At 54.6% G+C, this 136113-nt stretch overlaps 9 protein-coding genes across 10 annotated transcripts; all 9 read right to left on the reverse strand.

Moving 5' to 3' along the window:
- Positions 1–902: 902 nt before the first annotated feature.
- KRT36 (keratin 36) lies at positions 903–10406 on the reverse strand. 2 transcript variants are annotated; one of them, XM_053211464.1, is made up of 9 exons: positions 10201–10406; positions 6602–7033; positions 4214–5861; positions 3430–3512; positions 3010–3166; positions 2315–2476; positions 2077–2202; positions 1679–1899; positions 903–1293 (listed from the first exon to the last, which is right to left on the reverse strand). In XM_053211464.1, the coding sequence occupies exons 3-9, from the start codon at positions 4670–4672 to the stop codon at positions 1098–1100; spliced, it is 1404 nt and encodes a 467-aa protein (XP_053067439.1). In that variant the 5' UTR covers positions 4673–5861; positions 6602–7033; positions 10201–10406; the 3' UTR covers positions 903–1097. The 2 variants fall into 2 exon arrangements, with proteins under 2 accessions (XP_053067439.1, XP_053067438.1); XM_053211463.1 differs by having other exon boundaries at positions 4214–7033; positions 7645–10406.
- A 4132-nt stretch (positions 10407–14538) lies between these two features.
- Positions 14539–19023, reverse strand: LOC106972589 (keratin, type I cytoskeletal 13). The gene is made up of 8 exons (XM_015069587.3): positions 18526–19023; positions 16980–17062; positions 16652–16808; positions 16314–16475; positions 16100–16225; positions 15784–16004; positions 15104–15129; positions 14539–14751 (listed from the first exon to the last, which is right to left on the reverse strand). The coding sequence occupies exons 1-8, from the start codon at positions 19006–19008 to the stop codon at positions 14681–14683; spliced, it is 1329 nt and encodes a 442-aa protein (XP_014925073.3). The 5' UTR covers positions 19009–19023; the 3' UTR covers positions 14539–14680.
- A 7983-nt stretch (positions 19024–27006) lies between these two features.
- KRT15 (keratin 15) lies at positions 27007–31378 on the reverse strand. Its single transcript, XM_027048860.2, has 8 exons — positions 30771–31378; positions 29806–29888; positions 29509–29665; positions 28863–29024; positions 28651–28776; positions 28234–28454; positions 27899–27924; positions 27007–27361 (listed from the first exon to the last, which is right to left on the reverse strand). Exons 1-8 carry the CDS (start codon positions 31311–31313, stop codon positions 27270–27272), a joined length of 1410 nt encoding a protein of 469 aa, XP_026904661.1. The 5' UTR covers positions 31314–31378; the 3' UTR covers positions 27007–27269.
- A 4965-nt stretch (positions 31379–36343) lies between these two features.
- KRT19 (keratin 19) lies at positions 36344–40204 on the reverse strand. The gene is made up of 6 exons (XM_027048861.2): positions 39721–40204; positions 37933–38015; positions 37560–37716; positions 37094–37255; positions 36854–36979; positions 36344–36723 (listed from the first exon to the last, which is right to left on the reverse strand). The coding sequence occupies exons 1-6, from the start codon at positions 40135–40137 to the stop codon at positions 36469–36471; spliced, it is 1200 nt and encodes a 399-aa protein (XP_026904662.1). The 5' UTR covers positions 40138–40204; the 3' UTR covers positions 36344–36468.
- A 30604-nt stretch (positions 40205–70808) lies between these two features.
- On the reverse strand, positions 70809–82536 carry KRT9 (keratin 9). Its single transcript, XM_015069585.3, has 9 exons — positions 81832–82536; positions 76150–78584; positions 74947–75029; positions 74672–74828; positions 74236–74397; positions 73400–73525; positions 73051–73274; positions 72205–72668; positions 70809–71111 (listed from the first exon to the last, which is right to left on the reverse strand). The coding sequence occupies exons 2-9, from the start codon at positions 76822–76824 to the stop codon at positions 71092–71094; spliced, it is 1911 nt and encodes a 636-aa protein (XP_014925071.3). The 5' UTR covers positions 76825–78584; positions 81832–82536; the 3' UTR covers positions 70809–71091.
- Positions 82537–86760: 4224 nt separating this feature from the next.
- On the reverse strand, positions 86761–91240 carry LOC106972556 (keratin, type I cytoskeletal 14). Its single transcript, XM_027048849.2, has 8 exons — positions 90623–91240; positions 89333–89415; positions 88616–88772; positions 88288–88449; positions 88059–88184; positions 87747–87967; positions 87607–87653; positions 86761–87046 (listed from the first exon to the last, which is right to left on the reverse strand). The coding sequence occupies exons 1-8, from the start codon at positions 91151–91153 to the stop codon at positions 86949–86951; spliced, it is 1425 nt and encodes a 474-aa protein (XP_026904650.2). The 5' UTR covers positions 91154–91240; the 3' UTR covers positions 86761–86948.
- Positions 91241–110861: 19621 nt separating this feature from the next.
- Positions 110862–114012, reverse strand: KRT16 (keratin 16). The gene is made up of 8 exons (XM_027048848.2): positions 113223–114012; positions 112666–112748; positions 112369–112525; positions 112114–112275; positions 111896–112021; positions 111370–111590; positions 111227–111273; positions 110862–111115 (listed from the first exon to the last, which is right to left on the reverse strand). The coding sequence occupies exons 1-8, from the start codon at positions 113769–113771 to the stop codon at positions 111015–111017; spliced, it is 1446 nt and encodes a 481-aa protein (XP_026904649.2). The 5' UTR covers positions 113772–114012; the 3' UTR covers positions 110862–111014.
- A 7139-nt stretch (positions 114013–121151) lies between these two features.
- Positions 121152–126197, reverse strand: KRT17 (keratin 17). The gene is made up of 8 exons (XM_027048852.2): positions 125681–126197; positions 124507–124589; positions 123972–124128; positions 123212–123373; positions 122667–122792; positions 122354–122574; positions 122212–122237; positions 121152–121381 (listed from the first exon to the last, which is right to left on the reverse strand). The coding sequence occupies exons 1-8, from the start codon at positions 126110–126112 to the stop codon at positions 121287–121289; spliced, it is 1302 nt and encodes a 433-aa protein (XP_026904653.1). The 5' UTR covers positions 126113–126197; the 3' UTR covers positions 121152–121286.
- A 1804-nt stretch (positions 126198–128001) lies between these two features.
- LOC106972590 (keratin, type I cytoskeletal 42) lies at positions 128002–135208 on the reverse strand. Its single transcript, XM_015069588.3, has 8 exons — positions 134182–135208; positions 132291–132373; positions 132007–132163; positions 130712–130873; positions 130001–130126; positions 129526–129746; positions 128433–128482; positions 128002–128310 (listed from the first exon to the last, which is right to left on the reverse strand). The coding sequence occupies exons 1-8, from the start codon at positions 134698–134700 to the stop codon at positions 128213–128215; spliced, it is 1416 nt and encodes a 471-aa protein (XP_014925074.2). The 5' UTR covers positions 134701–135208; the 3' UTR covers positions 128002–128212.
- Positions 135209–136113: the final 905 nt, after the last annotated feature.

Genomic DNA, 136113 nt, shown 5'->3' on the forward strand with positions numbered 1-136113 from the left:
CCAGAGCAGGAGCATGGAGTACTGGGGGAAGCGGGGCCTGACCAGTAGGTAGCAATGATTCAGGTTGGGTGGAGGTGGGGAGAGACACTACGAGCTGGGAAGAGGACCAGAGTCAGAATCAGAATAGCTGGACGATGGCCTCTTCTCTGCCACTCACTGCTGTGTGGCCTAAGGAAAGTCACTGTCCACTCTGGGCCTGTCTTCTCAACTAAAGAATAAATCAGGGGGGCAAAGAAGACATGGGGCCCTCAGACTTCTCACAGGCCATGCGTCTCTGACCAGAGTGGCGTCCAGGGCCCGGCACCATTAGGCTGGATGCCCAGAAGGGCAGAGCTCAGCCAGTAGACTTTGGGGCACTCTGACCTCTGCCCCACAGAGAGGTTCCCTCCCACCTGCTCTGTGTTTCACCCCCCACACTTCACTGTCCCTGTTGCCCTTCATTCAGCCCTGTATCCAGGTCTGGGGACAGAGGGTCACCTGGCCCTCCTGCCTTCATCTTCCAGCTCCCCTCCCCGAAGTGGTCTGCCCAGGCTGGCTGCCTGCCATTTGCCTCTCCCTGGTTGGTCCCTCTCCCAAACTGGCACCAGTATTAGGCCTGAGGGTGGGCCAACAGGTCAGTGGAAGCTGGACTAAGGAGGAGAAGCTGAAGGGAAGGACAGGGACCACCAGATCCAGGCAGGGTGACCAAGGAGGGCTGGCTTGGGAGCCTTTGCAGGGCCACCAGGTGGGTACCCATGGGCAGGGCTGAAGCTGTTATTAAATATCTTTAATCACCCTGTCACTTCCTACCACTCAGACCCAGAGAAGACAGACGTGAAACCAAAGCGCACAACTTTACTGTGACCCTTGACCAAACATCCCCACTAACTAACCTCATAAGAATAGACAGAGTCACGTTTGCAATGCCAAGAGAACACACTTTATTGGGTAGAATTCCAGGGGAACCTAGTTTTGCATAAAAGCAGTTAAGTCCAGAAACACAATATAAGAAGTCATTTTGGTAGAAAAAAAATCTGCTGAGCGGGGAGCCCCTCTAGGGAATGGAGGGGAGGTCATTTAGAGCCAGGAGCCACAGGGGTGTCCCCCCGGGGGTCTGGCTACAGTGGGCAGGGCTGCAGGTGCTCCCTGGAGGAGACGACCTTCCCGTCTCTGATCTCCTCGGTGATGGTGCGGATCTGGGTGCTGACCTGGGGAGCCGGGCCGCAGGGCACAGCCGGAGCACAGGGCACAGTCGAGACGTAAGGTACCCTAACGGAAGGCTTGCATTCCGTGGCACAAGGGTGGGCAGGCAGCCTGAGGAAATGAAATCATATCAGAGTGCATTTGGCATCGGGGCATGGGACTGAGATTCATGTTAAGCGGATTTAGGGGATAGAGTACAGGTTTAGGATGACAACAACCGATGGCTTCGGTGCCTCTGAAACCCCCCAAGGGCTGCAGGGGGGAAGACGAGGAACTCCCAGCTAAGCACCATGGTGGGAAGGCACTGTGGGGGGAAGGGGGGGTGCGGCTTGTGCCCCTGTAATGACCAAGCTGGGACAAGAAGGGATCTCAAGGGAGAGGTTTTGGATCAATCGCTGTCATCCACTGGAGACTGACACCCTCTCTGAGGCACTGAGGGCTGGTCCCCGGGAGCCCTGTCCCCACGCCTGGCTCTCTGGGGCTCACAGCCACTCACTTGCAGTCCTCGCCCTCCAGCAGGCGGCGGTAGGTGGCGATCTCCGACTCCAGCCGGGCCTTGACGTCCAGCAGCACCTGGTACTCCTGGTTCTGCCGCTCCAGGTCACAGCGGATGTCGGCCAACTGGGCCTCCACGTTGCTGATCAGGCACTGCATCTGGGCCAGCTGGGAGCTGTAGCGCGCCTCGGTCTCCGCCAGGGTGGATTCCAGGGAGTTCCTCTGGAAGGGGAAAGAGGAAGAGCCGCCAGTGGAAGGGAGTCCCAACCAGAGACCCTGTAGCCCTGGGTATGTGCATATCCTGTGTGATCATGCCCCATCATGAGCCCGCACGCTGAGGCTGGGGGATCAGGGCTTTGCCAGGAGCTGTGGCCAGTGACTGGGGCAGAAGCCACCCACCATGCTGTGCTGGGCCTGCAGCTCGATCTCCAGGGCGTTGACCGTGCGTCTCAGCTCGATGATCTCCGTCTGGCAACACTGCAGCTGCTCCGAGCTGGACATCACCTGCTGGTTCAGCTCCTCGGTCTGAGGGCCCAGAGCAGGGTCAGACCAAGTGAAGCTACTTTAAAGGGGAACCCCCTGCCCCGGGAGCTGGTGCCTGCCCCCTGCCGCCCCAGCCCAGCGGCCCCAGCCCCACCTGGGTGTTGAACCAGGCCTCCACGTTTCGACGGTTATTCTCCACCAGGGCCTCATACTGGCATCTCATATCATCAAGAATCTTGTTGAGATCCACCGGGGGGGCGGCATCCACCTCCACGTTCAGTCGGTCCCCAAGTTGGCAACGGAGTGTGTTGACTTCCTGCAGAGGGGAGGCAGGATGGCACACGGTTGGGAAAAGGGTGCCGGATTGAGGGTTCCAGTGGCTGGGTTCAAACCCTCCTCCCGCAGGTGCCGGCTGGGTAACGTTAGCATATCAACTTCTCTGAGCCTCGGTCGCCTCACGGACACACACCTGCCTCCTCTGGGGATTTGGGAGGGTAGGGTGACATGAGGCAAACATCAGGCAAATAGAATAAATGTTATCAGGCGCTAGCATCCAGAGGGAGATCTCGTGTCATGGGCAGGAGTGTGGGATCTGTGTGACCTTAGGCACGTGACTGAACCCCTCCGTGCCTCGTTTTTCTCATCCGTAAAATGGGATCATTGTGAGGACGAAATGAAGCGAGAACAAAATGCAAAGTGTTTCCAACAGCTCCGGGCACACAGTGTGATGTCAACAAATGTCAGCTGGAGCTCCTGGGGGGGTAGCTGTCACAGTTGTTAGCCCCAAGGGTCACCGGGGGCTCCCTGCCGGGTGGGAAACTCCGGAAAGTCACACGACACGAGCCTCACCTCCTCGTGGTTCTTCTTGAGGCACAGCAGCTCCTCCTTCAGGGACTCCACCTGGGCCTCCAGGTCGGCCTTGCACAGGGTCAGCTCGTCCAGGATCCTGCGCAGGCCGTTGGTGTCGGCCTCCACCAGCTGCCGCATGGACAGCTCCGTCTCGTACCTGCACACACACACACAACCCTGCTGGGTCTGCAGCGAAGGAGCCACGCACAGGCAGGGTCCCCCGCCCTCCGTCAGCTGCGGTGGCTGATTTGGGGTCAGCAGCACGCTGGGCCTTTCCTTTGACCCGGAAGGGATCCAGGGCCTGTGCCGTATTCCCGCTTACGGTTTGGTCTGGCCCCACTCCCACCTCCCCAGCTCCCAAGGCCGGGGGGCAGAGGCGAAGGAAGGCACAACGGACCTTCCCCGATGAGGCCCACTCACTTGGTCCGGAAGTCGTCGGCAGCCAGCTTGGCGTTGTCAATCTGCAGGACTAGCCTGGCGTTCTCAGCCTTGGTCAGCAGGATCTGGGGAACAAGGGGCGTCCCGGGAGCTAGGAAAGGCCCAGCTCACAGAAGGCATGCTTCTAAGTACCACCGGCACCTTCAGCATGCCCAGCCCCGAGTCCTGAGCCCTGAGCCCAGACACGGAAGGAGCATCAGTCCCAGGAAGGGCATCACTAGAAGTAGGCCCCAGAATGGCACGGTGGGAGGCCTCAGGCTGAGGTGCAAAGATCCAAGCCAACCCGGATTCAGATTCTGCATCTCACACTCACAGGCTGTGCGATCTCGGGCAAGTTTGCTGAACCTCCCAGATACTTAACTTCTGCCTCTGTTAAATGGGCCCAGTAACACCCATCTCTCCAAGGTGAGGAACAAGTAATCTAACAGATGGGAAAGCATCAGGTGCTGTGCCTGGATTTGGTAGAGGCTGGGTACATGTTATTGCCCTTCCTATAGCTAAGACAGCCAGGGGAGGAGAGGGATGGCTGGCATAGATGCACTTAGCAAGAGACTCACAGAGAGGTCTGGGTCCCCCCCCCCCCGCCGCCCCAGAAAACCAGAACCCCCAGAGAAAATCTTGCCCTGAACAGAGAATTCCCTAAGAGGTCCTAAGAATTCTCATCCGTCTGTAGTCCCTTGGAATGAGACAGGACCTTCCCCACCCCACCACCACCCCACTCCCACCGAGGGCTGGGGATGCTGGGGAGGCGCCAGGTCCCCATTACCTTCTGCTGGAGGTCCTCGATGGTCTTGAAATACGACTGGTAGTCTGGGCAGATGTACGGGATCTGAGACTCATACCACTCCCGGATCCTGGTCTCCAGCTCCGCGTTCTCCCGCTCCAGCTGGCGCACCTTCTCCAGGTAGCTGGCCAGGCGGTCGTTCAGGAACTGCATGGTCTCCTTCTCGTTGCCATTGAAGGCGCCTTCGCAGAACCAGCCCCCGCTCCCAACAAAGCCAGAGGGGTAGCAGCCAGCGGCCAGGTAGGAGCCGGGCAAGCAGCTCCCGAGGCTGGAGAGGCCCAGCCTGATGGAGGAGGCAGACCCCACAGCACCAGCAAGACTGGGGACCCTGCAGGAGCCCACAGAGTGGACGGAGGACACCCGAGAGATGCCGCCTGCCGTGCCACACAGGCCCTTGACAGACCCAGAGGAGAAGACCGGGGAGCAGACCTGGGTGGCCATGATCCTAGCAGAGGCAGGTCACAGTGAAGCAAGGAGCTCAGGTTCTAGACTCTCAAGGCCTCTCTGAGGTGTTTATATACAGTCTCCATGGGGTGTTGGCGTGTTTCTCTTGGGAAAGCCTATTCCTATTCCAGAAAGCTAATCTCATCAGAATGTGATTTTTTTGCTACCCATCCAGAATTTCTTAGCTTGTAAAAAATTAAAAAAAAAAAAAAATTGAATTTTGTTTGCTAAGTCAGGACTCTCATGTGTTGTCATTTCCTGTCAGAATATGAATTTTATTGCGTCTTCAAAGTCTTTGCACCAGATCCCATAAATCGGGAGTGGCCTCACAAATGACATTTGGTTCCTGCTCACTCTGTGTGCCTTTCCCGGAGCAGCCCAGTCTGTCTGCTCGTCACCCCCTGTCCACTTCCCCGGCCTCACAGTTGCTCCCCTGCGCCTGGGCCCCTGGGACGGCTAAAAGGGAAGGACAATTCCTGGAGCTGCTGTGTTCAGGACCCGTAGTCACTTCATTTACACCACACAACAATCCTGGGAGGCAGCCAGTCCTGTCTCCATGGCACCGATGGTGACATGGCAGCGAGTGACAGAGCTTGGAACGGAGACCAGGTCTCCCAGACCCCAAATCCTGTACTCCTGTGTTCCCGCTGCTTCTCTCACACAACCAAGGTCAAGTGCAGGCACCCAGAATCTGGGACCCAGAGACCTAGGTCCAAATGATGGCTCTGCGGATAATCGGTCCTGCCATGTGAGCACATGACTGTGGTGTACTTCAGTGTCCTCATCAGGACAGTGCAGGTCATCAGCCTGCCCTGCCTGCTTCCCACAGATATGAGAAGAGTCGAGAACAGAGGTAAGGGTATTTTGAAAACCCCTGTGCGCTCTAGAAACACTGCTTACACAGGACAGTCTTTGATGACGGTTTGTGGCTGTGGCCGGCAAAGGATCGCGTGTGTGAGCCCTCCAAGGGGCTGCCCTGGAGGGCAGTGTCCTTTGTGACCTGCAGGTCTCTGAACCTGGGAGAGTAGAATCAGGACCCCGGGCAGCCTCCACCGTCCCCCTAGGCCCTGAGAGACGGCTCAGTGCAGATGACAGGAGATGGTCAATGCAGACGCGTTGGACAGGGAAGGAAAAAATGAGAATAAACAAAGCACCGCCAGATAATTAAGCAAGCTGGGAGGAGCACCTGAGAACTTAACCACCAAAAGTAAACTCCGTCTGCCGCCTCACAAAGTGGGATTTCCCAAGGCTCAGGCGACCCGCTCACTCTTCTCCCACACAGACTTGGTTTGCAAGACTGGCGTTTATGGAAGCATTTATGTGATACTCAAGTTGTAATTTAGCAACCTCTTAAAACGCTTTATAAGCTTCTCTCCGAAATTACTCAGGAGGGTTGGCTGTGATGCCCATGCCTCACCCACTTCGGCAGACACCTCGACAGGATGCCTGACAGCGCCCCCCCCCCCCACCGGGAGTGGAAAGGGGGACATTAGGCCCCCAGAGCTCTGGATGCCACGGAACCAGGTCCTCACAGCGGCCCCGTCTTCCAGCAGAGCCTAGGATGGGGCTGTCCCTGGGGTTTCTCAACCTCAGCACTGACATCGTAGACTACATAATTCCTTATGGGCGGGGAGGCTTCCGGTACATCGTAAAATGTCAGCAGCGTCCCTGGATTCTATCACCAGATGCCAGTAGCAACCCCCTCCCCCAGTTGTGGCAATCTGAGATGTCCCCAGACACTGCCAAATATCCCCTGGGAGGCCAAACCCCCTCCCCAGTTGACAACCACTGACCATCAGGACAGGGGCTCTGACCAGACCTCCTATAAATGCCCCCCTCTGATTTCTAGGACAACTCACGCAGAGTCTGGCTGTCACTGTGGGGCCCACTCAGGCAAGTTCCTAAAGCACCCATGCTTCAACTTACCTTATGTGGGACACAGCATGCTCTTCCAAGGGCAGCCCTTCCAAGGCCTGGCACGGCTCTTCTCCAGGGCCTCTGGCTGCCAGGCATCTGAAGTTTCTGGGTTTTTTCATCCCTCCGCTGAACGATCCATATCTGAAGATGATTCCAGGTTTCCTTCAGGGCAACCAAGTGGGCAGGTGTCTGATGCTCTGTTCCCATCGCTCCCAGCCTGTGCATCAGGGTGGCCGCCAAGGGCCAGAGTCCAGGCAGGTGTCTCCCAGGCTATGAGGAGAGGCACGTACCTCTCCTGAAGCGGGTGACAAGCGGGTCAGAGAAGGGCTTTTGGTCGCGCTTGGTCCTCTGCCTTTCTCCACGTTGCAAACTGTGAGGCCACCCCTCGGAGGGAAGTGTGGAGGGGGCTTCACGGGAGCAGATTGCTCTGCTCTCTTCCACCTAGAAGCCGGGGCCATGACAGGATGGAAGTGAGGGCCATGCGGAACAGATGCCCTGCCTGCATCAGGGAAGAGAACCCAGGACTCACAGAGCCACTCGTCTCCCAACACAGCCCCAGGGATCTGCCCACCCCACTCCCCATGGCGCCCCAGCCTTAGAGAAAATCCCCCCTGTTCGGCATCAAGTAAACCAGGAGTGCCCATTCATCAGGTTTTATTTGAAAATAAAGTCCATTTCAAGACCATTCTTTCTAACATTAATCTAAAGGAGCGCCTGGGTGGCTCAGTCGGTTAAGCATCTGACTCTTGGTTTCAGCTCAGATCATGATCTCGCGGTTCATGAGCTCAAGCCCTATATTGGGCTCTGCATTGATGGTGTGGAGCCTGCTTGGTATTCTCTCTCTCCTTCTCTCTGCCCTTCCCCTGCTCCTGCTCTCTTGCTTTCTCTCTCTCTCCTCAAAATAAATAAATACAATACAATACAATACAATACAATACAATACAATACAATACAATACACTGGGCTAAGGGTCAGCGGCCTGGACTCCAAGCCAAGCTCTGCCCCAAACTTCCCAAGTGACCCCCGTCCATTCCGGGCCCCAGAGCCCCAACCTGAACAGGAAGTGCCCAGACAAGGCAAGCTTGAGGCCCTCTTCCATCTCAGACATTATAGGATTTGAGGCCTAGGCATTTCCTGTGGAGGGGGCCAGGAGTCACCTGCACATGTCCATGACTCATTCACCACCCCCCACAGCCACCATCCTGCTTCTTTGCCACTAGCCTGGAGAATAAAAGAATGGAGAGGAGTTACAGAGATTCCAGCTTATGACATGATTGAGTTTTCTTGTTGTTTTTTTGTTTTTGTTTTTGCAAACCCTCTTGGACCTCAGGCCACCCTTTGCTTCCACGCCTCCACCAGAGCAAAGGCATGGGCTTCCTCGGGGCCTGCCCTGGTAGGCAGAGGCCACACGAACCCACCTCCTGGGGCTGTTCCCCAGAAGCCCCCATTTGGAGGTACAGAGTCACCGGGATGTTGAGCCGGCACCCCAGCACGTCCAGGCTGAAATGACATCTCTGGCCAACTGAGCCAGGGACACGGCTTTGCCAAAGAAGGGGCTCAGAGGGTCTCAGGCTGGCCCACAGGGGCCTGGGGCCTGAACTCAGGCAGACCTGGGTAGTTGAAGCTACTCAGCCACTCTGAGCCTCAGTTTTTCCAGGAGGAACCACAGTCACAGGATTGTGAGAAGTAAACATGCTTGATGAACAGGAACTGGTGTCACAGATTTGAGAGATCAAAACTGTTCTTAGAACCCATATAGCCTAAGCTCCAGCCAAATGCTGTATCCAGGGGCTCAAATCACTCACCCTGGTTTCATGGGATGCAGCCCAGCTGTGCAAGAAAGACAGCTGATCAAAGAGCAGCAGGAGCCCCCTAGACCAGGACCCTCTGGCCTCTGACGAGAAGCTAGCACCTTCCAAAAGCTACCCCCACTTCCTGCCAGCACCGGTGCTGGCTTTAGGGCTACAGAGCTGACAGGATGCTCTCTGCCCACCATAGCCCCAGCTTCAGGGTCAAGGGGAGGAGGGGAGGTGCTGCTGTAGGAACATAAAATGTCCTGGCTTTTCCCAAGCCCACCTTGGAAGGCCACCAAGTTCAAAATCAACCAACCACTGGGTTTGTGGATCCTTTTTTGGTTGAAGAAGAAGAAGAAGAAGAAGAAGAAGAAGGAGGGGTATCTGTTCTCAAATGAGCTTCCATCTGAAAGCCAAGGTTCTCCGTGGGCGAAGACCCAAGAAATCAAGCATGAGTCTGCTGCCCAGCTGATCATTCCCTTCAACATAGAAGGGACTGGGAACGGCCTGTCACAGTGGGTCCGAGGAGGAAAGCAGGGTCCCTCTTTTCCTGCTTCTCGGTGCTGGTGCTATAGTTAGAAGCCAGCCTCCACCATCACATGGAGCCCCAAAGGCATTGGAGGAAGCAGACCATGGACCATGGGGAAGCCAGATCTCCACAAAAGGGCACAAAAAGAAAAAGGTCACTCAAGAAATACAATCTCTCTCTCTCTCTCTCTCTCTCTCTCTCTCTCTCTCTCAGCTTAAGCTTGAGCTTCCTGGTTTTCCTGGTACCTGTTTGATCTTTGACACCCATACACACGGGTCCTGCAGAATTTCTCACTCTAAGAGGCACCTAGGACATGCTGATCCCAAGTCTTCACCTTTTTAGACCCCACCCAGCACCCACCCACCCAGAAACGGGGACACCCACACTGACCTCCATTTCTTCCCCCCACACAACTGCTTTTTCAATTTACTCAAGCGGCAAAGCACCCGGGATTCCCAGCCCCTCCCAGAAATTTCTGTGCCAAATAACCACATCAAAACCCCAGGCCAACTCTGCTGCCAGCTGTGAGATTCTAGTACAGACGTGCAGTAACAGGTACACGAAGTTGACGGAAGCATTATGGGAGGGGGGAATCTTTCAATTAAGACATTTTGAGCCACCAATTCGATTTATCCAAAGAATCAGAGAAAGGTTGTGCCTTTTTTAGTCTTGACTGGAAGAGACTCAGAGCTGTTCCCAGACCTGCTAAGGGCAGAGCTGCCAGATTTTATTAGCAAACAAAACTGCATACAATATTGGGACATACTTGTACTTGAAATCATTCACTGTCTGTGGTTCCACATTAACTGGGCAAGGCTGCCATCCGGCCCTAGCCAGGCTCAGGACAATCTGGACACATACTGATTGAACAAGGGGGGGTGGGGGTTGTCTTTCCCCACTCCCTGGCTGCCCCTCCATAGGACCAGGAGCCCATGCCCTGGGACCTCAGGAGAGCTGACGAGTAGGCCACGGCTCCGGGAAGTGGTTCCTCCTGAGGACCCAGGCCTCTACCGGGCTCCCGGGGACATGGCTTCCCAGCATTCTGCTCCTTGTATGGCCCTGAATCCCCACTGGGCCTGGGCCCCGCCCAGATCAGGACTTGAAACCCCCACCTCACCAGCTCCAGAACTCCCCCAGAACTCTCATTGCCCCCAAAACACAAAGGTACTTTCTCTCCCCCTCGGGTGTCATTTGGCAATCGCCCGGGGCTTCTGGATTCTGCTCCAAACTACCCTTGCTTTGGGGGAGGCCCAGAGAGCCACCCCGACCCCAGTCCACAGCCATACCTCTCCACGGTTCTCTGTCACCAGGCTCTGTTCCTGCATCCCAGGACCCACTTCCCTCACCTACAGCCAGCTCTTCCTTCCTGCACAGCTGCGTGGGCTGACAGCTCCCATCTGGAAGAGTCCAGGGCCTCCTGCTCGGATCCACTCAGCCCCTAACTCCCCCCACCCAGCTTTTATGGAAAATTCCAGAGCTGTCACTGCTTTCCCTCAAGTGCCTGGAGAACCTGTGGTTTGTGGGAGACGCAGAGCCAGGCCCAGTGGGAGAAAGAAGCGGTACTTCAGCCTCCCGCGTCCACTGGATTCAGGTACCACTTAACTGAACTACAAAGCAAATTTCCCAAACACCCTGTTTAATTGAGTTCCATCGTCCGCATTTACAGGGCCTGGTGTGCACTCGGTCTCAGTACTTCCTACTGACGACGGCGTGTCTGCAAAGCACTGTGGACTCCAGATTGTAATTAACTCGGCTTTATACTGTGGATTCCGCTTGCAAACTAGGCTGAGATCCTTGGTTGAAAGAAGCCACAGAGTCATCATGGCCGTTCATAAAAATGGGCCAGAAGAGTGAATACCAGCTCTTGGCCAACTCCCCCGCCCCCCTCCCCACCCGCAACAAGAGCCTGTGTGGGTCTGAGGACCCACCCAGCAACCTGATCCTTCCCAAACTCTGCAGAATGGAGTCTGATGTGTGCTCGGCTCGTGCTGGACCCCCCAGAGGAGCTGCTCAAAGGCGTGCCACTCGCATACCCTGCCCCACTCCAGCCACTAAGCCCCAGGAACACCATCCAATAGGAGGCAGGTCCCCAGGCAGCCCCGAGATGCACGCTGACCCAGGCAGGGAGAGAGGAAGGGCCCCAGCGGCTGACGCGGGAAAGCCGGAACAGCGCATCATCACACGCCATTGACCACAGCCTTCGCGTGACATCCCTCCCTTCTCTTCCCTCAAGCTCCCCTTAGGAGGGACCGTGAGCCTCCTCTTCCCAGAAAGCCCCAGGCACCTTCATCTCACACTCTGAGTCTTTTGTGGACCCTCAAAGGTTACCACCCCAAACAGAAAGACAACAGGCACCCGAGGAGTCTCGGGGCTCAGCTGTGCCCCGTTCACCAGGGCACCCAGCTGCCCAACACGAGGCCGGGGACTGGCCAAGGCCTGGTGTGGACACTGGACCCAGGTAGGATCAGGTCTAGGGCTCTGTCCCTCCGCCCTGGGTCCCAGCAGGTGGCCGAGAGGAACTGATCTGCTTCCTGGGGTGAGCCTGCCCCCTGCAGGGCCCAGACAGGACACACACCCCCATCAGGGAGGGCAGAAGTTGACTGCCCCGTCCATGGGGCGGAGCCTGAAAGAGCGGGAGGCACCTTTGCCGAGGGTGAGGAGGAAGAGGGCACAGAGGCAGCACAGAAATTAGCCAACTTTGTGCAGCACCTACCGTATGGAGGTGCTTGCCTCGGGAGCCTGACTAGCTCTGAGGCACGGGACGCCACAGGAGCATCGCATGGTTGACGCCTCTATCCCCTAAGCATTGGGGCTTAGACGAGAGCCTCGTTTTCTTTCCCTAGAGGCCCGGAACCGAACGCTTGACTTTGGCAAAAGGCCAATCACAGTCTCGGAAAGCACATTGGAACATGGATGCCAGCTCTCTCGATAGGCAGGTCACTTCAGCAGCCTGGGCCTCAGTCTTTAGACGTGTAAAATGGGCACAATGGTGCCGACGCATGGGATTGTGACAAAAATGAAATAATGCAAAGGAGCTCCGTAAAGAGTCAGGCACTAGACACACTGTCGCTTTCCCCTTTGTTTTTACCCCGTCTGATTTGGCACCTCTGGCATCCACATGTGATTAGCCACACGCTCATGACCGCAGCCCTGGGAAGCAGGGGTGTGGGCCTGGGGTGGGCGTGGGCACCTAGCGAACTGGGGGAGGGAAATACCAACCCCGCAGGCCTCCCTCAAAGCTGCCCTCCCTCAAATGGCCGCCCCCTACAGATGACAGGGGGAAAAACTGAGTCCTGGATGGAAAGGGCGGATTCCCAGCCCGCACACCACACTACCGAGGTGACCACCTTCTCCCGGTTCAGGAAGGCTCCGGGGTTGGCTTTGACGGCCCCTCCTGGGCTTCCCTCTCTGGCTTCCCTGGGACTCCCGACAGGGCCACAGAGGCCCTTGTGTGAGTCCGGCTTCGATGGCCTCCCTGACGCCTGGGTGAAAGGGTCCCCGACCAGAATCCCCACCAGGCCCAGGGTCCAGCTCATTTCGTGGCTCCACGTGGACGACACGGACCTGGGCATGTGAGCTAGAATTAAGTCCAGCCCGTTCTGCAGTGGTTGGGGGAGAGGGGAGGAATCTGGCTTAGTCAGCCGGGTGGGCCGCGTGTGAGTGATGTTTGTAGGACTAAGCCAGCCACCTGAGCCCACAGCAGTGCCCCAGCGGTAGGTAAGCTGGTCCAGGGAGAGAAAGGCAGCCCCACCCTCCCAAGCACGTGGTCAACACCGGGCTAGGCTGGCACAGACACACACACACCTGAATGCACCCCACACTGTCCGGGTGCCACAGGGGAGGGGAGGGGGTGTGCATCTCAGTCTGAACGGTGAATAAAAACCCAGTAGTCTCAGGACACGCGGGTGGCTCAGTTTAGTTAAGTGTCTGACTTTAGCTCAGGTCACGATCTCGCGGTTTGCGGGGTCGAGCCCCACAGAGGGCTCTCTGCTGTCGGCGTGGAGCCTGCTTCGGATCGTCTGCCCCCCCTTCCCCTCTCTCTCTGCCCCTCCCCCGCTGCAAAAATAAATAAACACGGAAAAGAAACACCTGGTAGTTTCCAATAACACAAATGTGGGGGTGCAGAGGGAAAGCGAGGAGGTCACCTCAGACTGAGGTCACTCATTGAACAAGGGCCCAAGGCTCCCAGTCACATGGCTAGGTCACCAAGACCGGTTTGCAATAACAGGACCTCAAGGTGTGAGAGGGGGCGATTGTAGAATTCAGGGCCAGAGACAGGCAGGAAGAGGCCAGACAGTAGGCCTCTGCCAGGGAGGAGTCCAGGTTTTCTTCAGTGGCCAGGGGAGCCACGGAAGCATCACTAGGCCAGGAGGAAGACTTCCCATTCCCAGGAATCATCCCCAATTGAGTGTGGAGCAAGGACGCAGGGGAAGCTCAAACTGGAGGCAGGGAGGCCAGGGAGGCCGGCTGTGAGGACATCACAAGCTACCAGCATCCACAGGATGGACTTGGGAGGGCAGTCAGGGAGAGAGCAGGCCAAGGTGACTCCCGGGCTCCTGACTTGGGCCTCCGGAGCCTCTGGGATGGGGGACCAGGATGGCACAGATCTGGGAGCATGAAGGGTGCTCCTTCGGACAGTGGTTTAGAGGAGGCAGCGGGCATGAGGGTCTGGACTAGAGGAGAGGGGCTTCACTGGAGTGCCATCAGAACGTATTGGCAATCGTGACCATGGACATGTCCCAGATGAGCCAAGGGGAGGGTTGAAAGAATAAAGAGAAGCATGCTCATGCCAGAATCCAGAGGACCAGACTCCACGTAAGGAGTGCGCCCAGCAAGAGGAGGCTGCAAATCAGAGCTGTGACATGGAGGGAGGTGGGGACACGGGTGCAGAGGGGAATTGGGGAGGAAAGTCAGCTCAGATTCAGGTCACCCATTGAGTCATGTGGCCAATTCATTGAGCGGGTTGGCATGGCAGGACCTTGGAGTGGGTAGAGGGGAACTGCAGGTCCGGATGTCCATCATCTTAAAAGGAAGGTACTTGAAGGAAAGGGGGAGGCAGCAGGTTGGGCTTGGGGTAACTGTCCTGGGTCTCCTCCCCAAACCAGCCCCAGTGTCTCCTGCCCCCTCTGTTTCTCTGCAAGGGAACACTGGCCCTCGAAGCCCTCCCCAGGGCCCTCTGGACCTCTTTCCCAAATCTCCCCATCCCCTGACTCTATTAGTGTCCCGTTGCCACCTTCTAGCCTATAGGGTGTTGAACTGGCTCACGTGGCCTCGCGTGTCTCCAGTTTGTTGCATTTGTCCGTGTTTGCTGAGCACCGTGGCCCATGAGCCACCCATTTCCCCCGTGTCTGTGCCCTGATGGTTGGCCCAGGTGCCTCGTGTCCTGCCCAGCTGGGAGCTGCCTGGGCCAGGCCTTGTTGGGGTAAGCCACTTGGCCCAACAGTATGCGCCCACCTGTCACCCCAAATCAGGGCCTCGGCAGGTCCCGCCCTCAGAAATCAGGCCAGAGTCAAAAATACATATGCAGAAAGGCAGGAAACTTTATTGAATCGTCTTTTCTTTTTAGCAGAGAAGCTGAGAAATCAGAGTGACCAGATAAGGGAGAAGGGGAGGTGCCCAGGGAGAGAAGCGCAGAGCGCCCGCCCTCGGGAGAGCCCCGGGGGGCGGGTGTCCTGAGCGTCCTGCGGTCCCTCCCTCTCTCCTGCAGGGACCTGTCATCTCTCTCCTCTGGGTGCTGAAGACAGAGGGAGAGGAGGCCGGGTGGATTTAAGGCTTACGGGTGTCGGAAATGCGGCGACTGGGAGGGGAGGCAGTGGTGCCAGTGACGCCGGTGCTTCCTGAGAAACAGAGGGGGCAAGAGACACTCAGGCTGGAGAAGACCCACCTCAGCAGGTCAGGGCCCCCCAGGAGGGCCCCAAGCCCCCTCACTGGTCAGGCTGGGCGTTAGCTGATATGGACTCTTATGTTATTGTCCCCCAAGGTGGGGAAGCCTCCAAAGCCTCCCAGTGGCTCCATGGGGCAGAGCCAGCTATTCTGAAAAGAAAGAGATGAGCAAATGACCACGTCCACCATAACCCCCTCCCTCCGTCCACTGGGGAGTCTGGCACTGCCTCCACCCGCCCCCCCCCGCCCCCACCCAGGGCAGCGAGCAAGAGCCGACTCGCCTCTCCCACCGGGTTGTTTCCTTACCTCCTGAGGAGGGTAAGCCAGTCATCCTGGGAAAGAGAAGAGGAGCAGCGTGAGCACAACTCACCCAAGGACAGCTGCTCGCTCATCTGCCCTTGGATCCAGCGACTCAGATCACTGAGAGGCCCCCAAGCTGGGCTTCCTTACCAACTGTGCCCCAGCCCAAGGGCCGCCACAGGTAACTGGCAGGCCTATGGGACCTCAGGAGGACATAGTACCAGCCCCAAATCCAGGACATCTGCCAGATCTTTTGTCTTCCCTCTGGTTCCTTCGAAACCTACACCCTACTCCCGCTGAGCCCACAAGGACAGCCTGGTCCCTGCAAATGGTCTGAAGGCAGTGAAATCGCCATTTTTATCGCTTTGGTTAGCCGACCTGAACCCAAGGCAATATTCTTCCGATATGAGCCGTTCTGTCCATGGCCCCTATTCCTGCCAGTCTAATCCAAAGGCCCAAATTGGAAAGCTTAAAGGTATTGACCCTGCAGGCCACTGAGGAAATCCCCCCGCAGTCTGATTCAAGAAAACAGGAAGCCCTGGTCCTGGATCTCCATCCAGTCAGTTTAAGCTCAGAAGGTCCCCTTCCATATGGAACATGAGGACCTGATCCTTAAAGCCTTGCCTGTTCGAATGTCCAAGGGTCCTGTGGTCACTTTCCCAAGAGAGAGGCTTGAGAGGGCCTACCTGGCGTCCTGGCCCTCCAGCAGGCTGCGGTAGGTGGCGATCTCCTGCTCCAGCCGCGTCTTGATGTCCAGCAGCGTCCTGTACTCCTGGTCTTGGCACTCCATCTCGCTGCGGAGCTCGCTCAGCTGGGCCTCCAGGCCGCCGATGAGCCCCTGGATCTGCTGCAGCTGCATGGCATAGCGGCACTCCATCTCCGCCAGCGAGCTCTCCAGCCCGGCTTTCTGGGGGGGAGGGGGTAACAGAGAAGTGAGAAGGGGAGCCAGGCCAGGCAGAGGCCTAGAGGTGCTGGCTGCTGGGCAGGAGGCAGCAGGTGTACCATGCTGAGCTGGGACTGCAGCTCAATCTCCAGGCCCTGGAGGGTGCGTCTGAGCTCTGTGATCTCTGTCTTGCTGGTCTGGATCATGGCGGTGCTAGAAGACACCTCCTTGTTCAGCTCTGCACTCTGAAATCCGAGCAGGAAGAAGGTTACGGAGGAGCCCGGTGGAAGGCCCTGGAATCCCCGGGCGCCACGGGGCGAGAGGGCCGGGTACCTTGCTGTGGAACCATTCCTCGGCGTCCCGGCGGTTCTTCTCGGCCATGGCCTCGTACTGTTCCCTCATCTCCGCCAGCACGCGGGTCAGGTCCACGCCCGGGGCCGCGTCCATCTCCACGTTGACCTGGCCGGCCAGCTGGCTGCTGAACTCCTTCATCTCCTGTAGGGATGGAAAAGGAAGGTGTGTGAAGCTCCTGACCTCCCTCTCCTTGGCTCTGAGTGCTACCAACGTGTTCTAGGAAGCACCTCCAGGTCCCACCACGGAGGGCTAAGTCTGGCTGCTCCCCTTTCTCAGTGGAGGCCATTGAGCCATGGCAGGCCCCTGCCGGCCCTCACCTCCTCATGGTTCTTCTTCAGGAAGGCCAGCTCCTCGTTCAGGCTCTCGATCTGCATCTCCAGGTCGGTCTTGGTCAGGGTCAGCTCGTCCAGCACCCTGCGCAGGCCGTTGATGTCGGCCTCCACGCTCTGGCGCAGGGCCAGCTCGTTCTCATACCTGAACGATTTTTTTTTAATATAAAAAGCAACACAGAAGTTAGACACTCCCCTAATTCTGTACTGGACTCTGCTACTTCTCCAAGACCTTCACCCCTGGGATGCTCCGATCTCACTGTTCAGATGAGCATTTGTGTCAAATAAAAGACAGTTTGGAAAGGCCAGGACTCACTTGAGCCTAAAGTCGTCCGCAGCCAGCCTGGCATTGTCGATCTCCAGAACGACCCGGTTGTTGTCGATGGTGGCCGCCAGGATCTGCAAAATACAGGAGGCAATCACCGGAGGGTCCACGAGTTTGGGGAGGAGGAAGAGACAGCGTGGGCAGGACGGTTGTCATCATCTGACTGCCTCTGTACTGTCCCCGTGAGCCAGAATAAGGCACTTCTCTCCTCTTCTTGTAAAGGGGGGTGGGGGGGTGGGGCAAGTCCTTCCGCTTGCCCAGTCACTCTGGCATTCTATGCCTGGTCATGGTGGGGAAGATAGGGATGCACATTTCAGGGGAATGACCCTGCCGAGAACATCTTTGGTTCATCATGTCTCAATGGCCCCAGACTAGCAAGCCCGCCATTGTGAGAGCAGGTGACCTTAAGGTCAGGAGGGGGTCAGCCTGGCTCCAGACAGCTCATAGTAACTTCGTTGGAGTTGGCCTCCGGGCTGAGCAGAGAAAAGATCTAACAAATACTCCCAACGGTTTGAATTTCTTGTCTAAACTTCCATATTCTGAAGCAGGCCGCTAGAGGAGAGGGTGGGGGTGGGTTAAATGGGGGACAGGCATTAAGGAGGGCACTTTTCCAGGTGAGCACTGGGTGTCATATGTAAGAGATGAATCACTGGGTTCTACTCCTGAAGCCAAGACTACACTGTATGTTAACTAACTTGAATTTAAATTTAAAAAGCAAATTCCACCGCACATAGCGGGGACATAGCCCAGGCAGGTGGATTTCTGTTCTAGCAAGCTGGGTCCCAGCGTGATGGACAGTCCTCGATGAAGGAATCTCAGTTTAATGCTGGCTGAGCCTCTTCTCCATCTTTCCCATCTGGCCGTAGCTAATTGAGTGTAACAATTTAAATGGGGCCCTTACAACATCAACCAGTATGCCAAGACCAGTGAATGAATACGTATCCCTCTCTGAGGATTGGAGTCATTCTTAGCGGCGTTTAAAACTGTCATGGTTGGGGCGCCTGGGGGGCTCAGTCTGTTGAGCGTCCGGCTTCGGCTCAGGTCATGAGCTCACGGTTTGTGAGTTCAAGCCCCGCGTCAGGCTCTGTGCTGACAACTCAGAGCCTGGAGCCTGTTTCGGATTCTGTGTCTCCCTCTCTCTCTGCTCCTCCCCTGTTCTTGCTCTCTCTCTCTCTCTCTCTCCCTCGAAAATAAATAAACATTAAAAAAAAATTTTTTTTAAACTGTCATGGTTTCCAAACAACTCAGTGGCTTAGAATTATAGGGATCCAGTCACTAATAACAAAGCAGTAAATGTTGACAGTAAAAAGTGGTAAAAATGTTGACATGAGTGGTAATAACAGTAAAAATGGATAGTAGGAGAAAACGTGTTTGGGGAGCAGTGGCCTAAGGAAGGTTATCAGGAATAGAGACACTTGCTGGTAAAAGACTAGAATTTTCCCCTGCAGGGGGGGTGAGGGTTCTACCATACTGCATTTCCTGGCCTTTGCGGCTCTGGCCTGCACAGAAGAACCCTTGCCAACATCCAAGGACTCACCTTGTCCCGCAGGTCCTCGATGGTCTTGTAGTAGTGGCTATAGTCCCGCTCCGGGCTGCTGGGGCTCTGCTTCTGGTACCAGTCCCGGATCTTCACCTCCAGGTCGGCGTTGGCCTCCTCCAGGGCGCGCACCTTGTCCAGGTAGGAGGCCAGCCGGTCGTTGAGGTTCTGCATGGTGAGCTTCTCGTTGCCGGAGAGGAGGCCGCCATCGCTGCCACCAAAGTCACCAAAGCCAGCGCCAAAACCCCCACCAAAGCCACCTCCAAGGCCACCTCCAAAGCCCCCTCCGAAGCCTCCGCCAAAACCACTACCAGCCCCTGCACCGAAGCCGCAGCTCATGCCGCCCCCGTAGCCCCCAGCTGATCCCCCAGAGACAAAGCGTGATGAGCAGGTGGAGATACTGCGGCCTCCTCCCAGCTGGCAAGAGCCGCCCCCGAATCCACCTCCATAGCTGGCGGAGGAGCTCTGTATGCGGCAGCTCATGGTGAGAGCAAGATGGGGAGCAGGTGAGGACAGCAGCTGGGCTTGGCCTGGGCCGAAGACGGTGGCTCTTCCCTGGAGTGGGGGCCTTTTATACCGCCTTCTACGAGGTTGGACAATTGCCCCATCTTCTCTCCTCCCTTCCCCACCCTCTGACTGGTGCCAACTGTACTGTTTCCCACAAGCCAGTTACCTCTGCTCTCCAAGGTGGGTTGTGCCTTTGGGGGTGGCTTTAAGCCTTAACAAAAGGGATGATTCAGAGGGAACGGTGTTCTGCCTGAGACTACCCTTTTGACAGCTGAATTCAACTGCACCTCTGTACTGTGGGAGCTCCCTCCACGGGCTCTCAGCTCCACCCAGTACTAGAATGGGGACAGAGCTGCAAGGTGGCCCTGTGCTTCACGAGGTCACAGCAGCCCTCAACTCCCTTCTTTCTGTCTCCAAAACTTCAGACTGGAATGTTCTGCCCCCTGTTTAGCATCTCATCGACTCCAGTGCTCCCAGAGACTCTGATGACAAACTGCTCGGTCTTGTAGAATCGACTACCTTGAAAGTGTTTAAACTGGGGGGAAAAAAAATAGTTCCCAAGACCATCAAAACCCAGGGAGACTGAGGTACAGAATGAGGCAGGAAGCAACCCTGAACATCATAACAGCTAACACACTCAGACCCCTCACCATGGGTGGGCACGAGACTAAGTACACTCACTTGTCATTCGATCTTTGCAACAGCCCAATGACGTGGGTCCTACTCGTAACCCCATTTTACACATGGGGAAACCGAGGCTTAAGGGTAGTCAGGCCTGGGACCCAAGTCTGGTTCAGTCTGACACTAAAACTCCCTTTTTAGGTATATTATTCATATGGTAAATTGTACAAATCATTTGTGTCCAACTTAATGCATTTTTTAAATGTGTATTTATTTTGGGGAGAGAGCACAAGTCAGGGAGAGGCAGAGAGAAAGGGGGACAGAGAATGCAGAGAATGCAAAGCTGGCCCAATATAGGGCTCGAACTCACGAGCTGTGAGATCACGACCTGAGCCGAAGTCAGATGCTCAACTGACTGAGCCACCCAGGTGCCCCCAGCTTAATGCATTTTTACCTATGTATGAAGTTTACCCATCACCCCGAACATTCCTGGACTCCATAAAGCTCCCCATACCTTTTCCCAGTCAGCTACCCGTGCCCTATATCCCTAGGAAGACCACAATTCCCTCTACTGTCACCCTAGATGAATCCGCAGATCTCAGCCAGGGACTCTTTTGCTCCCTAGAGAACATTTGACAATGTCTGGAGACATTGGTTGTCACAACAGGGGGTTGCTGCTGCTGTCTAGAGGACAGAGACCAGGGATGCTGCTAAATATCCTACCACGCACAGGACAGCCCACAATAAAGAATTCTCCAGCCCAGAAGGTCGATAGTGTCGAGGCTGAGGAGCCCTGGATCAGCCTGACCCATGTGTTCAATCATGCCATCATCCCAGCTGCCTTAGAGGCACAGTCAAGTCCAGAAAGGGAGTCTTATAATGCCTGACAGGGCTCTCTCCAGCCCTCCGGTCACATGACACCTGTCTCAGCTTGTGAGCATTTGACCAAGAGGCCCCAGAGGAGGATGTAACCCAGGGCCTGGGGCCAGGGTCTCCTCTGAGGAGCCTAGGTCGCAGCTAAAATTCGGAGACTGCTTAGTAACCCTGCCCGAGGAGCCCTCAGGCTGGAATAAAAGGGCTTAGCAGCGGTCTCTCGGAGCCCAAGGTAGGAGAAGTTTCTAGGGCTAAAATGGAGGACTGTGGGCTCAGGCTCCAACTCCCACTCACCAAGGAGGCCAGGATTGTCATGAATGGCCTCTCAGGGGAAGCCTGCTGGCCCACAGCAGCCAGGAGGTCTGGACTAGACCAAGGGCTCGGGTGGGGTGACACAGGTTTGTGGTTCTCCCCAAAACCCCTTCGCTGATTCAGCAACCCGGACCAGGAAAGAGGACTGTGAGTCAGCGCTCTCCTGCCCTTTGTTTTCTGTGAGTAGGGAAGCTGGGCCTGTGTTTCACCCAGCGAGTGTCAGCACCAGGGAGAGAGCCAGGGCAGGATTGGGGTCTCCCAGGGGAGACAAAGGCTGGGGCGGGGGGAGTTCAGGCTGACCTCTGATCCTGTCCAGCCCTTCTGCCCCAAACTGATAGCTCAGCGCTCTTGCCCCCTCTCTCTCTGTCTCTCTCTCTCTCTCTCTGAAAAGCTGTGATTCAGCCCAAAGTAGGACCTCTCAGGGCTGTCTCTCTCTTCTCTCTCTCGGGGAGAGGATCAAAACTGACAAAAAGGTGATTAATGAAACCTGCCAGGCCTGGAGTGACGATCCTCCCCCCCGGGGCTGACAGCAGATTCAGGCCAACGCCTCTTAGAGGAACAATACCACAGATCCTCCAAAGTCCCAGTAGTACAAACATAGGGTGGCCATGACATGCCTCCCCTCGCAGGGTCAGGGCACAGTCCCTCCCCACCACTCCCCTCCTGAGCAGGTACTTATGGTGCCTGACGCAGGAATGCCTTCCTCTGACCCATGGTGAACCCCAGGGCCCTCCTGGAAGAAGCTGGGCAGAGACCCATCCTGGGGCCCCAGTTTCGCTTCTACTGGCCCTGCTCCAAATGAGGAAGGACAGAGTGTGGGAGCTGAGGCACTGCTCACACATCTTGAGCTTCCCTCTTTGCTTTCTGACAAAATCACACCAAATTCAGTAAGGGCAGGGGGCGGGGGGGAACGCTGCATTTACAAGCACCCCCTGCAATCAAGGCTTTGCTTCACACATTGTCACTGAGTCCGCACAACAACGGGGGAGGGTTTTTACTGGCCCCATTTTACAGATGAAGCAAGTGAGGTGAAGGGAGGCCAAGCTACTTGCTCGAGGTCGCTATGAAGTCAAGATTTAAACCTCGTCTCTGGCTCTCTGTCTCTACCCCAAATGATGGTGCCTCTGAGCCTTGCTGTGAACTCAGTGTGTGATCTCTGAGTGTTCCATTCCATACTTACCAAAGATAATAAAATAACACTAGCTAACATTTCGTAAACACTCTACGTGCATAACTCGCAAACAACTCTACTGTTTTTTTCACACCCTTTTTCTCAGATGAGGAAACTGAGGTCCAGAAAGCTTAAATTCATTGTGAACCTCTGTCTCCAGGGTCTGTACCCTTCACTACTGCCTGCTCAATCCCTTTCAGGCCAGTGTCAATGCCACCCCACCCAAGCACGGGCGTCCGCTGTCGCTCTCTGCATTCCCGGGCTCCCTGTCACCGCAGGCCCAGCTGGTGGATGGTCCTGTTTTCCCACAGTGGCTGGACCTGTGCAGCTGATGGCCTGATGGGCCGGCCTGTCTACTGTCTGTCCTAGCGTGAGCTCTGAAGCTTGGGGGCTTGCGAGGATAGTCAGTGCAGAATGTCAAAGCCGGAATTGTCATGGGAACTTTCCCGCCCAATGCCCTCATTTCTCACGTGTGAGGAAACCAAGACCCAGAATGCCAAGGCCCAAGGCAGTGGGAAGCAAGGAGAAATGCCTGGGTTTCCAGCTCCAGCACCAACTCACTGTGGGCTTTGCGTTGAATTGCGTTGCCTTCAGCAACGGCTTTCTGAGTCTCTGGTTCTCAAAGATCTGTCCAGAGGTGCCAGATGGTTCGCCTGCACAGCTGAGGCTTAAATCCTGTCCCCCAGCTCCTAATCCAGCCTTCCTCGCTTGGCTCTTGGATCAGGCTCCTCCCTCCTTCCCTTTTTCCCTGGACCGCAAGGGGCCTGGACCCCAGGATGCCCGACCCACCTCTCACAGTGGAGGAGCCTTTCATGAAAAGCAGACCTTCCCCAGACGGTGGTCATCCGCCTCGCCCTCAGAGACACCTGCTTCACATAGCAGGACTCAGGAGCCTTCTCCGGCCCAGCCTCAATGCACCAGGTCCTTACATGGCTATGGTACCCGGCTCTCTAGAATCCCTCTTCTACCGCCGTGCTTCCCAGGAACCCAGTGAGGTCGGCAAACCCTTTGAATTAGATGGAACGGAGTTTCAACCTACATCTGCCATCAACTGGCTGTGTGACCTTGGGAAAGTTACTCAACCTGTCAGTGCTTTGGTGGCCACAACTGAAAAACAGGCATTTGATGAGTGAGCGTTTGAGAAGCACCTGACCTAGGGAAGCACTTGGCAGGCAGAGCCCCTCCTTCTTACAAATGAGGAAATTCCAGCTCATCTGTGCATCGTGACCTGTCCTGGGCCTCCATTCTGTGCCAGCCTGCTCTGCCTCCCTCTCTGGTTCCTGCAGCCAGCACGGTGCCCACAACAATCAGACGAGTGACAGTTGGTGGTGTTCCTACTTTATTTCCCCGACTCGGTTTTACATTCCCTGAGGAGAAGTTCTTTTTTTTCACATTTTATTTTATTTTATTGAAGTTTATTTTTATTTATTTTGAGGGAGAGAGAGAGAGAGCAAGCAGGGGAGGGACAGAGAGAGAGGGAGAGAACCCCAGCAGGCTCCATGCTGTCAGCACAGAGCCCAATGTGGGGCTCGAACTCAGGAACGATGAGATCATGACCTGAGCTGAAGTCAAGAGTTGGACACTTAACTGCCTGAGCCACCCAGGCACCCTGAGAAGGTCTTTATAAACCTCCAAGGCATTCCCTCCTGGCAGAGAGAAGCTCTCAAACACCCGAGAAGTGGTGTTTTGTTTGTTTGTTTGTTTGTTTGTTTTGTCTGCTGGCTTTACTTTTTTTTTAATGTTTATTTTGAGAGATAAAGACAGAGTGTGAGCGGGGCAGGGGCAGAAAGAGAGCAAGAGAGACAGAGTCAGAAACAGGCTCCAGGCTCTGAGCTGTCAGCACAGAGCCTGACATGGGGCTTGAACTCACGAGCCATGAGATCATGACCTGAGCTGAAGTCGGATGCTTAACCGACTGAGCCAGCCAGACACCCCTGTCTGCTGGCTTTAGATGATAATGAATGGCAACCAGGAGTATTATCCGATGGGGTCATCCCTGCTACAGATCTCATGGGAGAAGCTGCCAGCTGTCCGTGGAGGGACAGGTGACCACCAGGGACATACTCGCCCAAGATTCTGGTGAATGTCCAGAGCCATGTCTAAAACGGGAAAAAGCAAAGGAGGAGCAAAGTCATGCATTCATTCAACAAATATTTATGTAGCTCCCACTATGAGGACTCAGCAGTGCAAGGAGGAGACACAGCCCCAGGGCCATCGATGTCACAGTCCAGGATCCCCTCCGAGGTCCCAGGACACAGATCAAGTCATAGAGAACCTTGAAATCATCTGGTCCAGCCAGACTCCTCAATTTAAAGATGAGGATGCTGAGACCCACAGAGGGACACGGACCAACCAAAGTCCTCAGGGAGATGGGCAGTGCCCCGTGCCTACCCTGGGAAGCCCAGCCTGTGCAGAAGACACACCCAAGGCCCTAATCCCTCGTCCCATAGCTACCCTCTCCCTAGGGTAGAAGGGAGGCCTGCTGTCTGCCTCCCACACTGGCTGGAAACCAAGCCCGACCTCAGCCCAGGGGCAGGCAGAAGGCGGGCCATCTCTGCCCAGAGACTACTTAAAGGGCTCGGCAGGGCACCAGTTTTCCCTGGGTGTGAGCATCTCACTCCAGGGTCAGGCAGGAAACAGGACTTGGCAGATTCAAGGCCCTCTCTGTCAGCTCCCTCCAACCCCAGGATCCGAGGAGAGTGGAAGGGGCCCTCCAAGGAAACGGAACCAGCCTTCTCTCCCCACCAGCCCAGGGTCTGGCCCCAAGAGAAGGCCTGCTGGATAAGGGTGGAGACCCACCTTTTGCCTCTCTGCACCTTTGCAGGAGGTTGTTATTTTGGCAAACTGCGGGCTGAGAAAACCCTTGCGGGTTGCTCTGAAGGCCTGAGACTTCTTGACAGAGGCCCGGAGGCTGGTGAAGCAGGAGCAGGGGCCTGGATTCAGCAAGGGGCCTGGTTGTTGTCAGAACGTCAGGGAACATGACACCTGATGTTTTGGGCTTCGGTGTGAACTTAAGCCACAGCACAGGAGACCAAAGCTAGATGTGAGAGTAATCTTTCTGACGGTAACGGCTGTATGACATCTGAACTGGCTTCCCACAGACGTTAAGAAAGGATAAATAAGAAAGGATAAATAAAAGAAAAAGAAGGAAGAGACAGGGAAACAAACCACAGGAGACTCTTAAAGATAGAGAACAAACAGCGGGTTGATGGAGGGAGGTGGGCCGCGATGGGCTGGATGGGGGATGGGTATTAAAGGGCCCTTGTGATGGGCACTGGGTGTTGTACCTAGGTGATGCATCACTGAATTCTGCTCCTGAAAGCAGTGTTGCACTGTGTTAACTAACTAAAAGTTAAATAAAAATTTGAAAAGAAAAAATAAATAATTAGTTAATTAAATCAAATGTTAGGTCTAAAAACTGTCGGAAAAAACAAAAACAAAAAAACAAAAAAAAAAAGAGAGGGCTTCTCTTAAGAAAGGTGTTGCCAGTTTCCATCACCCTCATGACGTCCAGAGAAGAGCAAGGGTCTGAAATCAGAGGGCTCATTCCCAGGCTCAGCCTCCCATTTCCCAGCTTGTGACTTAATTCAAGCTACTTAACTTCCCTGAGCCTCAGTTTCCTCCTCTGAAAACTGAGGATGTAGGGTCCACCCCACCTTCACGAAGCCCCCAGGAGAGTCACTGAGATGCCATCCTCTGAATGCCCTGCCCAGAGCCCTGCAGAATATAGAGGCTTCGTAAATTCTGTTTCCTTCCTCCAGCCTCAGAGAAGTCTGGCCTCCAAGTGTGTATGCAGGAGACACGTTCTACATTAAACCTCCTCCCGAAGAAACAGACGCCACCCTCTCTCCAGCCAGGGTTGCTGGGCAGAGTTTCACCCAGCAAGACTCAGGGCGGCCCGCTCAGAGGGCTTAATCCTCCCCCGGATGATCTGAATCTCAGAACAGAGGCACCTCCAACCTCCTGTTCCCAGCAGGACTAAGAAACCGGCTCTCCCTCTCCCCATAGTCCTCACCAGAGCCCAGCCCAGCCACAGCACCCAGAACGCTCTGCTTCCTCATTCCTTGCCCTCTGTCTGGGACTATGAATCCCAGAGGAACCAGCCTCAGACCAGAGGCAACAAATTCGGTGTGTGTGGATGTCACTGCTGCTCTAATGAGCCCAAAGGCAGAGATGCTGGGGTCAGGGGAGCAGGAGTGAGGTTTGGACTGAGGAGGGCAATAGGGTTGATGTTGCTTTGGATTTAAGCTTAGAGAAATCAGAGAGGGCTTCCTGGAGTTGGTGTCTTTCCCTCTGAGCACGGTAATTGCCTTATGGGAAGGAGATGGCAGCTTCAGGGGTAAGGGGGTAGATAAGGTCCCTCTTTGCAGGAGGCAGCGATGGTACCTGGCTCAGCCACTCTGGAGGTCAGGTGTGCCTGACTGGAAAAGAGGGGAGGTGCTAGGGACACATGTAGGAGGACCAGAAATATGGAGGAAGGTCCTGGCAGTGAGCCGTGCAGGGCCAGGGCCTGGCGTCCCAGAACAAGCGCTGAACTTAAAAGTCATACAGGTGTAGGGTCCAGTCCCAGCCCTGTTGCTCACCATCCATCCATGAGGCCCCTGAGGGAGTCACTCACCTCCCTGGCTTCCTCATCTCTAAGGTGGGAATCATAAATCCTGATGGCCCACAATTGCCTTAAACAGGACGCGGGGGTAGGGTCACATAGCACAGTGCCAACGACACGGTGGTAACCAGTACGACCTATACAGTCAGTTGCCCGCTAAATAATTGTTCGATGTGACAAGTCCTCTGCCGGGTGCACCCAACTGCTCTGAGGGCAACCCCCGTCTCCTGCTTCCATAATCACTAGATGGAATGAGCCAGAACATCAAGTCACCGGAACAGTCTGAATTGGTCCTGGGTGCAGGGAAGAGGCCAAAGTAGGAGATGTCATCATGTGGGTCCTAGGCCCACAGAGGCCCCCAACAAGAAAAACTGGACATACTACCAAGAGATATTTGCAAAAGGAAAAGCAATTCTTTATTGCATGGGCAGACGTGGTACGATCCAGCTCGTTACACAATACAGCTACTTCTTGCCTGCCCCTGTTCTAGAGCAGGTGGGGAGAGGGAGGGGGAGGATGCCGAGTGCCCAACAGGGAGAGCCGGACCCTCTGAAAGCAGGGACTGGGGTTTGCTCTTCTGGCCCCTCTGGGCGGTCCTCCATCCAGCCTGGGGAGGGTGGGGGTGGTCAGGGAGGTCTCTCCTGCGCCAGGCACTCAGACCTCTCTCTTGTGAGAAGAAACCACCTTCCCGTCCACTGTCTCCTCGACGTTGACGCGAACTTTGCCGCCACCACCTCCCAGGGATGCTGTAGAAAGAAGGAGCAAGCTTGAGAGTGGGGGGGGGGGGCCCTCGCTGTTCGCCCTCCCAAGGCAGCCAGGACCTTGGCTGAGCTCGGGGAGAACCAGACAGCACCCCTGAGAATGGCCGCTGGCCAATCCCTCGAGAGTGGCCAGGAGGTCTGGCGGTGAACCACTCATCATGGAGGCAGGCAGTGGCAGTTCACGCCCCACAGTGAGCAAGAAAGTCAGGGTGAACAGGTAGTAACTGGGGGCTTCTTCCCATAAGTGCAGGAAGGTGGGGCCTGGAGGAAGCTATGCCCTGGACAAAGCCTGCTCAACCCGGAAGGTTCTCAATAAATCTTCAGCCCTGACTCTACTGGGGCTGATGGAGGATCCCCCGGGGAAGAGGTATCACCTGAAATGGGTGTGTTCCTGCCCCACTGGCATGTTTGGCCTCCTCCTGCTTCCACCCCATGCCAAGGGGAACGGTGGCTTCAACAGCCGCCTTGCCCGCCCCCACCCCCCACCCCCGCCCCATGGGGGGAAGAGTTAAGCCTTCTTACCTTCTCTGGTGCCAAAGCCAGCCATCCTGAAAGAGAGGGGAAGCAGATGTAAGGGGAGGGCATGAGCCCAGGTCTCCCTAAGGGAGCCCCGGTGTCTGGCTAAGCAATCCTCTCCAGCGGCCCCCCCCCCCCACCACCTGCACATCTGACTTCTCTAGAGGCTGGCACGTCCTGAGAACCTGTTCAGACCTGCCACCCCCAAGCAGACAGATTCTGATCTACACTAACACCCCATCTGTTTCCTTTTCCCTGTCCCACTGCTGTCCCCCGAAGACTCTCCACCCCAACCCCAACCGGCCCCTCTCTCAGGCTTCCCCCTGCACCCTGGCCCCTGCCTGGTGTCCTGGCCCTCCAGCAGGCTGCGGTAGGTGGCGATCTCCTGCTCCAGCCGCGTCTTGATGTCCAGCAGCGTCCTGTACTCCTGGTCTTGGCACTCCATCTCGCTGCGGAGCTCGCTCAGCTGGGCCTCCAGGCCGCCGATGAGCCCCTGGATCTGCTGCAGCTGCGTGGCATAGCGGCACTCCGTCTCCGCCAGCGAGCTCTCCAGCCCGGCTTTCTGGAGGGGTGTGGTCAACGGACCCCACATCAGGCCAGGAAGGAAGATGCCGCGGTCATGCAGACGGGTGTTGAACGGAGTGCAGAGAACCCCCCTGGGAGGAGGCTTGGGAACCCCGAGACTTAATGAGCCACGGACGGTGGCAAAGGCCCAGCTGCGCTGGGCTGTGGCCGGGTGGGGGGGTCGGAGGCCCTACCATGCTGAGCTGGGACTGCAGCTCGATCTCCAGGCCCTGCAAAGTGCGTCTCAGGTCCGTGATCTCTGTCTTGCTGGTCTGGATCATCTCTGTGTTGGAGGCCACCTCTTTGTTCAGCTCCTCCGTCTGTAGGCCACGCACAAGACCAGTGAGGCCCACAGGCACCCTGGGAGACGTGGGGAGCTGAGGCGGGGCCGTGAGCTCAGGCCCACCTTGCTGAAGAACCAGGCCTCGGCGTCCCGGCGGTTCTTCTCGGCCATGGCCTCGTACTGTTCCCTCATCTCCGCCAGCACGCGGGTCAGGTCCACGCCTGGGGCCGCGTCCATCTCCACGTTGACCTGGCCGGCCAGCTGGCTGCTGAACTCCTTCATCTCCTGCGGAGTGGGTGGGGCCCGTTTAGGGACGGAGGGCAGAAGAGGGGGCAGAGAGCGGGCTCCCACATGCCAATCCCGGCTTCGTGCCTGACTCACGACATGCCCTTCGCCCTCCTGCATACCCACCCCCCAGCCTCTGTTTCCCAGTGAGCGTGAAGAGGTTTGAGCACATGGGCCTCTTGGCTCTGAGGGTCTCTCTTTCTTGCTAGGTCCTACGGGAGGACTCAAGACAGCAGGGCCCTTGTCTGAGCTCATGAAACAAATCAGGACAGTGGGTCCCACTGACCACCTGGCCTGGCTATGGATCCAAGAAGGAAAGGGATCTGGGTTCCCAAAGGACAGTACCCCTTGCTCTCCGTGGCGACACACCCTGTTTTTGGTGGAGGGGAGCATATCTGAACCACCAAGCCCTTCGGTCAACGATGAGAAGGTGTCCGTGATCCCACTCTGCCCCCCGCCACCAGTAGCCCCTGCCGGCCCCCACCTCCTCGTGGTTCTTCTTCAGGAAGGCCAGCTCCTCGTTCAGGCTTTCGATCTGCATCTCCAGGTCGGTCTTGGTCAGGGTCAGCTCATCCAGCACCCTGCGCAGGCCGTTGGTATCGGCCTCCACGCTCTGGCGCAGGGCCAGCTCGTTCTCATACCTGGGAAGACAGAGGGAGCCCAGAGTAAGGAAGTGGGCTGTGGGCTGTTGGAGTAGGGGTGCGGGCTGTTGGAGCTGGAAGAGGGAGAGAAGGCCAAGAAAGGGGGTGAATCTGGAGGGGAGAGAGAGGCAGGAGCGTACTTGAGTCTGAAGTCATCTGCCGCCAGCCTGGCATTGTCGATCTCCAGGATGACCCGGGAGTTGTCGATCTTGGCCCCCAGGATCTGCAGGAGGCAGGGAGTTGGTATCTGGAGTACTGTTTTCTCTTCCCTACTGCTCTCCCCGCCCTGCACCCCAGGTCAGACGCCTTACTGACAGTCTCCCTTCTGACACGAGCAACAGAGGCCTGTAGTCTCCCCGGGGCAGAGTTCAGCCTCACCTCAAGTGCCCATACTTGGTGTGAGCCCACACCACCCTTCCTGCCTCCAGGGCATGAAAAAACAAGGAGCCAGGAGTGCCTGGACTCCCCTGTGGGAAGTGCCTGGCCAGGAGTTGGGTGCGGTGGGGTTCAGCAGCCTTCTCGGGAATATTCTGCCAGCCTCCCCTGGTCACTGGCCTCCTGCACACTTGACACAGCCATGGACCCACAGAACATTCCACAGCCAGTAGGACCCTGGAGGGCAGGGCAGGAAGGCACGCTACAGCTGAGGAAACCAGTCCAGGTAAGTAGAGAGGGTGAGTAAGTAACTGGCAGAGCACATAAGGAGTTCCAGGTCTCCTAAGTCCCAATAGAGCTTTTTCGCACCAAAGACCTCCTCAAAGGGTGAGGGAGGTGGTCCTGGCATTCAAGGCTCCTGAAGCTACCCTTAACTGTTCCTGCAAAAGAAGCAAAAGGGAGCTTTATGCAGACCCCTGCTTGGTGTGTGTAACTGCCCCCACCTCGGACCCTCCCCCGACCAGAGTTCCTGAGCATTATTCTCACTGCCAAGTTGAGCGGATGTATGCTGGCCTCCGCACCTGGAAAGCATTTCCTGCTCTCCAAGTTATACACCGACAGTCGTTGCCTGGGCAGGAAAAGGATTTCCTTGAGGCAGCAAGAAAGATGATGGAGATGTATGCAGGGCGCCAGCCACCTGCTCCCCTCTCTCTGATGCTGGAGGACTCACCTTGTCCCGCAGGTCCTCGATGATCTTGTAGAAGTGGCTGTAGTCCCGCTCCGGGCTGCTGGGGCTCTGCTTCTGGTACCAGTCCCGGATCTTCACCTCCAGGTCGGCGTTGGCCTCCTCCAGGGCGCGCACCTTGTCCAGGTAGGAGGCCAGCCGGTCGTTGAGGTTCTGCATGGTGAGCTTCTCGTTGCCGGAGAGGAGGCCGCCGTCGCCGCCACCAAAGTCACCAAAGCCAGCGCCAAAACCCCCACCAAAGCCACCTCCAAGGCCACCTGCTATGCCTCCTCCGAGGCCACCTCCGAAGCCTCCGCCCAAACCACTACCAGCCCCTGCACCGAAGCCGCAGCTCATGCCGCCGCCGCCGTAGCCCCCTCCGGACCCCGAGGAGACAAACCTAGCAGAAGAAGCCGAGATACTGCGGCCTCCACCGCCCCTATAGAGACTCCCCCCACCAAAGCCGCCTCCCCCGGCCCAGAGGGAACCCCCTCTGGCAGAGGCACCCCCAAAGGTGGAGGAAGAAGTCTGCAGAAATGTGGTGCTCATGGCCGGGCAGCGGGTGAGTCCTCAGCAGGCTGGAGCCGCAGGCTTGGGCTGGAAGCAGGGCCCCAGGAATGTCTCCCCCCAGCCCGCGGCTCCTTATATACCCCTCCGAGTTGTTGTGGGACCTCGTCTCCTCCCCCAAAAGGAAGCCAACTCCTGTGTTCAAACACAGCCGCCTGCACACCTCTGCCTGGCTGGTGTGGAGTTTCTCCTTTCTTTCTTTTTTTTTTTTTTTTTTTAAATGCAACAAAAGAGATGATTCAGAATGAATGGTGTTTTGCCCCGGGGCCATGGTTTTAACACTTCGAAGGCAGGTTCATGTCTGCACTCCCGGGAGAACGTGAAGAGTTGCTGGGGAGAAATCTGTCACTCCACAGCTACCAGGCCTCCGCCTACGGGTAGAGCAGCCCAGGCCAGCTCTGCCCTCCCCGGAGTTTTCTCTGCTGCCTCCAGCCCAGGACCCTCACCCCAGGTGGCCAGCTCCATGCTCTCAGTTTGTGAGCCCCCTCCCTATCACTGCTCTGTCATCCCACTCCCAGACCCCATGTGTGAGCCTGCAGGGCTGGGGGGGGGGGGGGGGTAGCAGTGGCCTCTGGGGATGGGTGGGCAGAGGCACACCCAGGAATGAATGCAGGGCCCATGGGCACAGGCTGAGGACACGAGAGGGGGTCATGAGCGCATTTCCAGCTAAGGTGATCAGAGAAGCTAACATCCGTCATTTCCCTGATACAGCAGGACTCTCCTCCTCCATCCCCTCCTCTCCTCCCCACCCCAGGCCCCCACCAGCCCCTTGCCCCACCACCCTGGCACTCTCCCAAAGACCAGGAGCCTCAGGGCTGACAGGGGGCTGATTGATAATCCCGCCACCTGCCAATTGCACATGTCACTGAACCTTTGCTTGCTCCTGGGACACGTTGGGGCAAACCTCTGCAGATAAGACTGGAGCCTGGTCTGGGAAGCCCCTGCCTTCTCCAGAGAGAGGCATGTCCCTGCATAGCAAAGCCAGATTAACTCCGTTTGTCCTGTCAAGCGCTGTGGGGCCGGGGAGGGACCGACCCGGAGGGTTCTACGTGCCTGAGTGTTGGGAGGGAGGAGATTGGGAGGCCTGGCAGGCCGACTGGAAGACACCTCTTTACAGAGCAGGATGCTGAGGCCAGAGGCGGGAGCAAAACACTCAGGAAAGCCCTTTTCTCTGCCACCAACCCAGAGGCCGGCTTTCAGGGATACCTGTTACATGTGGGTAGTGCCATTTGGAGGCACGGCTTGACCCTCTAGCCCCGGCTCCAGGGCTCTTGGGTTTGGGGAGGTAAGCAAGGCTGATCTGGAGAGTCAGGACGATACCTTTTCCAGGGTTGAAGCACACGGAGGTGGATAGAGCTCCAGAGTCCCTAAGGCCTGGGTTCAATTCCTGGCTCCGTCAATTACTGCTGTGAAACCTTGGACAGGTTCCTGTGGCAAGGGGCACTGTCAGCTTCCACCTGAGACCTGAGAGCCCCCATCCTGCCTCCTCTTGGCTCTCCAACTTCTAAGGAAGCAGATAGTGTGGCTCAGTACCCGGGATTGCCATCTGAGCTAGGGTGGTAAGAGAGACAGGCCTGGGTGGGAGGGAGTGATTGAGCTGGGCCTCTGAGCACTGGGCCCAGACAGTGCAGTATTGTCTCCTGGGCGGGAGGACATTGTCTTTCCCTCCGAAAGAAAAATAATCAAAGTCAGATCAGCCACAGCTCATTAAAGTCTCTGCAGACATCACGGCCCCAGCAATTAACACAGGAACAATTACACGCCATCACTCCAGGCTGAGGGAGGGATGGGCACCTGGCCAGCCCCTCATCCGCACCCTGACTCCTCTCCAGCACCCCTCAAAAGGGGGCTTTTACACACCATCAGGCCTCTCTGGGGGCAGGAGCTGTCCCAGTCACGAATCCCTGGTTTCAGTGCAAACAGCTCCTGCAAGCTCAAGGTTGAGGCCCCTTGCTTCCTGCTCATTAGCAGCGGGTCGAGAGGCCAGGCAAGGGTGGAGACCCAGCTCTACCTGGTTCCGGCCCAGGCTGCAGCCTGGGGCCCTGCCCCAGGCAGCCCACCCACGCTGTGCTAGTTTCTGTCCTTTGCCCACTGCAAACAGGCTGTCTCGGGGCCTTCTCTCCTGGAAGAGCAGCCCAGTGGAAAAAGCCTTGGGCTGGACTCCACCTCTGGGTGTGACTCAACCTCGCTGAGCCAGGTTCCCGACTTAAAATTGGGCCATTTTTCCACTTATATGAGGTACTTAGAATAGTCAGAATCACACAAGGGGTTACTATTTAACAGACTTAGGGTTTCAGTTTTACAAGACGGACACAGGAGCATACACAATAGTGATGGTTGCATAACAGTGTGAATGTCAGTGCCACAGAACCATAGACTCTCAAATGGTTAAGAGAGTAAATTATATGTGTATTTTACCAGAACAAACAAAAAGAAATCACGGAGCCATTGGAGCCATGAACACGGAGTCCTGCTACAGGGCCACCGTTAACATTCAATGACACGTGAGGGTGTGGTCTCCATAAATCCACCCTCACCTGCCCCTCCCCCCTTCTCCCCCACCAGGGAGGCGTCAGGACGGAGAGAGCACACGTCCTGGGGCCTGGATAATTCTTCCTCTATTAGGTATGTGGCTGACTTCAGTATGGGACTTTGGGTAATGCAGCCTCCTCTCTGAGCCTCAGTCTACCAATCAGGAAAATGGAAATAACTCCTGCCCAGTCTGACTTACAGGGATGGAGCCACATGACTGACAGGAAATGCTTTGCAAACCCAGTGGTCATAATGCAATGCCCAGAGGGGATGGAAAGACCCACCCTCTAAATCCTCTCCCCTTCTCTCTCCCTCCCCCTCCCTCTCCCCTAGTCCAGACTCTGTCAACACAGTACCCCTAGTTTCAGCTCCCAGACCGAGACAGAAAAGTGCCCCTGCCCCCCCCCCAACACACACACACAAAGGAAGGCTTCATTCCCGATACCCAGACCTGCAACCCAGTCACCTGACCCACCTGTGTGAGGCCAGACCCCGCCCCACACCACATTCCAGGGGCCTCTGGGGCATAGGGGAGGGTTTCAGCTGTGACAACAGAGGCTTTCAGGAACAGGGGACAGAAATCTCTGGACAGACCCAGCCTCCAAGTGAGGCCAGGCCCCTAACATTAAGTGAGGTGGAGGGGGTGGGGGCGTGGGGAGTGGTCATAGATGCTGGAGGCCAGGGCAGAACAGCTAGGGAGGTGGCAGAGGGGCTCCAGACCCCGAGAGAGATCTGAGCTCTGGGGTCCCCATTTCTGACTTATAGCAAGCTAACAAACCCCTCTAAGACCCACAGAAAACTAGAAATACCACCACCTCAGGATCATCAGCCCAGGGTATGCCTGGATCCCAGGCTCCTTAGCACAGTGCGGGACACACACAGCAGACAAGTGTCCACTTCAGTCCCCTACAGGAGCCCTTCTGGGGGCAGGGGGTAGAGTGCTCCTCACCTGACCCCCTCCTTCGCAGAGCGGACCTGCCGTCAGGCAGATCCCTGGGACCTAACAGACCCACTCAGGCTGAACCTCTCAGCCAAGGGGAAGTACTTATTTACCTTTAATTGGCCTCAATTCTTGGCAGCTGAACTGTAAACCACAGGGGCAAGACCACACCCCCACAAGGGCAGAGTTCTACCAGGAAGCTGGGACTTACGTTCTTTTGCTGGCCTGGGACCAGCCTCAGGCAAGCCAGGTTGGGGGTCTGTGCGGGAGGTCCAGGTCACGGCCAGGTCCCATTCCAGGCTCTGGGCCCAGGTATGAGCTGGTGGGCGTAGGGGGCTTATGTGGGGCTGCCCAGAAATGCATGAATGTGTTAGCGCATGCACGCACACAGATGCACACCAACAGGTACACTCTCTTCAGCCTTCTCAGTGGGATGCCTGCCCCCGTTCCTGGCTTGGTGAAGAAATGTTATCAAAAGGAGCTGCCCCCAAGGGATCCCGGTCCTAGGACTTCACACGGAACAAGACCCGAAGGTACTGAGGACCCAGCACAAGGGAGTGTCAAATCCTAGGAGACTGGGGTACCAGGTGGCCCGGCGAGCTAGTAAGCAGGAAACCTAGACACTCTGTGACCTTGGACAAGTTACCTAACTTCCCCGTTTCCTGCTCTATACGACGCGTACTCCTACTTAACTACCTTTGAGGGTTGTTTGATTAAATGGCACATACTAAGTGCTCAAATAAACATTAATTTCCGGCACACAAATACACACGCCCACCCATGAGGGAGTAAAGTGGAAAGAAAACTAACTCTGGGGGCACATGGGTGGCTCAGTACGTTACGTGTCCGACTTCGGCTCAGGCCATGATCTCACGGTTCACAAGTTGGAACCCTGAGTCGGGCTCTGTGCTGACGGCTCAGAGCCTGGAGTCTGCTTCGGATTCTGTGTCTCCCTCTCTCTCTACCCCTCCCCCACTCGTACTCTGTCTCTCAAAAATAAACATTTGAAAAAACTAAATTTGAAAAAAAACACAGTTTCAAATCCCACCTTTGCCATGTTGGAACAGTTACACACACAACAAACCACTTCACCTCTCTGAACCTTAGTTTATCCCTCTATAAAATGGGAGCAATGCTTGCTTCACAAGTTTGTTTTTACATTTTTTTTGAGAGAGGGAGACAGAATACGAGCAGGGGAGGGGCAGAGAGAGAGGGAGACACAGAATCTGAAGCAGGCTGCTCTGAGCTGTCAGCACAGAGCCCGATGTGGGGCTTGAAGCCACGAACCGTGAGATCATGACCGGAGCCGAAGTCGGACGCTCAACCGACTGAGCCCCCATCACAGGCTTGTTTCAAGGAACAGGTTTGATAAATGAAAAGTTCCGCAAACAGGAATTACCACGACCGTAGGAGTTAGCATGTACCCCACCCCTTCCCTCTCTTAGGACAGGGTGCACTCTGATCCAAATAAAACCTTAACAGGACCAAGTCCTGGCCCATCTCTATGGGCTGAAACAACAAACCCAACATCCTTCCTCCCTTGGGTCATAAAGCTTTATTGGCAGGTCAGGGAAAGAGCTGGGGGTAGGGCCCGTCCCTTCCCACATGCCCCTCCCCAGGGGAACCTCTCTGCGGGACAGCAGGAAGCTCAGGAGGCTGCCGGACTCAGAGAGCCTTATAGGTGGGCAGGTTGTTGTACTGGGCGTCCTGTCCCTCCAGCAGGCTGCGGTAGGTGGCGATCTCCTGCTCCAGCCGTGACTTGATGTCCATGAGCTGCTGGTACTCCTGGTTCTGCCGCTCAGTGTCCGCACGCACGTCGCTCAGCTGGGCTTCCATACTGCTGACCAGAGCCTGGATCTGGGCCAGCTGGGCTCCAAAGCGGGCCTCTGTTTCTGCCAGCGTGCCTTCCAGGGCGGCTTTCTGAGAGCAGGGAGAGGGAACAGACTCAGCGGAGACCGGTTTCCAGAGAGGGCATGGGCACAGCCACGACCCGGGCTGCGCAAGGCTGCGAGGGCCCCGGCGTGCATCCCACAGGGCAGGGGGCACAAACCATGCTTAGCTGCGACTGCAGCTCAATCTCCAGACCCTGGAGGGTGCGCCGCAGTTCGGTGACCTCCGTCTTGCTCATCTGCAGCTGCTCTGTGTGGCCGGCCACCTCCTGATTCAGCTCCTCCATCTGCAGTAAGAGAGGAGGCAGAAGGAGTCAGCACTGAGGCAGACCTCTGTCTGAGAGCACAAAGCCCTCTCTCCCTGCCACCTCCCCAGAGGGCACCCGCTCCCCTCGCCGTACCCGGCTGGTGAACCAGTCTTCAGCATCCTTTCGGTTTTTCTCAGCCATGACCTCATATTGGCTTCTCACGTCACTCAGGATCTTGGCAAGGTCGATGCCCGGAGCGGAATCCACCTCCACGCTGACCTGGCCACCCACCTGGCCCCTCAGGGCACTGACTTCCTGGAAAGACACAGCAGAGATGGGCATGTCGGAGCCCAGAGCCTGCTGGGCCTGGGCCAAGTCACTCCCCCGTCCCCCAGGCGGAAAGGGCTTGATTTTCAGGTGCAGACCAGGAGCCACCACCGCAGGACAGATGAGGTGGCCTCCATCTGCTGCTGGAACCCCCAGAAGCCCTGCTCCACGCCCGGGACCATGCCGAGGGTACAGCAAGTGCAGCCATGGTCAAGAGGATACAGGACAAAAAAGTGTCCTCAGCCCTGGAAAGCTGGAGTGGGATGGACAGGAGGCGCAGCCTGACACCCACCTCCTCGTGGTTCTTCTTCAGGAAGGCCAGCTCCTCCTTCAGCCCTTCGATCTGCATCTCCAGGTCAGTCCTGGCCAGGGTCAGCTCGTCCAGCACCCTGCGCAGGCCGTTGATGTCGGCCTCCACGCTCTGGCGCAGGGCTTGCTCCATCTCAAGCCTTTCAGAGGAAATAGGTGCAGTCAGGCCAGCGTTTCCTCCGAACCCCTGCAGAGTTCCCAACTCCCCTCATGGTTCAGGAGTCCGTGGAGGTGGTGGGGCTTACTCCAGGCCAGCTGGGGTGAGCGAGGACAGAGAGCAGTCCCCCGCTGCACCGAGCCCCCAAAGGGCCTGGCATTGCCCCCTCTGCAGCCCTCCAGGGCAAACACATACTCACTTGGTTCGGAAGTCATCGGCAGCCAGACGGGCATTGTCAATCTGCAGGACGATCTTGGAGTTCTCGATGGTGGCACCGAGAATCTGGAAGACAGAGGCAGGAGGTTGGCACCAGCTCAGCATATTGGCTCTGTCCACCCACTTTCTTCCCAGAAGACAGAGGAAAACAAATGGGTGTGCCCCTACCCCCTAGAGACTCAGCTGACCATTGGCCTGCTCTCTGGGAGGTCTTGAAGTCAGTCCCTGCCCAGGAGCTAGAGCAGGAGAAACCGTGGTCAGGGACTGCTGAGCCAGGGGGTAGGGGACGGGTGTGGGAGGGCAGAGGTGAGTCAGGGAGGAAAGCATCTGAGACCTGTACTCTAAATGATCGGGAGGCAGACGCTAATGATCTGCAAACCAGATAGCGTATTGGGTTACCTTTCTCTGAACCCCGCCCCGTGCAAAGCACAGTCTGCTTTAGGAAAGCGAATTCCCGTGTGCTGAGCATCTATTATGTGCCAGGCACTTTTCACTTCATCTTTCATGCCAGGTCAGTGGGTATGCCTATCTTACAGAGGTGGAAATGAACTTCAGGAGTCCTTGTCCAAATTCACCCCCATCTGAGGTCCCTCTGATGTGATGGGCATATTCACATCATTGATTATGGTACTTGGGTTCATGTTTTTCAAACAGCAGGTCATGGCTCATTAGTCACCCAGTACAGTGAGTGGTGATTTGCATAGTTTTTTAATGAAACTGAACAGAATATAAAATATGAGAAGAGATGGACCACAGCAGGGTAAGAATTGTTTCAAGAAAGCTTTGCTTCCATTTTGGGTGTGTGCATCACAGAGCTAGAACGCGTGGGGGTACACCCTGAAATGTATTTCTTACCGCAGGTTACAATTTTTAAAGTGTCCAAGCAGTATTCTACTTTGTTGTTTACATCTCTAGCTGTCCCCCCTCGTCTAGAAGTCTGGCCTATCTGTTCTATGCCCCTAGCACCCCGCACCATGCTGGGCACAGGGCAGGCGCTGGGCCCGCTTTAGAGACCCAGCATGTGGGACCATTAAATGTCCCACTGGCTTCTGATACATTTCTTCAAGGCAGAGGTCTCAGTTCCGCATGGCCTCGGGGCTCCCTGTAAGAACTGTGGTACACCCCCCAACCCCAGGACTCTCCACCCACACAGAACTATTGCTGAAAAGGACCCCCGGGGCCTCTGAGTGTGTCCCGCCTTCACCAGGTCTTTAGGCCACAGCATTTGTCCCCTCCCATTCTTCCTAGAAGTTCCTCCTAAATCCGGGTGGCCCTCTTGGGCGGGGCAGGAGGGGCTCCAGCCAGAGCGTGAAGGAAAGCAGACCTGCCCCACCAGAGGAATGCAATGCAGAGGGGCCCACGCCGGGGGCAGCAGCGGATGGGTCCCTCCCAGGCCAAACTCTTGTCTCTGACTGCGGCCTCTGGCCCAGACCTCCGGACAGCCCACAGCCTTGTCCCACCTCCTCCTACTCCTTCGCACCCCCTTTTCCAGACCTCCCCACCCTCCAGCCCCGCCCCCACCGCCGCTGCACACCCCACCCCCTTCCCTCAGCCCCAGCCTCCACTTCCTGTCCCACTGTCCTGCCCCCGCTCACCTGCCCCCAGCTCTCTGCCCCACCCTGCGGCCCTCCCACGTCCTAACGGGCTCGCTACCGCCCTGCCCTGTCGGGTGGTGGCTCAGGTGCCCGCCGTGCCCGCCTCGGGCCTCGCCCGGCCCGCGGGGCTGGGTCTGCGCGACAGGTGCACCTCCCGAAGCTGGGCCGCCGCCCACCTTGTCCCGCAGGTCCTCGATGGTCTTGAAGTAGTGGCTGTAGTCTCGGGAGGGCCCAGGCCCCTGCTTCTGGTACCAGTCGCGGATCTTCTGCTCCAGGTCGCCGTTGGCCTCCTCCAGGGCGCGCACCTTGTCCAGGTAGGAGGCCAGCCGGTCGTTAAGGTTCTGCATGGTGAGCTTCTCGTTGCCGGAGAGGAGGCCGTCGGACCCGGCCAGGCCGCCCGCAAAGCTGCTGCCGTAGCCCCCGGAGGACGAGGACACGAAGCGGGCGGAGGACACGGACACGCCGCGGCCGCCCGAACCCCCATGGATGCTGGGCGCGCGGAAGACATTTCCCGCCGCGAAGCGCAGGGAGCCGCTGCCCGGGCCCCCGAGGGACGAGGTGGTGGCCAACTGGCGGTAAGTGTAGGAAGCCATGGGGACGCAGCGGGAATAGTTCAGTAGCCCGAGGTGTATCGCTTGGCGGGAGGAGTGGCGAGGGCCGCACCTGGCGCCTTTTATGCCCTGGGCGGGCGGGGGCAGGGAGAGGGGGAGGGGGGAGGGCGTCTGGGCGGATATCTGAGCCCCGAGGAATTTGCAAGCTCCTGAGTGCAAATACGGGCACTCTCCCCATTGGTCGATTCCTGGCGGCTCTGCCTCCAGCTCTTCCCTCCCAGGGGCCTGAGACCGTGTTCACCCCCACCCCCACCCTCCCCCCTCGAAGTGCCTCACCCCTGCCCACTCCAGAGCCCCGAGGGAGCACCTCCTGTCACACTCCTTCCCTTCTTCACCCCATCACACACAAGGACACCCTCCCAGTCACATTCTGGGCCTCCCCGATTAAGATTTCCCCAGGTTTGACACCCCCTCCAGGAATTAAGTCCTTCAGCCCTCAGAGGCCCCCTCAGCACTCAGAGGCCCCCTCTGGAATTATGTTCTGAAGCCCCTTCCTTGGGGGTCTAAGTTAACCCTTCCTTCCAGTACATTCAGGAGATTCCTACACCCCACTTGGAATTACAGCCCCGTGGGGATCACCCACACCCTGACTCCCTCTCTTTCCCAGAGAGGAGGGGACTGTTCCTGCTGGCCTTCTGAGACAAAGCTGCCGGCCTGCTGGAGCCATACAAATCCGGGGGCTGGGGCTGGGGCTGGGGCTGCACGGGGGATGGGGAGGGCGGAGAGCAGGCTCCTGAGAACAGCTGCTGGCTGCTGGGAGGCTTCTGCAGCTGAGCTATATGGGGCTTCTTGGGAACCCCAGGCTCAAGCCTGACCCCACCTGGGGCAGACCCCCTGGGGGCCTCTTACCACCCACCCCTCCAGGACAGCCCCCACCCTCCGCCCGCAAATCATGCATTCATTCAACACAGATTTCCTGAAATCCATGATGGGGAATCTGAGTCTGAAGGAAGCAAATAACTTGCCCATGAGACATGTAGCACCTGCCACCCAGAGACAGAAATGGGGTGGAATCCCTCCCTCCGTGTGAGCATCTGGAAGGAGGGTGTCAGGCTGAATCCCGGAGCCTCAGACATGGACGAATGGCTGAACTGCCAGGCTCTCCGGAGGTTCTCATGGCCGGAGTGAAGAGCTTGGATCGTAGGGGAAGGAACCCTCGTCTCCACACACAGCCCCCAGCCCCGCTCTTCACCCCTCTTCATCCCGCTCAGCAATTCCACCTTTTCTTCATTGCCTGGGAAGGCCGGGCCCCCTGCCAGACACTGCCTGCGCCTCACCCCAGTTCCTGTCCACAAGGACCTCACCCCTCCTCAGAAATGTCTTCATGGTTCCTTAGGTCAGAGCGGTCACTCAGTCACAGGACCGAGGCCCTAAGCCCTTCTGAGATGCTGTTAGGGAGATGGGCCAGTCACTTGCCATCAACGTGCCTCAGTTTCCCCCGTGAAATCTCAGTCCTCCTTTCTACATATCATCACCTGGGTCCCCTGTGGCTAAAGGAAGGCCTCTGAAACCAGTCCCCAACAAACTGCCTTCCAGCCACCAACTTATAGCCAGGAGCAGGGGACAGGAAACCGCCTACACACACCCCTAACCCACCAGCAAGAGCCCTGAGCCACTCAGGAAGGCCAGCCTGAGGCTGTTTAAACTAGTGAATCAGACCTGTAAGTGGGTCTGGGGTGCCCAAAGGTGAAAAGAAGACGGGTGTGACCCAAGGCAGGCCATGAAAGCAGGGTGTGGCGGGGCCTTCACAAAGGTTGTAGCCTCCAGGGCTGGGCTCAGGTGAGTCACTCTTTATTTGACCCAGAGAAGGAGGCCTGCTCTTCATGGGCCAGATGGTTGCTAGGAACACCAAGCCCGAGCTGGAATCTCTGTTCTTCTGGCTTGATAGGAGGCTTTGGGAAGGGGCTTTGTGTTAGGAAACAAAAGAATAGGACCAAAGCCCCCCACCCCCAAATATTAAGGGGTTGTGAGCTCCCAAAACTCCAGAGGAGCTTAGAGTGCCCCGTGCGAGCCGCAGGGCCATAATCATAACAACTGACTGAGGGGAGTACAGCCTACATCTTTTCAGGTCTGATTGGATCCTCACAGCAGCCCAGCCCATTTTACAGAGGAGAAAACAGAGGCTCCAAGAGGGGCAATGACTTGGCAGGTCCACAGCCAGCTGTGTCAGAGCCTGGCTTCCAGCCTCTCACCCCTCAGCCCGGCGGCCGGGGCTCTGGGGTGGGACAGGGGCTCCGCTCTCCCTTCCAACGAAGCCGCAGCTCCAGAACAACTCCTTTGGGTCCCATTTCCAAAATCTTATACCAACCCCAAGGGCAGGAAACCCCAGGCTGAAATGCAAGGGGGGTCAGGAAGAATCCCCTTCCCCTGCTCCCCAGCCAGAACAGTGCCCAACACCTTCCACCCTGAGCTGCGTGGCTTTGGACCAGTTCTCTGGTACATCAAGAACTCAGGAGCTAACAACCTGTATGGACTGCTGTCCCCAGAGATGTAACTGAGGGGTCAAGCTGCTGTTCCCATTCAGTAACGAACTGCCCACAGCCCTGAGTCTCTGATCGGCCCCTGGCTGCTGGAGGGCAAAACCTGACGGAGGAGCTCCCTTCCCAAGCCCTGGTCCCCACGCCAAGGTTCCCTCGCCTCCAGGGGAGGGGCACACAGCGTCAGGAGTGGGAAGGGAATGTTAAAACATGAACGAATCCCAGACCGGATCCTGCCCAACCTCCCCCACCTCATGTCTACAAAGCCCCAGCACCATGGCATCCCTTTGGGAAAAGGGGATCCACTGACAAACATCAGAAATACTGCTTGTCCCCACTCCCTCTCAGAGAGTGACAATGCGTGGTACCAAAGGCTCTGATGACCTTAGTCCGTCATTTGTAAAACACAGATAATAATAGTAACCTCCTTTATGGGGTTGTTTTGAGGGTTAAATGAGATGGTCCTTGTAAGGGCGTCTGACAAATAGTAAGCACTCGAAACAATGTTATTATATAATTTAATTATGAAATAGTAATATCACAATATTCAACAATCATTACATAATAAATAGTGTATGTGTTGTTATATTATCATTTACTTGTAACAATATATTGATAGGATTATATAATGATACTTATAATGATATATATTATCATGTATTATAAGTATTATTATTTAACTTTGTCCAACCAGAATTTACCAAATATACTGGACCATGGAATCTTTTCTCAGGTGACACCTATGAATTAATAATCCATATGTCACAAGAAAAGCTGATCCGGCCTGAGGATCAGCTGAGGCTCAAAGAGGTTAAAAACTTGACCAAGGTCCTGCAGGTAAGTAGTGGACCTCGGGGGACATCTGGGTGGTTCAGTCGGTTAAGCGTCTGACTTCGGCTCAGGTCGTGATCTCACGGTTTGGGGTTCGAGCGCCGCGTTGGGCTCTGTGCCGAGAGCTCAGAGCCTGGAGCCTGCTTCCGATTCTGTGTCTCCCTTTCTGTCCCTCCCCCGCTCATGCTCTGTCACTCTCTCTCTCAAAAATAAACAAACATTTTTTAAAAAGATGGCTATTTCTCCGTATGCATATGAATATGCATGTAAGCACACAGGTGCGGGAGGACGTGCTCCAGACCAAAGACAAGGATTTCCTTGGAGAGAAGCTGAGTGAAGGCAACCCATACTTATCTCTGCTGTTGTAATTTTTTTTTAATTTTTAATGTTTATTTATTTTTGAGAGACAGAACACGAGCGGGGGAGGGTCAGAGAAGGAGACACAGAATCCGAAGCAGGCTCCAGGCTCTGAGCCGTCAGCACAGAACCCGACGCAGGGCTCGAACCCATAAGGTGTGAGGTCATGACCTGAGTTGAAGTCGGACGCCCAACTGACTGAGCCACCCAGGCGCCCCATCTGCTGTTCTAATTTTTACAAGGATGTATTTACGTGTAACTTGTTTCATGTTACGCATTAATAGGCAATAATTTTTTTTTAAGTTTATTTATTTTGAGAGAGAGAGAGAGAAAGAGGACAAGTTGGGGAGGCACAGAGGGAGAGAGAGAATCTGAAGCAGGCTCCACACTGCCAGCACAGAGCCTGATGCAGGGGCTCAAACTCACGAACGATGAGATCATGACCTGAGCCGAAATCAAGAGTTGGACGCTTACCGACTGAGCCACCCAGGCGCCCCAGCAGGCAATAATTTCTTAAGAAACACTACATGATGGACATTTAGAACTGATTTTATTTAACAGAGTAAATACCTCTTCCCCTCCATCCACACACCACTGACGTCTTTGTCTCACTCATACACTAGAGAGGAAGTTTCGGAAAGGGGAGCAGCAGATGTGGGGAAAAGACAGCCCCCCCAAAAAGCTTTCTAAGTCCTGTCCCCACCCCCGGGGTCCCTTGCACAGGTTTTCCCTCTTTATGAAGCCAGAGGGTAGAAGGGAAGATGTGGCAGAAACTTTTCAAGAGGGACTTGGAGAGAGCCTGGGTGCAGGAGGGCTCCTTCGGGCCTGATGAGGTGAAACAGGGAGGGTGGGGGAGACCCCTGCTCTAGCTCCCCAAGGACCAGAAGCTTTAGAAGCACCCAGACAAGGCCTGCCAATATGGACACGGATGTTGACCCCAGGTAGTGCACGTGGACCGGCGGGGCCAGAGCTGGGGAGAAGCAGAGTATACCCCACATGAGCCTACGGTCAGCAGCCACCTTGTCAGCACATGGGGGCGTCCCTCTGAGGACCTTCTGAAATAACTGGGAGGATTTCTAGAGGTGTGGGAGCGAGTAGCCACTATGTGGGCCATCTTTCTAGAACTGTTGAGCCAGTAGGCGTTTAGGCCTCAAACAGATCAGTATAATCAAGTGTGTCAGTGCTGGGAATCGTGTCTGCACAGGAGCAAGTGGGGGCAAAGGGAGAGCATTCATTTCCTCCTGGGAGCATCGAGACAGCTTTCCTAAGGGGGCACGACCCTTGAGCAAGAGGCTAAAAGACTAGTAGGTGTTTATCAGGCAGGGGGCAAGGGAACAGGGGCCTGGAAGAATGGAATCACTTTGGCCAGCTTGGAGAACCACTGGCAATTCGGTCCGGCTGGACTATGTGAGGGAGGACAGGGGTCAGGGCAGGGGTGGGAGGAAGGGGCTGTCAGCTCAGCCAACGAGATGGACTTGATCCTGAAGACAACAGGAGGTTATTTTAATCATCGATGTGTTGTAGTCAAATGTATGCTTTAGAAATTGCTGCGGGTTCCAGGGGCGGGGTGGGGGGGGGAGCGGGGGGGGGGGGCTGGTGGGACAAGGGAGTGGGGCGTGGTCTGGGGTGGGGAGACCAGTTTCGGGTCTGCTGAGATCATTACAGATAAAGAGAGCCTGAATGTAGTCCTGGGAGCCTAGGAGCGAGCCTGGGTCGTGAAGGACGAAGACAAAAAATACTGGCCATGCTCTGAAGAGCTTGCTCAGGCCAGGTGGGTGGTGGCAGGGGGACTCAAGGCCAGCAGCCCAGGTCTGGCTGCCTCTGTGACTGCTCATCTCGTCACTTTCCACAAGTGGGAACCCATAAAAGGTGGGGCAGGGCAGGCTGGTCTGGATGGCCCCTGGTGTTCCTCTTCAAGTCCCCAGGGGAGGAAAAACCAGCCTGACAGGAACCAGGGCCAAAGGGGGGGGGGGGGGAGGTGCCCCTTGTCCCTGCAGTGGGGGAAGGGAAAGGGCCAGCTTCCCCCCAGGTGCCACATTCCACACTCTGGGAACACCGGGTGCCTCTCCCTCCCACCCCACCCCTCCCGAGGGGCTCGGTGTACGTGACCAGGCTCAGGGTCCTGTGCACACAAGGAGGGCCCAGGCCGGCCCCTCAGCCAGGAGGCCTCTCTCTGCCTTTGCCCTGGCCCTAGACTATTCGGGCCCCACTTGAAGCCCAGTGCGGAGCCTCAGCCCATCCCACCCCGGGCCAGGATGCCGGGAGGGCCAGACCCGGGACAGACAGACAGAAAGAAGACTGGTGCCTGCCCTGACTCCACCTGGATGGGCCTCGATCCTCAGCTCCCTTTCCAGTCAGCTGACTTCCTTCCCACCAGGGAAGCAGCGACAAAGACTCTGGAACTTGGGGCCCTTTCCATGTCAAAACTCATCTGATCCTCTGACTCCCTAGGGGAATTCTGCCCAGCCCTTGCCAACCTCACCCCTACCACGCCCCTGCCCCCCACAAGGCTCCTGTTCAGCAGCTGAAATGCCTTCCTCAAAATCAGGTGTGGCTCCAGGACACTGGCTACCTCGGCAGTTTTCATGAACACCTACTGTGTGCCAGAGGCTGACACGTGGCCATGAGGGGCGACATCCCTGCCTCCAGGAGGGACCAGGACCTTCCGCAGACTTGAAGAATCCTCCCTCCCCACCAGCCCCCTCCCTTTCCCTAGACGCCAGGAACTGCAGTTCCTCTTTCAAGCCAAGCCCTCAGCTTAGGCATCACCTCCTCTGGGACGTCCTCCCTGATGCACTCAGACTGGGCCAGTTTTTCCCACTACTGCCCCCCACCCCTGACAACCCCCGGGACTCACCACCTTAGATGCACAGCTCTGTCTCCCCAACTGGACTTCCAAGCTTCACCACTGCATCTGGTTCCAGGGTCGACTCCAGCCCCGGTGAATGTTTAATGGGTATTTGCTGGGAAAGAGGAGAAGGAGAAGCCCTTTTTTTTCATTCAACCAGTAATTATGAACCACCCTCTATGTGCTAGGTACTTTTTGGACTCTGGGCTTCAGGAACAAAACGTTCAAAAAACCCCTGCCCTGCTGAGCTTTCAATCTGGGTGGGGCAGGCACAAGGTTAATTCCAGCAATGAGGGGTGCATGGGGAAGAGCTGATCAGGGAAGGGGTGAGGGGCCACCAGCGGAGAGAGGCCGGGAACAGAGGAGGTGGCACATAGAGAGATCTGAATGAAGGCAAAGGAGCCTGCAGACCTCTGGGGGAGCCAGGCGGAGGGAATTCTGCTCCCTGAGGAAGAATGAGCCAGGTGTATTCCGGGATCACCCAGCACCCCCTAGCTGGGAGGGGTGCCCCGGAGGAGGGGTGTGCAGGAGAAGAGGCCCAGAGGAGGCCAGGTGAGAGCAGGAGCAGGAGGGGATCCAGTTCTGTTCTCAGGGGCTGGGCTTTTTTTTTTTTTTTTTTTTGCTGGGAGCTTTGATCAGAGCAGCACCGGGAGCCCTGGGGCTAGTCCCTGCAGATGGATGGGGAGGGTGGGGAAGGGTGGAAGCTGGAAATCCGATGAGAGGCTCTTATGAAGCCCAGGCAGAGATGCTGAGAGCTTATTCTGGAGTCATGTGGGCCGGCGTGTGGGAAGTGGCCTGGGGACATTCTGAAAGCAAAGCCAACCCGGCCAGCTTTGGGGTCCCGCCCAGTGGGGTCCCCTGAAGCAGCGGGAAGAAGAAGCATCCAGGTGATTCTTAGCTTCAGGCCTGAGCTGGCACTTGCACTGCAGTCAGAGGACTGGTCTGAGGCCATGGCTTATCCCATCCCCCTCCAGACAGACAGTGGTCACCCCAGGGTTGTCCCCAGAACTGGATAATCTGGAAGAATTAGGTTCTTTTTTTTTTTTTAATGTTTATTTATTTTTGAGAGGGAGAGAGAAAGAGAGCGCACGCACAAGCGGGGGAGGGGGAGAGAGAGGGAGACACAAAGTCTGAAGCAGGCTCCAGGCTCCCAGCAGTCAGCACAGAGCCCAGCGCGGGGCTCGAGCCCACGAACCATGAGATCATGACCCGAGCCAAAGTCGGACACCCAACCGACTGAGCCACCCAGGCGCCCCTGGCAGAATTAGGTTCTAATTGAGTTCTACTCACCAAGTACTCACTGTGCCCCTGTCTGGCTGCACAGACACCCACCACGGGAGGGGGAAGGACAGAGGCTGTGCCCACGCAGGCCCTTCCCTCACAGGCCCACAGATGGGGTTGGTTGGGAGTCGGGGGGGGGGGGTGTGACCTCTGACCTGTGGTTCTCTAAGTTTTCAACAAAGCAACAATGAACATGTATCACCTCTATTATCGGAGGTGAGGGATGTTTTTATATTTTCAATTCCAACTTGCCCCCAAGCTCTGCTGCCTTCAAGTTGGCAAGTGCGGCCCAGCAGGCTTGGGGTAGGGAAGGTTGGGTTAGCTGAGTTTCTGAAAAAGCTGCCTCCTCCCCAGACAGGAAGACAGGCAGAAAGAAGAAGGACATTCTTGGGAGCAGCTGGAATTGAGAGCTTCTCTAGAGACAGAATGCTGAGCCCTGGCCTCTCCCAGACCCTTCTGGCTCCTCCTGGATCCAGCCGGCTGCAGGGTAAACATTCATTACACAGACACGGCAAAGAACCCATAACAAGGTGGGCTGACGGAAGCTAGGGATCACAGGAGTGACTGGGGCTGGGATCTGATTCGGGAGATGCCCTATTCCCAGAGAAAGAGCGAGTGAGGCCCACCCTCTACTAGAGGCCTGGTATCTAAGGGGCATTTTGATCACTGGGTAGTTTCTGGGGAGGGAATATACACACCGCCCAAGATACACACACACACACACACACACACACACACACACACACACACATTAACAGAGGACAAAGTCGTATTGGTTCCCTTGGGCACTGCTATTCCAGGCAGGACCTATCAGATGCCAGCCCCAGCCCTCGCCAAGCTGCCCAAGCACCAGCCTGAGGCCTTCTGGCTGGGCCAGTGCCAAGCGACCCGGGAAGCAGCTCTGGAGCCACTGCCAGGAAGCCCTCCAGTCCCTGCCTGAGACCCAGGCCCTTCCAATGGAATGTGCTGGAGTTGGAGAGGGGGGGTCCTTCCTCTGCAGGCCCCATGTGGGATTAGGACAGGGGCCTGTGGAGACCAGAACATCCACCAAAGACACCAGTCCTAGCTCAGTAAACACAAGGCAGGGCCCCTGCACACAGAAACCAAACAAACGCCTTGGGACAGAGAGATCTGTATCTGGAGTTTCTGAAGGAAGGGTTTGAGCTCAGGGAGGGGGAGGAGAAGCTTCAGGAACCCATAACTTGCCAGTTTTGCCAGGCCTGTTTTACCTTGTCCTTACCCTCATCCTGACCACTGAGAAAGCATCTACTGTGAGCCCAGAAAGACGCATCAGACGAACACCTGCACTTTTAAGACCGGAGTGTAGAAACCCCCTCGCCCAGAAGTTTTCCTGCCTGGCCCACAGAGCCCTGGGCATACCCGCCGGCGAGCGCCCACACTCAAGCGTTCATACACATGCACACGTGCCCCCCCACACGCACGCTCACACATTCCGCGCACACGCGCCCACACCCTTGCGCGTTCACACATACACACGTGCACACCCTCACACGGGCACACACGCACACACACCCTTCACACACGCACACACACACACTCGCCTGCTCTCCACACTCCTGGTCATGTGTTCATGTGCTCTCACATACACTCGCACACTTACTCATACACTCACAGGCTCCTACACACGTGCGTGCACACTCACGCACACTCCTTCACCCAGAGCAGCTAGCTCCACCCTCACTGGCTTTACACACAGCTTCCTGTAGGATTTTGCTCAAGCAGAAGGTCTCCCTCTTTTATTTTCATTTTTTTATGTTTATTTATTTTTGAGAGAGAGAGGAGAGGGAGGATCCCAAGCAGCCACGCTGACGGGGGGGGGGGAGCCTCAATCTCAGGACCATGAGACCATGATCTGTGCAGAAATCAAGAGTCTGACACTTAACCAACTGAGCCACCCAGGCGCCCCAGGTCTCCCTCTTTTAAAGCTCGATAGCCGGTGCTTTAGCAAAACTGATGGGAGCGGGGACTCTACCTGCCTGAGCCACACAGCTGGTTTCCGGGCAGGCAGGTGTCCTGGATCCAGGCTGTCTGCCCCGAGGGGAAGATCTGAGCTTGCGGAGGAGAAGGAGGTAAACACCACAGGTTCCTGACAAGAGCAGGTGGCAGGCCAGGGCCAGAGGAGGGACGCAGATCGCAGATCGCAGATCGCAGAGGGCTGCTGGAGCTCAGGGAAGGACAGCACCCGGAGTGAGGCAGGGGGGTGAGCAGAGAGGGCCTCCTGGAGGAGGAGGGCTCTGAGAGCCCAGGGTGAGCTGCCATAAGCAGTGAAGGGAGTGGTGGACACAGAGGTGGCAGATGGGAAGAAAGTTCCAAGAAGAAAGATCCCGGGGGAAAAAAAAAAAAGCCCAAATCTACTGAGTCCTTACTACAGGCCTGACTGGAAGGCCTGGAATGCACTAACGCATGTAAATCATCAAGACTCCACATTTGTGGCAAACAGCAACATCCCCCTTTCACTGACTAGGAAACTGAGGGCAACTTGCTTAAGCTTAAAGGTTGGAAAGTGGCAGAGCTGGATTTTAACCCAGGAGGTCTGGCCCTGTGGCATTCGGTCTAATCTCTGTGCCAAAGAGGCTGTGGGGGCTGCAGAGCTGGCCCGACTCAGACAAGGAAGAGCCTTGCAGACCAGGTCACTGGATTTTTTTTTTTTCCTGTAGTAGCGACAATGGCTTTTGAGTCAAGAGGTGACACATGCAAAGTGTGAGATGAGTCAGACTGCCCCAAGGCTGGGAACACAGGGCTGCCGTCCCAGCTGTGTGTCCCAATACCTCCTCTATTCCTTCCCTCTGCCGCCCCCCCCAATCCCGGGCCCCCCTAATCCAGGGCGCCTCCCTCAGAGCTGGTCGCAGTGCCTCTCCCAGTTCCAGGCTCATCCATCTCCAGACAGCTTCAATCAAGTCACTCTGCGCACGAACCTGCAGTGACAGCCTGTTCACGGCAGTGACTCTCAGCCCGTGGTCCTTAGACACCCCCCGCAGGGAGAGCATCAGCTGAGAGATTTGTTTAAAATGCTGATGCCTAGATCCCACCCCAGGGTTACTGAATCAAATCTCTGTGGGTGAGCCTACACTTTTAATAAATCTGCATTTCCGGGATGCCCCTCAGGTGCTTCAGGGGCTCACTACAGCTTGAGAACCACTAGTGCGAGAATGAGATGCCTAGAACCCCCATGTTAAAACCATGCAAGAGGTGTGGGAGTGACACAAACATAAATCGGCCTGAGAGCCTAGCCATAGTCAGTTTACCCGCCAGCAGGGGAAGGCTATGCACAGCCAAAACTTCAGGGGTGGGGTACATAAGAGACCCAATTCCAGGCCCAGCTTTGCTACTTTCTATCTGGGTGACCTTGGGCTCAGGTGATCAAAGCCTCACCTTGCCCAGCTGCCAAATTGTCAAGAGCCATAAAGGTCTGAGATTTATTCTTTTGGCAAGCTAACAAGTTAGCCCGCCCCAGTTTTATGGACGCTGGCAGAACAGACATTGCTGGATCAGAGACAAAGGACCTGATTATTCAAGGCACAGCAAGCAAGCTGGAGATGTGTGTTTGTGTTGATTCCTCTTGCCCTATCAAGTACTACGGGGTGATGCAAAGCTTGACCCAGCTGGTGCTCCATGTGCGTTGGGCTTGGAATCACAGCTGAGAAAGCCCAAGTGCTGGGAAACCAAATCGTTTATAACAAGCAGCAAGCAAAGCTGTGTGATCTTTGCTCCAGAGGGAAGTATCATCATTATTATGCAGAACAAGAAAAAATAGCCTGCCTCTGCTCAAGTGGGAGATGCTATCTCTTCCCTCCAAGGCAGCCGGCTAGTAAAGCATCCTTGAAAAGATAGACCGTAACCAGTCCAACTCAGAGCCTCTGGTTGCAAGACGTGCAGAATCAATGCAATAAATCCAAGGACAATGGTCTCCTAACATGAATGGGAATTCATCTTGCATGGAATTTATATGCTTTAAACCAGACCATGCAAGTGCAAGGCACCAGGCATATGGAGATAATTATAGAGGAGATAAGGCAAATAGACAAGTAACCAGAGTCAAAGGTGGAAAGTGATAAGCAGGAAACTTTCACCAAAGACCTTGTGGGAACAGCCATAGGGAAGATATGTGCAGGGAAGATATATCCTGGGCCAACAGCCAATATCCTTAAGATATATGAAGAGTTCCTACAAATAACTGACTAAGAGACCAATAACCCAGGAGGGAAAAAAAAAAAGAGCAAATAATATGAGCCAACAGTTCCCAGAAAAGAATACACAAATTACATTTAGACATAGGAAAATGTTCTGCCTCGCGCACGGTAAGAGAAATGCAAAGTTAGACTATCGTGAATCTCATTTTTTACGTGTGTCAGACTGGCAAAGATTGAAAAGGGCTGATCTCTTACCCTTTGTTGAGAATATGGGGAATCAGACACCCACACATTGTTGCTGGCAGTAAAATCAGCGTAAACAGTATGAACAGTGATCGCCAACACCTATCACAATTTTAAATCTAATTCTTTGACCGACCAACCTCTCTGACAGGTGTTTATCTTGCTGGGGTACTTTTGCACACATGCAAAATGATGTCGTGGATATTCATTGCAGTGACATTTGTAATAGCAAAACAGTGGAAACACCTAAATATCCATTATGTGATACTTCTATACAATAGGATTACTGTGTAACCATCAGAAAGGATGAAAAATTAAGAGGCACAGTAATGTGTATCATTTGTTACCCTTCATGCGTGTGCTCCAGGAGAGAACACAAACACATATAGGTTTGTAAATGCTGGGATATCTTTTTTTTTTAAGTTTATTTATTTATTTTGAGGGGAGGGAGGCGGGAAATGTCAGAGAGAGGAATCCCAAGCAGGCTCCTTGCGGTCAGTGCAGAGCCCAAGGTGGGGCTTGATTGCACAAACCATGAGATCATGACCTGAGCCGAGATCAAGTGTCAGTGCTTAACCGACTGAGCCAGGCAGATATCCCACAAGGATATCTTTAGAAAAGCACACCAGAATGTTACAGCACAGGATGCTGCTTGGAGCAGGAGCTGGGACACTGGATTCAAAGGAGGCAGGAAGACTACCATTTCTTTGTACAGTAAAACCTTGGTTTGCGAGCATAATTTGTTCTGGAAACATGCTTGTGAGCCAAGGCACTTGTATATCAAAGCAAATTTCCCCATAAGAAATAATGGAAACTCAGATGATTCATTCTACAACCCAAAAATAGTCATATAAAAATAATCACAATTCTGTAATATAATACAAAATAATAAAGAAAATACAAAGTATAAACAAATTCACCTGCACTTACCTTTGAAAACCTTTGTGGCTGGTGTGAGGGAGACAAGAGACAGGAGGGTTATTGTGGAGGACGACTTTCACTATCACTAATGGAATCACTGCTATCTATTGGCTCAGTGGAACCTTTTTCTTTTTGTGCACCTTTAACAAGAAACCCATCCAATGACATCTTTTGCCTCCTTTTGAGGATTTCGTGGAAATGTGACATTGCATTGTCGTTAAACAGACTCATTGCCCGCACTGCTACAGCCTTATTTGGGTGGTGCTTTTCTACAAATTTTGCACCATTTCCCACATTTTACTCATCTCCCTAATCTCATCAGAAGTGAGGGATTCCTCTGCCTTTTTCTCCGCCTCCTCTGCAGACAAGATGCAGACGTAGACTTCTTGTAAAATCTTGCAATTTTGGCCACTTGCATACCTTGTTCGTACTTCTCGATGATTTCCTTCTTAACTTCCACCATAATCATGTCCTTCTTCTTACCACCTTCCCTTTCAACCTTTTTCTGCATGGGGGCCATTGTATACACTCACACAGCTGTTGACTACAGTACAGTATTAATAAACTCTTGTCAGATACCGTATTTCATGTTACTGTCAATCAGGCAGCAGAGGAAAGGGTCTGTATCTGCAGGCAGCCTGACTTAGAATGAAGCAAAGCATTCCTAAACTGACTCTCGGATGGAAAAGCAAAGGATTGCCCACAGGTGCTTGGAAGTGACAAAAAATACTCTAGTGCCAGCGTGGACACCTTCCAACATTCTGAAAACTCACTGATTGCCGCCGGATCCCGTGGCCTGAGACTGAGCATCTGAGCACGGGAGACGATCACCCATAATCCCACAGTGGGAGAGAGACAGAGACAGAGAGAGAAGAGCCACTGGCTCAGTTGTGATCATGTGACATTTGGTGTCACAGACTACTCGAATTGCAAGACATCGCTCGTTTATCAAGTTCAAATTTATTAGAAATGTTTGCTCGTCTTGCGGAACACGTTAATCCCGTCTTGCGGAACAAGTTAATCCCAGTCCAAGGTTTTATTCTATCCCCTTTGTACTTTGACAGTTTCCTACTCTAGGTGTGTATTCCCTCTCCCCAAACTATACATAAAATACATTTGTAAAACCAACCAACCAACTTGAATGTTCAGATCTGCCAAGAAATTTGGATGGGCTGGAGCCCATCCCGGCCTAGCATGGCCTCAAGCCTGCAGTTCCTTCTGTATCTCAGCAGCTGCAGGTGGCCTCCCTGAGCAGTGTCCCCGCTCTGCCCAGAGCCACGCCCAGGAAGCAACATTCATTCTTTCATTCACTCATCTGGCCAGGCACATGCCCTGAGCTGGACCTCTGCTGGTGCGGGACACAGAGATGACAGACACAGGCCCAGCCCCCGGCTAGACTAAGCGGCATAGTGTGGCAGTTAAGATTAATGAGTGACCACAGAGTGAGACAGTGACAAGCTTGGCCTTAGAAACGAGCCACACCTTGGTTTGGGAACCACTCATTAGCCTGGCCAGTTACTGAACCTCCCCAAGCTTCAGTTTCCTCCTCTATAAAATGACTCCCGGGCTTCATCCATGGATCCACTATTTTTTTTAAAGCTGTGTCACTCAAGGCCAGTTACTTACCTCTCCGAGCCTCAGTTTCCTCGTCTCTGAAACGGAGGAGTGAATGCGATGCGTCCATCATCCCTGCACCGGAGGGTCACTCCACAGGCACGGGTTATTACAGAAGATGCTGCGGAAGCTGCTCACTGCTTCCATGCTTGGAGGAGAGGAAGGAAGGGGGAGGCTGGTTTCCCAAGAGCTGAGGCTGAGTAGTGGGGAAAGCAGTGGGGGGCTCCTGGCAATGACCTGGGCCTAATGGGTGAGAGATGGACCAGGGAGCAGTTCAAGGTGGCTGGGGAGTCAAGCTGGAGGAAGGGATCAGAGCTGAAGGCCAGCACAGGCCAAGGAGGGGAACAAGCCCAGATCTGCCCTTCGCAGCTGGAGGAGAGGTTGGTGCCGTTTCTGACGATGTCTGCGATTCTGACGATGTCTGCGGTGGGAGTCGCATGGGCGGGAGGGGACAGGGCTCCAGGGTGGACACCACTGGGAAACAATCACGAGGGTATTCTGGCCTCTATACCTGAAAAGAACAGAGCAGCGCTAAGTCCTGGAGGAACATCTCGCCCCAGCCTCACCATCTCTCAGGGGGCAAGTCTGCCTCATGACCTTGGAGGCCAACCTGGTTTACTTAGAAACGGGGCGGGCACAGGCCTTTGAGCTCTCCCAGGTCTGTTCCCCCAAACCACACCTGCCTGCAAGCATACACCGGAGCCCTCAGGCCCTGGCCCTCCACCTGCAGGGTCCTCTCCCTCAGCCCTCACCTGTCGAAGCCCCGCCCCATCTCCAGTGCCACCACTGCGGTCAGCAGAATAATGGCCCTCCAAAGATGTGCATGTCCGAATCCCCGGGACACCTGCACATGCACCTTAAGTGGCAAAAAAAAAAGGACTTTGTAGATGTGGTTGAGTTAAGGATCTTGTGATGGAGAAATTTATGCTGGATTATCTGAGCGGGCTTAGTGTAATCACCAGGGTCCTTATAACAGGGGGGCAAAGTGGTCAAAGTCAGAGAGAAGAGATGGGACCATGGAAACAGGGCAGAATGATGCACTTTGTTTAAAGTTTATTTATTTGCACGGAAGGGGGGCACCTGGGTGGCTCAGTCGGCTGAGCATCCGACTTTGGCTCCGATCACGGTCTCACAGTTCATGAATTCCAGCCCCTGCCGTCCGGCTCTGTGCTGACAGCTCAGAGCCTGGAGCTTGCTTCGGATTCTGTGTCTCCCTCCACCTCCACTTGTGCTCTGTCTCTCTCTTTCTCTTAAAAAGGAATAAACATTTAAAAAAAAAAACTGTTTAAAGTTTATTTTTGAGAAAGAGAGAGAGCAGAGGAGAGGCAGAGAGAGGGAGAGAGAGAGAGGGAGAGGGAGAGAGAGAGAGAGAGAGAGAAAGAGAGAGAATGCCAAGCAGGCTCCACACTCAGCACGGAGCCCAACTCGGGGCTCATGAACTGTGAGATCATGACCTGAGCCCAAATCAAAAGTCAGTGGCTCAACCCAGCTGTCCCAGAATGTTGCACTCTGAAGGAGGAAGAGGCCCAGAGTCAAGGCAGGCAGCAGCCTCTAAGAGCCAGAAAGGCAAGGAAACAGACTCTCCCCTAGAACGTCCAGAAGGAACACGGTTCTGCTGACACCTTGGCTTTAGCCCGTAAGACCCAGTTCAGACTGCTGAGCTCTAGAACTATTAAGACACCAAGTGGGTGTTTAAGCCACTAAGTTTGTGGCAACTTGTAACAGCAGCAAAAGGAAGTTTCTTCCTTAAAGCCACTGTGCTCCCTGGCCCCGCCTACCCAACTCCCTTGCTCCCCCTGGCCTGTCTGGAGCTTGGCTTCTGCTGTGACTGTCCTCTTCCCACGGTGAGCTCAGCTGGCTCTCTTTCCTCCAGCGAGTAAGCTACTTGAGGGCAGGAGCTGGCTTATTCATCTTGGGTCCCTGTCATCCTGATCATTCCCCTGGGTCCTTCCAGGTGCACCCCCCACCCGTCTGCACCCTGCTCTGAGGGAGGAAGGCTGATCCGCTACTGGGAGTGGGGGGTGGGGGGCCTCTTAAACACCGTAGGCAGCCCTCCCCCCACTGCCGTCACCAGCCCACCATCACACCGCTCTTCCCTCACCCCTTTTCGCCTGTCCCTTCAGCTTCCTGCTGCTCTTCTGACTCCCCTCCCAGCCCCCAGCTCCCATGCCCCAGGTTCGGGCCCATCCCTGCCCTTGTCCACATTTCCAAAACTTGTTTCTCTAAAGTCCATCCTGTTGACCCTGAACGTCCCCAGTATCCTGTGGACACCCTGACCCAGGCAGGGGTGGCTACAGTCTGCCGTGGGGCCTGATACACATGTGGACACCATCTCAGCCTGTCTTAGATGGCGACCCCACAGGGGCTGGGAGAGAGCCCCACAGAGCATTCTTTTCCACCCCCAGCTGCAGGGGCAGGAAGAAAGGCTTTCGCAAGGGCCGAGGGCGGTGGCGGGAGGGGGGGGGAGGTGGGCAGCGAGCTGGGGGAGGAATGTATCCCGGACCTCGCCCCCAGTGAGGGGCCCCACTCCCCGCACAGGCCCACCCTGAGAATTCCCAGACCACATGTCTCCTCTGGCCTACCCCGTTCCTGGGGTGCACCAGATAGGACAGGAGCCGGCAGGGTGGGGTGAGCACAGGGCCACAGCCTCGCCTCTGCTTCAGGGCCGCCTCCTTGCCTGGTATCGTGGTGCCTGGTGCCGCCGGGCCTGGCCAACCCCCACACTCCTTCCCCCTTCACTCCACAGCAGCTGGGCTGGAGAATGACTCACCCCACATCCCTCACACCCTGCCCTGCCTCTGACCCCACCAGACCTGGCCCCTCTCAGCTCCAACTTTGCACTGGCCCCGCCAGGCTGATCAATGCCTGCCCCACACTCTGCGCCCCAGAGTCAAAGGCTGTGCACCAGCCACCCCCGCCTCAGGGAGGCACAGCAGGGCTCTGACGTTCCCAGCCTGGGTCCCTAGGAAGAAGGCTATACAGAGGACCGGGCTGGCAGCATCCCGGTGTTCAACACCGGCTACCGCAGACCTGGTGTCCGGCCGTCTCGGTACATCCTTATGTCCGTTTTCTAGAGCAACCTCTGGAGGGAAATGATTACCACCATTTTACAGATGAGAAGAGGAGGGACAGAAAGGTCAGGGAGTCGTGGAGGGGACTCCAAAGCCTCCCCCACAACTGCCTTCCACAGCACCCCTTCCCATTTACCCTGAGCCAAACTCTGGGAACCCCGAGTGTGCCAGAAAGGGGGCTGGAGTTTGAATCTAGAAGCTCTGGATGGAGGCCCGGCTCTGTCTTTTTAGCAGCTGGCTGGCCTTGGCCAATCCCTCGGCCTCTCTGAAACTGTTCACCATCCGAGTCACAGGGACAACAATCCTGCCTGGACATTCGGAAACTCAGTAAAAAGAGGTAGCTTCTGGAAAGTGCAGTTTCGAGGGGGTTGAGAGGGGGATCAGAGGCCTGGCGTCCGAGCCACGGAAAGAGGTGGTGGTGTCCCCTTCGGAGCCAGCCACGGCTTCGGAAAAGGCAGGCCGCGGGCCACGGGGGGGCCCCCCGTTGCACGCTCCCCGCAAGCCCCCCCAGGCTGGCTGGCTGCCCTTTGTCCCCAGTGTGCGGAACTAGCTCCGCCCCTACACCGGGCGCTTGGGACCGGCCAACTCGGTCCCACAGCGCCCCCTGGAGGCCTCATGGGGACGCGCTGCCCTGCCCTGCCACCAGGCCGTCTGCTTCTTGCCGCCGGCCCCTTTCTGTACCCCTGCTCAATTCTGAAACGAGGAGAAGGATCAGAGGGGGCCTATGTAGGCAAGGGCGGGCGCTACACTCCAGGCTACTCCCTGGCCTTCCTATGCACAGCAAAAGGGCGCTGAGCTGGAAGTGGTACAGGAGAAAGAGCCCCAGGAGGGCTGGAAGTCCAAGGGCCTGGGTTCTAGCTGTGTGACCCTGGGCATGTGTCTTTCCTTCTCTGAGCAACAAAGGAGTGGAGGAGGCCATCCTTCTAAGGAAAGGTACCTCCCCACCCAGCTCTAAACTTGTAGTGTATCTGACACTCAGTTTCCTTGTGTGTAAGACGGCCACAAGGGGCCACTGCAGCCTCGGCTGTGAAGGAAACTGGCACCCACTTCTGCCCAGCTGAGCTACCTGCCCCCACCATGCCCCCACAGCTTCGGCCCAGCCTCCTGCCTCCCAGTACCAGACCTGCTGGAATCAGTGTAACCCGAGTGGTTACAGATTTCCAGGAATAGAACAATCCTCTTAATTCAGTTCTGTTGGGAGTGGAATTTATTGGGACCCTTGGAGATCAGGGTGTGGAAAGCCAGGCAGAGGGGCACCTGGGTGGCTTAGTTGGTTAAGCATCTGACTCTTGGTTTCAGCTCAGGTCATGACCTCATGGTTCGTGAGTTCAAGCCCCACATCAGGCTTGGCACTGACAGTGCAGAGCCTACTTGGGATTCTCTCTCTCTCCCTCTCTCTCTCTCTCTCTCTGCCCCGCCCTTGTTCTCTTTCTCTTTCTCTAAAAATAAAATTTAAAAAATTTTTTAAAAAGACAGCTGGGCAGATAGGAGCATAAATCCCATGAGACCAAGAAACAGCCCTAAATCCCTTGCAAGGGGCAGAGACAGGATACCAAAAGAAAACCCGCTGGTCATGGAATCCCAGGCACATGGGCTCAAATCCAGGAGGGCAGTGAGTCTCTCCATAGCTATGGGTCCGAAGACAGTCACTGAACCTCCCAGAACCACCAGTGGGAGGGGACACTCTGGGGGGTGGGGGTCTGTGTTTGGACTGAGGGGACCCTCCACCAAGTTCCCCTCTCCCTGGCAGTTGCCCCACACAATGGGAGATGTGGGCATAGGAGGAGCCTCCGACATAACTCGAGGAATTTGACACTGGAAGATTGCACAGCCTGAGCACAGAACCCTTCAGTGGGCCCACCTCTCCGGCATGGTTTTCCATACCTTTCAGGATCCAGCCCAGCTACCTCTCCATCTTCAACCCTCAGCACTTTCTACCCGCCCCCCCCCCCCCACTCCACTCCAGATTTGTTCTGGTTTCTTGAAAGTACCAGGCCAGCTCTTACCTGCAGGCCTCCCCTCGTACCTTCCCCACCACCAGCACCTCCACTCTGTCCGCTCCCACCTGCTCCTTAATCCTCTCCCTGGTACTCCCTCATCTACACTGCATGCCCTGCTCTGAGCTGCCAAGCCTGTGTTCCTCCCTCATCACAGCCCTTGGATCACCGGACCTGGATTCTATTTACCCAAATATCACAGGATATTTGCCGACTGCATGAACGGCCTGGGAAGGGGACTGAGGGCCTGGTGTGGCTTTACTGGAGACAGCCACTGTGGTCTCCTTTATCCTTTTTTTTTTTTTTAAGCTTATTTATTTTGAGAGAGAGAGACAGAGCACAAGCAGGGTAAAGGCAGACAGAGAGGGAGCGAGAGAATACCAGACAGGCTCCGCTCATCAAAGCAGAGCTCAACTCAGGGCTTGAACTCACAAACCATGAGATCATGACCTGAGCTGAAATCAAGAATGGGATGTTTAGCCCACTGAGCCACCCAGCCATCTCCTCCTTTGCCCTTAATCCCGCAAGCGTGACTCCATCTCCTAGGATTACATCCACTCTGAATACTCCTTGTTCATTTCCATTAAGCCTTTCTTAGGTGGCCAAACTTTCCCTCTGAAAATTCCAGAGCATCTCAGACATCAGCAAGAAGAGAAAGGGATGGAACCAAGAGAGAAGAAAAGAAGATTTGGCTTTCCTGGAGTTCGGACCCAAGAGAAAATGAGAGTAGCTTTCCCCTGGGGCAGAGGGGGAACCATGACATTGGAGAGAGAGATAGGAGGCCCCCACAGGGAGCAGAAAGCTTGGGAAATGCAGGTTTTCTTTGAAATTAATGCATTTCAGAATCATTAACCAGTAGAGCCGGGATCCTCTGCCCCAGCCCCATTCTTGCATGTCACACTTGAACACGTGACACGTGTGAACGTTCTACAAGCTCGCACCTCAACGTCTCCACCGACTCGCCCTCACCCTCGCCTCTCAGCAGCCCCTCATCACACTGCCCCAGGAAGCATGTTCCAGGTCCTCCATTGTGCCACGGCGCCACCTCCAGGTCTTGACCGGTGTAGGTCCCCCTGCCCAAAGCACTCACCCTGCCCCAGCACGCATGCACTCTGGTACAACACACCTCCATCAACTATAACCTGGATAAACCCAATCATCTCTCGGGTCTCAGCCCAGCGCTTCCTCCATGGAATGTCCCCTGACTCCTAGGACTAGGTCAGGCACCCCCAGTGTGTGCCCAAGCCCCCAGATTCCCCCAGGAGGTACTCAGCACGCTGTGCCGGCACTGTGGTTTCTGGTCCTCATTGGTCTTCTCCACAAGACCCGACGAGGCAGACCCTTCACGGATCACTCTTGTGGTCCCACCACCAAGCAGCCTCCATGAGTACGTGTTGAATGAAGGGGACGATGACTTGATAAAGGGAGACAGGGGCTCCACTTGGGGCTCCCAATGAACAGGGAGACTGGAGGAGCCAACTTTCTCTCCACCTCCACTCCACCTTTGCGTCTGTCTCAGACTTGACCCATTCTTATGGGTTTTGTGCTCTCTTGACTCACTTCCCTGAGGTTTCCCTGTCCTGACAAAAGTTCCTTCCAACAATCCCCAACATGTGTTAGTCATGCTGAGGGGAAGACAGGAAAAGGATCGTGTTGCACTGGGTCTGGCCTGAGTCCAAGTGAGAATGGCATGTCCCTGAGGCTGAGGGTGCTGGTGGCAAAGATGGATCGAGAGACTCCTGGGCAAGAGATTCCAGAACTCTCAGGAGGGTCAAAGCCATCTGATGAGGTATGAAGGTCAGAAGCAGATTCTTTGGGGAAGAGGGATCCTTAGGCACCATCTGGTCCAATGCTCTCCTCCCCTCCATAGCTGTTCACTCACTCATTCCTTTAACAAACTCAGAGAGGGTGCTTGTGGGGGGGAAACTGAGGCCAGAGACCGAAGAGTTCGCTCTTGCTTGTTTGCACGGTTGTCTCAAAACAGCTCTGCCCATCGGCAGCCCACCTCTGACCTTAGAAGGTGCTAATAATTGTTAGAGGCCAGTGCTGAGAGGGCAAGATTCGGAGCCAAGCCAACCTTGGTATGTGTGACTTGAGCAAGTGACTTCCCTTCCTGAGCCTCAGTTTCCTCATTTGCAAACGGAAGCAACGGCATCTGCCTCTCGTGGTTGTGTCTTGAGAAACAGTGGCACGCGGAACATCCCTGAACACGCCTGTCGTAGGAACCTCCCAGGCCGCCAGGGCCGGGTCAGGAGGCCATGCTTTCAAAGCCCTGGGCTCTTCCCGGCACGGACCGTGCTCACCACACCAGACCGCGATTACCAACCTGCCTGTCTGCCTCCCGCACCCGGCCGTGAGCCCCCTGGGCAGAGACACTGCCCAGTTTTCCTCACAGTTTTATTTCCTTCCAGCCCAAATACAGAATTTGTTGAATACAGATTTGTTGAATGAATGAACCATTGAATGAAACGGTCTCGGGAGGAGATTAAAATAGTTGGAGGCCCATAAGGAGGCAGCTTCGAGATTCCCACCCTCACCTCGCCTCTCCTCACTAACTCCTAACCTCAGGCCGGACCGTCTCTCCTGCCTCCTACCTGGCGCCGGTGTTCATCGTGAGAGTCCCCAGACAGTCCCAATGGTTCCCAGTCTAGTAAGGGAACAGAGAAGGGAACGTTGTTCCTGTCCAGGCCTGAGGTGGGGGGACAGAACCCGCGCCCTGGGCCAGGAAGGCCAGCGGCCCCCACACGTAGGACAGCCTTGGGGCGGGGGGCCTCGTGAGGTCGGGGAGCTGGCGAGTCATGAGCTTTGGAGTCACAAAGGTTTTCCAAGACCATCCAGCTATCACTCTTCATTCCTTCGCTCTCTTCTCTCGTTTACCCACTCCTCCTTGCGGCAAGCACAGACCCAGGGCCTGCTGGGTGGCGGGGGGGCGGGGGGATCTGAGGTCCCAGGAAAGAATCTCCATGTGTGAGGTTGCCCATCTTCTCTGCGCTTTATGCCAGCATCGCTTCCCACATGGGGCATTTGCGACAAGCCTTACAGGCAAGCTTCTGCTTCTGCTTGTCTCTGAATTCAGTGGGAGCTCAATCATCGTGTGAGGCCAGACAGGGCAGGAAGAGCACCAGCTTCGGAGCCAGGCCAAACTGGATTTGAGTCCTAGCTCAGTCACTTACAAGCTGTGTCACCTCAGACAAGTTGCTTAACCTCTCTGAGCTAGAGTTTCTTCTTCTGTAAAATGGGCATGATAACCTCCGCTTTGCTGGAACTGACTTCTAGGTTCACATCCTGGCTCTGCCGCTTAGAAGCTACGTGATCTTTTTGGCAAGCGATTTAACCCTACGGAACGGAACGTGTTTTGTCACGAGGAAATGAAAAAATAAACAGCATCAGGAGGTTGCAGCAAGGACTAACAAAGGTCATATATATGGGAAGTGTTTGACACAGCGTCTTGTCCACAGTAAGTGCTTGATAATTGTTTGTCCCTGCCCCTTTCTCTTGTTCTTGGTCATCCGGCTCCTTTGCAAAGGAATTCTCCGTATGGTGGCTGTGCTCCCCCGCCCCCCTCTCCACCCGCCCACCCGTATAGCCTTCCAGGCTCCCTTGCAGTAGGAACACAGCCGCAGGACCAGAACCTTCCCAAACAAACCCATGGCATAAGCCCGCGGGCCGAGAGCTAATGATCTAAAGAGGGATGTGCCCCGTGGGATCCGCTCTGGCAGGAGCGGCCACAGAGACACCCAGCTTCTAGCAGCAGCCATGTCAGGGCCTTAGCGGCAGCTTCGAGTGCGACATGCCTCTGAATCGGTGCCCGCAGATGGTGCAAGAGGGAGGCTTCCTCCGGCTGCACAGCCTGCAGTCCTCGTTCCCTGGGAGTTCTTCCCAGGGACTCTGTGACCCACCTTAACAAACTGGCTTCAGAGTGTGGCTTCTGATCCGTGCAGGTAAAAACCCTGCTTGATGGGGCGCCTGGGTGGCTCAGTCGGTTGAGCGGCCGACTTCGGCTCAGGTCACGATCTCGCGGTTCGTGGGTTTGAGCCCCACATCGGGCTCTGTGCTGACAGCTCAGAGCCTGGAGCCTGCTTCAGATTCTGTGTCTCCCTCCCTCTCTCTCTCTCTCTCTCTCTCTCTGCTCTTCCCCTGCTTGTGCTCCCTCTCTTTCTCTCAAAAATAAGTAAATAAACTTATAAATAAACTTATAAATAAATAAATAAAACCTAATCATATGCCAAATATGTTCCCTTCCCACCTTAGGGCCTTCACACCCTCATGCACTGTGCCCAGATTGATCTCTTGCCACACACCTGCCTGTCTATCTCCCTTGCTCTGTCAGGTCATTGCTTATATTTCACCCTGTTGACTAACCCGACCTTGGCTACCCTGTTTACCCCTGCCATCCTTCCCTCCCTACCATGCATTCCAATGCCCCCCTCACCATTCCCTGCTTCTCTTTGCACTTTCCACCTCAAAATATATCATAATAATTTATTGATGTGTTACATTTATTGTGTTCCCCTCCCCCTACCTATAATGTAAGCTCCAGGTAGGCAAGAATGTTTGCCTCATTGGTTCATTGAACAGTGCCTGGCAGAGAAGCAACTTAATTACATTTTTACCCCATAAAGATTGTTGAAGGAGTAACATGAGATTCAAAATAGTTATCTGACCTAGATGGGTCTGAAGGCAGTGAACATCCAACTGTTATTAAAATATGGGGCTTTGGAAGCCCAAGGCATGTAGTGATGAGATAGGGGTTGTCTAGTTTTCTTCTAACTGTACCGGAGAGCTTAGAGAAGTAGCTTAGAGTAGTTTTCTCAAATTCCCAGGTCCTGGACTTTATGGGCAATCAGAACACCAGGGACTTTCCATGGTTACGCTAAAAAGGTCTCTTATTTCCTGTACTTTCCAGGCGGAAGGAGTGAAGATTTCATCTCACAGTTGAATTCCCCAAATTGCCACGTTACAGCATCGGTTGAAATCACAGCCTTGCTAAGTCTCTTATGTAAAAGCTAGGCCATTGATCTGGAAACAGGAGCACTCACGGAATTGGAATGGAAATATAAGAGGATTTTGTTGGCTTAAAGTACCCCAAACTCCAAATTCTCTTTACACTCCACCCTACCACCCTTTACAGCCTTTATAGCCTCCAAAGTTATAAGTAAGTCAGATCCGGAAGAGAAGGTCAGTTATCAAGTCAAAGCTTAGAGAAAAAGGCTCACCCAAAGGCTTACCCACTGTATCAGCAGAAATGTAAACACTGGGTTTGAGAATTAATTCTAATTTTTGATCAGGCTGAATTAATCAATATGGAGGCATTCACTGGAGAGTCACTGTTCAGCTATTAGCTTGAATATCTGGGAGTGGGTCTAAATACTTGTTCAGTTGAGTGGCAGACACTGAACTCAGTGGTGGCCCATATGAAATAAAGCTGAGCTTCCAGAAAACCCCTGTTGTAATAAGGAAGAAGGAATACAACCAGTTAGGGAAACAGAAATGTTGGAGTGGAGTTATCTCATGGAACGTATTCAACAACTCTCCAGCTATGAGAGCCCAGAAGACACTGTATAGACTCTGGAAATTAAGAAATACCTAGACAAGGGGTACCTGGGTGGCTCACTCAGTTGACTGTCCATCTTTTGATTTCAGCTCCGGTCATGATCCCAGGGTTGTGGGTTTGAGTCCTGCATTGGGCTCTGCAATAAGCATGGAACCTGCTTAAGATTCTCTCTCCCTCTGCCCCTCTCCCTTGCTTGCTCTCTCTCTCTCCAAAATAATAATAATAATAATAATAATAATACCTAGACAAGAGGGAACCCAGCATCTTTGAAAAGCGCAGCAGCAGTATTCTCTGAGGACGCAAGTAAGAGATGATACAGCTGAATGAGGATTTCTACTTCAATAACAATGGGATTCTATGTGGCAGAGGACAAGTAGGGGCATTTCAGTGCTAGCAGGCTAGAACAGAAGGTAGAATGATAAAATCTCTAGGGATCCCTGATTATGGTCAGTTGTTCATGGGTTTCTAGGACCAAAATATATGCACCGCCCACCAAGGTCTTGATTCAGTCAGGATTCAGTATTAAGTAACAGAAACAAATCTCACTTTTCTCCTAACCAAAAGGAATTTAATACAGAGCATTAGGTGCTTACAAAATCATAAGAAGCTTGGAGGAACAGACACTGGATTGGGCCCCTGGGAATAGCTCCCAGATTAACACCACAGAACCAGACTGAAAGGGAGCTCCTGGTTGCCACAATCAGAGACCTTGGGAATCTGTAAGCCAGAAATAGTTCTGTTGACTCCGGGACCATGTCATACCCGGTAGATCTATACCAGCAAAAACACTCTCCACTCCAGACCTCTCCCCACTCGATTCATGTCCCACAGAAGTGTATGTGTTGGCAAAAACCTAAATTTCTCCTACAGCCATAGCTGTAAGGGAGTCTGGGAAAGATAGTTCTAAGATTATCGGCCTTTAGAGTACAGGAATGCTTACTAGAAGGATGTGGGACTGATATCAGCAAGTGGGTCTTCCATACCTGCCCCACTTCCCTACCCCACACTCCAAAAAGAAACCTTTAGGTCAAGAATAGGCCTGTCTTAAGCCCCATAATGGAGAATGACAGACTCATTGAATTCCTAAATCAGAACTATCTCATAGATGCAGAGAACTCTGAATAAAAGGAAGTCTGGGTACCCTTGAGGAAGGACTCTGCCATAAATTATAAGCACATACTGTATGTCTACCTCCTAATCTTCCCCATAGGAACCTGTGGGCATTTACAAGAGTAGCTATGTACTGGGGGGAGAAAAGTACCCAGACTTTCATGGATTATTGGACACTGGCTCCACACTAACTCTAATCCCTGAAAATTGGAGGTTAGCAGCACAACACTGTGGTTCAAGACTGGAAGCTTATGCGTGTTTATGTTATATCTGTCATTTGATCACTATTCTTTCCCAGGTACATCCAAAAACTACATTTCCCAGCCTCCTTTGCCATTGAAATGAGGTTCTGCACCATGTGATCCTTAATTTAGAAGGGAAGTATATGAAGAAATGGGCTCCACTTGGGACATCCAGTTTGCTGGCTCGATGGCAGAGACAGCCTGGTTCTGAAGCTCTGGCTGTAGATGCTGTTTCTTAATTCAGCAGGCCACATCCTGACTTGGAAACTCCCTACTCATGCCAGAGGCAACAATGCCCTTGGCAGACCCATTCTGCTGTGTCGTTTTGGGAGGCATTAGAAACTTAGCCCCAATTTTGTTTCCTAATTGTCTCCTGATGATTCTTCAAAGTATCAGGAGCTCTTATAAATCCCTTACTTGTTAAAATAGGCAAAGTTGCTTTTGTTGGTTGCACCTGAGAACCTGACCAATACAGAGGATCAGATAGCAAGTTAAGGGGGTTTTTTAGGTTTATTTATTTATTTTGAGAGAAAAGGAGAGAGGGGGTGGTGCACGAGCAGGGGAGGGGCAGAGAGAGAGGGAGAGAGAGAATCCCAAGCAGGCTCTGCACTGTCAGCATGGAGCCTGGGCTCAAACCCACAAACTGTGAGATCACTATCTGAGCCAAAATCAAGATCAGATGCTTAACCAACTGAGCCACACAGGTGCCCCACAAATGGAGTTTTGATTTAAGTCTGCTTCTCGTGAGCTCAGTAGTACCCTAGACTCATCTTGTGGTTATTTCCTAGTGTCTGCAATGGAATCTATATAGTCAATAAATGGCTCCCTGACCCATGGAGTATAGATTAGTGTGGAAAGAAGAGCCAATAACACGACATTTCTAAGAGAATGACAGGGATTAGCACCTCAGAAAAGACTTGATAAATTCAGAGTTGATGCCTCTGATCACTTCCCAATTAACTTGCCATTTTCCCTGTGTAGAATACAAACAGATGTGAGGGGATGGTTATTTTACAATTTATCACATGGCTATTCCAATAGCAATCATTGACCCACATTTGGTCTACGTACTAGAACAGACCACCATAGTCTCTGGCCCCTGATGTGGAAAACTCTTCTTTCCTTATCCCAATGAGCAAAGAATAACAGAATGTGTTTGCTTTCATCTACAGAGAAAGAAGTACATCTTTCCCAGGATATGCAGAGAATCAGACTTGGAGTATATGCAACCAGAAACAATGCTCAAATCGTTCTAAAGGATTTTGCCAGGAAGACACCACGGCTGTTGCTGCTGGACAGACATTGCAGCTTAAACTCTCCATGTTGAGCACTGCATATCCCTGCAGGGCCACCACTACTGTGGCCTCAGTAAACATCCCCTGTGTGTCTCTGCCCCAGCTCTGTTCCTGCCATATTAGATTCCTTCACGTTCAAATCAAAGTCTTGTGTGGGAGCACCTGATTGGCAGAGCTGGGTCACATGCACGTGCCCTAGCTGCAAGGGAGGTTGGGAAAGCAAGGTTCTGGCTTCTCCCTTGGGAAGCCTCAGACTCAAGGTGGACAATCTTGAGGTAGAAAGGTAGAGAGAAGATTAAAGTGGTAGGAGAGGAAGACAGCTTGAAGCAGGAAGAGAACCAGAGAAGAGAGTAACCAGTGGCACAGTAAGGGTGGAGCACTAGCGAAATGATCACAAATTCTCACTGCTCCAGCAACTTGCTAGAGCCATCTTGGACCCAGAGACACTATCCAGCTTCCATCTTCATAAACCCCAGGGTCTTGGGTTTTCCTGAGCTTCCGTGTTACTTGTTGTCCTAAGTTTACCTTTATGCAACCTCTCCCCCAATAATTTGGCCAATCTGTGGCATATTTTGCTTTCCCAGGGCGCCTGGGTGGCTCAGTCGGTTAGGCATCCAACTCTTGATTTCGGCTCAAGTCATGATCTCATGATTCGTGAAATCGAGCCCCACATCGGGCTCTGGGCAGACAGCATGGAGCCTGCTTGGGATTTTCTCTCTCCTTCTCTCTCTCTGCCCTTCTCCCCACCTCCAAACAAATAAATAAAGTGTGGTTTTTTAAATGTGTTTTTTAAAAGTGTATTTTCCAAAGATCACTATATCCCATTCCACATGCTGATCTTCAATGTGACATTGACACTCCTCCATCTTGATATGGGATCTGTACTTGTTTTCTATTCCTGCTTTAAAAATTGCTGCAAATGTAGAAGCTTAAAACAGCACCCATTTATTAGCCCACAGCTCTGCAGGTGTTTTCTGTGAAGGGTGTTACAAGGCTGAAATCAAGATGTTGGCCAGTCTGAGTCCTCATCTGGAGACTCTGGTGGAAAATCTGCTTCCAAACTCTTTCTTGTTTTTGGAAAAAAATCCGTTCTTTGCAGCTGGAGGACCGAGGTCCCCTTTTTCTGGGTGGCTCTCAGCTTCTAGAGGCTACCCACATTTCTTGCCATATGCCCCTTTTCATCTTCAAGCCAGCAATGGCAAATCAAAATCTTGCGCTTCACATCTCTGACTTCCTCTTCTATGATCATCCAGAGAAAACTCTCTCCTTTTAAAGAGCTTATATGATTATGTCAGGCCCACTGGATAATCTCCCTATCTTAAGGTCAACACAGTAGAGACCTTAATTATTTCTCCAAAATCCCTTCGTAGCAATACCTAGGTTCATGTTTGATTGAATAACTGGGGTCATCTTAGAATCCTGCCCCCTGCAAGGTCTATGCTTCCTCCCTTGGATCTAAGCAGGCCCGAGCACTACAACAGAGGGGAACCCTGCATGACTTCCAAGTCTAGATAATAAAGCAAAACAACTTCTTCCAGCATGTAAGAATTCTGGCTGCCCTGAAGCTACCCTGCTGGAAGGGTCACACTGAGAATCTCCATACAAAGCTACTGAGGAGCCCCTGCAGGGCCAGCCCCACATTTGAGTCTTTCCAGCCCAGGTGCCAGACAGGTGAGTAAGACTTCAAATGACTCCAGCCTGTGAGGCACAATGACACCAAGTGGAACAGAGGTGAGCTGTCCCCACCAAGCCCCCAAATCAATGTTATTGTTTTAAGCTTCCAAGCTTTGGGGGGTTTAACATCAGCTGTGATAATATCCGGAACACAGGCTGAGGGGCTGTCCATCCCTTGTCAGGAAAAGTAATTCTATATCAGGCCCATCAGAATCTTTGGAGAACATTGTTGGTTGCTGTCAACATTGTTGACAGGGATATATGTCAAGGCGTATACAATATCCCTTACTTTGCCTTGGAGCTCTTTTATTTGGGCTATATTTTTTGCCATCTGTGAAATCTTCCAAAGCAAAAACCACATGGTGTTTGCCTTCTTTCTCTCTGTACCAGACATAGGACCTGCTAATAGGCTATGGCAGATTGTTTGCAAAAACTGGCCTCAGTCATTGCCCTTCCTATATCCATGTCCTTGCCCTGTGACTTTGTAGCTCCTCCCATTGAGAAGAGTCTATTTCCCCTGCTTTTGAATCTGGCCAAGTCTGGGAGTTGTTTTGGGCAGTAAGATAGAGCCAAAGTGACTACTCTGAGCCCAAGCCCCAAGAGGCCTTGCACACTACCACTCACTCTCCTGAGACACTTGCTTGAGCTAGCCAACTGGAGGATGAGAAGTATGTGTGTCATTCACCCCCAGCACCCCCAGGCAGCATGTAGCCAAGCCCCAGAGGCAGAGCAGCTAGCCAAATTGCAGTTGGCCACAGATGCTTGAAGGAAAATAGAACTGCCCAGTCTAAACTACCAACTGCAAAATCATGAGCTAAATAAATGATTATTATTTTAAGCCACTAAATCGTGGGTTGCTTTGTTACAAGCAAAAGTCAACTGATAGAAAACCTGACCAACACTTTGCAAAGTGGATTCAGTTGATTCTCCCTTCACCTCCTTTCTGTCCCTTCTTAATCCCAAAGAACAAATGGGTCAAAGTCCAAGTTTGATTTGCAGTAGGAAAGCTTTATTGGGAAATTGAGATCAGGCAGGAAGTGGGATCACCCCCAGACCAGACAGTTGGAAGAGAGGTCTCCCCAGCCCTCCTAGGGGAGGGAGCCAGTGAGCAGCCAGAGGCACACATGCCCATTCAGCCCAGTCCCAAATGAGCCCTGGGACTCGTTGCCAGCCATCCTTGATGTCAGAAGGCAATAAGCAGGCTTTGTTGGGGGGCTGCCCGTCTGGGGGACACTCAGCTGAGGCGGAGCCAAAAACATTTACAGGAGCTCTAGTATCGAATCTGATAGCCTGTAGAGAGATGGAAGAGAGGTAAGGGTGAGAAGGGAGGACTTAGAACACAAGACAGAGAAACCAAGACTTAGAGAAAGATAGGCAAACTGAGAGCGAGGAGACTGGAGCTCAAAGAGCTGGAAGGACCTTGGGGTCCTAGTGGCCCCCATCCAATTCCTAAAGCTCTCCTGCAGCAGCCCTGACTGATACTCTCCCATTTCTGAAGATGAAGTTTCATGAGCCTGGTCCCTCTTCCATTCAATAGCCTTATTAGTACATTTCTTGGATATTGAGGTAAGTATGGCCCAGCCTCTGCCCATACATGCACATCCATGGCCCTGTGGTTCCTCTTGTTGCACAAAACCACACCAGACACCTTAGACAAGGACAGCTTCCATGCACCTCAAGGTTTCTCTGAGCTAAACATCCCCGGTCATGTTACCCAGACTTTTTACTACAATTTCATATAATTCATAAAATTCAACATGCACAAGGGGAAAGTTTCTCTGACCTAGAGACCACTTCACGGTGTGACTCTTACATTACACTTTTCTGTTCAGTGTATGCCCCTTTAGATAGTTGCACCATATAACTGATTTGTATGAGCCAACCACTGACTACAGTACCTGAACCTCTTTTCTACCTGAAATGTTGCCAATCCAGGTCTTCCCATCCTCACGATGATGGAAAGTATTGGCTGTGGAGACCCACAGAGCTGAGTTCCTCATTTATTGATTGTATGACCTTGAATAAGCTACTTCTCTTCTCGGAACCTCATTTCCCTTATCTCTAAAATGGGAATAATAATACCACCTCATAGGGTGTGATGGGAAACATATAAGATAATGCACAATTTCCAACCAAACTCCTAAGCTATGGAGACTCAGGCCATGTAGATTTGGTCCTAGCCTCACCCAAAGGTTTGTCAAAATTAATGATAATTAAGAAATAAGGGCAAGTCTATAACACCTTACTAGAGACCTCCCTAAAATCTAGCTCTGTTCAGAGTACGTATCCCCTAGAGAAGCTCAAAGATACTCAAAAAGGGGTGGTACCATGACAGCTTAACACCCGTGCCTCCCTGACCCCATGAGCTAGAGTTGTCCCTTACCTTGTGTATCATCACATTCACCAGATTTTGAGGAAGAGGACTGGGACTGAGATGATCTTCCACTTCCTCCTCCATAGCTGCCACCACTTCCTCCTCCAGATCCACTTCCTCCTCCGTAGCTGCCGCCACTTCCTCCTCCAGATCCACTTCCTCCTCCGTAGCTGCCACCACTTCCTCCTCCAGATCCACTTCCTTCTTCACAGCTGCCACCACTTCCTCTCCTGCCTCCACTTCCTCCTCCAGAACTACTTCCTCCACCATAGCTGCCACCACTTCCTCCTCCGTGGCTACCTCTACTTCCTCCTCCAGAACTACCTCTTCCTCCATAGCTGCCTCCACTTCCTCTTCCATGGCTACCTCCACTTCCTCCCCAGGATCCTCTTCCATGACTGCCTCCACTTCCACCGTGATATCCACTTCCTCTGCCACCTCCAGAGCACCTTTGTCCAGATTCATGAGATTCACTGAGAATGAAAGATAACACAGAGAGAAAATGAGAGACCCCACTACATATACAAGGATGGACCTGAACAGAGTCAAGACCCAAATGTGAATCTTCCTGAGTTTTCCTTCTGCAAGCTAGAGGACAGACTAGGCTGGCACCACAGCTGGAAAGGAGAGCCTCCCTCTCCCTGGAACAAGGAGTAGTCCCTTTTCTCATTGTTACCAACCTCCTTTCCCAAAGCCCAGATGCCCCGAGGCTCCCCCACCGAATGGAGAAGTCCTCAACCCATAAGAAAGTTCCTGTGTACAGGAACTTTCCCAACTGCCTGTGTCCAGAGAGACAGATGCAATGTCAGGGACTTATCAATTCCTAGGGATTCCACAGAATCCTGGGGCACCTACAAGTCCTCCTGGCCACCCTCAAGGAGGCTGCGGTAAGTCGCAATTTCCTGCTCCAGCCGTGTCTTGATGTTGAGCAGAACGCTGTATTCCTGATTCTGGCACTCAATCTCTCCCCGGATCTCAGTGAGCTGAGCCTCCAGGTTACTGATCTGCTCCTGCAACTGCTGCAGCTGGCCACAGTAGCGGTTCTTGGTGTCTTCCAAGGACTTCTCCAGGGCCAATTTCTAGGGGGCATGAGGAGGCTATAAGAGGGATGCTACATCATAGCTCCTCCCCGTCCCACTCCTGGGGATTATGTCAAGCCTCCTGTGCCTCACGTTGGCAGAGGGTCTAGAGCAGAACGGCCAACCTTGCTGAGCTGAGACTGCAGCTCAATCTCCATCTCCTGGATGCTGTGCCGGAGCTGGGTCACCTCCTTGTTGCTGGACTCCATCTCCCGGCCACTATTTGTCACTTCCTGCTCCATCTGGCTCATCTGAAAACCCAAGAACTCAGTGAGAACCAGGCTGGACCAGAAGCTGCAATGGAGAAGGTTCTGCCCCACTCACCCGGACCTTTGCCTCCAGGACCAAGAGTGAGCCAAAACCAAAGACAAGTTATCCTGAGTCCTGGGTCTGCTAGCCAACCAGAGTAATCCAATTCTCTCAACTTAACATTCCCTCTCAGCAAGGCTCTAAGATTCTTCACACTTGTCCCCAAACCACCTTTCTAACCTCATTTCAAACCGACCCCCAAACACACACACACAAGCACGCACACACACACTAGAGACCATGCCCTCATATGCCAGGGTCGTGTGGTAGGCTCTGGAGGCTCAAGGAGAAAGGAAGACATCGGAGAGCTCAGTGTGGTATAAGAGGCACACCACGCACCTCTACTGGGGGGTCTGATAGCACGTAGACTTACATGAGTTGTTCATGCTCTGCCTTTGTTCACACATGTAATAAATTGTGAGCTTCTTGAGAGCAGCAATCTTATTGGCTCATGTCTGAGACATCAGGACTTCACATAAAGCTGTCACTGACAAGCCACTCAGTAATCATGTTTGTGGGCAATGACTGAAGCTGGATGGAGGACAGCTGAACCGAGAGATGGAGGGGTGGGAGGAGAGAGGGATGGGGTGGAGGAATGGAGGGATGCATGGAAGAAGGAGAGAAGGTTGAATGGGCAGCCCGCTCTGCTCACCTGAGTCTCATATTGCTCTTCAATGTCCCTACGGTTCTTAGCACTGATCCTCTCATACTGCTCGCGCATGTCATTGAGGATCTTGGTGAGATCTTTGCCAGGAGCAGCATTCATCTCCACGTTGACATCCCCAGAGTTCTGCCCAGTCAGCTGATTCATCTCCTGCCAGGGATGATGGGTCTATGAGGTCAAGGGGTAGGATCCTCTCCACCACATTTTAGCCCTCCCTGCTTTCCCAGAGGTACAAAAAAGGGGCACAGTTGGGAAGGCAAAGCCCAATCACCACCGTAGGCACTGCTAAGGAAGCACTGGGAGAGTGTCCTCAAAAGTCACGGAGAGGGTGTCTCCCAGGCAATGCCCCATAGCTGTCCCCCCATTGTCGCTGCACTTCCATTCCTCCCACTCCTCAATAAGCCATAAGTAGCCAGTGTCATACATCCTCATGATTCTTCTTGAGGAAAATCAGTTCCTCCTGCAGAGACTCATACTGCATTTCCAGGTCAGATTTTTGCATGGTCAGATCATCCAGCACCTTCCGCAAGCCATTGATGTCAGCCTCCACTCCTTGTCGCAGGGTGCTTTCCATCTCATACCTGCAGACCAGCCATGGGTGGGAATGAGCAAGAGGGCACAAGTCCCTACTGGGACATTTAGAGCACTAGGGGGTGGAGAAAGATTGTTGACAGCAGAGGGAGTGGCAGCCAGACTCACTTCATCCTGAAGTCATCCGATGTCATGCGAATGTTGTCAAGATCCAGGAGAGTCTTATGGTTGCCCACTGTGGTGTCCAGAATCTAAGAACAGAGGAGATGGCATGGAGCCCATGTTCCTCTGCTATGACCCACTGCTGGGAAGGCAAGAGGCCAGGCAAAGCCATAAGAGATGATGGCCCCATCCGGGAAGATGCTTAAAACGTAGGAGAAGCTTCCAACAGCTGGTACCTGGCACATACCCCTCACAGACTTCAGCAAGGATGTTCAGTGTGACATTCATTCATTCATTCATTCATTCATTCATTTGGCAAATTAGCTAAACTGAGAGCTCCTCAAGGACAGAGACCAAGTCTGGTACATCACTTTGTCTGCCGGAGGCAACACTGAGGGTGGTCATTCACTAGATTGAGTGGATGAATAAGTGGATAGATAGAAACATGGCTGGATGGATGAGTGGGTATATAGATGAATGGGTGGTAGGAGGATGAGTAGATACGGGCAGGTAGGGGGTATGGAAAAGTAGATTACTTCCATCCCCGGAGTTCTAGATCCTCTTCATCCCCTTAAACAACCAGCATGTGTGTCTGCGTCCAACTGGAAAGACCAAGACAGGCCCCTCTAGAAGCCCAAGAGAAGTAGGAAGGAAGAGATACAACTTCTAAGTTTCCCAAACTAGAAAGTTCGAAATTCTTAAAGAGTGAGAGGAGAGACACGCACAGATTACCTCCTCTCTTGAGCCACACGATCTGCTCCAAACAGGATTTTTTTTTCATATCATTACAGAAGTTTCGAACCAACAGGGACAAGAGCTGGTCTGCCCATCCCATGCATTAAATGTGTAGGAGAACAGATCCATAGAGGGCATCAGGTTTCCCAGAGAGGGCATAGTGAATTGATGGCAGACCCAAGACTGCATCACTGGCTCCCAGGGCAGTGCCTCCATCACTGTGCTCCCTCCACACTGCCTCTCCATTCCCAACTTAGGGTCAGGCCAAGAGGAGACCCCCCACAACCAGTCCCAGGCTCCCCCATGCTAACCTAAGCCTGTCCTCTCTTCTTCCCAGACTCTGAAAGTTGATGAAGCATGTGAGTGTGTGTGTGTGTGTGTGTGTGTGTGTGTGTGTGTGTGTGTATGAGAGAGAAAGAGAGAGAGACAGAGACAGAGACACCAGGAGAGAAAGATCAGAGTTTCCCCACCTACCTGGTTCTTGAGGTCTTCGATGGTGTCACAGTAGGGGGAGTAATCCTTTTGGAAGGCCATGGGTCCCTGCTTGTTATACCACTCCCGGATCTTACCCTCCAGTTTATTGTTGTCTTCCTCTAGTGCCTGCACCTTTTCCAAGTAGGAGGCCAGCCGGAAATTGAGGTTCTGCATGGTGGTCTTCTCATCAGCGCCCAGAATACCACCAGCACCACCATCAAAGTCACCGCCAAAGCCCCCAGATCCCCCAAAGCCTCCTGCAGAACCGCCACCAAAACCAAAGCCTCCTCCAGATCCACCCCCAAAGCCCCCAAAGCCTCCAAAGCCTCCTCCAGATCCACCCCCAAAGCCCCCAGAGCCTCCAAAGCCTCCTCCAGATCCACCCCCAAAGCCCCCTCCAGACACACCACCGAAGCGCCTGGAACCTCCACCGAAGCTACCAGCACTAAAACCACCCCCAGATCCTCCACCGTAGCTGGAGCCAAAACTGCCACCACCTCCCCTCCCACAGGCCCCGGAGCGCCCCCCTCCGTAGCCACTGAAAGAGCTGAATCGGCCCCCTCCTCCAGCGGCCCCTGAGGAGCTGACGCGACCTAACGAGGACATCATGCTGCCCCCGCCGCCCCTGGAGCTGCCTTGGCTCCGGTAAGAGGAGGAGAATTGTCTGCAACTCATGGCTGGCCCTGCTGCAGCTCGTGGGATAGGAGGCAGTCGTCAGAGCGCTGCTAGTTCCCGAGTGCAGGGTACAGGGCTGTCCCCAAGGCTTCTTACTTATACCCCCAGCTGAAGGTGGCATGCCTGGGTGTGCCCTCTGTCGGCACCAGCCTCCCCCCACAGACCTGAAGGAGGTCTGCGATCGGGAGGCGGCAGTGCTGCCCAGGCTCAGCGTCCTTCTCTGACTCCCCGGAGGCAGCCCAGCCTCTCTCCATTGTGTGGGGTAATTTGGTGATATTAGGCTGTCAGGGGGACCATAAATCAGCTCTGCCGCCAAGGGGGTGACCTAGATCCTGGAGTTTGGTCTCCAGCCGGCCTGGCAGCAGGTCTGAGACTTAGCCCCTCTGGGATAGGAACTCCTAGGAATAGAGTCTTCTCCCCCACTGATGGTTATCACTGTGTGCACCCCTCCCTGCTCCCACCTTGTGCCCACTGTGGGTGGGCTAGGACTGGGGGACCACGGGGTCATCCCCGAGGATGGAGGAGGCACAGTCCCAGCCCACAGAGAGCTGCCAGTGATGGTGGGAAGCCCAGCCCCTGCCCTCACGGAGCCCCAGTCTGATGCGGAACCCGGTCCTTGCTCTCAGAAACCCCAGTGTGACGAAGGAAGCAAATGACATGGCAGAAAGACCGCAACACAGCCACATGCCCACCAGCGCTCGGAAATAGCAAGCGGTGTTCACACAAAGGACGCGGGGAGAAAGACTGAATAAAGACAGTGGTACTGAGGCTGGCTGACCTTGGAGCAGGAAGGCAAGGGGCTCCACTGTCCTGATCCTTCAGCAGGGCCCAGCAGCGGGTATGGAATTGACCTTGGTTGACTGCCTAGTCCGTACTGAGCCCTGAGGGATACAGAGATGTGCGATTTCCCAGCCCTCCTGGAATGCGCAAGCCCCCTGCTCCTGGCAGAAGGTCCGAAGCGTGTTCTGGTGAGCAGGGCCAGGAGACAGCGGTAAGAAAGGCAGGGGACTCTGGTGCCAGACTACCCGAGGCAACCCCCGCTGCCCGCTCACGAGCTGTGTGACATGTGACTCTGCCACGTTATGTAATTCCTCGGTGCCTCCGTTCTCTCCTCTGTGAAAGGATGATGTTAATGGTGTGCCCATCTCCTAGGAAGAGACGCTTGAGAAGGGCTCCAGAAACGGTTTCACCACCTCTGATCCTTCAGCCCCAGAGGCCCTCTGGACTCTGCCCCCTCCTGGATCTTTACCATCAGCTCGCAGTGGCTCTCCCTGCCTCGCTCAGTCCGGACTCCTCCCCTGGGGAAAGTGGTCTTTCCCGACCTGGGCGTGACCACAGTTCTCCGACTTCCCTTCACCCCCAAGAGAAGGTCCACACTCTTGACACTCAAGGCCCAGGCCAGTCTTTCCATTCCAGCCTGACCGGCTGCCGTTCCCCAGACCCCCTAACCAAATCACGCAACGCTCCCAAACACCCTTCAAACCTCAGATGATGCTCGGGGCTTCCAGTTTGCTCCAGTCCAAATATCCCTCCGTCTTTTCTACCCAGAGACTCCTACTCATCTCTAGCGAACCATCTGTGTGCCCCCTCCTCCTGCGTTCTCTCCCTCTGGCTTTGCACTTTGCTCCATTGCAGTTTCCCATGCTTATGCATCTTGTACTTGTCCTGGTGCCCAGCACCGTGTCTCGTCCAAGTAGGATCCCAACACACATGGAGTAAAGGAACGACAACCGGTCATTCCAGTTAGGAGGTGCTAAGAGCTGAAAGAGAAATAAAGGTGAAAAGAGAGAGGCCAGGGTGGTCAGCAACAGCTTCTGAAAAAGGCAATGACCTCTGTGCTGTAGCTAAAGGATGCTTAGGCTTCACAAAGGACCAGTGTTTCTTGAGATGCTTTTAGGCAATGCACAGAGACTCTGCTAAATAATAGAGTCACATGGTAAGAAAACATTCCCTTTTTCCATTTTTCAATTTTCTGATCAGTCAAGGAGAAAATCTCAACTGGACTCTACAGCCCCTTCAACACCCGTCTGTAACTGCCCATCGTTGTTTCACAGACCAAAGCTGGCCTTGGGCTCAGAACCTTCAGGAAGCAACAGTGTCTAGTTAAGTTAAGTATTTATTTCCTTCCATTTCTGGCAAGTGATTCTGGTTTTCATTTTTTGCTAGTAATAGAGTAATAAAGGATTTCCTTCATAAACATCCATTTGTTGAAATGGGTTGGTTGAGTGCCCAACTCTTGATTTCAGCTCAGGTCATGATCCCAGGGTTGTGGGTTCGAGCCCCAAGTCAGGCTCCACACTGAGCATGGAGCCTGCTTGGGATTCTCTCTCTCTCTCTCTCTCTCTCTCTCTCTCTCTCTCTCTCTCTCTCCCTCTGCCTCTCTCCCTTGCTCTCTCTCTCTCTCTCTCTCTTTCTCTCTCTAACATTAAAAAATAAGGGACACCTGGGTGACTCAGTAACTTCAGCCTCCAACTTTGGCTCAGGTCATGATTTCACAGTTCATGGGTTCGAGCCCCACATTGGGCTCTGTGCTGACAGCTCGCAACCTGGAGCCTGCTTCAGATTCTGTCTCCCTCTCTCTCTGCCTCTCCCCCGCTAGAGCTCTGTCTCTCTCTTTCAAAAATAAATAAATGTTTAAAAAAATTTAAATAAATAAAATTTAGGGGTGCCTAGGTGGCTCAGTCAGTTAAACGTCCGACTTCGGCTCAGGTCATGATCTCGCGGTCTGTGAGTTCGAGCCCCGCATCGGGCTCTGCGCTGACATCTCAGAGCCTGGAGCCTGCTTCAGATTCTGCATCTCCCTCTCTCTCTGCCCCTCCCCCACTCGTGCTCTGTCTCTCTCTCTCTCTCCCCATCAAAAATAAATAAACATTTAAAAAAAATTTTTAATAAATAAAATTTTTAAAAAGACATGAAAGGTGAACAGATGTACCAAAATGCATTAACTATTTAAATGGGCAGTACAAAATATCAATATTAAATATTAAATAAAACATTAAACAGGTGATACATAAAATATTGAAGGCATTTCGTGAATGCCTAACACACAGGAAACTCTTAGACTGAAGTCAGTGGCAAGTGTGTTCTTTGTAAACCTTTCCCTGGTTCCCGTCAAGCTCTGCTGGTGACCCCAGCACCTGCCATGTGATTGGAGCCCTGGGAAGGCCCCTTCCTTTTTACCTCCTCCCCTGATCCCCATGAGCTGCTGCCACTCTGGGATGCAAAGCCCAGGTCTCGGTGCCCGAGCTGGATGGAGGAGGGGTCGGGGCAGCCGGGGTGAACAGGGGAGGCAAGAGCTAGCTGAGCAGCACCTCTGGGGCCCTATGCGTGCGCCCCCTGCAAATGCATTCGTGCTGGGGGCTCCTGAACGTCCATGCCTGACTGCGTCGAGGCAGTTGAGACCTGCCTGCCTGACCAGAAGGTCCCAGCGGGGGCACCTCTGCCCAGATGGCTCTAGTGACAGACGACACTTACCCAGCCGTGTTCCCGAGCCCTCCAAACCCTGCCCCCAGCCACCTCCTCAGCTCCCCCAGCTCCGGGCTGGCCCTAACCCTCCCTCAGCTCAGAGCTGCAGGCTGTAATCCTCAGACTTCCATTGTGGCTGCACAGGAAGGCCAGGTCGCCCGTGGGGACACCCAACTCCCAGGGGACCAGCAAGGCAAGACTTAACAGGCCATGTGCTCCAGGTTGACTGTCACCTCTGGCTGTCCCCTGAATTTTGGACTTATCTGGCCAATTTTCTGCCTGCACTGAAGGAACCCTGGTCACTGCCAGCTCCCCTCCCTTCCCTGGGTGCTAAGAGGTCCAGGCTTTTCTCCCACATCTGGGCCGCCCCTGCACATCTCCAGTGCCTGCCACCGTCTCCTGAGCCCTTGCTCTCTCTCTGCTCTCTCCATCTGGCACTCCTCATCGGGGCTCAGGGAAGCAGTGGTGTGGAGAGAGAAGGAGCTGCCTCCCGGCCGCACTCTCCCTACCCTGGGGGCCTTGGCCTGTTTCTTCATGAGAAGCCCTTCCATACACAGTTGTTGGGGCCATAAAGACAGTGCATGCGTCAGGCCCGTCTGGAGGGGTCCCTGGATGAATGTCCAGCTACTCCCCATGTGCGGCCCTGCCCCCCCACCCCTACCTGTCCTCTCCGCATCCGGCTCTACTTCCAATGCCAAGAGCAGCTTGCTGTACTGGACCACCCTACGGCCCGGAAATGAGGCCCTCCTCCAGAAGCCCCTGGGTGCCGTCCCTTCCCTCCCCCAAGTTCTCTGTCTGGCACAAGGACCCAGGCTGCGTGAGAGCAGTTCAGGGACGGGGCAGGCTGACAGATCCCTGGCCTTAGTGAGCGATTTCTTCTGGGCCATGTGACATGGCTCACTCTCCCACCCTCTCAGGGCCCAGGGGCTGCCCTCTGAGTCCCACCTCGACCACCTCCTGCAGGAAACCTCCAGAAGGTGAGTGAGAAATGGCGCACACACAGCCCAGGGACCCGAGGAGGAGCGGCCCTGCCTCTGCCGCCCCACACGCAAGACTGCCACCTGCACCCACGGTTCCAGCCTGCGCGGTGCAAGCCCTGCCTGCAGAGGGGGAGTGGGAGGGAAGGGGCTGCTGGGACTCAGGCAGGCAGAGGGACAGACAGGGAACCAGATCCCACCTGCGAGGTGTCCCCATAGGGCAGGTGTTAAGGGGACTGGGGGGATGAGGGGACAAGGACAGGCTTCCACTGGCCACAAGAGCCCTGCTGCTTGCCTGCCACCAGCCGCTCACACCCCAGACTTGCTGTGTCATTGAGCCCCAGGTGGGGCCCAAGGAAGGCCCTTAGTCATCCTGCGTGGCTGCTTGGGCGTGGAGCATGGGCCCGCCCCTCCATTACCTATCTAGGCAGGGACTGCCCACTGGCTCAGCGCCAGGCGCCTGCACCTGTTCTAATTCTTTCCTCACACATTAAGTGCCTGTCATCACCCCCACTTAACCAGACCCATGACACCAGGGGTCATGGCCAAGGGTGCGAGGGCATACCTGGCAAAGAGGTTCAGGGCACTAGCTTTTGGAGCCGGACAGGTCTGAGTCTGAAGCCAAGTTCTCCCACTCAATTTGGGAAGAGTCACTTCCCCTCGCTGAATCTCAACTTCCTCACTGTAAGTTTGGATTCATCATTTCTTGAATATTTACTCTGTTCCAGGCATTGTCTTGAGTGCTGGGGATAAAGTGGTGAGCAAGCCAGACATAAGCCCTACCTACCTTCTTGGACAGTTATGGGATAAAACAGACCCTCAAGAATAAAGGTATATAGGGGCACCTGGTGGCTCAGTTGGTTAAGCACCTGACTTTGGTTCAGGTCATGATCTCATGGTTCGTGGATTCGAGCCCCGTGTTGGGCTCTGTGCTGACAGCTCAGAGCCTGGAGCCTGCTTTGGATTCTGTATCTCCCTCTTTCTTTGCCCCTCCCTTGCTCTCACTCTGTCTGTCTGTCTGTCTCTGTCTCTCAAAAATAAATATTCAAAGAAAAGTTTTTAAAAAAGAATAAAGGTATATAATTCAAAACTGGGGTGAGTACTATTGGTAGGGAAATGGGGAGCACATGACAAAGGTGTGACCCCATCTGGGAGATCGGGGAGGGTCTCTCTGAGAAAAAGACACTTCAGTGAAGGTGAGTAGAAGTGTCCTCGGGAAGATATAGATAGCATGTGCAAATGTCCTGAGGTGGGAAGAAGCAACGTGACTGCAAAGGCAGAAGGCCAGTGCGGCCAAAGTGCAAGGTTTAAAAGAGCTAATGTAAAGCTGCTGGTGTAGGACCAGCACCTAATGGGACATTTTCCTGTCAGTGGCATTGTGCCTGCCCCCTACTTTCCCCCGGAACCTGGTGGACAACTTGGGTTCTCAGTCCTCTCTCTTATTATCAGTCTACCCCTCTGGTCTGCTGAGCCCCTAGTAAGACCGAGGACCTATGCTCAGTGGGACCAGGAAGGAGAGGACACAAAGGTTGGAGGATCATGGTTTCTTCCATCAGGAACTTCCACGGCTCCAGGCAAGACCCCCATTGCTTTGCCTGCCCTATGGTAATCTTCACAATTAATCCTCACAATGGTTGAATGAGGTAGATACTAACTTTTAAATCATTTTACAGGTGTCTAAATTGAGGCTCAGAGAGGCTGAGTGTCTTGGCCACAGTCACAGAGCTAAACAAACAGAAGGCGGAACACGGTTTGTCTTGCTGTGAGTGGGAGCTAAGATGAACATGGGCTCAGGGCTCCCTCTCCCAACCTCACACGCCTTCTGGGTCTCTCTCTGCTTTCCCCCACTTTGTCTCTCTCCTTGTTTCCGTCTGTCTCAATTCACCCCCAAGTTCCTCCACATGTAAATTTCAACAACTATGTATGAGGGAGGGAAGGAAGGAGGGAAGGAAGGGGGGAGGGAGGGAGGGAGGGAGGGAGGATCCTCACTGCTTAATCCCAGCCCAAGGCCTTCATTATCTTGTCTCTCTCTCTCTCTGACTCTGTCTGTATGCATTTGTTTCTATCTCTCTTGTCTTTTTCCCCTTTCTCCCATGCCAAAATGCCCCCAAAGTTCGTCAGAATACCTCAAAGGAAAAGGCTTCCTTTTCCCGGTCTGGCCCTACAGCTAATAGTGCCTCACAGGAAGGCCCCGGCAGGAAAGTGCTGGCCCAGCAAAGGACAAAGGAGGAGCTGCTCGTGTTTGTCCTATCTGCCTGAAGCCAGGCCATTGCCCTGGAGTCCCTAGCGTCCTCTTGTCCCCTCTGTGGCAACATCTAAGCTCAGTGAGGTGGGCCAGGCCGGGACATCAGGACACCCAGCCTCTGGGGCCTCAGGCTTCCTTGGGGCTGCCCCCTCTGACGCTAGCCTATAGGACTAGTTGGCTACGTTGCCCAAACCAGGTCATCTGTGGCCTCGGGGAGGGGCCTTTCACCAGATCCGATAACCATAGGGAGATGTGCCACTTGGGACTGTAGAGTTCCCAGAGCACAGTGAAGTTCCTCTCACAAGAAAAAGTCAAGTTTCTCCCACAAACTAACGAGGACCCAGAGTTTCAAGGTGGGCCTATCCCATAAGACGGAAACCTCGGAGTGAGTTGGGAAAAAAATTCATGCTCGTCCCCTGGGGCTCTCAGCTCCATCCCCTCCCTGAGAGAGAACACACAGGAATGGAGCGCAAACCTGGTCAGGGACCAGAGGCCTGAGCACCCGGTCCACTTTCAGTCTGTATAGGCCACTGTGGCCCTAAGTTGAGGAGGTTGGAAGAGCCGTCTCCCTGATTCTCCCAGCACTGCCCTTCTGCGCTGTGCGCTGTGCGAGGGCGGGGAGAGAGGATCGCTCTTCCCAAATTGCGGAAGTGAAGCCAGAGGGTCACGTGACCTGCCCCGGGCCTCTAAGAGGCCATTCCTCCTACCTCCACTAGACTGTGCTGTGGAGTCACTTTCTCGGTTTCCTGTTATTCCGATCTGAGGTGGTGGGAGGGGAGGCAGTCTCGCCATTGTCAGAGTGGCTGACCCAGGTCTTCGGGTGTGTTCTTGCGGTGCCAGGCCTTGTGGGCAAGAGCACTGGTCAGCAGCAGGGCCCAAAGTGTTGACTCTGCTCTTCCCAGTGGGGTATGATGGCAGGGGACCCCAAGGAGGGGTGGCCTCCATGAGGGACTCTGGTAGGCAGCTCCACCTGCTCTTTTTCTCTGGGGCCCAGATAGGGTGGAAGTCCCTCGAGGCCCATGTTTGAGCTCCTCGCTTCCCACTTCTGACCCTGCTATCAGCCAGGTGGCCTCCAGCCGCCATCTTTACTGTCAAGCAAGCCCACACCCCCTATATTCCCTCCAAACGTCAATGGCAACCAGTCAAGAGAGGAGGAAGCTCACCCCACCACCTTCAAGTCTAAGAAATCTCACATTCTATATTCCTCTAAGGCAAATCTCTTTCGGGGGTGGAGAAGCTTTAATCTGCCACCACCTCCAAGACAGAGTGATGTCTGGGGATTCTTACGCAATCTGGAACATTCTAGGCTTCAGTCTTCGTTGGCAACCACTGAAAGGTTTTGCTCTTCGTCCAGGTCCGTGTGGCCTCCCAAATGTGAACTTTTCCCCGGGTTTCTGCCACATGTGAGCTCATCGCCCAGCTGGGAACACTAGACCCCAGAGTCCACCATCCTCGGGGGTAACGTGTGGCCCTCTGCACCAGGGCACTATCATTCTTCGGGCCACCAAACTACTCCTTCCCAGGATCCAAGGAAACTTTTCCAAACACCCTCCTCCCTGAGTGGCCTATCCTCACATACCTCCAAAACTAAGCATCCGTCCCCAAAATGACACACCCTCCCCCGGAGATCACCCCAGATAAACTCTTCCTAATGACAAAACTCAGGTAAAAAGACATTCCAGAGTTTCAGGAGCACAAAGCAGACGTCTCTTCCCTGGGGTGAAGATGAAGTGAGGAGAAATCAACATCACTTCATTCCAATTCCTAACAACTCACCCTTTTACTGTACCATTTATAGAGCACTGACTATGTGCCAACCACAAAGCTAAACTCATTGCCTGCATGAGATCATTCTATCTACCATTGGCCTTATGTGGTAAGCGTTTTCATTCCCCATTTTGTAAAAGAGGATCTTGTCCAAACTCTTCCATGCTAGTCAGTGTGGGAGCTGGGACTCCAATTCAGGGTGTCTAATTCCAAAACCTAGGCTTTTAGGTCCCTTGCTCTCAAGGACTAAGTCTTTCTTTAACCCATGCCCCATCCTTGGCTCCCCCGAGAAGTTTCATTCACACAGCCAAATGAATGAGCTCTTGAAACTGACACAGTGACTAGTCAACTCTTTCCTAGCTCCGGGCAATGAGCCCTACCCACCTCTGGAATTTTCACTAGCACTCAGATGATCTTCCCCTTCCTCCTCCTTTTCCAGCTCCCTACAGACAAGAAAAAAAGACACTTCCACCAGAGAAGTCTCCTGCAACCTACAACCCAGGTTCTTACTGTGCATTTACTTGCTGGATTCTCATATTAACTGCAAGAAACAGAGTTCCCCACGCTTACTATATAAGTGGGGAAACAGACTCTCCGAGATCACAGAGATAATACAGAACAGAGTCAGGGTTAGAATCCTGTCTGTCTGTTCCCAAAGCCTCTAAAAATGCCCTCACCATGGATGGCAAATCACCACACACGAGAGGTAGCTCCCCCAGTATTACTCACAGCTGTGCCTGAGCCTGCACTGTGCCAGGTTCTGTGCTGGTGGCCTTACGTGCATTCTTCCAGAAAATCCTCACAAAAAGCCCATGAGGTAGGTACCGTCATTGTGCCCACTTTATGGATGTGAAAACTGAGGCATGGAGATGGTAACCAACCTGCCCTACGTCAACTGAAAGCAGGCAGTTTCTATCCCAGCTCTAGAGACAAGAGCAGGTGGGATGGAAGGAAACAACGTCTCAGTAAAGCGTGAGTTCTTACTGGGTTTGTGGACCTCCACTGATGAGCCTTAGGGGACCCAGGAACCTCATGGATTATGTGCAAGTGTGTGTGTGCTTATCGGGCTGGGGGAGGAAAGAATATCTATAGCTTTCAGTATATTCTCAAAGAAATCCCTGATGACAAAACTGTTAAAAAAAAAATCTTTAACCTGCTGCAGTGCCTGGCACACAAAAGGCACTCAATGATATTGGTGAATAAACAAACTAATAAATAAATGAGTAAACAAATAAGTGAGTGAGTGAATGAATGAATGTGCCTCCATGACCTTGGAGACACCACAAACGACCTAGTACACACATCCATCTCTATCTTTTGAGATGGTGAAAGCCATTCCAGGACCTGAGCCCAGTCTGCCCCCAAGCCCTTTTTCCCAGTCCCAGAGGCCACAGCCAGGTGTTAATGACAGGCTTCAAAGAGAGGCTTCCCCCGCTTTCTCCCCACCTCCACTCCTGACAATGACCAGGTAGAGGCGGGAGCTGTGCAACTCAGATAATGAAGCTTTATTGAATGCCAGGAGAGGGCAAGGGTGAGGCAGGACTCAAGTGTGAAGTTCTTGGGGGGCAAGAAAGGGGATTCCCTAGTGTGGTCTGTATCCACACGGCGGGGAAGCAGCGGGGGGGGGGGGGGGGGGGGTTGCTCCTAGGCCTGAGCAATGCTGAGCAGCCTTAGTTCTTGGTGCGAAGAACCTGCTCGTGGGTGGACACCACCTTGCCATCGTGCACATCCATGACCTTGGTGCGGATCTGGCGACTGGAGGAGGTCACTGGGGAAGAGGGGAGAGAAGGTGTTACCAGCAGAGGACAGGCAATGGAGAAATCAGGAGTGGGAAGACCAGGGAGTTGGGAAGACTTAAGCAGACTATCTCCCTGTTGCCCTCTCCCCTGATTATCTCTTCACTCACTGCTCTTATCCCAGCACTGATCCCATCTGCACAGTTTTTTCAGCCTAGAGCTCCCGAAGGTAGGACAGAGTCTGTGTTCTCAAACTGGAGGCTCCTAAGAACTCAGATCAGCTTGGTTCAGTCCAGATCAACCCAAGTGGACTGGTCTTGAAGGGAAGACCCATGTGGTGTCCTGTCCGTGGTGCTGACCATCAGAACATTGGAGTCTGCCACAGACACCAGGTGACAGAAGTAAAAAGTGGAGGCCACTAACTCCTAGCCCTAAGGAAGGTTTATAAAATGGCTTCTTCTACCCAAGTAGGTTTATAAGGGATCTTGGGTGAGAAAACTCTAACTCAACCCCTCAAAAAGCCAATTCTCTGGACCTGCTGGGAGACAGGAAGTGGTCACGAGTCCAGTCTTGATGAGAAGGAAAGTCTTACCGTCTCTGGACGACTGAGAGCCAGAGGAGAACTGGGAAGAAGAGAGGCTATGAAGACAGAAAAGGGCAAGATCATTAGACACATGGCATACAGCAGGTGAATAGTGGGGGCAGGACCCGGAAGGAGGGCAGTGCACTCACTGAGCATCCTCGCCCTCCAGCAGGCGGCGGTAGGTGGCGATCTCCTGCTCCAGCCGCGTCTTCACGTCCAGCAGGATCTTGTACTCCTGGTTCTGCTGCTCCATCTCGCAGCGCAGCTGGGCCAGCTGCTCCTCCACGTTGCCGATCAGGTCCTGGATCTGGGCCAGCTGCATGCAGTAGCGGCCTTTGGTCTCCTCCAGGCTGTTCTCCAGGGATGCTTTCTGTGACGGAGGGAAAGATCAAGGATCAGTGAGGGTAGCCACTCCCTCCCTCCCAGTCCTGGATCAGATCCAAGCCTGCCAGCTCCCCTACCATGCTGAGCTGGGACTGCAGCTCGATCTCCAGGTTCTGCACGGTGCGCCGGAGCTCGGAGATCTCGCTCTTGCCGCTCTGCACCAGCTCGCTGTTGGTGGCCACCTCGCGGTTCAGCTCCTCGGTCTGCAGAAAAGAAAAAAAAAGTCATTCACACTAGAAGTTCCTGGAAGGCGGGTCTCCTGGGTCCCTCCCCCACCCCTCCCCCTGCCCCCGGGATGACACCCACCTTGCTGAAGAACCAGTCCTCGGCGTCCTTGCGGTTCTTCTCCGCCATCTTCTCGTACTGGTCGCGCATCTCGTTCAGGATGCGGCTCAGGTCCACGCCGGGGGCGGCGTCCATCTCCACGTTGACGTCTCCGCCCACCTGGCCTCTCAGGGCGTTCATTTCCTGCACAACCAAAGAACGGTCCACAGTCAGGAGCCATGGCGACATGGCAACCAGTTGGGGTTCCCTCCTCTCCGGTGATCCTGGCCTGAGCATTGCCCACACCACCGCCACCCCATCTCAATCCCATCCTTTCCCTCCCAGCTTCATCTTCGAAGCTGGTTCTCACCTCCTCGTGGTTCTTCTTCAGGTAGGCCAGCTCCTCCTTCAGGCTCTCGATCTGCATCTCCAGGTCGGCCCTGGCCAGGGTCAACTCGTCCAGCACCCTGCGCAGGCCGTTGGTGTCGGCCTCCACGGTCATCCGCAGGTTCAGCTCAGTCTCGTACCTGGAATGATCCAAGACAAGAAGAATGGGACGTCCATCCTGGCCACACTGAAGGCTTTGTTCTCTGCCCCCTGCAGCTTCTTCCCATAGCTGGCACCCTGTGGGTGGTTTAGGGAGTCAATTTTGAAAATGGCGTGGTTGGACACAGCACCCATTGAGGACTCAGATCTGAACACTCCTGGGGGCAGGGAATAAGGCAGTTCATTAGGCTGCAGAATTCAGGGAGGGGAGACGCTTCTGGCCTCACAACCAGTAGCACACAGGCCTCCAAATGTGACTGCCTCCTACACTTCAGGGGCAGGTGGAGGAGTGGGGAAACGCTCTCCCTTAAAGCAATGGCACCCAAACCTGGCCATGGATCAGAATCACTCAGGTAGCCTGTTAAGAATAACTGAATCAGAACTCCAGGTTGGGGCCCAGGAGTTTTGTATTTTTACAAGCACCCCAAGGGGTTTTCATGTGGCCATCCTGGCAACCGGTCAGCCCTGTTTAGGGGACGCTGCCCCAAAAATACCCCACCCTGGGGAGATTGGACATCCTGAGTCACTGCTGCGAACTCACTTGGTGCGGAAGTCATCAGCAGCAAGGCGGGCATTGTCAATCTGCAGGACGACATTGGCATTGTCCACGGTGGCCGTGAGGATCTGCAGGTAGAGAGGGCACAGGTCGTCAGCCAAATGGACGTCACTAGCCAGACCTCACTGCAGCCTGCATACATCAGGCCTTTGCTTTCCTGCTCTCACCTGAGTCTCCCCTCCTCCCAAAAACCTTTGCCACAGCAACCTAAAGGGTAACCCCTGATGGCCCAGCTTCGACCCACGACTTTGCTGACTCCGGATCAGAAAAAAAATGGATAGAAAGAGCCCTGGCCTTGGAACAAAAAGCCCTTGAGTTATAGTCCTGGTTCTACCACTGATGAGTCTCAGGGTCTCAGTTCCCCTACCCACAGAGTGGAAGAGTGACCTAAGGTCCCCAAGTCTCCCTTCCTGGTCTGAATTCTCCTCTTTCTGTACAGGCCAATCTGCCCATATTCACACGTTCCTTTTAAGCTCGCAGAGCATGGGACCTCAGGTGTGACTTTCCCAAAAGAGGAGACCACACTAGCACAAGGGATGAGAAAAGAAGAAGCAGAGGAAATACTGAACCCCGGATTGGCTGCAGTCCTCTCCCTCACCATCTAATTTACCTAATCCACGTGAGGCATCAGAGCCAGGCACGAAAGGAAGCAGGATCAGCGGGGAGGGCTCCCAGGGTGAGGTTGGAGCAGGGGGTTGGGGCTGGAGTCAGGTGATACAAGTCCCCCAGGCTCCCTCCTGTGCAGGACACGTAAGGCGGGGCTCCGCTGATTGCCTCTCTGGGGTTTTTGTGCCCGCCTGCCGGTGGGGAGGGGCGCCGGTGCCAGGGCTCATGGGCGGCAGCCGCCACAGCCCAGACTAATGAGCTAATGAGTGGTTTGGGTGTCTAGCCTGGTCCCGTTACAGCCTCGCTCCTCCCCTGTGCTGGGGAACAGGTAGCTGCCTCCTGTATTAGCAAGTGGGCACACGGGTTCTGGCCTCAGCTCTGCCATTGATTCGCAGGCCACAGCACCTCTCAAAGCTCTGACTCCTTCCCCTGTAAAATGTAAGGGTAGGAATCCCCAGGCTCTCGCGGTCTGCGGTCTGGAGCCCCGAAGGGCATGAGCAAAGCGGGGAGACACTGACCGGCTCCACGGGGGGCGTCCAGAGCCAGAAGAAGGGATGCGGGGTTGGCGTCTGCCCGGTCTAGTAATCTAAAGATGCCAGTGGCCTGAGGCATCTATCGCTCCAGAGCGAGGGAGCTAGAATGGCAAGTCCTGCCGCCCGGTCCACACACCTTGTTCCTCAGGTCCTCGATGGTCTTGAAGTAGGGGCTGTAGTCCTTGGTCTCAGCGGGCCTCTGCCTCTGGTACCAGTCACGGATCTTCACCTCCAGGTCGGCGTTGGCCTCCTCCAGGGCGCGCACCTTGTCCAGGTAGGAGGCCAGCCGGTCGTTGAGATTCTGCATGGTCACCTTCTCGCTGCCGACCAGGAGCCCGTCACCACCACCAAAGCCACCACCGAAGCCAGCACCAAGGCCGCCTCCAAAGCCACCTCCAAGGCCACCACCATATCCTCCACCGAAGCCGCTACCCAGGGCCCCACCAAAGCTGCTGCTGCTGCTGAAGCCGCCACCGTAGCCGCCCCCCAGGCCGTAGGCCCCCCCGGAGGAGTAGCGGGAGGAGGAGACCGACAGGCCCCCGTAGGCGCTGGGGGCCCGGCAGGACCCTCCGGCCAGCACGGAGGACATGCGGCTGGAGCCGCCCCCGATGCCGCAGGAGCCCTTCATGGAGCTGGAGGAGGTGAACTGGCGGCTGCAGGTGGTCATGATGCCAGGAGGGAGGTGAGTGAGCGAGCGAGCGAGCGAGGCGGCAGAGAGGAGAGAGAGGTGCTCAGGTAAGTTGGAATAGGAGGTGGGTGCTTTATACTCCTGAGTAGGGGGCGGGCCTGGCATTTTCCATTCCCCTTGGCTTTCACCACCCACAGGCCAGTGCCAACTCCCAGTCAGATCCCTCCTCTCCCCCGCCTCATCACGTCTGTCATATTTTACTGGAAACTCATTGTTTAGGGTGTTTTTGGTTTCTTGTCCCACCAGGTGTGATTCACATAAGGAGGTGTGGGCCTGCAGGCTATACTTTCCCATCTGGCCCTGGGAGCCGCGGCCCTCAGGAGCCCGCGTGTTGGGCTCGGCCAGGCGGCGGGGAGCAGGACGTCTGCCCCAGAAACCTGGTGACCTGTTCTCCCATTAATGAGGTGGGCCTTTGACATCCACCCAGACATCACTCCAGGTGGCTCCTGGCTGGAGAAATGCCAGCATGGCAAGGCTACGTTAACCACAGTGATGCCCGCTCAGCATTACCGTCTATAAAAAGAGAGAAGTTCTTGGGGGGTCCTCCCAGATGCGACCCGCTAGGCTGTGCCGAGAAGCCTGTCACATCCCCGGAACACGCCCAGCCAATCAGCTGGCTCGGGCTTCCACCCTGACACCCCCATTAAAGGGAAATCTAGGCAGCTTTTCCCCAACCCTGAGCACAGACTCTAAGATCCTCCACGCACCTGTGGATGGGCCCATGGCATTGGCTGGCCAAGAGCAGGTGGCCAAGGGTGGGGGGCGCCTCACAGGCATAGCCAGAGACGTGCTAAAAGAGCATGGAGTCAGACTGAGTCTGGGCTCTACTGTGTGCCCCTGTGTGACCTGACATTTCTCCGAGCCTCAGTTTCCTCACCGTAAAGTGGGAGTAAACATCATCCACCCTGCCTACTGCAGAGTCAGCTCCGAGAATCCAAGTGGCAGTGTATATGTGAGGGTTTTATAAGCCAAGTACGGCACGAAGTCTGGTTAGCATTGTTATAGCCTCGTCTGGCCACAGAGAGGGTGCGCAACAGCCCTGGAACAGGACAGGAGAGCCTTTTTGCTTCTAGCCCCAGGTGTCTCCAGGCCCCCAGGGCAGCGGCAGTGGGAGAGGCTGGCTCGGGCACCCTGGTCTGAGCCCCTTGTGTTGCTGGCCCAAGAGATTTGGGGGTGGAGAGGCAGTGCAGGCACTTGGGAGTGTACTCGAGGGTCCCTGACTCCTGAGACCCTGAGGCTCAGGGGGACATTTCCAGGGGTCCCTTTGGTTCTGCCTCGGAGGCTTGCATATTGGGACCTCAGCTGCCCCACGTCTCCCGGGCAGCCTCCAGAGGCACCCCCTCCAGCCACACCCACCTTCCCGCCAGCCCCTCAGCCCCACGGACCCCAGCAGGCATGTTGGGAGGAATGCAGTCGTGTCTGGGGCTGCCTGACGCGTCCCATCTCCCCAGACAGGCCCCAACAGCCCCCGCTGCAGGCTCCAACGCTCTTCCTGGGATCAACAGCTCCCAGGAGGGAAGCAAAGCCTCCCTTTCCCTGCCACTCTGGCTGCCACCAAAGCACATGCCAAGGGAGCACCCCCTCTCCGGGGCTTAGGAGCTCAGAAGACAATGCTGAAACAGACACTTGAGGCTGTGGGCTCCCCAAATCTGCCGCCCAAGGACTTGCAAGGATGAGTAAGCAAGGGCCCCGCCTTGCCCCACCCACCCCTGACGGACACTCTAATCTCCTTCCAGGGAATGGTCCCCCACCCGGCCCAGCCCTACAACTACCCCAGTGAGAGGCAGCAGGGATTTTGGCTGAGGGACAGATGCATTTGTTAGGAGGCATACTGCCCTTGGGTGGGGCAGGGGGATACCTACCAGAGAAAAATGCAGCCTCCACAGAGACCTGCGGGACAGGAGTGGGTGAAGAGCCCAACACCAGCTTTCTCTGTGCTGCCCACCACCCTGTCTCCCTCCACGGCAGGAAGCCATGGATAAAATCCCTAGAGCGCAGGACGTGGGCAAAGCTCTCCTCCCCCAACCTTCCACCTGATTCTGTGGAACCCAAAAGAGGCTCCTTGTCCACCTCCAAGGGAAATCCAAAAGTAAAGAGCACAGGGAACCAGCGACATGTACACTCACGCACACAATCTAGGAAGAGACTTTTGCCAGCCCTCCTTGCCCCTCTGGACCCCGGAACCCCAGCCTGGAACACAAGTCTGAGGTCCCCCACCCCTTTCCGGCCAGCGCCCAGGATTAGACCCCTGGCCTTGATCCTGGGACTGATCTCTGCAGACGTGGAACTAGGCACAAATGGTCCAGTCTGGTGCTCATGACATTGGAGGAGAGACAGCTTTCTGGACAACAGGGATTAAAGGGATGAGGGCTTGTCCGCTGGGCCCCAGACTCCTAAACAAGCTTTAAGTGGGCACCATGACCTGGCCCTCACTCCACCTACCCCAAAGAGGAGGGGGCCAAAATGAGCCTAGGGTGGTGTCTCTTGTGGTTGGTGAGTCTTCCTGCCAGCCTATGGAGGGGAGGATCAATGCCAACCCAAACAGGTGAGGCGGAAGGGCCAAGCAGCCCCCCACAGAGCCTGCATTGTGTGCTGAGGATGGGCTGGGCACCAGGGGATGGGTTCCTAAGGAAGGAGGGGACCTAGTGACAGCCCAGTCTGAGGAGAGAGGCACAGCCCCTGTCTTCAGAGCCCCGTCTAATGGAAGAGACTGCCCCTGCCCTTAAGAAGCCCCCAGCCTGAAAGGGAAGAGAAGTATGCATCAAAAGTACTTAAGACATGGACAAGCATAAGAAAAGCACAATTCATATGTATTCGTTTCCTGGGACCGCTGTGATAAATTACCCCAAGCTTTGTGGGTTAAAACAACAGAAGTGTATTCTCTCACTGTTCTGGAAGTCCAAAATCAAGTTGTCGGCAGGGTCACACTCCGTCTGAAGGCTCCAGGGGAGAACCCTTTCTTACCTCTTCCAGCTCCCAGTGGCTCCTTGCAATCCTTGGTTTGTGGTGACACAACTCCAATCTCCGCCTCCGGCTTCACGTGGCTCTTTGTGTCTGTGTCTCTCTCTGTGTCCTTTTCTGTCTTTTCTAAGGACACGCATTGGGTTTGGTGCTCACCCTAACCCAGTGTGATCTCATCTCAATTTTTAACATAATGGCATCTGCAAAGACCCTGTTTCCAAATCAGGTCACATTCTGAGGTTCCAGTGGATGTGAATTGGCGGGGGAGCGGGGGGCACTGTCCAACCCACTACATGTGTAACGGACCAGGAACTGTCCACATCACAGCAGGAGTGGTGAAAACGTGGTGGATGAATGACTGTGATAAGATGCCGGCAGGGCCGATCTGGAAGGCTTCTGGGGGCAGCTGTTAGCTCAACATAGAAGGGTGCTGGGGAGTGGGCAGCAGAGAGACAGAATTCTCAGGTGTCCGGGCCACGGTTCCCACCACCTAGTTTCTCTGGGTCCTTCACGTATAGACAGCTGCTCTGGAGGAGAGCTTTTTTTTTATTTTTGTTTTAAAATTTTTATTTTGAGATAATAAAAAGTTGCGAAAGTAATACAGAGAGTTCATATGCGCCCTTCACCCAACTTCCCCAATACAATCATGTTACATAAATATTGTACCATGATTCAAACAAGTAAATTAACATTGACCCAATGCTATTAATTAACTACAGAGGTTACTTGAATTTCACCGGTTTTTCTACTAATGTCCCTTCTCTGTTGCAAGATCCCACCCAGGACCCCACATTCCATTGGTTGTCACGTCTCCTTGGTCTCTCCCAATCTATGACAGCTCCTCAGTCCGTCCTTATCTTTCATGACCTTGACAGTTTGGAAGGCGACTAGTAGAATATCCCCCAGGTTGTGTTCTCCTGATATTTCCTCATGATCAGATTGAGGTTATGCATTTTGGCAAGACAACCACAGACATGGTGTGTCCTTCTCAGTGCCTCAGCTCAGGTATGGAAGACATTAATTGAATGGGTCTTACTGCTGTCCATTGGCTAAGGTAGTGTTTGCTGGATTTCTCCATTGTAGCGTTACTGTTTTTCCCATTGAAATTAATAAATACCTTCAAGAAGATACTTTGAGACTATTCAATCATACTGTTTCTCCTTCAACTCCTTTTTTTTTTTTTTTTTTTGGACTAATTCTGCATCCATTTGTGGTGGGAAAGAGCTCTTGATCCCCAAGAGCTCTTCACCTTAAACTTAAGTGAGCTTAAGACCCTCATTCGCCCTGGACTCCTTGAAGGAATGTGGCTTTCAAGAAACACATTGGAGAGGGAAATCCAGGCCCAAGAAAGAACTCTTTCTTCCTTTCTAATCCAGCCCCCAAAGCCAGACTCTGTACCCTAAGACGCTCCCAGGCTACTTGCCTGGAAGACCTACCAACTATTTCTGTAGTCATTAATGTCTAGAGTCATTCCTTAGGCCCCCACCAGCCTGGAGGAAAAAATAGGACAGTCAGGGTCCTCCCCATGTCACAGGTAGGAAGTCTGAGGTCCATAGAGGCTCATAGTCAAGTGACTAATTAGAACCCCCCCTCTTTGGTATTCTCAGACCTCTGCCAGAGGCTGGGCTCCTCCTCTCCTCCCAGCAGAGTCCTATATCCCCTGCCCTTCCTTCCCTGTCCCTCCACACCATTCCCTGCCCACCCTTCTCACTTTTGCCCATCCTTTTCTCCACCAAGTCCCAGCCAGCTGCTTGCCTGTAGCACGGGTAAAAGTCTCCTAGAGCTGAGGGCTGTCACTTCTAGAAGTGACAGACTGAGGCCTGAGCTGACCTAGAGCTCGATTTCTGCCTCCAGGAATGCTGGGCTAGCATGGGGGCAGGGAGCAGGCTGGCAGGCAGGATTGCAAACACAGGAGGCAATCAGGAGCCTAGAGTACCTCCTCGAGGCCCTGAGTCCTCTTTCCTCTAGAAAGGTCTGCCACCCACTGGTTTCCCAGGCCAGCCTGCCCATCTGGGCCTTGTCCTTGTGAGAGCCTTCACTGACACAACAGATGGGCTCAGCCAAGTGTTTCAGTGTCCATGGCCTTGTCTGTACCTGCCAACTGCTAAGGATGACAGGACAGAAATGGACTGTCCCACATTATAGATGCAAAAGGCTCAGAGGTTGAGGAAATTTGCAAGGTCCACAGTGAGGAAGCTGCTCAGCCAGGATTCATTTCCAGCTCCTCCTGGCTGTGAGCCTCGCTTTTCAAACACAGAGAACGGTCCTTGAAAGTCAGAGCCAAAAAGGGGATCAGGGGTCATCTAAACCAACCTCTTAACTTTACAGATGAGAAAACTAAGGCCCTGAGATGGAAAAGGTCATGTCCAAAGTCACTCATCAGAGCTTGCTTTGCAGAAATGGCAGAGGTCTGAGAATCCCAAGGGGGGACTCTAACTAGTCACCTGACTATGAAATGTGTGACAAGTGCCTCCCAGAAATCTGAGCTAGGCAGGCTGAGAATGTGTGGGCTGAAAAGAGCTGTGCCTGCACCCCAGAATCACATTTAGGTTGTTAAGAACATGAAGAGTTAAGTAGCCAAAGCCCAGCAACACATGGGTTCACTAACCATCTATGAGCTACCTACTCAGGGAAAGTAAGGCTTATGTTCTCTAGCCAATTACCCATAATGCTCACTGAAAACTGAACTCCACCCCCAACAGCCCAGTCCCGTCACTGACCCTTACATCACCTTCCATCTTCCAGCCTCTGCCTGAATTTCCGCTTCTGTCCTCTCTTCCTGCCCAAATTTTTCATGTTCCTTAAGGCCAAGCTTCAGTTCAACACACAGATTTAATATCCGATCTTCTGCAGACTGTGTGGCATAAAGTAGATGGAAAATGAACAAAAGGGAAGGAGGTGTGGGAGGAAGGAAGAGAGGAATGGGAAGATGATAAGGGAAAGTGAAAGGATACTTGGGATGGATGAATGGATGGATGGATCGATGGATGGGCAGGTGGATGGACGGATGAACGAAAGGAAGGATAATGGATGGAAATAGAAGAATAGAAGGTGGATAGATGGTGGGCGGGAAGCTGGGAAAGGATGGATGGAAGACAGAGAAAGGGCGGTCATCACACCTGTCCCAGGGTGGACAAGCATCCACCTTGACTGGGGAAGGACCAGGGCCACAGGAGTTCTCAACTTAGCTGAACCTTGACAGTGAATAGATGCTGAGCAACAAAGGAAGTGAAGAGGGACATCCCATTTGCTCACCTGAGCAATGACTCAGTGGCATGCAACCCTGGTCTGAGGACAATGCAGCACCTAAGCGTCGTTAGAACACAGAGCTGAACTGCCTGGCAGAACTGAGAACAGAGGCCGGATCATACACGTGGAGCTAAGGAGCCCAGACTTTATCCTAACAACACGGGGAGGACCGAAGGTTCTACACACGGGAGTTACGCTGTCAGCTGTGTTTCACAAAGGCCACTCTGGCATCCACCTGGAACGTACTTCGGGAGAAAGGACAAGAAAGGCAAAGCCAGGAAGATGTTGCCTTGCCACTACCCAGGCAAGAGATGGGGTTGGCTCAGACCTCTCCTCTGCCGGGAAGCCCCCACCCCAACACCTTGGATCACCTGACCTTCCCCTTCTCAGCCTTCCTACTGCCTCTGTGATACGTGCCACCCCCCAGGAGAGCTTACCACAGTGCCTGAGAGGGCCACAAAGTGTCTCTCACATAGTAGGTGGTCAGCACATTAAGTTGGTATAATTACCCCAGCCTGCTTGGGGAGACACAGTCCCTGTCCTTGGGGATGCCCAGTCTGATGGGGGAGGGCAAAAATGAGGGTAGAGCCTACTCTGCTCTCTGAGGGGAGCCTGGAGCCAAGAAGTCACCAGGTGGGGTGGGTAGTACACAGAAGGCTTCTTGGAAAGGGTGCGTTTGACTCAGGTTTTGAAAGAAGGAAGAGCCCTCCATGGGTGGAGTGGGGAGAGGGCATTCCCAGGCAGGGGCGTGGCTGTGGGAACTGCAGCACCAGCGGTGAGTCGAGAGGAAAGTCAGCGCCTGAGTTGGAATGGCTGTGTCAGGAGTCCCGAGCTCCGGGCCCGCAGGACAAAGGGCAGGGGCGAGAAGGGAAAGAGGTCCCCGGGTGTCTCCAGCCTCACGGGCGGAAAGGAAAGGACCCCCACCAGCCAGAGGTTGGGGAGTGGTGTCAGTGCTGTGCTGCCCCAGACTGAGCCATCACATTGGACTGGGGAAGGACCAGGGCCTCCCAAGTCAGTCAGGCCAGGGCTCCAGGCCAGGCACCCCTCAATGACGAGCCACGTGACCTTGGACAAGTCACTGCGGCCCTCCCAGCCCCGTTTCCTATCAAATGGGCATCATAACAGTTCCTACCTTGCAGGATTATCGAAAGGACTAGATAATTCATGGCAAGCGGCCAGCAGGGTGCTCGGCACAGAGTCGACGTGTGGCAAAAAGTTCTCTTAAAGTAAGCCCCAGGGTTTGACCAATGGGGGGACAGTGGGTGAGCTCAAATGGAGACCAAGCGTCGCAATTCAGGCAAAGACAGAGACAAAGAACAAAGAGGGTCCAGGATAGTGGTGGACAGTGGTGGAAGGAATGGGGAGGCCTTGGGAGGGCTGCTGAGGCCAGCAGGCCGAGGTGATGAACTGCTGAGTCTGACGGCCCGGCCAGGGCGGAGTCTATGGGAATGGGCAGGCCCGGAAGCCCCGCTGGGGAAGAGTCAGCAGGACGGTTTGGGTGTGAGGAGAGAGGGCCTGAGAGCTGGCGTGGGGCCCACATTCTGCGGATGGAGGCCCAGCACTGCCTCCCCTGACTGGGAGGGAAGGGGACGAGGAAGCAGCCAGTGCAGGTGTCCCCATGAGGCCCTGAGACCCGGGGAAGCCCCACCAGCCACTCGACATCCAGGGCCTGGTTCTCCCCGCCCTGGCTATCAGTGCAGCGGGGGCGACATCTGCACACACACACACACACACACCGATTCTAGGTCACTCACCTGCAAAAGGGGGAGCTGGGTCAGCTTATGAGAAAAGACATGTGTATAATAAAACTGAAAATATCCAAAAAGGGTTGAAGACAAATCAAAAATTAGGTACTAGGGTATATTGATAAACATGTTTTTTTGATTGCAGGGAGCCCGGATGGCTCAGTCAGTTAAGCGTCCGGCTCTTGATTTCAGCTCAGGTCATGATCTCATGGTTCATGAGTTCGAGCCCCACGTTGGGTGCTGTGCTGAGAGCTCCTGCTTGGGATTCTCTGTCTCCCTCTCTCTCTGTCCCTCCCCTGCTCTGCTCATTCTCTCTCTTCCTCTCTCTCCTTCTCTCTCCTCTCTCTCTCTCTCTCTCTCTGTCTCTGCCCCTCCTGTGCACTATCTGTCTCAAAATAAATAAATAAACTTCAAAAAAAATACATGTTTTGGTTGCAAGCAATGGAATGGCAACACTTCACAAAGAGGCAATTCATTGACTCATTGTTCTCTCCCTCTCTCCCCCTCCTGCCCCAACACAGGCATGCAAACACCCACATGCACACACACACCCCTCAGCCTGCACAGGCTTCACCTGCACAGGCCAGACACCCTCACGAGTCTGGAACCGTAACTGAGGGAGCCCTGAACTCACCCTTCAGCCTCATGGCCAGAGAAGATCAGCTCAAATTTGACAAACCCCAGGGAAGGCTGATATGGCCAGTGGCCAAAATCTCATATGACCAACCCAGCAGGCACACATGCCCCCCGTCCGTGACCAAGGAAGAGGGATCTGGGTATCGGAAGAAGGAGAGCACAGATTTGGCCCCAACCTTTATGAGCTAAGCCCCAGTGTGTGTCTATCACAAAACTGTACAGAAGAGGTTTCTATACCTGATCTACCTCTAGGTAGATCTACCTCTGGGCTTCCTGGTAGCCAAGGCAAAAAGGAAAACATGATGGAATATGAAACGTCGCTAAGACGGAGGTATATCTGACTGTCCAGAGACACAAACATCTTCTAAGTTCTGAGGTCTGAGAAGAATCTCTCTTCAGAGATTCTGAAGGTCACCAAGAGGTTCTACTCACTGAGCCCTGCCTCTATCAGACACCATGCTAGACATTTCCACCGATACTCTCATTTAATCTTACAAACTTCCTTGGGGAGGACATTACTGGGTCCATGTTATAGACACAGAGAGGTAAAAGCAAGGAAGTTCCCCACTGGACCTCAGTCTCCAAGGGCCAAGCACCTCCCAGCTGCCACTGAACGGGGAGGTGTCCCAACAGTGCCAAGGTGCTCCATAAAGCCAGATCCCCTAACCCTGGCAGCATCATGGCCTGCCTCCTATGAGCACCAAGCTCTGACCACTTCTCCTGGGCACTTACTGGCCAGACTTCAACTGTCAGCACCAGAGACCTCTGCCTGAGGGTCTTCTCTGGCCATCAGAGCCCATTCTGCCTGTGCACAGGACAGGCTGTGGTGCTGGAGAATTAACACCACTCCCCTGACTAAAAGCATCCTCAGCCTATCAGGTTAGGAGGATAAATACCCCAGCTCCCTCGTCCCTTGGGAGGAACTCTGAGGTGCTTGTTCTTCACTGTCCCTAAGGATTACGCTACAGCTGTCCACAGCATTCACTTGCTTGGTCACACACCCCTTGTTAGCTTCCTCCCCTTCCCCGTCCCAACTACCCACCCCCTAATGGGGTTTCGTGAACTCCACCCAAAAATACTTCTTGCACTCAAGTTTTTGTTGAAGGCTCTGCTTCTGGAACCCAAACCGAAGCACCTGAGAGGGGAAATAGATATATATAATAAATAAGGTATTTTACTAATATATAAAATATTATATACAGATTATAATAATATAATAATATATAATATAATAATAATATAAGTATTATAAATGTTACTGCTATAAGGGCTATGCAGCACTTAACTCACAAATAATAAGAAGTGCTCTTTGTAATAAATGCCACAGAGTCCATCGATCTTCATAGGATGCTTTTGTTGGTTTTTGCCAAGCTCTTGCAACCTGCTTCTGGTGGCAACTGACAAGCAAGTATGGTTCTGACACGAAGGCTAGTTGAAACTTTTGTTTGTGTTGAGGAGGAAGATCAATGGGAAACAGCACAGACGTATGCCCTAACTCGAGCCATTCATCAATGACACAAGTGACTTCTTTGCCGAACCAGATTGTAGATTTCAAATCCAGAAAGCATATTTTCTTGCAGGTTTTGCTATTAACAATGCAATGGCTAGAGACATGACACATTTTTTTTGAAAAAAATTTTTAATGTTTTATTTATTTTTGAGAGACAGAGTATGAGTGGGGGAGGGGCAGAGAAAGAGGGAGACAGAGAATCCAAAGCAACTCCAGGCTCTGAGCGGTCAGCACAGAGCTTGATGTGGAGTTCAAACCCACGAACTGTGAGATTGTGACCTGAGCTGAAGTCAGACGCTTAACCGACTGAGCCACCCAGACACCCCTAGTTTGCATTATTTTTAACATGTTTCCTTAAAATATTTAAGTCTGGGTTTTCTTAAGTCTAGACAATCAATAAAACACAACAAATCTAGCCCTGATTCGTAGCATTTACCATTTCCATGGTGTAAATGCCCTACCAAATTACCTCCTGGGGGAGAAAGGGGGGGGCAGCATCGGCCAAGACAGGGCTGAGGAAGAAGAGCTTGGCCACCATAGCACCACCCACCCTGAGCCCAGCACAACTCCTGGCCCAGAGCAGCCCCTTAGTGGATCCAGAGCTGAGTTCACTCCTCTCCTGCGAGAACTCGCCCTTTCTGCAAACTTGACCAAGTCCAGCAAAGCCAGGATTCTGCTCATCTGGAAGATCGACACGCAGGTAGCATGAGAGGGTCCTGTTCTGATAGTTTACCTACCAGTCATGCATCCTTAAGTAGGTCGCTCAGCCTCCCTGAGCTTCAGTTTCTGCACCTGTAAGATGGACTGAGTACAGTGCAGGGACATAGCGAGGAGTCTTGGCAGAGAGCAGGCTGGGAGGAGACATTTGCTCAAACTCAACTTTAGGAAGCAGAATGCAACTGCCTTTCCCCAGCTTTGGTGTGAGAATCAAATGTAATAACGGGTCCTCTTCAGGTAAGTACTAATACCCTAAATTCACAGAAGGAACCAAAATTCAGAGATGAAGGGATCAGCCAAGGTTATGCTCCAAGTTTAACCATAGGTTGGCCTCTTGCCTCCTTCCACTATTCCACATTACCTTCTACAAGGGACTACAGTCTTGCTTTATGATTTTTCCCTCCTTTTGGTTATCACTTTTGATTTCTGTAGTCATATTATTATCTAAATACAAAGTTAAGTTAAAATCTATTATATGGTATCACAGGCTACAACGCAGGTGAACCCTAAGGACATTATGCTACATGAAATAAGCCCATCACAAAAAGGACTAATACAAAGTATCTAAAGTAGCCAAAGCCATAGAAACAGAAAGTAGAAAGTTTGTTACCAGGAGAAAACGGAATTTGGGGTTTAGTGAGTATAGAGCTTCCATGTTGCAAGATGAAAAAATTCTAGAGATCTGTTGAACAACATTGTGAATATATTTAACACTACTGAACTCTACACTTAAAAATTCTTAAAATGGTAAAAAAAAAAAATCTATTACAAGGTAATATAAAATTGACAGACCAGGATATTGGTGTGTGCAATCTGTTTTTAACTAGGAAGTTGATGTGGTATTCGAGATGAACTGATTTTATGGTTTTTAAATTTTCTATTTGAAAAATTTCTTTGTTCTGGGGCGCCTAGGTGGCTCAGTCAGTTGAGCGTCCAACTTCAGCTCAGATCATGATCTCGCAATTGACGAGTTCAAGCCCCGCGTCGGGCTCTGTGCTGACAGCTCAGAGCCTGGAGCCTGCTTCGGATTCTGTGTCTCCCTCTCTCTCTGCCCCTCCCCTGCTCATGCTCTGTCTTTCTCTGTCTCAAAAATAAAGATAAACATTAAAAAATATTTTTTAAATAAAAAATGTCTTTGTTCATACACACACATACACAATTTTGTGTATAAAAGCAGGTGCACTCTTTTTTTTTCTTTCCTGTTTTCTTGGATCTCTTCTTTCCCTCTACTATCCCCTACACCCACCTCAGGCTCCCACCCTACCCCCAAGGTAACCCATGTTAATAACATATGTCCCTTTCATATTTCAGGTGTGCGTGTAATTATACACACATATATGCCGTTATTTAGACAAGGGGCTGGGTTTGTTTATACACACGAGTGATATCAGTACACCGCCTGTGTTTTTCTGCAGCGTGCATTTATTTCCCTTTCCCCAATGCCTCCAAAGTCCTCTTGCCATCTGACATAGTTCCAATTTGTTGATTGTAGTGGCTGCTTAATATCGCCTAGTATGAGTGGACCACCATTTACCCAGCTCTATAAGACCGACCAAGGGGTAGTCACTTTGTTTTCCTTTTTCGGTCACTAGAAATAATGCACCCTCCTATGCGCAAGGTCTCTTATTTCTATTAATTTATTCTATTATATTAATAATGAAACCCCTTAGTCATTTGAAAATCATCACTGATGTGTACTCACACATAATGAAGCCAGAAAGGAGCCCAAGAGACTAAAGACTCTGGGGACAGAACGATGGATGAATGTTTTTGGGTTTTATGTTCCTTTTGTTTTTTAATGTTTATTTTTTAATATTTATTTATTTTTGAGAGAGAGAGAGACAGTGAGAGCCAGAGAGGAGCGGGGTGGGTGGGGGGCAGGGAGACACAGAATCCGAAGCAAGCTCCAGGCTCTGAGCTGTCAGCACAGAGCCCAACGCGGGCCTTGAACTCACGAACCTTGAGATCATGACCTGAACCTAAGTCGGACACTCAACCGACTGAGCTACCCAGGCGCCCCTGTTTTGTATATTTCTGTTTTTGTTGTCACACTATTCATATGGCAGATAAAAGCTGAAAGGAACAAAACCTACCTGTTTTGTGTGTAACAATCCTATAATCGTAGGAGAGAGAGCGACCCCAGGCCCCAGCAATGTGTTCACAGGGAGTCAAGTCAGAAGAGGACTCTCTTTCTAAATAGCTGACATCTTTGCTGTAACACCCCTTGACCTGCTCAGGGCCCTTCAGGGGTCCTGGACTGTCAGGAAAAGGGGGACGCAGAGGCATATCCTCCCATGGCAGTGACCACGCAGTACATCAGAGGAAAGGCCACATAAAGCTCTCTACTTTCTCGGTGCTTCAGCTCTTGCCGACCAGGCTCCCATCCTTCCACGGCTCAGGCGGACACTCGCCTTCTCTTCCATGCAGCTCTTCTCAACATCTACCATGGCGGCTGCCTTGTACCAACATGGCAAGGGGCACGTGGGATCAGAGAAGCCCTGTCCTCAAGACACTTGCTTCTGAGGGGCACCTGCGTGGCTCAGTCGGTGAAGCGTCTCACTTCGACTCAGGTCATGCTCGCTCTGTTCATGAGTTCGAGCCCCACATCGGGCTTTGTGCTAACAGTGCAGAGCCTGCTTGGGATTCTCCCTCCTTCTCAATCTCTGCCTGCCCCCCGCTTGCACTCTCTCTCTCTCTCTCCCTCTCTCTCAGTGAATGGATAAACTTTAAAAACAAGAAAGAAACCCTCTTCTGAGAAGATTCCATGAAGACCTGAAAGAGCAGAGGTCTATACCCCAAACCCATGGCTTGACTCCACAAATCCTTACTAAGTGTCCCACACATGCAGGGTGCTAAGGGTTGTGGGAAGCAGCAAAACAAAGAGCTTCCTCTGTGTTTATGTTTCAGGGAGCTGTTGGAAGTTCTCAAACAACAAGCCTCGGAGGTGGGAAGGCAAACATAAGAAATTGCTTATCTCAGACACAAGGAGGGACGCTGTGTTTTTTATAGCTCTAGGAAACAATGGGCCCAAAGAAGGCAAAACCTGACGGGCTTACCACTCATTCATTTACATCAGCAGATACACTTTATGGGCTATCATTAATTCTCACCCCAGCCATTGTTTTAGCTCTTTATGCAATTATCAAAAACAATATTTCACAAACTTTGACACTAACTCAAGCATAAAGAATCTGAGGGTGTGTTCAAAATAAAGTTACAAGAACGTTCTGGAGCACTCCACTGACTCCTCTCAGGTGCCAGGATCTCACGGAGTGGGAAAGGCTGTCTGATTTGGGACTGGAATCTTAGCTTGGGAAATCCAGGCAGCAAGACATTTCCGAATAGAGAAGCCAGTTTGCTCATACTTCTGCCTTGATAGCATCCTTTAAGGGGGTTCATGTTTTATTTCCACAGGATATAATAATGAAAGGGAGAAACATGGTTCCTGCTCTCAGGGAATTTTACTAACTAGCTAGGAGACCCTAACAAAGGTTTTTTGGGGGTTTTTGTGTTTGGCAGCCCAGGCCAGGACGCTCTCTCTATATGAGGGTCTTTCCATAACGTCAGGTTTAAAAGTGACAGATGAACCAATTAACCAAAAAGATTTTGGGGACACCTGGGTGGCTCAGTCCATTGAGCATCCAACTTCAGCTCAGGTCATGATCTCGAGGTTCGTAAGTTCAAGTCCCGCATCGGGCTCTGTGCTGTCAGTGCAGAGCCTGCTTCAGATCCTCTGCCCCTCCCCTGCTCATTCTCTCTCTCTCTCTCTCTCTCTCTCTCTCTCAAATAAACATTTTATTTTTTTAATTTTTTTTTCATTTATTTTTGAGAGAGTGAGACAAAGTGAGAGTGGGGGAGGAGCAGAGAGAGAGGGAGACACAGAATCCAAAGCAGGCTCCAGCAGGCTCAACACGGAGCTCAAACCCACAAACCGTGAGCTCATGACCTGAGCTGAAGTCAGACACTTAACTGACTGAGCCACCCGGGTGCCCCTCAAAAATAAACATTTTAAAGAAAAGAGATTTTTAAAAGATAACACCCAAAGTTGGTGAGCAGGTTTTGAAATAGGCACCCTCATTCCCTGCTGGAAAGTCCGTAAATTGGTACCACTTTTCTTTAAATCAATTTGACGGCACAAGTCAAGATCCTTAAAACATTTGTTATCCTCTCACCTAATCATTACACTTATGAGAATTAAGCCTGAGGAAATAATGCAAAATATTTGTAAAAGCTTTATGCAGAAAGATGTCATTGCTGTATTATTTTAATTTGCCACAGCAACAACAAAAAACAGTGGAAACAGCATTACACGTATAACACTTCTCTTAAAATACTAATAAAAATCAGGGGCTCCTGGGTGGCTCAGTCGGTTAAGCACCCAACTCTTGATTTCCGGTCAGGTCATGATCTCACAGTTAGTGACTTCAGGCCCATGTCGGGGGCTCCCTGTCATCTTTCAGCACAGGGCCTGTTTGAGATTCTCTCTCCCTCTCTCTCTGCCCCTCCTCTGCTTGTGCACATGCACACATGCTCTCTTTTTCAAAATAAATAAATAAAATTCCAAAAAAATATTAATAAAAATCAAATGCAAAACAGTATAGTGTGGTTGTAGATAGATAGATAGATAGATAGGTAGATAGATCTGTAATATATATGTGAAAGAAATTCACCAAAATGTTATTAGTGATTGCCTTTGGGTAATGGGATTTGGGGTTCAGCTGAATCATAAACTCACCTATGGCCTGGAAGACAGGATCGTTGACCATAAAAAAGGAGACATGTCTACTGAACAACCAACAATGATTATGGATTGCAGAGTGATGAATCAGACTCAGCAGCCTTGAAAGATGAAAAATATTTTACCATGTATAAAGCAGGGACTCCGGATGACACTGGAAGTTAAATGTATCATTTATCACCACCCCTCTAGACATCCCTAAAATTAGCATAAATGGATAAAGCGGGTATTAGACAAAGAGACCAGGAGAAGGGATTATAGTATGAAAGTTTTGGAATCTGGAAAACAAACAAACAAAAAATAATCTTGGCGCTTTCTCAGGGAGAAGCCAAGAAGCAAGCAGATTCACACAGCAGAACCCTGGGAAGCTTCTGGAATAGGAGGCACCAGGCACATCTGAAAGGGGAGTACACATGGGCTGAAAGGAGGAAGACAAATGGGTCAAAAGTTCATATAAAAATCAGTGAGACCTCCATAGCTCCTTTCTACCCCAACCTCTGATGCCAATAACTCCTCCTTATCCCAGGAGAAGCTGGGGGTGCACTCTGGAGAATTTACCCAAAAGAATTAAACCCTGAGAGACCAAGTGCACTCTGGAGAATTTACCCAGAAGGACTAAACCTTGAGAGACCAAGCACAGCTAACAGTGGGGGCAATAAACTGATATAAGTCAGATTAACTGAGACTGAGACTCTTTCAGTCCCCTTCCTCCACATAGCTTCCTGAAAGCTGGTAGCTCTTCCTTCCTGAGGAAGACCCTACCCAAGAGAAAAAGCCTACAGATAATGACATTTGGGGTCCCCCCCCATAAAACACCATATTCTGCACCAGATTATTCTATAGTGAGACTCACTGGGGGAAAGCCCCCCTACTGTACACACACACACACTTACATTCCTTACCCATTCCTTACACACTTCTTACCTTACCCATAAATATTAGTAGACAACCAAGAACCCCAGACATTTGAGGGAAACCTCTGACATAAAGGATGGAGATGAGACAAACCAAGAAAAAGGCAGCTGAGAGGAAATTGAAATGATGACAGAAATGGAAGAAATGTTAAAGCCCTGATCAATAGGGTTAATGAGGTAAGAGGAAATCTTGGATCTTCAAACAAGAACAAGAGACTATTTTTAAAAAGTATCCAGAGTTATAGGGTACTAAAAATATATCTGATATTTTAAAAACTAAATCATAAGATTAGATGGTAAAGTTTAGGAAAATCTCAGAAAGTCAAAAAAAAGAGAAGGTAGAAGAAAAATAGAATGAAATACATAGGAAAAAGAGGAGTTCCAGAAGAAGAGAAAATGGTGGAGGGTGGGGGGATCATTAAATAAACATTCAAGAAAATTTCCCAGAAGTAAAGAACATGAATTTATATGCTGAAAGATTCTGCCAAGTGCCCAATCCAACAGATCCACACAGCCACATCGAGGGAGAACATGTGATACTGCAGCCTGCTAGAGAGAAAGAGAAGAGCCTAAAAGCTCTGGGGTTAGGAATAGGAATAGGATAGCATAAAAGATCTAGAATCAAAACAATATTAGACTTCTCAGTAGCAACACTGGAAGCCAGGATGCAGTGATACAATACCTTCAAAATGCTGAGGGAAAATTATTTGCAACCAAGAATTCCATACCCAGCCAAACTATCAGTCAAGAATGAGAGTAGACTCATGATGTTTTCAGACATGAAACGTCTATGAATCCTTTCCCAGAAAACTGCCAGAGGATGTGTTTCACTAAAATGAAGGGGGAAGAAAAGAAAAGGGAAGACATGGGATCCAGGAAACAGGGAAGCAATGCAGGAAGAGGGGATGTCCACAAGGACAGTGAAGGAAGATTTCGGGATGACAGGAGGCATAGAGAGCACCCAGAACATGCTGGGACAGGATGCAGCACAGCAGGTTCCAAAGAGTAATATCTTCAAGAAGATAAAACTTATGAAATACTCAGTGTTTTAACATGTTAGGAGGAGATCTATATTTCTGGCAGTGAATTAGGGAATAAATTTAGGATAAGTACATAGAAAACCTCAGCAAATTGAAAAAGAGATGTTTATCCCAAAGAAATCTAACATAGCATAAAATGTTTTTGGACTGTAAATAATAGATAGTCATGATAATGTAAAATTAAACATTTACTTAATGAAAATAGCATATATTGAAAGTGTAGGAAGAAGTAGGGAGCGGCCATGCTGTACAAGAGAGCTGAATCCCTCTCCTTCAGAGTGGGAAGTCAAGCAATTAGAAAAAAAATTGAAAAAAAAATCAAGAAATGGTAGTATAAGCCTGTGGTTTAGAAATAAGGCAGTGGCTCAGTCGGTTGAGCGTCTGACTTTCGGCTCAGGTCATGATCTCACGGTTCATGAGTTTGAGCCCCACGTCAGGCTCTGTGCTGACAGCTCAGAGCCTGGAGCTAGCTTCGAATTGTATGTCTCCTCTCTCTGCCTCTCCCCAGCTTGTGCTCTCTCTCAATAATAAATAAATACACTTTAAAAAATTATAGAAATAAGGCAAACAGGACACCTGGGTGGCTCCGTTGGTTGAGCATCCAACTTCAGTTCAGGTCATGATCTCAAGGTTTGTGAGTTCAAGCCCTGTGTCAGGCTCTGTGCTGACAGCTCAGAGCCTGGAGCCTGCTTCGGATTCTGTGTCTCCCTCTCTCTCTCTGCCCCTCTCCTGCTCATGCTCTGTCTCTCTCTCTCCTTCAAAAATAAAATAAACATTAAAAAAATTTTTTAAGAAATAAGGCAAATGCTGGGTCACTTGGGTGGCTCAGTTGGTTAAGCATCTGACTTCGGCTCAGGTCATGATCTCACAGTTCATGGGTTTGAGCCCCGTGTCGGGCTCTGTGCTGACAGCTCAGAGCCTGGAGCCTGCTTCGGATTCTGTGTCTCCCTCTCTCTGCCCCTTCCCCAGCTCCTACTCTTGCCCCTTCTCCAGTTCACTTTCTCTCTCTCTCTCTCTCTCTCTCTCAAAAATAAATAAAAATTTAAAAAATTAATTTAAAGAAATTAGGCAAATGTCAAAAGTAATAGCTAAAAGTTGAAAGTGAGAAGTGGGAATGGAGGCATGGGACACAGCCTCGGGATGGCTCTTTTTTATAGAAAGACTTATGTGATACATACATAACTTTGATTTTGTAAATTAAATTTTTTAAATATGGAAAGCACCCATGGTGTGGGACAGGATGGTTGACTCAAGGATACAGAGCAAGGCCAGGCAGAAAAGAACCCAAGTGGGTTGAGACAGAGGGTCAAGCATTGGAGGGGAAAGAGAACATCACAGGTGATTAAACAGTAGAGTCTTGATCGTGTCCACGTACTTGAACTTAGCCATATTCTTTCTAAAGAGCCCAGCAGGTAGAAATGGGGCTGGGAGAGATGGACAGCAAAGGGCCCAGTCAGTTATCCTGTGCCCAGCTCTAGGGAGAGAGGCAGCAGGTCTGAACATGGGGGGGGTGGAGGGTGGTGATGAAGCAGGGCGAGGGTGACAGATGTTTCCCAGGGGACCCCTTTCACTCAGTCTCCTGCCTGATGAGAAGCAGGGGCTGATAAGGGGTGAAGAAGAGGACAGGTTGGGAGAAAAAAGTTCAGTCCTAACCACGGACACCATCCCCAAGGCAAAGGCTCTCTTTTCTACCGCCCAACACAAAACTTGTGTAATGTGAGGAGCCAAAGGGTAGAGTTAAGAGCTCAAGCTTTGGAGTCTTTGGGTTAAAATACCTAAAACGAGAGAGCGTCATTTAAAAAAAAAAAAAGAAAGCGTGCCCTCTGTAACCAGACAGCAGGGCTTGAACCACAATCATGCCTCTTAGGATCCACATGACTTTGCGAAAGTTACTGAACCCCTCTGAATGGCAGAGCTGTCTCCATTCCAAACCCAGCCTCACCACACCCACCTCACAGGGTGACTGTCAACACGTGGGAGCTCCTTCCCCTCCTGCGTCCCACCTCCCACGCCCACGATATGGGGGGGCAAGGTGGCAGGGGAGTCTTCGAGAAAGACCCCACCAGTATTACTGAGCTTTGCTGTTTCCTGGACCCGTCAGGCTGTGGGGTCCGAGAAGGCCTCGGGGAGACACCTTCAACCCCCTCCCATTTGTTCAAGAACAGAGACCACACAGGTTTGCGTCAACCGGAAAGTCAGCTTTATTAGCCCACCACCAGCAGAGGGGGAGGGGAGACAGCTTGGGGACCGCGCTGGGAGGACAGGGCCCTGACGCAGGCCTTCAGGAGGTTGGGGCCGGCGGGCGGGCAGGAGGCTCCGGAAGAGTCAGCTCAGTGCTTGGAGTTCTGGCCCTGGCTGAAGCTGGACGAGCCCTGCTCCTTGAGGATGGGCCGGGTCTGGTGGCCAGAGGAGGACGAGGAGGAGGAGAAGACTGTGGGGGAGAGGTGAGGGGGTGAGAAGGGTTCTGGGAGCTTAGAGGCCCCACACAGGGAGAAGGGAGGGCTGGGGGTTCAGGGGCACCCAGGAGCCTCAAGGGCCTTACCTTTGTGGGAAGAAAAGGACTGGCTGGACGCTTGCTGGGAGGAGAGGCTGCAGGGGAGAAAAGGCGGAGCAGTTAGACGCGCTGGGAGCAGCGGGGCTGCAGGGGCTGCTGGGCAGGACCCGGAAGGAGGGCAGTGCACTCACTGAGCATCCTCGCCCTCCAGCAGGCGGCAGTAGGTGGCGATCTCCTGCTCCAGCCGCGTCTTAACGTCCAGCAGGATCTTGTACTCCTGGTTCTGCTGCTCCATCTCACAGCGCAGCTGGGCCAGCTGCTCCTCCACGCTGCCGATCAGGTCCTGGATCTGGGCCAGCTGCATGCAGTAGCGGCCTTTGGTCTCCTCCAGGCTGCTCTCCAGGGATGCTTTCTGTGAGTGGGGGAAAGGGAAAGAGTCAACAGAGGTGATCATTGCTCTCCCCCACCCCAGGCCTCTGGGCATGTTCCTGGGAGGTACATGGATTTTGGTGCCAGCTGGGCTACTGATGGGCCAGACAATGTGGAGAAAATCACTCCGTTGTTCTGGGCCTTAATTTCTGTGTCTATATAATGGGTACAATGACCCCTCCATCCCACTCCTGGGAAAAGAGGGGCAGAACTGTATTGTGGCAACATTGAGGGGCCGGCGGCATCACTGGTGACTTGGGGACTGCGGCGAGCCGGGGTCCTTCATACCATGCTGAGCTGGGACTGCAGTTCAATCTCCAGGCCCTGGAGCACCCTCCGGAGCTCGGTCACCTCCGTGCGGCCACTCTGCACCAGTTCGCTGTTTGAGGCCACTTCCTTGTTCAGCTCCTCGGTCTGAGACAGGAAAAGAGGAGCAGGTGTGAGGCACCCGAGAGGTGGCCCCTGGCTGGGAAGTCCTGCAGGAGAGCTGAGCGCCTGAGCCCCACCTTGCTCAGGAACCAGGCCTCCGCGTCTCTGCGGTTCTTCTCCGCCATCTGCTCGTACTGGTCGCGCATCTCGTTCAGGATGCGGCTCAGGTCCACGCCGGGGGCGGCATCCATCTCCACACTGACGTCCCCGCCAGTCTGACCCCGCAGGGCAAGCATCTCCTAGGAAGGGATGGCGGGAGACGACCAGCTCAGCTGAGCCCTTTCCTGGCCCCTGAACCGGCCTCCCGCTGCCAACACCAGCAGCGACCTCACCTCCTCGTGGTTCTTCTTCAGGAAGGCCAGCTCCTCCTTCAGCCCTTCGATCTGCATCTCCAGGTCAGTCCTGGCCAGGGTCAGCTCGTCCAGCACCCTGCGCAGGCCGTTGATGTCGGCCTCCACGCTCTGGCGCAGGGCCAGCTCGTGCTCATACCTGGCAGGACAGAGGTCGAGGCATCAGGCTCCATCTGCGAGGCCTCTGAGGTTCAAAACCAACAGCCCCACCGCTTGCCCACCACCCCCCCCAACCCCCGCCCTCTGCACCACACTCCGCCCACCACAGCAGTGGCTCACTTGGTCCTAAAGTCATCGGCTGCCAGCCTGGCATTGTCAATCTGCAGAATGGGCTGAGCGTTCTCGATGGTGGCCGCGATGATCTACAGAGAAGGTAAAAGGACAGGCCTCGTTAGCCAAGACCCCAAAGCCCGGGGGTGAAGAGCAGAGAGGGGAGGATACGGTGTCCCCAAACTTGAGGGTCGCCTGGCTGGCGAGTCAGGCCCTACACTCTTCCATCCAGCCAGCCTGAGTGTCTTTTGCAGCCGGCTCAGGGTGTGCGGAGGGAGGCCCCCCCGGCTCTACCACCCCATCCTCGGCCCCAGGCTGAGAGAAGCTGAGGGAGCAACGCAAAAATCACTTGCAGGGAATAAGAGAGTCAGGGCTCCAGCCAAGCTCGGACAGCTGGATGCTGAAAAGGGACCCTCTGCCAGCAATGCGGAGTGGCCTCCGTCTACTCCCCCAAGGTGGCCTCACTCTCCCAGTTTGTGAAACAAAGATGCTAGAAAGTGATTTCTAAGGGCCACTGAAGCCATGGCCTGTCGTAACCACCAGGGTCGCCCGCCTGGCCCACACACCTTGTTCCTCAGGTCCTCGATGGTCTTGAAGTAGGGGCTGTAGTCCTTGACCTCACTGGGCCGCTGCCTTTGGTACCAGTCACGGATCTTCACCTCCAGGTCAGCGTTGGCCTCCTCCAGGGCACGCACCTTGTCCAGGTAGGAGGCCAGCCGGTCGTTGAGGTTCTGCATGGTGAGCTTCTCGTTGCCGGAGAGGAGGCCGCCATCACCCCCTCCAAAGCCAGCGCCGAAGCCACCACCGAAGCCAGCACCAAGGCCGCCTCCAAAGCCACCTCCAAGGCCACCACCATATCCTCCACCGAAGCCGCTACCCAGGGCCCCACCAAAGCTGCTGCTGCTGCTGCTGAAGCCGCCGCCGTAGCCGCCCCCCAGGCCGTAGGCCCCCCCGGAGGAGTAGCGGGAGGAGGAGACCGACAGGCCCCCGTAGGCGCTGGGGGCCCGGCAGGACCCTCCGGCCAGCACGGAGGACATGCGGCTGGAGCCGCCCCCGATGCCGCAGGAGCCCTTCATGGAGCTGGAGGAGGTGAACTGGCGGCTGCAGGTGGTCATGATGCCAGGAGGGAGGTGAGTGAGCGAGCGAGCGAGCGAGGCGGCAGAGAGAAGAGAGAGGTGCTCAGGGAGGCTGGGAGGATGCTGGGGCAGCTCAAACCCCTGGAACCTTTATAGGCGCCGGGGAGGGCGGGGCCTCCTGACTGCTGACGGAGGGTTCCCCTGCCCGTTTCATCACACCAGGTCCCGTCCAACTCCCCACTCTGGATCAGGATTATTCAACCCGGGGTCGACTCACTTCGCTGGGTGCTGCTCGGAGTTCCCACCCAGCTCCGGGGGTGTGGGGCCGAGAGAAAAACTCACAAACACCAGTCGGCCGTGACTCAGGCTGGGCGGTGGGAACCGGCTCTCGTTCCCAGAGCCTAAGGGGCCAGCGGGGCCTTGGCACAGGCAGTTTTGTGGCGGTTGCGTCCCCAGGCGGTGAGTCAGCCCGTGAAGGACTCCCTGCCCCACGGTGACAGCCTTAGCTGAGAAAGGCCTCACCGATGCCGGCCTGGGGCCACCTCAGGATTTGCTGTGGGGATCCTGCCTGCCCGGCTCTGGATTAGGAGAGCTGGGTTCATGGTCTAACTTTGCTTTGCTCTCTGTGTGACCTGAGGCCCCCTTGCCTCCCCTCTCTGGGCCTCTGTGTCCCCTCAGTAAAGTGACAAGGCTGGACTGCCTGATCGTGGAGTCCTTTCTAGTTCTAAAAATTCTCGGGGCGCCTGGGTGGCTCAGTCGGTTAAGTGTCCGACTTCGGCTCAGGTCATGATCTCACGGTCCGTGGGTTCGAGGCACATGTCAGGCACTGTGCTAACATCTCAGAGCCTGGAGACTCCTTCAGATTCCGTGTCTCCCTCTCTCTCTGCCCTTCCCCTGTGTGCTCTTTCTCTCTCTCAAAAATAAATAAACATTTTTTAAAAAGTAGTTGTTGGTTTTTTTTTTTTAATTCTCTGACTCTCTTTCCCTTATTGGATCGGATCCAGTGTCAGAGGCTGCCTTTGAGCCCCCAGAGTCGTCAGAAGCATTGGGTACCATGGGACCAGTATGTACCATTGAGCCAGGCAGGTGTCGGCTTGAATCCCCGCTCTGCCCCTTACAAGCTATGCAGCGTAAGCCATCCTTTAGCCCCTCTGGGTCTCAGTTTTCTCATCTGTAGAAGTGGAGGACACAACACAGAAGGACCTACACACAGAACCCCACTGGCCACTCCCCAATGGTGGCCCGGCCCCTCAGTTCCCGATGCCTCCTTTGCAGCTAGGTGCCCCCTCACCTGCCTCCTCACACCCACCTCTGCCCTCTGGCACCTCCCTCCCACAACCTCACCCTCTCCTCTTTACCCCTACACTCCCACCCTTTGAGCAGCCCACCCCCAATGCATTGCTCTACCTAGTCATGGATGCCCATCATGAACTGTGGTGGGAAGGAGCCCCGTCCTGCCATTAGTGCCGTGTGTGACCCCTGACCCCACCAGGAGCCTCTGAGTCCCCACACTGCATCCAAGGCTCTGTTCCCAACGCTTTCCTTTCGAATGTCCATAGATTCCAGGCTGGGCTAGACAGCTTCCTTCGTTCAGTTGAGAAGAGGGGGAAGGTGACCTCTCTGGTCACATCTGCCGTGCTCCAGTATTGTATGGAGTGCCCTACACGTGCCACACAGTTTGTGAGAGGCAATGTTCCCACCACAGGATCACAGACGAGGGAGCTGGTAGGTTAAGTGGGCTTCCCAAGGCACCAGTCAACGGCGAGCTGAGGTTTGAACCCCTGCCCGTCTGCTGGCCCAGTCCGAGCCCTTCCCGCCATCCTCAACCACCCTCTCTGTGCATCTCCAACGTGCATCATTGTCTTGAATTCACCTTGTGAAGTTGGGAGGAGAGAGGGAGACCCAGAGGGAGGGAGTGATTCTCCCAACGTCACTCGGCTTTAAGTTGTAGAGCCAGAATTAGAACCCAGGCTCAGGGCATCTCCACTCGCCCACGATGCCTTGCAGGCTGGGACCAGGTACATCCATTCTCATTTACCTCCCACAGTACCTGGAACGAGCTCTTCCCACAGTGGGCATGACCTTGGCCTCAGGGCTGGAGGCAGGATTAGGGAGCTCTGAACCCAAAAGCTGAGGATTCTTCAGGGTGCTCTGGAGGGTGACACACAGAACTGGCCACTGTCCTTGTTCTAAAGTGCCTCCGTGACCCCCAGAGGAGCCAGAAGAAGGCTTGCCTCGGCCTGAGCACTGCTGGATGATATTACTGGGACCTAGGAACAGGAAATTCTGTCTCAGCATAACCAGGACTTTGCTGCCGCCATATCGTGCCGCATCAGTCACTCGGCTTGTAGGAACAGGGCCCAGAGGTCTGAGCAGAGCTGGCACCCAACACACGCCTTCAGGGCCAGGCCTGGGAGACAGAACCCGATGCTCCTGCTCCCCTCTCCCAACACCAAACATGGGCAAAGTGGGTCCTGGAATCTTGGACAAAAACCTTGCCATCCCAGGTGTCAGGATGAGCCTAGAGTTCAGGTCCAACCACAGACTCATTACCCTTGGAACTAAAAATGACTCTGAGGGGTGCCTGGGTGGCTCAGTTGGTTGAGTGTCCAGCTCTTGATTCCAGCTCAGGTCATGATCCCGGATCATGGGATCGAACCTCATGTCGGGCTCTGAGCGGATTGTGGAGCCTGCTTAAGATTCTCTCTCAAAAAAGAAAGAAAGAAAGAAGAAAGAAAGAAGGAAAGAAAGAAAGAAAGAAAGAAAGAAAGAAAGAAAGAAAAGAAAGAAAGAAAAGAAAAGAAAAAAGATATTCTCTCTCTCTCTCTCTCTGTCTCGCAGCAACATAGATGGACCTAGAGAACATTATGCTGCTGAGTCAGACTGAGAAAGAAAAGAAAAGATTTTTTTTTCTCTCTCTCTCCCTCTGCCCACTCCCCTGGTCACATTTTCTCTCTCTTTAAAAAAAATAAAAATAAAAATCACCTTTGAGGCCACCATGCCCCATGCAGAGAGAGAGACTTGTCCCAAGTTAAATAGAAGCAGAAACTCGAACCCGGCACCAGCACTGTTCCTGAGCTTTACATGGACTCTCCCTGTGGTCTCTGGGATGTCCTCCTTCTCTGCCTCAGCCCACCCTCCACCACCCTCCCTTCTTTTTTTTTTTTTTTTTTTTAATGTTTATATATTTCTGAGAGAGAGAGAGAGAGAGAGAGCTTGTGCAAGCGGGGATAGGGGCAGAGACAGAGACACAGAATCCAAAGCAGGCTCCAGGCTCTGAGCTATCATCACAGAGCCCGACGGGGGCTTGAACTCACAAACCATGAGATCATGACGTGAGCTGAAGCTGGACGCTTAACCGACTGAGCCACCCAGGCGCCCCCACCTCCCTCCCTTCTAATTGGATCCCTGCCCCTCCACCATTCCTAGAGTCAGTGTGGGGTTGCACATGAGCCCAGCACTGATGCTTGGGGATCTGCATGGGCTGAGAAGCTACAGGAAGTTACCAACCAACCCATCAACCCACTCAGTCAACACTGCAGACCAAGCACCCACCGTGTGCCTGGCACCCAGGGCATGGGGGTTGGGGAAGATGATGACATAGTTTCTGACCTTGGAACCTATCATTTGGTCCCAGACAGAAGACTAAGGCTGGGTATACAGCATCGCATGGCAGGAAGCCCTGGGGTGTTTGGCCCACAGGATGCCACTGGGTAAGTGTTACCCAACGCTAAGCCTCAGCAGTAAAGGAGGGAATATCAACAGAGGCTCCATCTGGGCCTCAGAAGATCTGAATTGGCAGAGAAAGACCAAGGGGCACATTTCCAGCGTGCCAGCGAGGCAAACCTACCCAAGGTTGCTGAGAGCCAGGAGCACTAGGTCTGTGGGCACAGAGCACAGACTCCAACCAAACTGGCATGTGTCCAGGCAGCAGGTTCCTTCCCCCACCCAGACCTCTTCCCTCTCTCCTTCACCTACCCCGTCTCAGGTATGATGAGGTCATCTCATACCTGAGTTGGCCAGGAAATATCATTGGCCAATGCACGCCTCAACATGCAATGACTCCCCAACCCGACTGATCACCAGGATCCCCACGCATATTCCCGACCCTGCTCTGACCCACTGTATCAGCATCGCCCAGGACAAGCCTGCTCGTGGGGACGTTTTACGAGCTCATAGGGAATTCTGGAGACCAGCCAGGCTGGGAAGTAGGAGACGGCCTGGGGGAAGAAGGGAAGGAGGAAAGGCCCTCAGGGGACTGAGGGGAGAGAGGGGGCTGCTGCAGGGCCCCCAGCCCATCCATGGTGGCAGCCAGAACCACAGGCTTCAGGGCAGGGTGAAGAAAGAGAAGGTCCCCAGTGAGCTCGGACAGAGCAGTGTGCAGTCAAGCAGGCGCCAGATCTGTGCTGGGCACTCAGATAAAAAGAACAAGGCAGAAAAGCCCTCAGGGCATATTAGAGACAACCCCGCTACCGCTACCGTGTGGTCAGGCCGTGATGGGGGTGCAGGGGGCCTGCAGGGAGGGGGCAGGCTCCCTGGGAGTGAACACGTGTTTCCAGTCCAGGCTCTGGCCCCGCCACTGCTCCCAGCATCTGGATGAATCTGTGAGAGCCAGAGGGTAGGTGGTCCTCCCACTCCCCCGTGTTTCACGCCCCCCTTCCGAGGGTGGGCCCTATCACAGCCTGTCACACTGGTCTGCACAACCAAGGGGCCCTCAGGGGACCATGTGGCTGGATCAAGCTCTGTTAACAGCCTTGGCTCTGAACTGCCCTCTGTTCTCCTCAACCTCGCCCCTACCCACACCGCATAAGGACCGAAGGAGTATTGTCAGCCCCAACACTGTGCCCTGCCCGCCACCCCTAAATCGGAGCCCTTCAGGGTCCCTCCAGGCCAGGGCCTGTGTCTCCTCCTTCCCCCAGGCCCGGTGCAGAAGAGGCGCAGACAGACGCCACGCCACAGACAGAGTGTTCCTGCCACATTGTCTCCTTGCAGAAAGCACTGCCAGTCATACTTTCGGGGCGTGGGCGTGGCAGAGGAAGAGTCACAAGGGCTGGTGACTGCTGTTCCTGGCCTGGGCCTGGACATCAGGCCCATCGTGTGTGTCCATCACATGAGAGTGTGTAAGGCGGCACCGAGGGTGGTTACAGACCGGTTCGCGGACGAGGTGGGGGGGGGTGGTGTTTGGTGCCGGGGTTGGGAGGGGGAGGGTACGTGGATGAACTGTGGAGTCCCACAGCTGGGCCGCCCAATCCAGCCACAGGCACGCGTCCTCAGCACCCCGGGTTGGCTTGGGGGTGCGACAAGAGAGTCCAACCACCAAAATTCCCCAAGGGGACCACAGGTCTCAGCCCCCCATCGCTCCCTCCTGTGGTCCTACCTTCCCAGGCATGGGCTGAGCACTCCAGGAAAGGGTAGGGCTTTCCCTGTCTGGGCCCAGGACCATCCCCTAAGGACCCCCACCCCCAGCAGGCACCACTGCCTCTCCTGGCCCAGCTCTCCACACTTGGTTTCTCTCCACTCCGGCCTCCTGAGCCACCCACCCACTCACTTTGTGGGCAGAAGCTTCTTCCCCAGCAGAGGGGTGCAGTCCAGGGCTATCTGTGGCCACCCCACCCTATGACCCCTCCTCAGTCACCCCAGCAGTAGGGGTGGGCCCCCAGGATCTGCAGGGAGAGAATCTGCAGAATCTGCCTAAGAACCCGGGGCGGGGCAGGGGGTGGGGCCCCTCTTCCCAGCATGACCCCGACAAGAGCTGAGTCACTGCTCCTTGAAGCCTCAGTGTCCCTATCCACACAATGGGGCGCCTCTTCCCAGACCCTCCCTGCTTCCTGGGGCTGCCATTTAGATAAATGAGATCACCGTCCACATGAGCCACCCTCAACCCAGGGCTGGTTCTTCTAGTTGTGGCTGGAAATGTGGCGGGGCCTGGTGGGCACAGGGCCTCCCCTGCCTCCATCCGTCATTGCTGGTCAGGCAGCTGGGAGACACCAGCCTCTGATGGAGCGGAGGCTGCACTCCCAGCCTGCTCTGGTTCCGGCTCTGCACTCCAGCCAGTGGTCCCTGCCTCGACTAGGAACTCACTGTCCTCAGCGGCCCCTGGATCAGGGCTGGAAGGACCATCAGTTGAGGCTCATCCCTGTCCTCAGCGACCACAGCCTCTGAGATCCAGAGAAGGCCTGGGAACTGTCCAAAGACGCACAGCCACCTGCTCACCTCGTAGACCATGCTCTTACCACCACCCTTCACGCTCCTCCCTGGTTTTCACTAGTCCCAAGCCTTGCACCCCGCCAGGCCTCGGGGGCTCTGGCTGCTCAGGCGCAGGCTCCACCTTCAGTGTCCGGGCACTAGGAAAGTGTTTGATGGGCCCTGGTCTGATTTTACAGCAGCAAACAGTCCCAGGCCTGTCAGCAAATTGAGGTGGGGGCGCCCTTCCTCTCATTAACCTCTTCAATCCCTTCTCATTTCCTGAAGAAACCAGGAAGGCCTGCCCCGCCCAGTGGTTTCCAGATTTACTCAAAGGAAGACTTCCTTCCAGGTGTCAGGGCTCCTCCCCACCTGGCTCATCGCCTGCCACCAGAATGAAAGGGGCTGAAGCCCGGAGGGTCCTGGGAGTGGCTAGGGAGGGACTGCCCCCCTTCCCCAGGATGCACTGCTCCACCTTCCCCACCTCCAGGCTCCTGGGGAGGGTGGTGCTGCTCTATGCCCCCCCCCACCCCCCCACCCCCCCGCAATCCTGGCACTCTCCCCGGGCCCCATCCTGAGCAGCAGCTGACCATTTGAGGAAACGTCCCTGAGAGAGGACCCACCCTTTCTCCCACACCTGCCTGGGGCCCTCAGCCTTCTCTAGAAGCCTAGACTACAGTTCATATTCCTGGGGTGAGGCAGTAGGAGTACCCCAGGGGTGCCCACAACCCCTTTTGGGGATTTCCTGAGACTCACAAAGGAACGTGGGCCCTAACCACCCCGCCTGCCTCCCCCACCTTCCTTATGCTCCTGCCTCTTCCAGGAGGATCCTGATTCCTGTCCCACCCACCCCCTGCCCCCTCTTGGAGAAGGGCATGTCCCTCTTGGAGCAATTGACTGAATGCGTCATCCTTTAGGACTCTGACTCCCACCTGACATCTCCTCAGCCATTTATGGATGAGAAAACCTACTTACAGGGCAAGAAGAGGCCACCTAAGACCTCCCCGGGTATGCTGGCCTGACCCTGGGTCTGGCACTGCCTGGACCACCCTCCCAAGGATCACTTACCCTTCGGAGATGCAAAGTGCCCCCTTAAGCCCTGCCCAGACCTACTCTTTATCCCGATCCTAGACCACCCTTGACCTCCAAGTCAACAACAGTTGGTGTCCACTTTTCCCCCAGTTCACCCATTGCTCACTAGGGCCACCTCAGTGGCTACAATCAGGATGAATTCCATATGAGTCAACAAGCTTTATTGGTCAGGCAAGGGGTTATGGAAAAGGGACTAAGCCAGGAGTTGAGGCTGGGGAATCCAGAGGCTACAGGGTCAGTGGGGGGAGCCTGGGGGGCTGGCCAGGAGGAGCAGAGTTCTCAGCGGGTGGTCTGGTGGACCTGCTCGCGGGAGGAGATGACCTTGCCATCCTGGACCTCTTCCACAATGGTGCGCACCTGGCGTGTGGTCACGGCTGCAGGAGACAGACACTCCGAGGTGGGGTGGGGGCCGAGAAACCCTGGCTCAGCCCCCAGTTCCCTGAGTAGAGCTAGCTCTCCCGCCACAGCCATTTGCAGTCCCTGCCTCTTCTCACCTCTCAATATCACATCCAGACACTCGTCCCTCCTGCTCTTGCCACTCCCTGTCCCATCCCCTCCCTGTGGCAGTGCCCCTGTAGGAGTCCAGCTTCCCAGATGGGAGGTTTGATCCTGACCCACTGTGTCCTTCTGCAAGACTGGGTGCTACCCAATGGGGTCTATCTCTATTTCTCTGCAGTCTCCAGGGCATGGGCTAGGCTCCTGTCTCCTTCATCTCCAGACTGGGATCTCCAAGACAAGAACCAGGTCCGCATCACCCCCATTAGACTAGATTCCCCGGGGCCAGGATCTTATCTTTCCCATCACACTGGGATCTAGAAGGCAAGGACCATGTCCCTTTCTCCCTTCAGACTACAGATCCCACGGTCAGGACTGCTTATCTGTAAGGTTCTCAAGAACAAAGACCACAAGAGACCATGTCCCTAATCTCCCCATCAGAGGAGAGTCTCCAGGGCTAGGACCAGTTCTGCCCCCAAACTAGGATCTCTAGGGTAAGGACCATCTCTCTGCCCTGCCCCCATCAGACTAGTGTCTCCCTCATCTGATTCCCTTGAGCATCAGTCCTGAGCCCTAACAGGTCCCTTTCTACACACACCCCTACTGAGGATCAGCCGTCACTCCCTGCAGGTCCTGGGACTCTCCCCAGCAATGAGCAGATGGGTTGCCTGCCCCGTGCACCCCCACCCTCAGCTACCGAGATCCTTACGTTCTTTGGGCTTGTAGTGAGTCAGGCTGGAGAAAAAAAAAGAGAGAGAGAGAGAGAAAGAGGAGATTAGATTTGGGTCTGAGAGTTCCACCCCCACTCCAGACCCCCAGCCCCTGGCCCCTGGCCCCCCGCCCCCACTTACTGGGCATCCTCGCCCTCCAGCAGGCGGCGGTAGGTGGCGATCTCCTGCTCCAGCCGCGTCTTCACGTCCAGCAGGATCTTGTACTCCTGGTTCTGCTGCTCCATCTCGCAGCGCAGCTGGGCCAGCTGCTCCTCCACGCTGCCGATCAGCCCCTGGATCTGGGCCAGCTGCACGCAGTAGCGGTTCTCTGTCTCAGCCAGGCTACCTTCCAGGGATGCTTTCTGCAGGAGGGCAGGAGGCTCAGGGGTCAGCAAGGGGGGTCAGTGCCCCCTCCAGGGTCCCTGGTGCACCCCAGGCCTGGCAGCTCCCCTACCATGCTGAGCTGGGACTGCAGCTCGATCTCCAAGGCCTGCATGGTGCGCCGGAGCTCGGAGATCTCGCTCTTGCCGCTCTGCACCAGCTCGCTGTTGGTGGCCACCTCGCGGTTCAGCTCCTCTGTCTGCAGACAGGACACAGGAGAGTGCAGCGTGAGCTTGGGATCCCTTCTCCAAGTCAGATGACACCCACGGCCTCCGTATGATCAGCCCAGGGCCCATGCTGTGCCCACACGGGCACCTGGGGCTCTCCCCACCCCCCATAACTCCCCCGGACACGGTCACCTTCCTGATCTCCGCTGGGCCTCTCAGCCCCCTCCCAAACCTAACTGTAGGGGCAGTGTGCCTTCTCACCAGCATCCCACTTTCCAAAGCCCAGAAACCTCCTGGCCTGTTGATGCAATGGGTGACCCTGATCCCATGGGGTCGATGTGGCTCACTGAGGATAGGACACCCCCAAGATGCCAGGTACTGGGCATCAGTCGGGATTCAGTCCTTGCCCCCCATCCGCTGGGAGAGGCCTCCGGGCCGCAGCAGCCCCCACCTTGCTGAAGAACCAGTCCTCGGCGTCCTTGCGGTTCTTCTCCGCCATCTTCTCGTACTGGTCGCGCATCTCGTTCAGGATGCGGCTCAGGTCCACGCCGGGGGCGGCGTCCATCTCCACGTTGATCTCACCACCCACCTGGCCTCGCAGGGCGTTCATCTCCTGTGGGGGAGGGGGGTGTGGGTGTGGGCATGCGGACCTGTCCTGCTCTCTTACTCTCCAGACCCCTCCCAAGGAGCCCCCCTTCATTCTGCCTCTACCCCCTGCCCCTCCTGTTGACTCTTGTTCATCTGCTCTGCATGGGCTCTGCCTCCACCATCAGACTGGAGGTTCCCTAAGGACAGGTTCTATGCCCCCGCCCCCATTAGACTCTCCAAAGGGCTCTCCAAAAATAAAATCTAACTCTTAGGCCAGTACACCTAAGACATCCCCTTGAATTCCCAAACTTCCACATAGGGTCCAGGTTCAAGGGTTTGGGCTAGAACAAGGAGACCTCCTCACTAACCCCTTGTCCTCTTGAGGGAGGCCAGGATGGGGAGAAGGGGCCTCTGCGGACCCTGGGAGGGCCCCCAGATTCAGGGAAACAAGGTGGTACATGGAAGGGACTAGGGGTCAGGGCTCCACAAACAGGGCTGCCCCATAAGGTGACCAGCCCTGGAGCACCTGCTCTGTGCTCTTCCCTTGGTCCCGGCCCTGGCACAGCCCCAGAACCCTGCCACCCCCTCCGCAGCCTTTTTGACCTGCTGCCCCACCACCTCACCTCCTCGTGGTTCTTCCGCAGGTAGGCCAGCTCCTCCTTGAGGTTCTCGATCTGCATCTCCAGGTCGGCCCTGGCCAAGGTCAGCTCGTCCAACACCCTGCGCAGGCCATTGGTGTCGGCCTCCACACTCACCCGCAGGGCCTGCTCCGTCTCAAACCTGCAAAAGGAAACAGAGACTTAGTCTCGATGCTTGGACCCACAGGCAGGCCCAGGTCCTGGCCAGCATCCGGCCATTGCTGGTGAGGCACCGTGGAGGTGGGGGTGTGGAGTGGAAGCAGAATGCCGCCTCAGGGCCCTGGGACCCTGCGGGCCCAAGCCCCACCCCCACCGGGCTTCTAGCTTCTCTCTTCTCTGCCTCCTGCTCGCCTCCCTCTCTCTGCCTAAGCCCAGCGGCCTTCAGAATTTGCTGCATTTGCCACATCCATGACTAAGCGGTGGACTCCCCCACCCCAGCTGCTGGCCCTTGCCATAGCAACTGCGGTCCTGGGGTGGGGAGGGGGCCCCGGTTCCTCCCAGCCCCCTGGCCAGGGCTCACTTGGTGCGGAAGTCATCAGCTGCCAGGCGGGCGTTGTCAATCTGCAGCAGGATGTTGGCATTGTCCACGGTGGCCGTGAGGATCTGGGGAGACGGGAAAGTGGTAAGGCCGTCGGTAGGGAGTAGCTCAGCCCAGACCAGGGTTCTGAGATGGATCTTCCTGCCTGGAGGCCAGGATGTGGCTGTCTTCAGGAAGGCTCTCTTCCTGCCCAGCCCCTCACCTTTACCAGGCAGTAATTGTTGGCAGAGGAGGGGCCGGCAGGGGTCTGAGGCACTGAAGCTTGCCTCCTCTCCCCACCCCCAGACCTGCCTCCTCCCACAAGGACCCCTTTGCCAGGCTCCCTTCAACCAGAGCAGGCAGCCAGCTGGGAGTGCCCAGCTGGGAAGAGAGGAATGGGAGAGATCCCCTGGGGCAGAAGTTGTCCCAGAATCCCAGACAGAGCAACAGATGTGAACAACCCCCTCATTTTACAATTGAGGAGATGGTGCCCCTGAGAGGCTCCCCCAAAAGGCCCTTACAAGAGCCCTCACCAACGAGTAGTTCCAAATCAGAAGTCATGACCCCTGTTGGGCCCAAACCCCAGACTCCAGCAGGCAGCTCTGCCCTTGGGAGGTCTGCTGAACCCCATTCTTGAGGGGACAGTGGGAGGGATGGGGAAGCCAGAAAAATCCCCAAATAAGACACACAGAGGCCTTCCTGAGGTCCCGCCCCCTGTCTCCACCTCCCCCTCCCAGCAGGTGCCGTCTTGAACTCACTAGATCCCTCACCCCACCATCACCCAAAATCCCCCTCTTGCTTCAAGAAGAGAGATGCCCATGTATCTGGCAGCCCATGGGCCCAGCCTCTACGCGCATCCACTCATCTTATCCTCCAATGACATGAGGTGGCAGCAACAAGCTCTGTGATGAGGAAACTGAGGCTCAGAGGAGCTCCATGAGGCTCACTTGTCCCTGGCCCAGACTGCTGCCCCCCCGTAAAGGGGAATGTGGGCCACACAGTGGCTCCAAGGTGGGTTCCCAGAGGCCAACCCAGAGCCAAGCTGTCCTCGGCTCCCTGAGAGCCCATGGCAGCCCCCTAGGCTGACTCCAGGCCATGGTCAAGGATACCAGACTACCAGACGGGGGGGAGGAGAGGCCATGCCCCCCAAAGGCTCTGTCCCACCAGCAGGCCCTACCTTGTTCTTCAGGTCCTCGATGGTCTGGTAGTAGTGGCTGTAGTCACGGGCGGGCCCCGGGGCCTGCTTCTGGTACCAGTCCCGGATCTTCACCTCCAGCTCAGTGTTGGCCTCCTCCAGGGCGCGCACCTTGTCCAGGTAGGAGGCCAGCCGGTCGTTGAGGTTCTGCATGGTGGCCTTCTCCCCACCCGCCAGCAGCCCGTCCACGGCCCCAAAGCTGCCGCCGTAACCACTGCCAGAGCCAAAGCTGTAGCAGCTCGAATAGCTGCTGCCCCCGAGGGCACTGCCCAGGCCCCCCGCAGACCCCAGCCTGCAGGAGCCAGGGCCCAGGCTGCCAGACAGCCGGCAGGAGGTGCGGGACGAGCCGCCCCCCAGGCCAGAGGAGCCCTTGATGGAGCTGGAGGAGGTGAACTGGCGGATGGTGGTGGTCATGGTGGCAGCGGCGGGTGGCAGGCAGGCACAGAGCAAAAGGGCGAGAGAGGAGAGAGGTCCGAGGTGCGTGTGGCTGCCGGGACTCGCCCGCCGCCTTTATAGATCGACAAGTGGGCGTAGCGATTACAACAGGCTCGCTCCTCTGTTTCCATTCTCCTGGGCTTTCATCACCGCTGGCTGCCTGCCAGCTCCCAGGTGGCTGCCGGCCCCCTCCCCTCCCACCATCGGGGCTTTGCCTCATTTCCCCGAACCCCCGTGCTGGGTGTCTGCGCGAGTGCATGTCTCTGGTCTCAGGCCTGTCACCTGTGATTCAGGCAGGCCCTCCAGCTATGCTTTCCCATGACCTAATACGGAGAAGAGGAGAAGCAGGACGTCACCGTCACCGGGCCCTCCCAGGCAGCTGCCACCCCAGCCCAGCCCACCGGGCCCCCGTGTCTGGCAGGGAAACCGGTCGGGGAACCAGGCAGACCCCAGCCTATGGCCGGTCTCCTTCACCACATGCCACACCACAGTCTTGGCCCGGGGCTGGGTGCTGGGGAGAGGGTGAGGACTGAGACCCTGTCCCACCTTGGACACTGGACTTAAGCCCACTAGGCTCACCACACAACACAGCGACTCTCAGGTTACCACCCCATTTTACAGATAAGGAAACTTCGAGAGGGATAGTGTCCCGCTGGCCCATCTGACCGCAGAACCGGGCTGGCAGGGCTCCTGCTTCCTTCATCCCCAGTGTGCCACAGAGCCCAACACTTCCCACAGCCCCCGACACGCTGCCCCCGCCCTCTGAAGAGCCCTGGCACCAGCTCCAGGAGCTGTGATTCCATCTGGCCACACTGCCCCTATCCCTGGAAACCCCAGGGACCCAGCCTGCCCCTCTAACCTTTCTCCACCTCCCTCCTGGGCCAGGGTGGGCAAGGAAGAGCTTAAGTAGAGAGCTTAAGTGGCAAGCCGGGGGTGGGGGGGGTGGGGGATGGGGGGAGACCCTCCCTGTGAAAGGACAGCTGTGCCCCTGGCCACTCTCCTTATCCCTCCTGTACCCAAAGAGGCCTCAGGGTGAGGTGAGGGGCAGCCACCTCAAGTGCCGGCCAGATGGAAATATAAAGGACACTGCCTAAGGGTCTTCCTGAGAACCCCCAGCGAGTCCTTCCCACCCCGAAGCCTCCCCCAAAAGCCCACCCCAGTCCTCTCATGGGGCCCCCACCCGTCCTGCCCACCACCCTCAGCCTAGCCCTGGGTCCCGGGGTCCCGGCAGGCTCGCTGAATGGAATGTGGCCGTGTCCCAGATTGCTGATGGCTTCCACTTCCCAGGCAGGCCCAGACATCCCCTCCTAGCAGCTGAGAGAGACTCCCCAACAGCCCGGAAGCTGCCAAGCCACCAGAGCAAACAGGATGCCCCCCACGCTCACACACACAGCAGCCACCCCGCCCCACAGACTCCCCGAGCTGGGCCAAGCTGGTTTCCTGGGCTGGCCGTGCCACCGCCACCCCCTCTCGCCCATCAACACCTTGGACCATGCCTTTAGAAAGCCCCCCTGCCCAGCCCTTCTCCCCCTGATCTTGAACCCAGACCTGCCCCAGGCTGAGGCAGGGAGTTCTCTAGAAGGGGTGTGGTTCCCCAGAAAGTCTATGGGGCCCTCCTGCGGACCAGCCCATGGGGACCCACGGGCTGATTCTTAGAAACTTTCCCATCTCGATATGCTCTCCCATCCCTTTGCCCTCAATCTCCTGCCTTCTTCCCTCTGGCCTCCCGGGAGCCCCCAGGCCTGGATGAGGCGGACAGAACAGATTTGCAGGTGACAAGTGTCACCCAAGCCCTCAAACTGTCCTCCTCCCCAGTCCCTCAGCACACACCGCCCCAAGCCAATGACTGGACCAGATCACACGAGGCATTGAACTTCAGGCAAAGCTTTAATAGCAGACACTGGGGCAATTCTAGGAGGACCCTCGGTGAGGGGCTGCAGGAAACAGATCCAGAAAGGCAACAGCTCTTGGCTGGTGGCCCAGATGGGCACTCAGGGTGCGGCACTAGCATGCTGGGAGCCCAAGGCGATGGCTCCCCCGTGACCCTCGAGGCTGGGCTGTCACAGGTGGAAAGGGGCCTCAGTGTGTGGAGCGGTGGACCTGCTCGCGGGAGGAGACCACCTTGCCATCCTGGACTTCCTCCATAATGGTGCGCACCTGGCGGGTGGTCACTGTGGCTGCAGGCGGTGGAGGAGGGGGCACAGGAAATCTCAGGCCCGAGCCCCTCCCCCAGTCTCCCGCACAGACGGGTCCCCGGCCTCTCCCCACTCCCTTCGGGCCAGACAGGGCAGGCTCTTACCTTCCCGGGTGGGCTGTGAGATCAGGGAAGAGGAGTACTGGGTGGCCAGGCTGCAGGGAGGGAGAGGGAGACCTGTCAGTGCAGGGGTGCGGGCCAGGAGCCCGGCCCCATGGAGAAGGAGCGGCTGGGGAGGACTAGGGCGAGGGGAGAGAGGTCCCAGCAAACCAGAGAGAAATCACAGCTGAGAATACCACAAGGGTCAAAGGGCATCGGCCCCGTGGGCAGGACTAAGGAAAGGGGACACCCCCACAGGAGGCCCAGAGGCACTTTGTGGCTAACCAGGGATTTACAAGGAGAAGCTGAGCAAGTGGTTTTTCCACATCCCAAAGGGCCCAACAAACAGACTCTCTTAAAGCGGGAGAGAGAGTGGTTAGACTATAGGTGCGCTTTGCCATCATCAGGGAGCAAAAAGCTGGAATGTGTGACTTAGCATGGAGATCCCAGGACATTCTCAGCCCCTTTACACTGGGGCCCGGATGTACCCTCCCAGCTCCAAGCCAGATCACCACCCACCCGGCTCCTTATCCCATCCCGGGTAATGGCATCACCAGCCAGTCATCAGAACCAGAAACCCAGGGTCATCGTCCTCCGCTCCTTCGTGGGCTCACTCAACACGTGTTGCGTCCCGCCAGGGAGCCACGCTCGCCCCCACGTCCAGGCATCTAGCCCTGCTGTTTTTAACTACAACACATCCTCTCCACACACCACCTGCCTCTCCCTGCCCTCCACCCCCGCCTTACAGCAGGGCTTCTCTGGCCCGACTCCCTGCTCCTGCCTCCTGACAGACAGGTCTCCCTGCCCCCACCGGGGCCCTTCTGATGCATTTCTCCCTATGCAGCCAGAGCGAACGTTCTAAGACATCTCGATGATAGTACCACTCCTCTGTGCAAAATCCCTCCGTGGCTCCCCGTTTCCCACACCGTCTAGTCCAGACGCTTTCATTCGGCCTTCAATGCTCCTCACAGCGGGACCCCTGCCAGTATCTGCCAGTGTCACCTCCTGCAGACCTCTGCACCTCCCCAGCACAAACGTCCCTGCCTGGATGCAGCGGCCCCCGGCCGACCCAAGCGTGTGCCCCAGTGCCCCCACTCACTGGGCGTCCTCGCCCTCCAGCAGGCGGCGGTAGGTGGCGATCTCTTGCTCCAGCCGTGTCTTCACGTCCAGCAGTACCTGGTACTCGTTGTTCTGGCGCTCCATGTCACAGCGGAGCTCACACAGCTGCTGCTCGATGTTGCTGATGAGCCCCTGCAACTGGGCCAGCTGGGCCCCGTAGCGGGCCTCGGTCTCCGCCAGGCTGCCCTCCAGCGATGCTTTCTGTGGGCCAAAGCACGGGTGGCTGGGTGAGACCCAGCTGGGACCCTTCTCCAGGGCGCAGCACCCAGAAGGGGGACGCATCCGCGTGGGTTTGCGGGTGCCGCCAGCACCATGGGGCGGTAACAGAGGCAGAGAGGGACCCATGTGAAGTGACAGGCTGGGTGGGGATTTCGGGTCCTCCGAATGGAAGTCTAGGAGGCTGGGCCCACCCTGGGGTGACAGGTACAGGCCAGGGAGGGGGTCGGAGGCCCTACCATGCTGAGCTGGGACTGCAGCTCAATCTCCAGATTCTGCACGGAGCGGCGGAGCTCTGTGATCTCCGTCCTGCTGCTCTGCAGGGCCTCGGTGTTGGTGGCCACCTCACGGTTCAGCTCCTCCGTCTGGAAGGTTGGGGGGGGGGGTGCACAGGGGCTTGAGAAGGCTTGCAGAGGTGGGGCAGAGGACAGGGTCCACCTCCGAGCCCTGACCTCCCCGACCTGCTCCCCCAGCCCCTCCCTGGCTCTGGGGGCTGCAAACACACCCACACACAGACACCCTCTGTGCCCACCCTGGGACTCAGTGGACGCACCGTGCTTTGCATTCAATAGTCCTACTGAGTACTGCGCAAAAACAGCTTTTACTCTCTTTGTGCCTGTTACTGTCCTGGGTACTGTAGCTGCTAGGTGTGTGTTTACTAAGGGCATGAGGTATTCATCCAAACACACACATACCTACAAATATGCTGGGGGAAGCCCCAGACAGGGATGACGGGCCCTGGATCCGTTCCCCAGGCCGCAGCGTGGCTTGTGTGAGCCTGAGGCCCCTCTGAGCCCCACAATCTGCATCTGGACATGAGCAGTGGGTCCAACTGGTTTCCAAAGGTCCTTCCAGCTGGGACAGCTGTGATCTACAAGTTTTCCAGCCTGTTCTCAGGACCCAGCACACGTATGGAGCAAGTTCACACTTGCTCACGCACGGCCACCCACCTTGCTGAAGAACCAGTCCTCAGCGTCCTTACGGTTCTTCTCCGCCATCTTCTCGTACTGGTCGCGCATCTCGTTCAGGATGCGGCTCAGGTCCACGCCGGGGGCGGCATCCATCTCCACGCTGACGTCCCCGCCCACCTGGCCTCTCAGAGCGTTCATTTCCTGGGCAAGAGGAGAACAGGAGCTCACCAGGGCCATCCCAGGGAGAGACCCTGGGGCCGGGCCTCTCTCCCTCAGGGAGATGGGTACCGATGACCTACAGACACAGACAGACAGCCCAATGGCTCCTCCCCTTGAAGATGGAGGTGGATGTGATCCTGTCTTGAACATGCAGGGCTGTGAATATGGACCATCTCCCCCAACTCTCACTCAGAGATGGACTTTGCCCAGTTCCAATGTGTGCGGGGCGAGGAGAGACGGTAACTCCCCAGCCCGTCAGGGGATGAGCCGGGACAGCCTCACTCACCTCCCTGACCACCCTCCTCGTCCCCTGCCCCCAACCGCACAGGGGAAGCAGTCCCATGCTGGCATCTGCAGAACCAGAACTTGCTAGGAGATGTTAATCTGCTGGGGCGGGGACACAATCTGTATGACCAGCCTCAAAGCCAAGTGGAGACGCTTTCTGGGCTCCTGCTTCTCCAAGATTAGACTCCCCTAGCGTGGGCCAGCCCAGAGGTTGGCCCAGAAGGAAGCCGGAGGCTCATTAGTCCCCCTACAGGGTCTGGGATCCTGACCCTTGGGCTGAGCCTTAGGGTCTGTAGGACTCCAAGACTCTCTGAAAAAGGGAGGTGGGAGAAGGTGGCAAAGCGGTGGCGTCAGACGTGTGTGTGGCTATGGGTCAGAAAGACCTGTGCTGCTCTGGATAAATCCCTTCACCTCTCTGAGCCTCAGTCTCTTCACTGGTGAGGGAAGGAAAGAGCACCCTTCTCCCAGGGCCACTGTCAGTATCAGCTGAGATAATTGCCATGAATCACTTGTAATGTGCTGAGCAGATTTTGGTTGTTGTTATGACTATCACTATTACAATTAATTAGAGTAATTAGCATGCGTGTTCTTAGACTGATTTGCTCACCAGATAGTTAACTGCCACCATTCAATAGGTCGTGCCTTGAGGGACAAGGGAAGTATCTTTGGGGGGAGAGGGTCTTCCAGGCCCCGTGCAGGGCCCCCTGAGGGTCTCCCAGGTTCAGGGCCAGAACTAGACTGAGAGCATGGCCTTGGCCCAGGAAGATTTGGGAGCCCCAGCCTTGCTTGTTCCCAGGTGAGTTTCTCCTACACTTCCAGGACAGCCTCACCTCCTCGTGGTTCTTCTTCAGGAAGGCCAGCTCCTCTTTGAGATTCTCGATCTGCATCTCCAGGTCGGCCCTGGCCAGGGTCAGCTCATCCAGCACCCTGCGCAGGCCATTGGTGTCGGCCTCCACGGTCATCCGCAGGTTCAGCTCAGTCTCGTACCTGGAAAGGGTGGAGGCATGAGCCAAGGAGCGCCCCAGGACACCCCCTTGTACACACAGAGAGCTCTGGTGTGCAGAGCCGGGCCCAACACCCGCCCCCGGGGACAACCCTGGAGGCGCAGGCTCACTTGTTGCGGAAGTCATCAGCTGCCAGACGGGCGTTGTCGATCTGCAGCACCAAGCTGGCATTGTCGATGGTGGCCGCCAGGATCTGGGAGGCACAGTGGGCTGGGTGAGCAAGCACCCTGGGAAGGCCCCGCAACACCCTTCTTGCAGCCCTTTTGGAGAGTGGACCAGATAGAGGAGATGAGGGCCCCGCAATCTCCCCCTCGGGGCACCCTGTGAGAGGGCCCACAGAGTGGTGAGGGCGCAGTGCCCAGGCACAGGTAACCATGAGGTCAGGAGAGACCCATAATATTCCCGTGGACCTCACTCTCTCTTCCCCAACTGAGATCACCTCTAGGCTCGGTTGCCCCCTCCTCCAGGAAGCCCTCCTCCACACACCCCATGTGTGTGCCTCCTTCCGGTCACACCTCCTCCCTGCCCATCTCCTTCACAACACTTCTCCCAACTGTGATTTTCTCCACAACTTTTTCGGTCATTTCCTCCACTGGACTCAGCTCCAGGGGGACAAGGCCATATCTGTATCACTCTCTTCGGAATCCCTAGCCCTGGGCAAAGTACCTGGCCCAGAGTCAGCCCCCAAGAAACATTGGTTTAATTAGGCAATTAATTAATTAATTAATTAATTAACAAGATTATGACCAGCCCCACCTCAAACCTAAAGCAAAGTTCTCTCTTCCCCCAGGGTCACCTGAGTGGTTGAAATGAGAGCAGGGAAGGGGCTCTGGAGGGGGCAGAAGGTCAGTTATTATTACTGCTGCTGTCACTGTTATCGTCAGAAAAGCTGAGAGGCTGTACTCCAGAGCCACGTGGGCGGAAGGAGAGGGAGGCCCCTAAATGCTGCCCAGAGGGAGAAGAGAGGAGGTCTTAGTGGAGGTGGCAGATGAGCTGGGAAGAATCTGGAAGCTTTTAAGGCTGAGGGCTGATGTGCAGAAGGTGTAAGAGGAAACAGCCTCAGCAGCCAAAAAGTAGCTCCAATAGCCTTGTTCTGGGCCTCAGAGTCCCCTTCGGGGCCCTGTGAAGTGACCCTGGGTCTCCGTTTCCAGAGTGAGCCCAAGGGCCAAGTTGTTACCCATCCTTGGCCTCAGTGGCCTACAGACCCGTCTCCTACCCACCTCCCTGCTCAGGAGGCTGATTGGGCCTAGCAAGGGGCCCTTGTGAAAACCCCCAAGGGGCGCAGTGACTCAGAGGGGCGGAGGCCTGATGCTCGGGCACAGGGGGGTTGTGGTGAGGAGCTGGCTGACCCCGAAGCTTGGAACGCTGACTCACCAGGGCTCCCCTGGGTTCCCTGCTGCTCAGACCAAGGCCCATATCTGATCTGGCACTCCCAGTCGTTCTGCTTCCAGGGGGCAATTGCAGGAATTCCCTTCCTGGCCGAGGTCCCAGGAAGGAGCAGACAAAGCCCCTCACAGGGCAGCACCAGACCTGGCTCCCTACCAGGAAAGAGCAGGCCCCAGCCTGGCCTCCCCTAAACATCCTGGCATTTCTTTTAGCTCTCACCTGCCTCGGGGTGGCGCGGGCTGCAGCACCAAAGGACCCTCCGGGGCGGGTCTCGTGCAGAAGACCCAGGCACCCCGTTCACAGAATGCCAAGGCCGTGCTCTTAGAGGTCATGAGCATGTGGGTATGTGTTGTGTTCTCCTTCAGACTCACTTAATCCCTTCCCTTGGGAGCTTCCAGTCTGAGCAGGAAGACATAGCTCCTTCCCTCAGGGACCCCCAGAGTGACTTTCCATGGTCATGCCAGTGAGAAAGTGAATGAAGGAAGGAACCAATGAATGATGGAGACCCAGGGAAGAGAAGAAATGTTGGAAAAGGTCCAAAGTTGGGAGGGAGGGAGTCACAAGCAGGTAGTAAGGACACAAGGCAGAGGGCAGGGAGCTGGCTGGCCCACACACCTTGTTCCTCAGGTCCTCGATGGTCTTGAAGTAGGGGCTGTAGTCGCGGGCGGGCCCCGGCCCCTGCTTCTGGTACCAGTCCCGGATCTTCACCTCCAGGTCGGCGTTGGCCTCCTCCAGGGCACGCACCTTGTCCAGGTAGGAGGCCAGCCGGTCGTTGAGGTTCTGCATGGTCTCCTTCTCGCTGCCCCCCAGCAGGGCGTCCGCGGCACCAAAGCCGGAGCCGAAGCCCGCGCCGAAGCTGGAGCCGAAGCCCGCGCCGAAGCCGGAGCCGGAGCCGAAGCCCCCGCCCAGGCTGCAGGTGTAGCCCCCGCCGTAGCCGCCCCCCAAGCCCGCCGAGAAGCGGGATGAGGTGACCGACATGTTGCCACAGCTGCCGGCTCCCAGGAGGCTGGGGGCCCGGCAGGCGCCCCCCACACGAACCGAGGACACCCGAGAGAACCCCCCACCCGGCACACACAGGCCCTTGACGGAGCCAGAGGTTGAGAACTGGCGGATGCTGGTGGTGGTGGCAGCCATGGTGTCCACAAGTCAGGAGCAGGGTCTGGTCTGGACAGAGACCCCAGGCAGCTCTTTATAGCCAGGCTAAAACGGGGCTGGGCCCCCGGCCCTTGAAGTCCAAGCCAAAACCCCAGCCATGTAATTTATTTCCGTACCGGCCGCCCAGGGCCTGGGGCTCAGGCTGGACATGCCGAGTGCATCCCCCGGGCCCCATCCCCTGCCAGCGCCTGGCCTGGACAGGTGGCCTCTTAGCAGCCCATTGTCTGTTGGGAAACAAAGGTGGCGTTGGAGCCGCAGCCCCAGGGTAGGGTGAACCTCCATTCTCGGCCACAATTAGGCAGCTGAGCTCATCCTTGGGGGCAGTCCGGAGAACCCAGCCCTGGGAGCCAGACAGGGCCTAGAACAAGGCTCCACAAGCCTGGAGCACGGAGGCTGGTCTGGCCCCCCAACCAGCATTCCTGAGCCCCAGGGAGAGGGTGGAAAGATTTGGGATGACACCCTCTCCTAGGTACAATGTGGCCCTGAGAGAGCACACGCACCGCCCCCCCACCCCCCGCCCCCAGACCGAAGGAGAGAATCAGCCTCTACTTGAGGGATTCCCCCAGCTGATCAATCCACGTCTGCGGGAGGGGACACAGCCCCTGGCCTGGGGGATCGGGATCTGAGGGGAATAGACGCTGCCGTTGGCCTGAGGAAGCTTTGGATCCAAGACTCACAGGAAGTCAATTCACAAGCCTGTTCCCTCCTTTGTAAAATGGGGGTCATTCCTGCCTCCCATGGTCTTTGAGGGAATCTGGAGAGGTGGTGGCATCAGTGAAGCTGGGGGTGGACTCAGGAGTTTGAGAGCAGAGGGAGAAAAACGAAGCAGAGAGTTAGGGTGACCGCTCCCGCTCATCCCCCCAGGAGCAAAGGAAGGCCACTCTGGAAGGGCTCCCTGGAGGAGGCGAAGCCAGATCTGTCTGTGCAGCTGGGCGTGTCCGCTAGCACTGCACCCAGGGGAGGGCCACCCCTGCGAGGGAGCAGAGCTGTCCCACTTCCTGGCAGCTGGCACCCGCCCGCTGCCCAACAAGAGATTACAGCCTAATCTCCTCGGCGCTAATGATTTAGGCACTGCCAGGACACTGGCGTCTACACCGGGCCTGTCTGAATGGGGAGCTTCCGGGGGTGGCCAGGGCCTGAGGGATGGGCAGGTGAGGGCGAACCTGGCTCCCATGCGGGTGGCCCAGGCTCTCAGCCCACACACAGGGACACAGAGGGAGTCAGGTTTTCCATGCAGTCCTCAGCAACGGGGCTGAGGCAGGCTGCTAGAAGGACTTCCTGCTTAGAAAGTGGGTGGCCTCCCAGGCGGTGATGTCTCCTTGCTTGGGAAGTGGGGACAGCACAAGCTATCTGGGAGAGAAGGGATGAACCCCAGCCTAACCCTGCTCCAGC

Source organism: Acinonyx jubatus, chromosome E1, assembly GCF_027475565.1.
Source record: "Acinonyx jubatus isolate Ajub_Pintada_27869175 chromosome E1, VMU_Ajub_asm_v1.0, whole genome shotgun sequence".
Classification (NCBI taxonomy): Eukaryota; Metazoa; Chordata; class Mammalia; order Carnivora; family Felidae; genus Acinonyx; species Acinonyx jubatus.

Excerpts from the sequence above, each read along its gene's own strand:
- KRT16 (XM_027048848.2), bottom strand. The coding sequence starts at position 113,771 with ATGACCACCTGCAGCCGCCAGTTCACCTCCTCCAGCTCCATGAAGGGC. Across the intron at positions 112,276-112,368 it reads TGAAGAAGAACCACGAGGAG|GAGATGCTTGCCCTGCGGGG; the intron begins GTGAGGTCGCTG and ends ATCCCTTCCTAG. Across the intron at positions 111,591-111,895 it reads TGCAGTCCCAGCTCAGCATG|AAAGCATCCCTGGAGAGCAG; the intron begins GTATGAAGGACC and ends CCCCACTCACAG.
- LOC106972589 (XM_015069587.3), bottom strand. The coding sequence starts at position 19,008 with ATGAGCTGCCGCATACAGAGCTCCTCCGCCAGCTATGGAGGTGGATTC. Across the intron at positions 16,809-16,979 it reads GCGGACGACTTTAGGCTCAA|GTATGAGAACGAGCTGGCCC; the intron begins GTGAGTCCTGGC and ends AAAATCGTTCAG. Across the intron at positions 16,476-16,651 it reads TGAAGAAGAACCATGAGGAG|GAGATGAAGGAGTTCAGCAG; the intron begins GTGAGGGCCGGC and ends CCATCCCTACAG.
- LOC106972590 (XM_015069588.3), bottom strand. The coding sequence starts at position 134,700 with ATGGCTGCCACCACCACCAGCATCCGCCAGTTCTCAACCTCTGGCTCC. Across the intron at positions 130,874-132,006 it reads TGAAGAAGAACCACGAGGAG|GAAATGAACGCTCTGAGAGG; the intron begins GTGAGGCTGTCC and ends CCTCTTGCCCAG. Across the intron at positions 130,127-130,711 it reads AGGACTGGTTCTTCAGCAAG|ACGGAGGAGCTGAACCGTGA; the intron begins GTGGGTGGCCGT and ends CCAACCTTCCAG.
- KRT19 (XM_027048861.2), bottom strand. The coding sequence starts at position 40,137 with ATGGCTTCCTACACTTACCGCCAGTTGGCCACCACCTCGTCCCTCGGG. Across the intron at positions 37,717-37,932 it reads GCCGATGACTTCCGAACCAA|GCTTGAGATGGAGCAAGCCC; the intron begins GTGAGTATGTGT and ends TTCCTCTGAAAG. Across the intron at positions 36,724-36,853 it reads TGCAGTCGCAGCTAAGCATG|AAAGCCGCCCTGGAAGGCAC; the intron begins GTTTGTGCCCCC and ends CCCTGCTCTCAG.
- KRT9 (XM_015069585.3), bottom strand. The coding sequence starts at position 76,824 with ATGAGTTGCAGACAATTCTCCTCCTCTTACCGGAGCCAAGGCAGCTCC. Across the intron at positions 74,398-74,671 it reads TCAAGAAGAATCATGAGGAT|GAGATGAATCAGCTGACTGG; the intron begins GTATGACACTGG and ends CATCCCTGGCAG. Across the intron at positions 71,112-72,204 it reads TGAATGTGATGATACACAAG|GCTATCAGATTCGATACTAG; the intron begins GTAAGGGACAAC and ends ATCTCTCTACAG.
- KRT36 (XM_053211464.1), bottom strand. The coding sequence starts at position 4,672 with ATGGCCACCCAGGTCTGCTCCCCGGTCTTCTCCTCTGGGTCTGTCAAG. Across the intron at positions 3,513-4,213 it reads TCGAGGACCTCCAGCAGAAG|ATCCTGCTGACCAAGGCTGA; the intron begins GTAATGGGGACC and ends CTTGTTCCCCAG. Across the intron at positions 1,900-2,076 it reads TGCAGGCCCAGCACAGCATG|AGGAACTCCCTGGAATCCAC; the intron begins GTGGGTGGCTTC and ends TTCCCCTTCCAG.
- KRT15 (XM_027048860.2), bottom strand. The coding sequence starts at position 31,313 with ATGAGCACCACATTTCTGCAGACTTCTTCCTCCACCTTTGGGGGTGCC. Across the intron at positions 28,777-28,862 it reads AGGCCTGGTTCTTCAGCAAG|ACGGAGGAGCTGAACAAAGA; the intron begins GTGGGCCTGAGC and ends CGTGGCCTACAG. Across the intron at positions 27,925-28,233 it reads CTGGAGGGCCAGGACACCAG|GATGGCTGGCTTTGGCACCA; the intron begins GCAGGGGCCAGG and ends CCTCTCTTTCAG.
- LOC106972556 (XM_027048849.2), bottom strand. The coding sequence starts at position 91,153 with ATGACCACCTGCAGCCGCCAGTTCACCTCCTCCAGCTCCATGAAGGGC. Across the intron at positions 87,968-88,058 it reads TGCAGTCCCAGCTCAGCATG|AAAGCATCCCTGGAGAACAG; the intron begins GTAGGGGAGCTG and ends CCTCCGTCACAG. Across the intron at positions 87,654-87,746 it reads CTGGAGGGCGAGGATGCTCA|CCTCTCTTCTTCCCAGTTCT; the intron begins GTGAGTGCACTG and ends CTGTCTTCATAG.
- KRT17 (XM_027048852.2), bottom strand. The coding sequence starts at position 126,112 with ATGACCACCACCATCCGCCAGTTCACCTCCTCCAGCTCCATCAAGGGC. Across the intron at positions 124,590-125,680 it reads TCGAGGACCTGAAGAACAAG|ATCCTCACGGCCACCGTGGA; the intron begins GTAGGGCCTGCT and ends CCGTCTCCCCAG. Across the intron at positions 122,238-122,353 it reads CTGGAGGGCGAGGATGCCCA|CCTGACTCACTACAAGCCCA; the intron begins GTAAGTGGGGGC and ends TTTTTTCTCCAG.